This window comes from Papio anubis, chromosome 1 (genome assembly GCF_008728515.1).
Source record: "Papio anubis isolate 15944 chromosome 1, Panubis1.0, whole genome shotgun sequence".
NCBI lineage: Eukaryota > Metazoa > Chordata > Mammalia > Primates > Cercopithecidae > Papio > Papio anubis.
This window is the reverse complement of record NC_044976.1, coordinates 20,763,242-20,885,386: the sequence shown is the minus strand read 5'-3', so window position 1 is coordinate 20,885,386 and position 122,145 is coordinate 20,763,242. Positions and strand designations below refer to the sequence as shown.

The following is a 122,145-nucleotide window of genomic DNA, read 5'->3' as shown; positions in this document are numbered from 1 at the left end:
TAATGGGGTTGCATATGATAAATTATGATTATTGTGGAAAATGTTACAAGCTGTAAGTTCTTTGTGTAAATCATATCATATATATCATGATTTTTTACTGTCTCTCAAGGCAATATCGAGATCTAACAGCCACGTAAGTAATTGACGTCACATTTTAAGCATGTTACAGCTGGACCTACGTATACACAAATTTAAGAGTAATATCAAAGATTTAATATTGCAAAGTGTTCTTCAGCTTCCCTGTGCAGGTCTTGCAGATGCCATGCTCTTTTTTGAGCACCTCCAGAACCAGGACTTGGAACATAACAAGAAGTAAGGAAAATAGATGTTTGGTTCTAGTGGGAATTTACTGCATTTGTGCTCTCTTAGAGGAAGGATTTAGCAAGTTAATTAATTTGTCTTTTTTCTTACCTAAGAGCGAAAGCTTTTCTTACACTGCTCAGAGCCTCCCTGTGCCCCAAAGCAGCGTCCATCTGCACTGTCAGCAGCCGCACAACGCACAGCCTTTGTGGCATTTGGATGCAGTCATCCTTTGTGTCAAGGACATAGAGCAAGAAAAGAGAAGTGAATCCCTTCTGCCTCCTGGGGCCTGAGCAGTGTCAGTCACGAAAGTGGATGTTGAGGGTTACATGGGTGTGCTGGGCCAAGTGACCAAGGCTCCATGTATCCTTTAATAAATTGTGTGTGTTTGTGATCTGGGGGTCCCTGTGCTACTCATGTGTGGTCTAGGCCTGAGGACTGTGGATGGTGCATGAACTACTCAGAAACCAAGAATAAGTATTTTAAAACACTCACAGCATTATTGCTACATCCAAGCTCATGTTCACTTTTCTAGTAGTTCATTTTTAAGTAATTATTTTATAAAATGTTCAAAGACAGTGAGAACATGTTTCTCTCATTTCCTGAAATTTTATTACCATTGCTTCAGGATGTATTGACTGTCGTTTCAAAATAACACACATTGTATATTGGCATCTCTATCGTTGCAAGTTATAAAGCTATTTTTTTTTCGTTGTGGTGAAAAAAACACATCACATAAAATTTACCATCTTAGCAATGTTTAAGTGTACAGTTCCGTGGTGCTAAGTCTATTCGCGATATTGTGAAATAGATCTCTAAGACTTTGTCATCTTTACAAAAAGATGAAAACTCAGTACCCTTTAAACAACTCCTCTCTCCCCCTCCTCCCAGCCCCTGGTAACCATCATTCTACTATCTGTTTCTATAAATTGGACTGACTTCAGATACCTCATTATGGATTCTTTTTTTTTTTTTTTTTTTGAGACAGAATTTCGCTCTTGTTGCCCAGGCTAGAGTGCAGTGGTGCAATCTCAGCTCACCGCAACCTCCGCCTCCCGGGTTCAAGCGATTCTCCTGCCTCAGCCTCCCGAGTAGCTGGCATTACAGGCATGCGCCACCACACCCAGCTAATTTTGTATTTTTAGTAGAGATGGGGTTTCTCTATGTTGATCAGGCTGGTCTCGAGCTCCCAACTTCAGGTGATCCGCCCTCGTCAGCCTCCCAAAGTGTTGGGATTACAGGCGTGAGCCACCGTGCCCAGCAGATTCATTTTTATTGTCTCTTATTAAAGTATCAGTCTGAGACAGATTAGAGGTTTAAAAACCAAAATGGTCCTTTGCCTTAGGTAGTTTGAGAAGCACTGCTCCCAAAATGCAGGGCCTAGGACAGGACCCCTCTTGCCCAGGTCTAAAGGCATTTCTGCTTTACTTCCCTGAGCCTGAGTTTTCCCCAGTGTAAAAAGGGGTGACCAAATGGTGGCGCTCTGAAGGCCTCACAGCCATGTCACCCGGGGATGCTCTGGTCACTGAATTCACCGAGTTAGGACTGTCTGGCTGGGCAGCCACCCTCTGTCCCCTCCCGGTGGGCCCTGCTCCAAGTCCCATTTCACGCGCCGAGGACTCCTTTGTCTCCACTGACACCTGGTTTCCTGCCTCTGCAGTCACAGCGGGGCCTTCTCATGGATGACACACGCAGGCTGCTTCCACTGCTTATGTCCTGGCCAAAGGTTTATGGCATTACCCACTAGGTTCACATTCCTCTCTGCTTGACCGTCACTCCTGTTTTCCATGAGTCACACGGGGCTGAAAGAGATAAGTTGATTTTGACGAGGATGCAACCAAGCGAGGGTCCCACATTCCAGAATTTCAGAGCTGAGGGCTTGATTCTATTTTTTCTCTTATTTCACAGTGATGCACATTTACTGCCAAACAACCCAAAAAGATCTCTCTCTCTCTCTCTCCTACAATCCAAGCACCTAATGATAGCTACCTTTATTTATTTATTTGCGGTTTGTTTTTTGAGACAGAGTCTCATTCTGTTGCCCAGGCTGGCGTGCAGTGGTTCTATCTCAGCTGACTGCCACCTCCGCCTCCTGGGTTCAAGTGATTCTCATGCCTCAGTCTCTTGAGTAGCTCAGACTACAGGTGCCTGCTGCCATGCCCAGCTAATTTTTGTGTTTTTAGTAGAGACTGGGTTTTACCACGTTGTCCAGCTGGTCTCCAACTCCTGACCTCAAGCAACCTGCTGGCCTTGGCCTCCCAAAGTGCTGGGATTACAGGCGTGAGCCACAACTACCTTTAATATTTTAGTAAATACTGGTTGAGCATCCCAGATCTCAAAGCTGAAAATCCAAAATCCAAAATACTTCTGGTCCTAAGTATTTCAGACAAGGGATGTTCAACCTGTATCTTGCTTGTTTTCTTCCATACACTTTTAAGACAACGTTAACAAGAATGTGTTGCTTCTACTGTTTCTAACCTGCTTTTTCCATCCAACCATGAATATTTTTCTACATCTATAAATGTGCTGCTACATCATCAGTATGAGTGGCTGCAGAGTATTCCCTTGTGTATATGTTTGGCAGGACCAGTGTCCTCTCTCTCTCTCTCTCTCTTTCTCTTTCTCACTATTTTGAATAATAAATAACATTCCTGTATTCAATTTCTTCATTATTTCCATAGGATAAAATCCTAGAGGTGAAGTCTCTAAGCCAAGGGATATGCATACCATATTTAAAAGACTTTGGCTACAGGATTTGACAGTATTGATTAACACTGCCATCAAAAACATCAGGAGTGTCCATTTCAGCTTATGCCTGCCAACATTGGGTATTATCACTTTTTATTTAATTGTTGTTTTAATTTGTATTTCCTTTGGGGATGTCACGGACGTGTTTTCCTTATGCTTATTGGTCAATTATACTGAAACAGATTTTGGAACTTATCATCCAGCTTTTTATTTTGACAAATGTGAAAACAGGCACAGAGGCGAGGAGCTGCTTCTTCAAGCAGGTTAGGGATAGATCAGAATGGAAACCAGGTTTTCTGATGTCCAGGTGAGGGGCATGTTTCTCCATGATTCTGGGGCCCCCCAAGTTGATAGAGGGAGATAAGATTATAAACTGAGAATGGAAAACACCCCTTCAGTGTTCCCTGTCGTTGTGTGACATTAGACAAGTGACTTCAGACTCCTTCTCTCTGAGCCTCAGACTTCTCACCTGTAAAATGAGAAGGCTGGATGAAATCGATTGCTCAGGTCTTTTTTTTTTTTTTTTTTTATTTAAGACAGAGTCTTGCTCTGTTACCCAGGCTGGAGTGCAGTGGCACCATCTCAGCTCACTGCAACCTGTGCCTCCCAGATTCGAGCAATTTTCCTGCCTCAGCCTCCCGAGTAGCTGGGACTACAGGCACATGCCACCACGCATGGCTAATTTTTTGTATTTTTAGTAGAGACAGGGTTTCACCATGTTGGCCAGGCTGGTCTTGAACTCCTGACCTCGTGATCCACCTGCCTTGGCCTCCCAAAATGGCAGGATTACAGGCGTGAGCCACCGCACCCTACTGATTGTTCAGGTCTTATTCAGCGCTGAGATTAAGGCTATGATGCCATCTCCAGGTCCCTTCCGAGCTCTAATAGTTACAATGAATATCTTGCATGTGTAGAGTACTTTACAGTTTGCAAAGCATTTCTGTGAAGCAGGGAGGAGAGGTATTGTTGTTAACCCCATCTCACAAGTAAGCAAACTGAGGCTCAGAGAGTTCAAATGGCTTAACCTATCTGAGTCACTACAACTTCAGTGAATTCCTCAGCCATCCCGCAACAGGCCTTCTAGCAAGATAGCTGCCTTGAAGCTCCTCTATATAGAAATTCTGGACCCACCACTATTTGTCCACCTGTCACAGGCTACTCATTCAGCTCCAGGATTCACTGAGCACCTACTCTATGCTAGGCTCTATGCCAGGGATGGGGATGCAGAGACCAGCATGGGGCTTCAGTCTTCTGGGGAAGACACACCAAAACAGAACATTTCAACACAGGGTGACGGGTGCTCTGAAATGCTTTGACAGAGGGCAGTGTGAGAATGATAGGAGCAGAGAGGGGCATCCAGCTCAGATGAGAGGCATCCGGGCAGGCTTCCTGGAAGAGGTGATGCCTGACTCTCATCTTGAAGAGGGAATTAGGCAATAGTCAGGTGAAGGACAAGGAAGGTATTTGGGGCAGAGGGTCAGAGTGGGCAGAGAATTGGAGACAAAGAGGGAACAGCACCTTCGGGCAACTTTAAAAAGGCCATGGGGCTTGGACTAAATCCAGTGGGCAGTGAGGAGTCAAGGAAGGGTCTGGGTGGGGAGCGGGACATCTTCATTTATTTGTTCAGTAAGCATATGTTGAGTGCCAGAGCCTACTACGCTGAATGCCAGGCACAGCGCCAGGCCCTGATTGAGAGTAAGACAGATAAGACCCTTGTCCTCACAACCTACGCCTCTGACAATCAGTTCTAGAACCGTGATTCTCAAACTTTTTGCTGTCAGGATCCTTCTATACTCTTCAAAACTTTTTGAGGAAGAGCCGTCACTTATATGGTTTATTGATACAATCCATGGACATGATATTTATGTGTATTGAAAATTAAGACGGGCCAGGTACTGTGGCTCACGCCTGTAATCCCAGCACTTTGGGAGGCCAAGGCAGGCGGATCATAAGGTCAGGAGTTCGAGACCATCTTGGCCAACATGGTGAAACCTTGTCTCTACTAAAAATACAAAAATTAGCCAGGCATTGTGGTGGGCGCCTGTAGTCCCAGCTACTCGGGAGACCGAGACAGTAAAATCGCTTGAACCCAGAAGATGGAGATTGTAGTGAGCCAAGATCGCACCACTGCACTCCAGCCTGGACAACAGAGCAAGACTCCGTCTCAAAAAAAAAAAAAGGAAAAGAAAAAAGAAAATTAAGACTGAGGAAATGTGAACATTTTTATCTATAAATTCATTTCCAAATAATAATAACAAACCCATTCCATGTTTAAGTGAATAATATATTTTATGAAAAATAACTATTTTCCCAAATAAAAGTATTTAGTGGACAGAATACCACTGTTTCACATTTTTCCACATCTCTTTTATGTCTGGCTTATGATTTTGAAAAAAAGTTTGACCTTGAAAATTCCCCGTAAAGGTCTTGGGGATCCCGGGTCACACTCTGAGGAAGATGAATTGGATGAGGGGAAATCTGGGAGACGGTGAGACTGGTGAAGGGGCAGCTTTTAGGGATGGGATGGGAGCTAGGGCACAGGAGAGCAGGGGCAGGTTTGAGAGAAGGCAGTGGGCTGGGAGGCAGGGCCTGGGTGCCTGTTGCTGGCTGCCAAGACAGGGCCGCAGTCGCAGTCGGGGAGCAGGTCTGGGGAGGAGATGATAAACGGGAATGCACTGGGTTTGAAGTGTCTGTGGACTCCCACGTACAGTGCCCAGAGACAGGCCTGGCCGAGGAGGGAATGAGTTTGTGTAGGAGGGAGAGTGTCGCTGAGGACAGAGCTGTCAGGACCAGGAATGAAAGGGCTTCAAGGGGGATGGGAAGGAGAGTGTGGCCTGGGGGCTGTGCGCCAGCCAGGCAGGGGCTGCTGTGGGAGGATGGGAGGGTCTGTCTCCTCCCAGCCTTGCTGAGCAAAAATGCTGCATAATCCAAGCCAGTTTCCAGGAGGAGCAGCCAAGGAGGGGCCCCGCCAGGGCTCAGCCTGAAGGGGAACTGGGGACAGGGAAGGAAGAATGGGCTGGAGGCCCCGGGGCTAGGAGACGATGCTGGAGGTGTGCGACGGACCCAGACGGGGTGGGAAATACTCATGGGAGAAGCATCCAGGGTCTCAGCGAGAAAGCAACCGGAGGGGTTCTCTCCATCTTTGAGTCGCTGGTGTGTTTTGAGAATTCAGACGCCTTGCCAGAGCCTCCCCAGAGGCAGGTGCTAGGTCAGACGATCGCAATGTGTGTCCTCCCAGCATCAAGACATGGGCCTGGCCCTCTGTGCCGATACTGTTCTATGCAGTCTCTTTTGTTGGATTTGAGTGGAAGAAAGCAATCCCAGAATGCCCTGATCCTTCCCCAGGCAATTGGGCAGGTTCTGCCCGTGTGCTAGCCCCACGCTGTTTGCTGGGGAAGAACTGGCCCACAAGGACCCCCAAGACACTTGGGTGAGATAAGCAGGGACCCATGACAGTAGCTAATAGTGAATACTTACTACGCACCTTACTGTTCCTTAAGAGGACTAATTCAATTAGTTCTCACAGCAAATCCTGAGTGGTAAGAAGTATTGTTATTCCCATTCTAAGGGTAAGGAACTGAGGGACAGAGAGGTCAACTGGCTTTCTCAGGGTTTGAACGCAGACAGCCTGTCCCCAGAGCATGACACTTACCCACTGTCCACTGCCAGTGTGACTCAGGAGTGCCATACCGCACTAGGAAGCCCTATGGTGGCAGCCACAGAAAGGGCTGGGGGAGATCTGAGGAGTGCATTCTCCCAACTGGGGGACGTCAGGAAGGCTTCCTGGAGGAGATGCCATATAACAAATAATTAGCCAGGCAAAGGGGGTCAAAGCAGGAAGCATAGAGGAAACAGCATATTCAAAGGCCATGAGAAGTTTGGGGAGAATGTGGCTTCTTCAAAGAGCTGCAGAGGGGTGCCCTGTGGCATGGAAAGGCAAGGGGCCAAGGGAGAGCAAGGACGCTGCTGAGTGGGTGGGACTGTACCAGCACGAAGGGTCAGGCATCCAGGCTTGGAAAGGTATGAACACAGAGATGGATCCACATCTGCATCTGGAGGTGCTGCAGGCTCCTCGAACCCCACATCCCCAAACCGAAGCCATCCCCTTCCCTGGCCCCCACCCTGCTTATACCCCGTGTCCTCCCTCTCAGGGATGTCCCACCAACCTCCTGCTTGCAAAAGATGGAAACCCAGATATTGCCCTGGCGCCTTCCCCTTCCCTACGCTATTCTTTTCAACCAGTTGCCAGCTCCTGCCACTCCACTCTTTCCACCCTCTGCCACCCCGAAGTCCAAGCTGCCTAGGCCCTGCTGCGGCTCCAGCTGAATTTTGCTCAGGTTTGGGCTGCCCATCTCCATACGGGCACTAACGTGGTCTCCGCCACATCTCTCTGCTATTCACAACCTTCAGCGGCTGTCCAAGGCTTGCAGGATGAATCTGAGCTCCTTAGCCCAGTCTGGCCCTTCCTGCCTCACCCACCCTCTCTAATCCAGGCCATCTGAAATTTTTTTTGGTTTCATGGACGTGCTGTGCACTTATTGGCTCTCAGCCTTTGCACACTCTGCCTGGAAGTCCCCTGGCCCCTCTCCCCAGCAGCCCGTGTACAGCCCCACCCTTTGGCTCCTGTGTTTCAATAGTCCCTCTACTGACTTCCCCATCATCATGTCACACATGATGTTAACTATTTTCTCATCAGTTTCTCTAGATCAATGGAAAGCTGCATGAAAGGAAAGTCTGTCTCTCCCCCAGCACGCAGCACTGAGCCGTGTGCTTAGCAGAGACTCAGAGCTCTGAGTAATATTTGTTGAATGAATGAATGAATGAGTGAATGAGTGAATGAATGAATGAGGCATGATGCCTGATCCAAAGGAGCTCAGAAGCTCCAAGACAGACCTTACAATACAGACTGCTATGAGATTCCCCCACTCCCTGCCACCAGGGAGAACAGCATGGCAGGGGGAGCTAGAAGAAGGCAAAGGAGGGAGCAGCAAACTTTCAGGGAATTTCTTTACAATACAGGTGACATTCTCTGCTGTATCTTGAAGGATGAATAGGAGTTTACTAGGCAGAGAATCAGGGAAAGAAGAGCGTTTTTTCTTTTCTTTTTTTTTTTTTTTTGAGATGGAGTCTCACTTTGTCGCCCAGGCTGGAGTGCAGTGGCGTGATCTCGGCTCACTGCAACCTCCGTCTCCTACCTCGGCCTCCCGAGTAGCTGAGATTACAGGCGCATGACACTATGCCCAACTAATTTTTGCACTTTTAGTAAAGACGGGGTTTCACCACGCTGGCCAGGCTGGTCTCAAACTCCTGACCTCAGGTGATCTGCCCACCTTGGTCTCCCAGATTGCTGGGATTACAGGCGTGAGCCACCGCGCCCGGCCTGAAGAGCACAGTCTTCCTTACCATTATTATTGGCTAATGATGCCTGGGATGGGCATGAAGGTTATTGGTCCAGCAGGGAAGGTGGGGAGGGCAAGAAGTTGTGTACTTGTCATCTGAGGGTGGCTCACACTGCCTTCCTTGGAGTTTTCCAGATAAGAAAATAGTGTAAGTCAGGACACCAAGTTGGCTAGAGTGAATAAATGGAGTTTATGGATGCACATCATTGAAATGACCAGAAGTGAACTTCAGGTGTGGCTGGATCCAAGTTCTCAAGTGATGTCATCAGACACAGGGAAGAGGCCATGTGAAGACAGGCAGAGATATGAACGATTCCACTACCAGCCAAGGAACGCCAGGGCCACCGGAAGCTGGAAAAGACAAGGAAGGATTCTTCCCCAAGTCTTCAGAGGAAGCAGGTCCCCCCCATGCCTCGATTCCAGACGTTCAGCCTCCACAACTGCGAGACAATCCATGCGTGTTGTTTTGAGCACCTGGTCTGTGTTATCTTATTGCGGCAGCTCTGGAAGACTGATAACCATCTGAAATGAGACATGATCGTATTTATTTATGGATTTATTCTTCATCCTTCTCAAGGGATCTGCTCCATGCGGCCAGATGCCGTCTGGTTTTGTCGCTGCTGTGTCCCTCGTGTCTGGAACAGTACCTGTTGCATAGGAGATGCTCATGAAGGATTCCGTCGAATCAAAGAACCCTGGGCTCTGCATGCTGGAAGGATCTGTCTAGTCCAGCCCCAACCTGCTTTTCAGCCAGGCCCTCCTCGGGCCCCTCCATCCCACTTCCCACACATTTTGCTTTTGACAAATGACTCTGGTGACAGACCATGTTCCCACCGCCCAGATACACAGGGTGGCTCATGTTATCCTTGAAGAGGCAAGCAGCCCAGTAGCGACAAGCTTGGAGGTACGGGGACCCCAGAGCCAGGTTCAGTGGTGTCTGGCTTGCCCTGTGGCGATCCCCCAGCAGGTCCCTGTGCCTCTCTTTCCTCCCCTGGAAAGCAGGGACAGGATCCCAGCCTCTCAGAGTTACTGTCAGTGCCTGCCAGTAGATGCTCAATCATGGTAGCTGTGGGCCCAGTGTAGTGGCTCACTCCTGGAATCCCAGCACTTTGGGAGCCCGAGGCAGGTAGATCACTTGAGGCCAGGAGTTCAAGACCTGCCTGGCCGACATGGAGAAAACCCGTCTCTACTAAAACTACAAAAATTAGCCGGGCATAGCGGTACATGCTGTACTCCAAGTTACTCAAGAGGCTGAGGCTGGAAAATCGCTTGAACCTGGGAGGCAGAGGTTGTAGTGAGCCGGGATAGCACCACTGCACTGCAGCTTGGGCAACACAGCAAGACTCCAACTTAAAAAAACAACAACAAAAAAGGTAGCTGTGGTCAACTCTCCTTGGATGTCCCGTCTTCCCTGTGAGGCTGACCTGAACCCAGTCCTCCTGCAGGAAGCCCTCCCTGACTAACCCCACCCTCGGGCCGGTTCTCCCTAGCACAGACTCACTGAACAGCTCCCCTGCTGCTCAGCACAGTCTGGGACGGTGAATTCTCTGTTGGCGCACACGTGGCCCATCTCCATAGCCGCCTCAGCCGTTGGCCATGTTTTAATGAGGACTTCTCTTTGTAAATAAGGAAGCAGGCCTTTGATCTCCCTTCTGGAATCGGCTGTCTTTGATAGCCTGCACTGAGGAACTTAAATGTCGGGCTGGAATTCAAGTCTGGGCATTGCTGCCACTCGCCGCCAACCCTGGGCAGGTTGCCTCCCTTCTCCCAGCCTCAGTTTCCCCCTAAGTAGAAAGAGCCTGGGTAGAGCAGACAGTCTGTGGTCCATAAATTAGCCGATCCATGAATTCAGTAAAATGCCACCTTAGTGCTAGTTTCTGTGGTAACCTCCCTTTCTTTAATTTCAAGCACAAATCAGCAATTAGCTCCAGTTCCCTGATGAGGGATAATGAGGCCAGGAGAGGTAAAGGGACTTCTCCAACACCCTCAGTCAGGCATGAAGCAGAGGGGGGATTAGGACCTAGGTTGTCTGACTCCTGGTCTCGCTTATTTCTGTGACCTCTCACCCTCCAAGGCCAAGGTTAACTGGGAATGCTTTGGTCCACTGGTGACATCTTGGAGTCAGTCCAAGTCAGGACATCCCTAGGCCTGCTCTGCTCTGCTCTATTCTGGGAGGGGGGCAGTCTGAGAGCTTTGGGCAGGAGGTCAGGCAGTAGGATTTGGAGGGGGGACCATTTTCAAAGGTGAATACAGTTCTTATGCATCCCTCAAAGGGTTCCGTGCCTCTGGTTCTGGGGGGCAGGGCATTTGTGGAGGCCATGTTCTTCATGGGTGCCCACTCCACACACAGAGGAAGAGACGAGACTTGGAGGAGAAAAGGAGTTGCATAAGGTTGGTGACAGGGCTGGAACTGACCCCAAACCATGGCCTGTCTTGCACTAACTGCACCCCCATACCCCAGAGGGGGCCTGTCAGTGGGGGACGCTCCCAGCAACCCCCTGGTACATGGAAGGGAGCAGAAACAGGCTCAAAGCCACACAGTCAGGTTCCCTGGGAACAGTGTCATGGGCAGAGTTGGGGAAGGGAGGAGCAGCTGGAAGCGGAAAGACGGTGATGTGAGAGAGATTAAAAGAGACATGAAGAGAAAAAAAGAGACAAAGAGAGGGCAAGCAGGGGGAAAAGATGGAAGGAAGGAGGGAGGAGGGGTGGAGAGGGAGGAAGGGAAGAGAAAAGAGAGAGAGAATGAATAATGGATTCATTTCCATTTTCTGAGCAGAACCCATTTCCAGATCTAGGGGAATGCCAAGGGCAGAGTGGCTAACTCAGCCGGCTCGACGGGAGCATAGGGACCCTCGCCTCCTTGTCCCCTTGTCCCCTGCATGGCTCCTTGGTGGACAAGGCATGGAGCAAGGCTGGTGGGATTCAGGGCCAGATCCCATTGAGGGATGGGAGAGGGTGACTGGGGGGCCTGGGCCATGCTCAAGAGCTGAGTGATCTTCAGTGAGCCACAGCCCCTCTCCCGAGCCTCAGGTTCCAAATCTGCAAAACAGCCAGAGCTGGAGTTGCGTGTGTGTGTGTGTGTGTGTATGGGTGTGTGTGTGTATGTGTGTCTCTAATGCATAGGGGCATGTGTGTGTGTGTGTGGATATAATGTATATAAAGATACATGTGTGCATGTGTGTATTTATGTGTGGTGTGTGTGGTTATGGTGAGAGAGAGTGTATGTGTGCGTGTGTGTATATGTGCATGTGTGTGTGCATGTGTGTATATTTATTTGTGTGTGTGTGAGTGTGTTGTGGTTATGTGTGTGTTTGAGGGTGTGTATATCTGTGTGTATATATGTGTGTGTGCATGTGTGTATGTGTGTGTCTCTGGGGGGATATGTGTGTATGTGGTTATAATATCTAATATTGTGAGTGTATGTCACAATATTGTGTGTGTGTGAGTGTGTATATGTATGTGTGTATGTATTGTGTGTGGTGTGTGGTTTATTAATGTATGTGTCATGTGGAGGATAGTTATGTATAAATAGTAAAGCGATGTATGTGTGTGTGAAGTGTGTGTGTATATTACATGTGTGTGTACATGTGTGTTTATTGTCAAATGTGTGAAAGAGAGTGTATGTGTGTGTTATGTGTGTATGTGTCTAATAGGGGATATGTGTGTGTGCACATGTGGTTATTGGTAATGTGAGAGTGTGAAGTGAAATACATGTGAGTGTATGTGGCCATATGTGTGTGTGTGTGTTATGTGAAGTAGAATGAGATGTGTGTGTGTATGTGTGTGTATGTGTGTGTGCATGTGTGTCTGGGTGGGGTGTGTGTGTGCATGTGTGGTTATGTGCACGTGTGTGTATGTGGGGAGTATATGTGTGCATGCATGTGTGTGGTTGTGTGTGTATGTGTGCATATGTATGTGTATATTTGTGTGTGCATGTGTGTGAGTGTATGTATTTACGCATGTGCAAATATATGTGTGTGTGCACGTGTGTGTGTGTGTGTGTGTAGGAGGCAGCATTTGGGCTCTGATGTTCTGGATGCCACCACGCCTGGGCAGTGGGCCGCTCGTGGGTGGGAGGTGGGGCAGCTGGTCGATAGCCCCCTCCCTGGGTGGATTCAGCCTGGGCCCCAGCTGCGGCCTCCCACGCATCCATTGCCTCCCTCCCCCTCTCTCCAGCTCCTTCCTTACTCTGCCAAACCAATCCCAACCATGGGAAAAAGAAGTGTTTGGGGCCAGCCATTAGTGGGCGGAAATTCTTTGTTTCCTTCTCTTCCTGGTCTGGGATCCATCCTGCTCTGGGCCAAGTAATACCAATAGTAGCAGCCATTATTGGGTGCCTACTGTGTGCCGGGCCTGAGCTCAAGTCTTTAGCAGATCATCTCATCAAACCCTCAGAACTACGCCCTTCACAGATCCCCACTTTCCATAGGAGGAAATCGAGGCTCCGGGGGGTGAAGTGACTGGCCTGAGGGCCCATGCTAGGGGCTAGCAGAGCCCAAGGTTGCACATGAGTGATGGGGGTTGGGACCAGAATGCAGGGGAGTGGTAGAGCCAGGACTTGATCTGGTCTGTGCTCTTGGGCAGTCACCACCAGCCTATAGACTTCAGTTTCCCCATCTGTTAAAAGAGTTGCAGTAAGAAATGGAGATGGTTGTAGAGCCCCTGGCACGGAGTGGCTCAGCAAACTTCAGCTACGTGGATGAAAGAATTCACATTCAGCCTCCAGCTGAGATCCCAGCTCTGCCACATCGCAGCTGGGTGACCCTGGGCAACTGACTTAGCCTTACTGAGTCCCTTTATAAAATAGGGTGCTTCAAGGAAAGGACAGGGGTGTGTAGAAAGGACCCCACTGAGCGCCTGGCACAGGAGGAAGGACCTTTGATCCCAGCCCCTCCCTGCCTCTCCCCTTCTCCTTGTAGGGGTGTGGGAAGGGAAGGCGTGGGGCAGGAGGGGATTAGCCCTGGGTCCCCCTCCTGGGGCGGCGCTTTTAACCATGGTCTCCCCCGGGGATCAGCCCTGCCCCCTCCCAGGCCCCCGGCCAGGCCTGTGTTTGCCGTGGGGATCTGGGCTGGCCCGGGCCCCTGCCTTTCATTCCCGAGCAGCTTTTGCTTGCTTTGCGCGCCGTGGGGCCGGGCGGCGGTTATGCCCGCTCCCCAGGAGCAGATGGGCCACAGTGGGAAAGCCGGCGGCTGGCCCTAAGAGGATTGGCGGCCTTTCTTCCCTCCCTTTGTGACGCTCCCCGAGGGCCGCCGACGCACAGACCACAAAGGCCGCTTGTTTGGTCGCCTCTGGGGGCGCAGGGGTCACAGCTGACAGTGGCGCCCTTGGAGACAGTGGCACCCCAGTGAGTGGCAGAGCCCGGAGCACCTGGAGCACCCAGGCAGGGGAAAGACGGAGGAATCCTTGTCTCCTCGGCACCTCCCAGGATTTCCCAGGGAGCATTCTTGCATGCAGGGGAGAGGTGCTGGGAGTGGTGGGGGACCGACCCGTCCTTTAGAGGGGGCAGGCCCGAGAGGGTCTGTCTACACGCCCCCATCACCTCACTGAGAGCTCCAGGCCCAGACAGGTCTGTGACTCAGCCAAGTCACACAGCAAGTTAGTCACCAACCAGGACTCACTCCTAGGGTCCCCAGCACCCAGCAAAGCTCCCCGCCATCTTGGAAATGTGGTCTCCCTTTCCTGCCTGTTTACTCCACGTGGCTGTGGGTACCGGGAGAATCTGAGAAAGGGAAGGCTGGGGGCAGCAGAAACTGGAGGAACTTAGCAAGCTGAAGCCTCAGGACCCAAGAATAGCCCCAGAAGGGGCATCTGACAGTAGTTTGAGGCCAAGCTGCTAGCGAGAGGTGGAAGCGGGGGAGAGGAAAAGGGCAAGAAATATGTCACCCATGAGCTTGTTTTAAAAAACTGTTGGCTGGGCGCGGTGGTTCATGCCTGTAATTCTAGCACTTTGGGAGGCTGAGGCAGTTGGATCGCCTGAGGTCAGGAGTTTGTGACCAGTCTGGCCAACATGGTGAAACCCCGTCTCTACTAAAAATGCAGACAAATTAGCCGGATGTGGCGGCCTGCACCTGTAATCCCAGCTACTCAGGAGGCTGAGGCAGGGGAATTGCTTGAACCCAGGAGACAGAGGTTGCAGTGAGTAGAGATCACGCCACTGCACTCCAACCTGGGTGACAGAGCGAGACTCCGTGTAAAAAAATTGTTGCGTGTCTGCTCTGTGGTGGGAACTGAGAAAATCAGAGAAATCAGATCCGGCTCAGTGCTTGGGGCCCTCTGTGCACTAGGAAGACAGATTTGTAGGCAACAGGCTCTAGCCCAGTTTCTCAGCCTTGAGAAAGTGACATTTGGGGCAGATAATTCCTGGTTGGGCACTGTCCTGTGCATTGCAGGAGGTGTTACAGCATCCTTGGCCCCCACCACCAGATCTCAGCAGCACCCCTGTGACCCCCAAAAGGTCTCCAGACATTGTCAAATGTCCCCTGGGGAAGGCCAACCCCGGTTGAGAAACATTGGTCTAGACCATAATCCTGGTCATTTGTTCATTCATTCAGCACATGTCAAGTTCATACCTGTTGCATTTGCCTCTTTGAGGAGAAAGTGAAATAATTAATGCAGGGATGACATAGGGGTGAGGGTTACCAGGAGGCTCCTGAAGAGGTGACATTTGAGCCAGGCCTAGAAGGAGATGCTGGGACAGAGAAGATGGGAAAGAGGACATTGTAGGCCGAATGAGCAAAACGGACATTCTGAATTCATTCCCTGGAGATACTCTGAGGGCCTGCTGTGTGCAGGGCATCTCTGGTGATACCAACGAACCGAGATAGCCCTTTTCCAGCATGCAGAGGCTCAGGGCATGCCGAGAAGGTCTGCACCCAGTCCAGAGGCCGTGGAGGGATCATGAAGTGCTTCCCAGGGAAGGGGAAATGGGGGCTACATCTTGAGCCTGAGCAGGCAGGAGATGGGCAGGCAGGAGAAGGAAGGAAGAGATGCAGGCAGAGGAGGCAGCCCCTGCCTAGGCAGCAGAGCCTGGGAGCCCAAGGCTTTGGGGGAACTGCAAGGAGGAAGCTGGAACCGGGGCATAGCATTCTGACAGTGGAGATGGGGACATGAGGCTGGAGTGGGAGATGGGAAGAGGGACCTAGCTGAAGAGCCTGGACTGGATACTGAGTCACTGGGGAGCTATGGAGAGCATTTGAGTGGAAGCGTATTTTTGTTCTAGAAAAATCACTGTGGCTGCCGTGAGAAGATGGTTGGAGGGGAGCAGGCAAGAGGCAGGGGGACATTTGCAGTGGTTCAAGAATGAGATCAGGGTGGCCGTGCACAGGGCATGCAGGGGACGATCCCACAGACACCTGGGAGATGAAGGCATTAGGATATGGGCTTGAATGTGGGGTTGAGGGAGCTGGAGGAGGCATCTGGGCAGATGATGGGTGTCTAGCAGGGGATCCCTGAAGTGAATCACCAGATTAGAAACACCAGATAAAAGACCGAGCAGAGAAAGACGTCTGTGGGTCTCAATATGAGTTGTTTTTGAATCTTTGCCCTTATGCTCATCTTTAAATATTGATAACCAACATTTCTAAAGAGCTTAATGCTCTGTGCCAGGCACTGTTCCTAATGCTTCGTGTACGTTCACTCATTGAGTCTTTAAAACGATGCCTTGAGGGAGGTGCTTTCCATCATCTCCATTTTGCAGATAAAGAAGCTGAAGCACAGAGAAGCAACTTGTCCAAGGTTAAACAGCTAGCAAGTGGCTGAGCCAGGATTTGAACTCAGGCAGTTTGGCTTCGAGTTTGTGCTGACTGCTGTGCTGTACTACCAAAACGCAGAGTTTGTTTAAAGTCTGCTTAATTTTGGCTATTTACAAAGTCCTGTAATCTTAATATAAAAGTAAAAAAGCAATGGCATTTTGTAGGTTGTAGTGGTGGAATGTAAAAGTGGAATATCATCTTCTGGAATCTCAGGAAATAGTTGGAAAGTGACTACTGCCACCTGGTGGCAGTGTACCCCAAGTAGCGCCACGACAAAGGCTAAACCCAGTTTCTTTCAGTATTACATTTATGAAACTCCAGGCCAGGGTGACAAGAACTTACTAGTAATATATACACTACTATTATGAAAAAGGTGTCCTCTACAAGGGGGCAGGAAGAAAGAGAGGAGGCTGCGGGGTATATACTCTGAGGGACTGTGATTGTGGGGACTCAGGATGAGGTTGCCAGACCCTCTCACTAGTTCCCTAGACGACCAGCACTAGGCATTTCTGAAACAGCTGGTGGGAGCTAGGGGTGGGGTGGGGTGTTACTCTGCAAACATGGGCTGTACCCATGACCCCGACCTTCTAATCCCAGGGCTTAACTGACTTCATTAACTCCAGGGGGCTTGAGAGAGACCCCTCCCCAAAATCATTCTCTGATAAACCATACTCAGAAAAGTCCCATTCCTGGGAGCCATGCCGGAAAACCTCCTGCCTGAAGACAGGGGACCATAGGTGACGCTCGTTGGCTGCAAACCCTCTGCTGAGTGGTGAAAGGGCTGGGTCTGCCCCACCCCCTGCCTGCCAAGGGGCAGTGAGGGAGAAAACTGGGTGAAAGCAGAGCATGCTGGGTAGCCCGGCCAGGAGCTGAGCGGTCCAGCCTCCCACCCCCTACTGTGGTTGCCATGGCAACTGAGGAAGGGAGGGAGGAGGAGAGGAGAGACCACTCATCCCTCAGACAATGGGAACCTATTCCAGGTCACCCTTGGCCTTATCCTGAGGGACTCAGGGCAGTCAGCAGTTCTGGGCCCTTTGTACCCTGCCGCATGGAGATTTGGGGGCATAGTCCTCTGCTCAGGCCAGGCCGGGGGGCCCCAGAATGGGGGACAGAATCCTCGCCCTTGGAACATCCCAGCCTCACCAGAGCCTACCCCTTCCTGGGCTTCTAGATCCCCCAAGATGAAGTTGGGTTCATTTTCCAAGGGCCCCTCCCCCATGGAAGAGTGTGACCTTCTGTTGTGAAGTGAGCAGTGGGCACAGGGAGGAGGTAGCAGCCACTTTGGGGACAGGCCAAATATTTTATGAGTAATTTAATATCTGGAGCGCGAACCACTGAGCAGAGAACTGGTCAGCTGCCCGGAGCGAGAGCTGATCTGGTCCTCATAACGCAGGGGCAGGGGTGGTGGGCTGACAGGGAAGGACCTGGGGCCACAGGGGAGTTAACCCTTTCAGGGTCCTGGGATGGAGCTAGGAAGGGGCGAGGCCGTGGACCTGCCGTGTGCCAGATCCTGAGCCATGCGGTTTGGATGGCTTGAGCACTTTGAACCCGGGAAGGAAGGAGTGGCCCCGTTGGAAAGGCACTGGCTTTGAAATGGGGGGACCTGAGTTCGGCTCTTGCTAGCTATGTGACCCTGGACTAGGGACTCCACCTGTGTGAGCTTCAGTTCCTTATGCATGAGGTGGGGATGATAATAATGGTATCTATGCCGTTCCTACCACGGTAAGAATTGAGCAATAATGAATACAAAGCACTTAATACAGTGTCCAGGACACAGCAGGCCCTCAATCAGAGGACCTGCCTCTTGACTCTGATGCTGTGTGAAGCTTACCAGAACCCCTTGAAGCCCCCCAGAGCCCCTCAAAGCCCCCAGACATCCTTCATAGGGATCTCCCCACCACCTAGCTGTGTCCTGGAGGCCTTTTCTTGTCCCTGGACCACCTGATGGACTTTCATGCCGTTCTACACAAGCCATAGCTATGTCGTGTCTCCTTACATTTGCTTTAGCCTCTACTCAGAGTTTCTGCAGAGGGGGTCCTGTCCAGCCTGGTGGCATGGAAGGAGCCTGGGCCCCGGGTCAGAATCCCAGCTTAGCCACATTCCGGCTCTGTGACCAATGCCGGGTGCTTCACTTCTCTGGGCCTTCATTTCTTCCTCTGTGAAATGTGAGTAACAAAGTGCCGTCCTGGTAAGAATGCAGTCCCAGTTAATGAAGATAATGCTGTAAGGAAGCCAGCACAGTGCCTGTTACATAGTAGGTGCTCATGAAATGGTGCTCTTCATCATTGATACTTTAAGAGAGTGGCTTCAGTGCCAGACTGTCTTAGTCCATGCCCCAGCTCTGCTGTGGACTAGCTGTGAGGACTTGGACAAATTACCTCCTTGTACCTCAGTTTCCATATCTGTGAAATGGGCATAACAATCATGCCTGCCTCATGGGGATTAAATGAGTGAAGATGTATAAAGTGTTTGGAACAAAACCTGGAACAAAGGAGGAGCACAGTTGGTGCCAGGCTATTCTCTTCTTCTGAGGTTCAGAAGCAATTTGTGAAAAGACATCTCCAGTCCCCTCCCATGCCCTCATCTTTGTCTGGGGCTAGGGTTGCAGCATGGTGAGCTCTCTCCCTGCCCTGGGTTTGTCTTTCTGCCTCCCTGAGGGACTCCAACAGCATCAAGGGCTTCTCCTGCCATAGGAATGGCAAGAGCAGTGGTCTCAGAGTCATCTACGCACTGTGTGACCTCAGGTACAAAACCCCAGTCTCCAGAATGGCTTCTCCTACTATGGGATTCTGCCCCTTCATTAATCATGAAACCTCCCTTTTGCACACAGCCTAGTCCTGACCATTGTTTCACTTCCTGGGAGAAATTCCATGTGCCTGAGCTGAGATGAGCCAGAGATCATCTGGTCCAGTCCCCTCATTTTACAGACTGCGAAACTGAGGACAGGGGTTGGCCTCATCACAGTGCTCCAAAAGGAAGAGCCCGGCCAGGTCAGGGATTTTACGGATGAGGAAAGCCAGTCCCAGAGACTGGATTCAGTTATCCGAGGTCACACAGTGAGTCAGTGGCTCTGGGAGCAGTGCTCCTGCACCTCACTTTGCCCCCAGATACCTACTTTCAATGTTGTTTCACTGAGAATGTCAAAATCTCTCCCCACTTGGGTCCAAGGAAAGGGCCATTCATTGAGCACCTGTGTCTGCAAAGTGGGCAGCTCCATTCCCTAGTGTGCTCTTTTTGTGTTTTCCTGGTTGCAGTGAGGGCCTTCTCTGGGAGAGGGACTACCCTGGGCAGCTTACAAAGGTGATCTTTATTTCTTAAGAACCCATGGGCACATCTATTATTCTCCCCATTTTATAGATGAGGGAACCGAGGCTCTGAAGGGGAGAAGTGACTGCAGGTCACACGATAATCAGGCCTGGCCTGGCTGGGGGCTCACTGGGAGACTGTTCTCCCACTCCCCACGCCTGGCAGGACCTGTGCGGGCTTCCACCACGGTGAACTCACTCTGTACAAAGCCATCATGGCCTAAGCTGTAAAACAGAAGGAATGAAGACATATTTTTCAGGTCTCCTTCCCCGGAAACAAGCTGGGGCTGGAGCCCGGCAAGGCTGACATTTATGTACTGTCTTTAATCACAGTAGCTGACGTATTCCAAACAAGGTCTGGAGACACCTTGTTAACGAGGGCCCAGCTGTCTCTCCTGCGGATACCTGTGCTGGCATGGGGAGCCCGCCCCGAGATGTGCTAACTCAGGCCTGGAGCCTGCAGACAGGCCCACCCTGTGGCATGGCTCACGTGCTGCTTCCGCAAGCCCTGCAGAGGTGGGGGCTTGTTGGAGTGGCTGAAATCCGGGCTGGAGGGAGAAGGAAAAATTTGTCCTGAGGTGGGCACAGGATTTTTGCCTCTTGTGGCTCACCTGAACCTCACAACAACCGTTAGTCACATTTCACAGGTGAGGATGCTAACAGTTGTTGAGGGCCTAGTATGTATCTGGGGGGAGTGTGTGGTTCTTTTGTTTTGTTTTAAGACAGGGTCTTGGTCTGTTGCCCAGGCTGGAGTGCAGTGGTGTGATCATGGCTCACTGTAGCCTCTACTTCCTGGGCTCAGCAGAGTTTCTCACCTCAGCCTCCCGAGTAGCTGGGACTACAGGTGTGTGCCATCACACCCAGCTAATTTTCTTACGTTTTGTAAATACAGAGTCCCATTATGTTGCCCAGGCCGGTCTCAAATTGCTGGGCTCAAGCGATGCACTTGCCTCAGCCTCCCGAAGTGCTGGAATTACAGGAGTGAGCCACCGTGCCCAGCCTTGTGTTTCTTTATAACAGCCAGATTTTATTTTGTGCCAGGCAGGTGCTTTACATGCACTAGCTCATGGAATGCTCGTAACAATAGTAGCCAATAGGGTTCCATTTTGCAGCCAACAGTGTAAAAGCTCAGAGTTGAGGCGACTTGCTTGTCAAGGTCATCCAGCTACAAAGTGGCAAAGCAGGAATGAACCTGGTGGGGCACAAGCAAGAAGCCAATGAGGGAACCTGCACAATGCATCTGGCATGGCGCCTGTCACGTCGGAGTGGCTTGGTGCATCATGCTTTGCTTCCTTTGCCTTCTTTTTGCTGGTTGGCTTGTTTACATCCTCTCTTGCTCCACAGATGCTGTAAGGCAGATTATAGGGAGAAATATGTGATGAGGCAGGGTGCCATGCCTCACACCTGTAGTCTCAGCACTTTGGGAAGCCAAGGAGCGCAGATTGCTTGAGCCCAGGAGTTTGAGACCAGCCTGGGCAACATGGCAAAATCTTGTCTCTACGAAAAATACAAAAATTAGCCGAGCATGGTAGTGTGCACCTGTGGTCTTAGCTACTTGGGAGGCTGAGGTGGGAAGATCACTTGAGCCTGGGAGGTTGAGGCTGCAGTGAGTCATGATCACACCACTGCACCCCATCCTGGGCAAAAGAGCAAGACCCTGTCTCAAAAAAGAAAAAAAAAAAAAGAGAAGACATAAATGAGAAGAATCTGCAAAAGCAATAGGAAAATGTAGTGGGCTAGGCAGGAAGACATAGACAGAAATGAGGATGGAGGCTACAAAGAAATTATGGGCCAGGCATGGTGCCTCATGCCTGTAATCCCAGCACTTTGGGAGAACGACGTCGGCAGATCACTTGAGCTCAGGAGTTCGAGACCAGCCTGGTCAACATGGTGAAACCCCGTCTCTACTAAAAATACAAAAGTTAGCCAGGTGTGATGGTGTGCACCTGTAATCCCAGCGACTTGGAAGGCTGAGGCAGGTGAATTGCTTGAGCCTGGGAGGTGGAGGTTGCAGTGAGCCAAGATCGCACCACTGTAGTCCAGTCTGGGAGTCACAGTGAGACTCTGTCTCAAAAAAAAAAAAGAAAGAGAGAGAGAGAGAGAGAGAGAGGGAGAGAGAGAGAGAGAGAAAGAAAGAACATGTGGTCCCTAAAGCCCTGCACACTCTCTGAGCCCTGGTGGGTCTCTCTGGAGGTTCTCGGGCCTCAGTTGTCCATTGGGTCCTTGCCTCTGAACAGTGGTAGTGACGCCCACATCAGGGGCTGCTGTGAGAATGATATAGGCTAATGTTTGTACAACGGGCACACATGAGGCTCAGTTTGGCTTCTCCCTGCCTGCTTTCCTTTCCTTCCAGATGCCAAACCTTCCCCTGGAAATTATCCCAAGGGCTTAGGAAACATTATTATTATAGGCCCTATCTTTCCAGGCAGGACATAATTTTGACAGCCCTTCCATCTTGCCTTTCTTCATTCTGTTTGGCAGCTATTCACTGAGCATATATTATGTATATCTGTCTCCAGGCCCTATACTCTCTGGAGTCGATCTGTCAATTAATTAATTAACTAATATAGCCATGCTTTCATGCATTCATTTGATAAACATGAATCTTCCAGGCTCTGTGGGCTGTGAGATGTCAGTTTCGGCCTCCTTTGTTCTGTGTAGCTGAGGATTCTGGGTAAGTAGGGTGTAATCGAGAGACTGGGTTACTGCTTTCTCACTGGTCGGTGACCTTGTCATCATTCCTTGCCCTTTTCTTGAGGGCATCACCAAGCTTCCCCAGTTCCTAATCAATAGGCTTGGGGTGGGCTCGAGATTATCACAAGCTCCCCTGGTGAGTCTGATGCAAACCCTTCTTTCTGTGGGATAGTCCGAGGCTTAGAGAGGGGTGGCAACTTGTCTGAAGTTGCACAGTAAGTCAGGTCCCGAGACCAGCCTAAAACTGGGAGCTCTTTACTTCCCATCCAGGGTGCCTCCTGCTCTGCCAGGTCCCCTTGCTGCGGGTGTCCCTCCCTGGGTGGGCTGCCGGTTTTCTCGAACAAACACCCCTTTTCTCCTGCATCTGGTCAACAGGGTTGTCTATGAGAATGCCTCCTGGCTATGCACAAAAATCAATGCAGCTTGCAGCTTGCTCTGAAAGGATGGCATGTTTTTGTGTGTGTGTGTTGGGTAGGGGGGTGGTTTAAGGCAGGGCACCTGGTGCCCCATTGTCAGCAGGAGACTAGAAAGTCGAGGGCATGGAGGAGAAACAGGAGGGAGACCACAATGCTCAGCGTTGGGGAAATGGATGATCCACCCTTTGTCCTTTCCTCTGCCTGACCTTGAACTCCCGCATCCTCACCGTCAGAACATCATCACAATGAGCACAATAGCAACAATACCGGTAACATGTTAATTACAGAGCACTTGCTGTCTACCAGCCCCTAGGCTAACCAGTGCCTGTGGGTGACAGAATTCACCTTCATAGCAAATCAAAATGCTGAACCACCGGTCCTAACCCTGGCTACCTAAACTGCGGTCCCAGCTCAGCAGCATCAATGTCTCCCAGCAACTTATTAGAAAAGCAAATTCTCAGGCCTCTATCCCAGACCTACTGAATTCGCATCTGCATTTTGACAAGACCCCAGGTGATTTCTGTGTACATGAAAATTTGGGGAACCCTTGCACCACCATAGCACCCATCACCATAACGACAGCTACTACTTGTGGGGAACTTGCTGCGTGCCAGGGGCTTTGCACACAGGATCCCATTTAATCCTCATCAGCTTTCTGGAGTAGGTCTGATTATTGCCCCCATGTGAAGAAACTGTGACCCAGAGAGGTTAAGTAATTAGCTTGAGAACACACAGCTTGTAAGTGGTAGAGGTGAGATTTGAATCTAGCCTCTCAGAGCCCCCTGGGCTTTTCTTCTTCACTGCATTTCTCATCTTGTGTAGGTGCTGACAGACAAAAAGTCTTCTTCCCATTTTCTCTCCCCATATAGCCACCGGATTCCTGGGGGAGGAAGCTGCATCTACTGCTATTCAAGCTTTCATGTTCATTAGCCCAGCCCCTGGCTGGAGGTGGAGGGCCACCTTGAAATCAATGCAGCGTATTTGAGAGAAGTGCAGATTCCCAGGCCCCTCCAGATCTTGTCTAATCTGATGGAATCAGAACCATCAGCACCTCTGGGATGGCGACTGCGTGCTAGCAAGCTTTCAGGGGATCTCATTGCCCAGTAAAATTGGAGACCCAGTGCCTCCGATTACACAGAGATTGCAATGCTCATTTTACTGTAAAAGGCAGTGAGACCTAGAGAGTTTTTCTGCCAACGTCCCAAGGTTGGGATCTGGCAGACGAACTTATAGGAAGGAGCACTGGCTTGGGAGTCAGGCAGTGCTGGGCTCAACTTCCTGCTCCTCTTTTCCAAGGTTAGAGCCATATTTGGGTCTAGAGCAGGTTGGCAAACTATAACCCACAGGCTAAATCCAGCCCACAGCCTGTTGTGTGCAGCCTGCTAGCTAAGAACGGTTTTTACATTTTTAAATGGTTGAAAAAAAACAAAAGGAAAATATTTTGTGACACGTGAATATTATGTAAAATTCAAATTTTACTGTTCATAAAGATTTATTGGAACGTAGCCATGCTCACTTATTTATATATTGCTCATGGCTGTTTTCATGTTACAAATAGAGGGCTGAGTACTTGCAATAGACGCCATATGGCCTGCAAGGCCTAAAATATTTCCTGGTTGCTTACAGAAAAAGGAGGCAACCCCTGGTCTAGAGCAGTGATTCTCAAGCTTGGCTGCATCAAAATCACCCGGGCAGGTGACTGCTGGGCTCCTCCCTCCAATTTTCTGATTCAGTCAGACTGAGATGGGGCCAGAGAATTTGCATTTCTGACAAGTTTCCAGGCAATGCTGATGCTGGGCCACTTTGAGGACACCAGTTTAGAAGGAACCTGGGTCTTCAAACCTGACCTCAGCACCACCCTGGAAGTTCATAGCCCACCCGGAGAGTGGGAAGGCCTGGGGGAGAAGAGAGCAGGGAGGAGTTTCCACGGTCCCGCGTAACCACCCATTCCTTTTCCAGGCAGTTCTTGTCTTGGTGTCTGCTCCCCTCTGGTGGCAGCAAGCCTGGAACAGGCCTGACATGTTCAGCCTTGACAGCCCATCCCTCCATTTGGAAACACATTTCAAAGCCTTCAATGGTGCATATCCTTTCACCGGGGAGTCTACTTCTAGGGGTTTAATCCAAGAAAAGAATCAAGGATCCGTGCCAGGACATCACAGATGCATTGTTTATTTGTATGGGGGTTAAACAGGAGACCAGGGCAGTCACTTGACGGAAGCCACACAGCTAGTAAGAAACCTAGGCAGGGTTTGAACTCAGGTCTAAGTCAAGAGGCAGTGCCCTCAACTGCCACCTGCACCACCCTTTGGGGATCCTCCTGTCTGCAGTGATAGAGCAGCAGCTCCAGAACTGACTTGCTGGGCGTTGAACCTGGTTCTGTTACTTAACTGATTGCAGAATTCTGGGAAAGTCATTGAACCGCTCTGCCTCCATGTTCTCATCTGTAAAAGGGAAACATGATTGTAAAGGTTACACAGGTTAACCTGAAGTACATAGAGCCGTACATGGTGTGAGCTGTGGTTACCACTGCTTATTAAGCCCCCACCTTCCTGCTTCTTTGCCCTTTCCTCTCCTTTCCTCTCTTAATTGACTCAAAGCATTGTGTGTCACTGGGAGGGGCATGTTTGTCAGGATCAACAGCGGGTGAAGAAGCCAAGACTCAGCACTGTAGTCAGAAGGTGACATATTTAACAGGGCCTGCCAACGCTGTTCTGAGAACTGCCTCCACCCATTGGGCTCCCTGTACCTCAGTTTCCATATCTGTGAAATGGGCATAGCAATAGTACCTGCCCACCGTGGATTAAACGAGGTAAGACTTATAAAGAACAAAGCCTGAAACAAAGGAGGGGTTGCCTGTAGTCTGGCCACAGTGCACAGGCCTTCAACACATGGATTAAATAGACCTGGATCGAAATCCCAGATCCTCTGCGTGACATGGGCAAATAACATCTCTCCCTGAGTCTCAATATTCTTATCTACAGAATGGGAGCAATATAATGAGGGCAGTGCTTCTCAACAGATGGTCTCCAAAACAGAAGCAACAGGCCGGGCGAGGTGGCTCATGCCTGTAATCTCAGCACTTTGGGAGACTGAGGCAGGAGGAATACTTGAGCCCAGGAGTTTGAGACCAGCTTGGGCAATATGGCAAGACCCCATCTCTATTTAAAAAAACAAACAAACAAATCCAGAAGCAACAGCACCCTATGGGAACTGTTAGAAAATGCAAATTCTAGTAAGCCCTTCTTGTGACTGTGATGCTTGCTGAAGTTTGAGAAGTACCGGATTCGAATTATCTACTCCTCAGCTGATTGGGCTAGGAGTATCCTGATTCTAAACAGGGGCAATTGCATCTCCTCTCCTGGGAACTGGGGAGTGGAGATGTTAGACTGTGTGTCACTTCCATGAAAGACGGGCTAACTTGGGGGTCCAGAAGTCATTTGGGGGCATCCACTTGCCTTCACAGTTGAGAGGGCAGTTCTGTAGTAAGAGATGCAGAGAATAGAGATCTCAGAGCAAGATTACAGTCCAGGTCTGGGGGCACCCAGGTCTCAACCCTGTGTCCACTGAGACTGAGCAACCGCCTGCTCCTGGGTTCTTCTTATTACTCCCTTTTTTCTCCTAAGTTGGTGTAAAGGGATTTCTGTCACTCGCAAGTAAAAGGGCTCTGGCGTGTTGAGGGATAGGGGTCAGGATCAAGGGGGTGCATGAGGGTCAAGGGTCATAAGCTTGGGGAGAACCACTTCCCTTCCTTTCCACGCCCAACTGCTAGTCCAGGCAGAAGATCTGAGTCCCACTCCCTCTGAGAAGGGGACCAAGGGGAAAAGGAAGGTGTCTGGGCAGTGATAAAATGGATGAACTACCAGGACTCATCTCAGATCACCTCTGGGTTCCCACGCTGTTCTTGGTCCAGGTTCTTGTAATGAAACCTCACCCATCTCTCCAGAGAGCTGTAGGGGCAACCCTATCCCGACCGGTTGGAAAAGAGCCACGATAAAGGTGAAGGCTGAACGCAGTGGCTCACATCCATAATCCCAGCACCTTGGGAGGCTGAGGCGGGTAGATTGCTCGAGCCCAGGAGTTCGAGGCCAACCTGGGCAAGATGGCGAAACCCCATCTCTACAAAAAAAAATGCAAAAATTAACTGGGTGTGGTGGTGCACACCTGTAGTCCTAGCTACTTGAGAGGCTGAAGTGGGAGGATTGCTTGGGCTGTGGAGATCGAGGCTGCAGTGAGCCATGATCACGCCACTGCACTGCATCCTGGGCAATAGAGCAAGACCCTGTCTCAAAAATAAATATAAATAAATAAATGTGAAGAGTCGAGATGCATGCACGTCTGTGTAGAGCAAGGGCTCTTGGATTGTGATGGCCATGGCTAGACACACAGTCAGAGCCTGGATTTCTGGCAGGTTTGGAAGCTCCTGGGAGGGCCCAACAAGGGCACTGTTGTGAGTGTCCTGACTTGGGGGTCTGGTGGAGGACAGGGGGCAGGGTCAGCGTTTACAGGTCAGGGGTCAGAGGGGGGTTGGTCCTGCAAAAGAGCCAGGCGGCCTGACGGCAGCTCCTGAGACAAGCAGGCAGGAGCATGGAGCTCTGACTTCTCAGACAAGCCTGGCTCTGCCTGGGTCTGTGCAGCAGGATGGGGTGCTCTGCGCATGCTCGACACCAGCAGCCAGCTCTGCCTCTGGGTGCGGTGTAGTCTAGCATGGATGGACCCAACTGCAGAGGTTAGAGAATGTGAACTCCTGAGGTCAGATGGGTTCAGGTGAGAGGTCATGGGGCTGCAGAGGGGAGTTGCTGCAGAAGGGGTTTCAACAGATGTGGGTGGCAAGGAGGTGATGAGCTTTGAGGCAAACAGAAGCAGGCTCCAAAACTGGCTGTGTAGCTGTCAGCTGTGTGACGCTGGGCAAATTGCTTGTCCTCTCTGAGTTTTATATTTTTTGTCATGTAGCCACATGAGGATGATACTGTGTTCCCCCTAGGGGTTGTGGTTGGAGATTAAATGAGCTGATGTGCACAAAGCACTAGATACAGTGTAATTCAATTGTGGTGTGACCATTACTATCATAACTATTAGTATTAGAGTCAAAGGCCAGGCAGTTTGCACTGAAAGGGTTGAGCAGTAGAAAGAAGGGCCGGCTCCCGGAGAAAAGATTCTAGGTCTCGGTTGGACAGCCTGGGGTTAGGGCAGGTCATCAAGGCCAGGCTCCAGGTCCAGGAGATAGAGCAGAAGCTGCACCCAATGAATGGAGTCCTGAGAGACGGGCCAGCCAAATAGGAGGCTGGATTGGTGACACAGGTGGGAATATCTTAAATCCCTCCCATCTCAGGTCAGGATTGGTTGAGGGTCTTGATGGTGGGGCTAGTAGGAGAGGCTGAGGAGAGCAGGTGCAGAGCTGGGCGGGACTCTGGAGTCCTAGTCCTGTGGTCTCAGTCAATCAGGCAGTGAATCTTTACTGAGTGGCTGCTGTCCATCATGGGCTCTGTGCTGGCTCAGAGATGAGCAGGGTGCGGAGCTACAGCCTAGCTGGGGAGACAGGGTGAGGAGCCAGATGCTGGCTGTGCATGCTCCTGGGTTAGAGCAGGCCAGAAGAGTGAGCGTGCGAGAGCTAGGGTGTTCCTGCTTCAGGGAGGAGGTGTGGCTTGAATGAGGATGGGTAGATGGGCAGAGTGGAAGGCTTCTAGGCAGGGGAACAGGGCGAGGAAGGGTGCTGAGGTGGGCTTGTTTAGAAGACAGAAAGGCCCAGTAGTGTGAGGCTGGAAGGCCAGGTTCATGGGCTGGGACTGTATCTGGTGGGCAGTGGGGAGCCACTGAAGGTTTTTGAGCAGGGGAGTGACATTTGCTCTAACTGGATGGCTGAGCTTGTGCTAGGCTGGGAAGACACTGGGAGGAAGGGCATGGAGGGGAGAATAAAAAGGGAAAGTTTCCTGCTCCAAGGTTAGTTAAAGCCTTGGAGGAGGACCCCTTGATCGTTGGTGGGGGTAAGGGGAAGGGACAAGCACAGAGCCCCTCTAGGGGCTGGCCTAGACATGTTGCCTTTACAAAAGGTCTCAGGCCATCAGTGGGCAGGCCTGCCCTTGAATCCCAGCCCTGCTGTGAGATTGTGGACAATCCCTTCATCCCTTCTGATCCTCAGTTTGCTCTTCTGTAAACTGGGCACGATGCGCCGTCTCCCCCAGGAGGAGTGTGAGGATTAATGAGAGAATCAGGAAAAGGTATAGGCTACTGCTGGGAGCACAGTTGGTGTTGGACCCCCGCCTCCCACTCTGTGGCTGGCACAGAGCAGCTCATGGACAGAGACTTCATTCATTCATGGTTCATTCATTCATGTAACCAACACTTCTGAGCATGGCATTTCTGGTGTGCCAGGTGCTTGGACACAGAGTTGAATTACACCACTGTCCCTTGGCCTTGAAGAGTTTATTTACTCATTCACTCAGCAACATTCACCAAGCCCCACTGTGTGCATTGGCTGGGCAAGGGGTGGTGTTGGGGGTAGAGTGAGCGTTGCTGGAAGGGGGAGCCAGGGTGGGTGTGAAGCAGCCCACAGGTCAGGCCTCCACATCTGGAAAGAGCAGGAACCCGGAGAAGATGCTGTTGGCACCCTCCATGCCCAGTAGTGAGTTCTTGTCAGTGGCCTGCAGGAAGACGTTCTCCCCCTGCTCCAGCTTGAGGACCATGCCACCGGTGGTGACCTGGAAGGTGTTGTAGGCGTAGTCGCAGAAGGTGACCACCTTCTGTGGGCGCTCCCGGCCACGCATGAGCTTCACACACAGGTTCCCTCGAGAGCTGGCGTGGTAGGTGAAGTAGTAGAGGCCGGGCACCCTGCAGGTGAACTTGCCACTGCGGGGCTCGTAGTTGTTGTTCATGTTGGTGATCACGTGGTCGAAGCGGATGGTCTGGTCCCGGCGCAGGGGGGTGTTGATGGTTCTTGTGGCAGAGAAGGCGATTTTCTGGGTGGCCTTGTAGTCTCCCGATTCACCTTTGGGGCCTGGGGCTCCAGGGGCTCCTGGGCCGCCTTTAGGGCCCATAGGGCCCTTGGGGCCGACTTTTCCTGGATTCCCAGGAATCCCCGGGTCTCCCTTCTCTCCGAACTCACCATGGTCTCCAGCCAGCCCTGGAAGCCCTGGAAAAGCAGAGACCAAAGAAATGAGATCATTGAGACCAAAAGGAGGCCTGTGCTGGGACGTTGGGCAGGACCCCGCCTCTCTCTCAGCCTCAGCCTCCCATCTGTAAAACAAAGGAGGCAGTGTCAGACAGGGGCTCTGGGTCTCCCTCCAGCCCAGCTTCCTGAGCCTGTGATATGCTTGACTTTCATGGGAGCTGCTGCCCGTGGGGAAGAGAACGGCTCCTTGCTAAGGAAGGTGCTAGGCCGGCCCTCCTCCTCAGCTTGTGTGGGGGTCCTTGTTCAGGCTAGAGCAGGGATAATGAGTGCTGTCCCCCTCTATCCCTCACCCCTGGCAGACATCCCTAACCAACCATGACTTTCACTCTTGCTGCTCCTGGAAATGGACTTTAGACTCCTTCTCACTCCACCCCCAAGCAGCCACTACCCCTTGGTTTGGCACAACACAAGATAAAACCGATTTTCCAGTAGAGTGGCAGAGAATAGGGCCTGAGAAGATGGGATCTGGGGACAGAGAGATATGCTTCATGTGTCACTTCTGCCATTAGTAGTGGTGTCACCTTGACTGAGTCACATTTCCTGAGGCTCAGCCTCCTCATCTGTCAAATGGGGATGAAGGTATTTTGTGGGATTGTGAGGATTACATGAGATTAAGTGAGGAGAGTGACTGGCACAGAGGGTTGCTCTATAACCATAAGTTAAATGAATGAATAAGCCAAATTTTACAGAGGGGTTTTCACAGTGGGGAGTCTCATCTGAACCCCATGACAACCCCACAAAAGTATCATTGCCCCCATCTTACAGGTGAGGAAGTAGCAATTCAGAGAGGAGAAGTCACTTGCCCAGGAGGTAAGTTTAAACACAGAACTCTGTGGCCGCAGCGGCACTCTCTCTCCACCTGAATTTAATGCAAGAGACCTGTGGTCTGGTCTTAGCCTCAACATTTACTGGCCTACCTTGAGTAAGTCAGTAGCCTTTCTAAATGCTTGCTTTCCTGTCTGTAAAATGGGAATCAGAATTCCCTCCTTGCAAAGTTACTGCAAGGGTTAAGCAAGCTGTTGGATTTGCCAGTGCTTCTGCAGTCTCAAAGGCAGGCAACTGTGACTTGGGAGGCAGAAGACGGGAAACTTGGTCAGTATTACCAATGTGCCTCTAAATCCCATGGTACCTTTCTCTCCTTTTATCCCTGGGGTCCCAGGTTGGCCATCGGAGCCAGGTGTCCCAGGGATACCCGGAGTGCCAGGGATGGCTGGGGGCCCGGTGCAGCTGCCCTGGGCCCAGGAGACATCGAGCAGACCCAGGAGCAGGAGCAACATCAGTACCGGGATGCTGCCCCACAGGATCTTCATCATCATACTGTGTCAGATGTCTCCTGTGGAGGAGAACACAATGTAAGAGGCTACCACCATGGTGATCCTATCATCCATCCATCCATCCATCCATCTCTCTATCCCTCCATCTCTGCATCCATTCATCCATCCATCCATCCCTCTGCCCATCCCTGCATCCACCCATCCATCATCCATCCATCCATCCATCCATCCATCCATCCATCTCTATCCCTCCATCCCTGCATCCATCTGTCCATTCATTCATCCATCCAACCATCCATCCATCCCTCCCTCCATCCCGCTGTCCATCCATCCATCCCTCCATCCTTCCATCCCCCTGCATCCATCTGTCCATTCACCCATCCAACCATCCATCCATCCCTCCCTCCATCCCGCTGTCCATCCATCCATCCCTCCATTCCTTCCATCCCTGCATCCCTCTGTCCATTCATCCATCCATTCATCCATCCTGCCCCTGCATCCCTCCATCCCTCTGTCCATCTATCCATCCATTCATTCATCCATCCATCCCTCTATTCCTCCATCTGTCCCTCCATCCATCCATTCCTCCATCCACATGTTCACTGATTGTCCCCTATCTACCAGACCCTGTGAAGGTGCTGGGGATTCAGTGAAGAACCAGACAGATATGGTCCCTGCCCTCATGGTCTTGTGCCCCTAGTGGGGACAGATATAAACAGGTAGATATAAACAGGTCAGCATACAAGTAAATAGAAATAGCGATAGACTGTGATTGGTGCTCTGAAAGAAAGGGAAGGATGCTGGGAGGCAGAGTAACTGGGCTGGGGGTGAGAGGTGATGGATTTTGTGAGGAAAGTCCTCCCACCAGGAAAGTCTTCTCCAAGGGGAAGCCACTCTTGGAACTGATGATTAGGCTGAGACCTGAAGGTCCAGAAAAGTGGGGGCAAGAGTGTTCCAGGAAGACAGAAAAGTATGGAGATGGCCCAGAAGTAGGACAGAGGTTGGGATGTTGAGGATCATCAGGAGGCCAGTATGGCAGAGGGGAGCGAGGGTTCAAGTGACAGGAAGCAAGACTGGAGAGGCAACTAGGCTACTGTGAGTTTGAGGGTTTTATTCCCCCAAAGCTCTTATTCAGTAGAGCTTCTGAATTCAGGGTATGATGCTGCTTATGGAGAGGCCACCTTGCATGCTTAGAGCATCCCTGCATCTACTGTGATTCCTACACCAAAGAGGACACTGAGGCTCAGGGAGGCCAAGTCACTTGCTCAAAGTCATACAGGAAGGAATGAAGCCAATGTCCCTGCCAGCATACCAGGCTGTTTCTGCTGGTGGAATATTCTCGGAGCTGTGACTCTGGCAAGAGGGCAGTGATGGCTCCTTTTTAATCCCAAAGAACTAGGAAGAAGCTGGTGGGCTGTCTCAAACAGGTCAGCATGGCCTGTGTTCCATGCCATTAAATCTCAGGACAGAGTGGCCTTAAAGTTCATCTAGTTTAACCCTTAGCCTATATATTTTTAATTGAGGCAACATTCCTACAACATAAAATTAACCAGTTTAAAGCAAGCATTTTAGTAGTGTTGAATATATTCACAGTCTTGTGTAATCCTCACCTCCACCTAGTTCCAAGACTTTTCATCACCCCAAAATAAAACTCTATGCCCGTTAAGCAGTTTCTTCTCAATCCTCTTTCCCCCAGCCCCTGACAACCACGAATCTGCTTTCTGTCCCTATGGATTTACCTATTCCTATTATTTCATATAAATGGAATTATACAACATGTGACCTTTTGTGTCTGACTTATTTCATTTAGTGTAATGTTTTCAAGGTTCATCCATGTTGTGGCATGTATCAGTACTTCATTCCTTTTTATAGCTGAATAATACTCCATTGTGTGGATACATGTGATATTGCAAAGTATATATTTGGTCTTCTACCTCTTTCCTGGCAGAGAACTCCTAAAATCCGTAAAATTTCCAAAATGATGTCTTTCTGTATGCTAATGATTGATTGATGGCTGGCAGGCCCTAGGTAGCTTCAGGATGGGGCTGGTCACCAGGAAGACCAAGGCAAGCTTAGAGGGTCTACCCTCAGCCCCACCCCCCAACCTCTGGGGAGGGGAGTGGGGCTGAAGGTTAAGTTGATTACCAATGGTCAATGGTTTAATCAATCATGCCTACATAATAAAGCCTCCATAAAAATCCCAAAGAACTAGGTTTAGAGAACTTCCAAATAGCTGAACATGAGGAGGTTCCTTGGGGGCGGCGTGCCCAGGGACCTGGGCATGACAGTGGCACGCCCCTTCCCTCACACCTCACCCTGGGCATCTCCTCATCTGCATCCTTTATAGCATTCTTTATAATAAACTGCTAACCGTGTTTCCCTGAGTTCTGTGGGGCACACTAGCAAAGAAACCAAATCCAAGGAGGGGTGTGAGAACCCCAACTTGAAGCTGATTGGTCAGAAGTTCTGGGAGCCTGGACTTGCAACTGGTGTCTGAGGGGGAGCAGTCTTGTGGGACCGAGCTCTCAGCCTGTGGGGACTGATGCTATTTCTAGACAGTATCAGAACCGAGTGGAAAGACAGCCAGCAGATTTGATTGCTTGCTGGTGTGTGGGGAGAAACCCCCACACTTGGTCTCAGAAGTCTTCTGGGTTGACTGTTGTGGTGTGAGAGCAGAGGAAAATACAGTCTGTGTCTTTCCACTTACCGACTAGACTACAATTTGGTTTTTGGATTTTTGTTTTTTTTTTTGAGTTGGGGTCTCACTGTGTTGCCCAGGCTGGTCTCGAACTCTGGAACTCAAGCGATCCTCCTGCCTCAGCCTCCTGAGTAGCTAGGATTACAGGCGTGCACCATCTCGCTTGGCTATTTGTTTATCCACTCATCATTGGTGGACATTTGGGAAGTTTCCACCTTTTGGCTACTGTGAAGAGTGCTGCTATGAACATTTGTGAACCAGGACTTGAGTATCTGTTTGTAATTCTTTGGGGTTTATACCTAGAAGAGGAATTACCGCTTATGGCAATTCCATGTTTAAGTTCCTGAGGACCCGTCAGCCTATTCTTAAGTTTCCTCAATGACACCTCTGCCAAGGTCCCCGTGTGGTGCCTCATCGCACTCCCCTGCTGCACACACGTTGTGTTCACTCAGTCCTAAGAATCACAACTCTAGCTGCACATCACATTATTTCCTTGGAAGAGTCAAGCTGAACTTTCTCAGCAGAGTGTGAGGAAATGACCTCTCTGCCAAGGGCTCTTCCATCCACGGTTTGCATCATTTCAGTGATGGGCAACTCATTACCTCTTGAGGCAGCCCATTCCACCTTTGCCCAGATCCAAATATTTTTCATCATTCAAGGCTTGGGTCAAAGCCTTCTTCCTCCGGGAAACCTTTCCTCAGAGGCTGAACTGTATCCTTTCTTAAAATGGGGGAGCAAAGTGGTCTCTGCCCACCTCCCAGAGTGGCCAAAGGGACCCAGGCGAGACCCCGGATGGGAAAGAGTCACAAAGCCCTGAGCCCCAAGCTCTCATTGGGACTTGTGGCTGCTGCTGCTGCTGCTGCTGTTCTCTGATCCTCACAACACCCTGGGGAAGTGGGTTGTGGTGAATTTCCCATCTTGCAGATGAGGAAACTGAGGATCAGAACTCAGAAAACAACCTACCCCAAATCACCCAGCAAATTATTTAACAGTAGGGTTGTGGCCAAACCCCTGCCCTCTCTGCCTCATGCTGGCTGTACCAACCTCAGAGTCTGGCATGTGGAGGGCCCCCTGGGACCAGAAAAAGCCAGCTGATATTTGGCTCCTATGCTCGGCAAATCAGCCTCAGCCCCTCAGCCAGGTCCTGATCAATTTCTTGCTCAAAGCCCTGAGTTATGGCGGACTCTGTGCACCAAGGAAAGGAAGCTGTAAAGATGAGCATGGCCAGGGTCTGCTGGTGACAGCTTTAGGTTCTGTCAGGCTCTATGCTCTGAAGAGAGGGTGGCTCAGGGGTATGGTCCTGCTTGTCCCCGAACAAGCATCAGCTCTCACTCTTGCTCTTCTAAAGGTTTTACAATTTGATAACTTTAATAAGTTGGGGGCCGGGCGCGGTGGCTCAAGCCTGTAATCCCAGCACTTTGGGAGGCCGAGACGGGCGGATCACAAGGTCAGGAGATCGAGACCATCCTGGCTAACACGGGGAAACCCCGTCTCTACTAAAAAATACAAAAACCTAGCCGGGCGAGGTGGCGGGCGTCTGTAGTCCCAGCTACTCGGGAGGCTGAGGCAGGAGAATGGCGTGAACCCGGGAGGCGGAGCTTGCAGTGAGCTGAGATCCGACCACTGCACTCCAGTCTGGGCGACAAAGCGAGACTCTGTCTCAACAACAACAACAACAACAACAACAAAAAAATAAATAAGTTGGGTACTTATGGGCCAGGCTGTGAGCCAGCTGGTTTACATGCCATTATCTCATGTAATTTGATGCTCAGCCCCTGAGAATGCACTCTTGCTTTCTCATTTTACAGATAAGGAAACGGGATCAGAGAGGGCAAGCACCTTGATAAAAGTCACACAGCTCCTGTGTGGCTGGGAGTCAAACCCACATCCACTGGATCTTAAAACTCAATGTTATGTTAAGAGGTCACTGCACCTGGTGGTTAAAACATAAACTTTGAGGCCAGACAGCCTGATAAAAGGACTAACGCATGGGGCACGCTAAGAGTAGTGGTAGGCACATGGTCAGTATTCGGTGAAAGTGGCTTTTTACCACCACGATGCTTGCGGCTCTTGTTAGGCAGCACACATTCACCTGGTGGTGGGAGCCTAGGGTGCCATAAGGAAAGCAACACTCAGCATTCATGTAAGGTCTCTACTGCTTCTTACCTAAGGGACTTGGGAAATCAGTCCTCTCTGGTCACAGTTTACCCTCCTATAAAGTGGGGATAATGCTACTCTATCCCTCATAGGGTATGTGAGAGGACATGAGTTACAGCTTCCGACAGATCCTGGCATGTTGGAAATGCTTAATGAATATTAGCTATTTTATTATTATCACTGTCATCCAAGAATTCCTGAGTGGTTGAACAAAGGGAAGATGTTTGGAGAAGTAAAAAAAGACAATCCCTTTGAGAGACTGGGCTTAGAGGGAGGGGCTCTGTCAGTTGGAGGCAGCCAGGGGTGGAGAGCTGTGACCAGCTGGTGGGGGGAAGGGTGGAGAGCAGGGTACTGACGGGACTTGGGCTTCTTGGGGAAGCCAGGGGCAGAGGAAGTGGGAAAGTGCTGGTTCTAGTCCATTTCAAATGCCACCGAGTTTCAGGCTTGGGTTAGGGCTTACAACTCACCTGGTTTAACTGCCTCCTGCCTGTGCCAGCCCATGATCATTACCAGCCTGGTTTCTCCTGTCTTCCCCCCAGGCTCTGACCTTTCCATCTCCTTCGGTCCCCGCAGTCCCTTTCCCCAACGTGGAGTCAGGCCCACTTGACTTTAAAGCCCCATCTGCTACCGGCTGCATAACCTCAGGCAAGTGCCTTAACCTCTCTGAGTCTCTTGGCAACGCTGATTTCAACCTGACAGGGCTGCCGGAAGGATGACAGGAGAAGATGCTTAGAAGAAATAAGGTCCCCCCGCCCCATGCAGTGCCACATCCCACTCCCCCACTGCACAAACATTGCGCTCACTCAGTACTAGCTGAGAACTCATTGTAACTCTACCTGCACGTCCCCTTATTTATTTGGAAGAGTCAAGCTGAGTTTTCTCGGCAGAGTATAAGGAGATAAGCAAGGTGTTGGGGAAATGTTGGGCTGGGCAGGAGCGACTGGGTTCTAATCCCACTCCTGCCTCCGGTTTACTGATAAATTTTGAGCCAGGGCATGCACGAAGCTTTTGCAAGCTTGATCTCCGATAGGGCACAGCAGCCCTGAGAGGTTCTGTTCTCCACAGAGGGGCGGGCTGACAGAAGTTAGGTGACTTGCCCAACGCATAAGATGCAGAGCCAGTCTCTGTGATGCCAAAGCCCTTATGTGCCAGGCTCCCACTTTAGATGGCCTGCCCATCCGCTGGGCCCTGGGTAGCAGCAGACTCCCCAGCTCACCCCAGAGAGCTGGATCCCATAGGTCTGGGATTGGGCCCAGTGACCTGCACTGTTAAACAGCCCAGCTGGCTCCAAGGCAGGCAACGCAAAGCTCACACTTACGGAATCACCACTTTCCGCCATATTGGCCCTGCCAGCCTCCCCCAGGTGCCAAGCCCCGTCCTCACCTGGGAAGCCGGCGTCCTGTGATGCCGCTGGGCTGAGCAGCAGTGGGACCAGGAGCCGGGAGCCTGCTGCCCTCGGTCCGAAGCGGAAGTTCCCTTCCCCAGACGAGGGAAGGGCTTTCCCCTGACGGTCCCCTCCCACGGCCCAGCAGGCTGGCCCCTTTCCCATCCCCCCACTGTCCCCCCACCCTGCTGCCCTCAGGCAGTTTCAGGTCCCATTTCTGCAACCCACCGGATTTACTGTAAATGAGATGGGTGGGTGGCAAGTTTGGCTTTGCCGACTCAGCATCTGTGGGGAGAACACGCCGTCCTGGGGGAACGTCCGCAGCTCACCCTCCCAGGCTCTCTGACCTCGTGATCTTCTTCTTCACTGGGCAGGGGTGTTCCTCAGTGAGCATCATGTGGCTGGCCCGGTGCCTGAGCGCTGGCTTAGAATCAGAGACTTTGATTCCCATCTCGGCTCTGCCACTTGCCAGCTTACGTGTTCTCAGTCAAGGGAGCCCCAAGGGAGCCCCAATTTTCTCTGCTATAGGATGGGACCATAATCATACCTGCTCTACAGATACAGATCTCACAGGCTGCTGGGAGGATAATGGAGGAAATGATGGGGGAGGAACTGTCCGGGGGTAAACTGTAAAGGGCTGTGCACATGTTCATTGTTAATATCACTTCATGTCCCAGGCTTCCCCTTTCTGGGCTCATCTCTTCTGCTTCCTTCCCATTCTGTGCCCCTGCTCTTTCCCTGTACTCAGAAAATAATCTCATAATGAATTTTAAATGTGTTCATTATTTATTGATACCCCTCCCTCTGCTTCCAGCAGGGCTTGAAGCTGATGACAATAATAGGCCCAGGCAGGAGCCTGTCGCTTCTTCTCAATCCTGGAGTCACACCAAGTTAGGGCCGTACAGGGGCTGAGGTCACTCGGCTCGTCCTCCTCATTTTATATACGGGGAAACTGAGGCTCAGAAGGGAGAGCCATCATTTAATGAATATTTAGTGTTTGCCTCCATGTGCTAGGCACTGAAGAGAGAGCTCTTAGCAAATCAGCCATGGTCCCTGTCCCCATGGGGCTTCCCTTCTACGGGGGGGAAAAACCGGTATTAAACATGGAATGACATGAGGCTTCATTGCTTCTGTGATAAATGTCACAGAAAGAGTGACTGCTGGGGCCGACGCCTCATGGAAGTGGCAGATACAGGCCTGGAAGCCGCATCCCTGGCACTAGGTTATCAGTCTCTCCCTGTGGCTGCCTCTCAGACGCCATGATGACCAGCAAGCACCAGGAGCTGGAGGGCCCTCTTGACAACTGTGCTTGGAGACAGAAATTCACTGGGCTTGTGGGTGTGGCTTGGTGGAAATTAAGTGTTAACTGCGGTGGGTGAACAGGAGGGAAAGGTAAGTTTGACAAAACCAAAAGGTCTCTGAGCTCAGTCAACTATAGTCCCAAAAGGACCCAGGCTAGGGTGAAGAGAAGAAGCAGCTTCTCCACAAAGGGAGAAACGATTTAGTCGGTTGCAAGTTGAGGAGTTCTGAGCATTCCCAAAGCCGAGTGGCCCTGGGCCTCTAATTCTCTCTCTCTCTCTTTTTTTTTTTTCCTTGAGATGGAGTCTCAGTCTATTGCTCAGACTGGAGTGCAGTGGTGTGATCTCGGCTCACTGGAGCCCCTGCCTCCCGAATTCAAGCAATTCTCCTGCCTCAGCCTCCCAAGTAGCTGGGACTACAGGTGCATGCCACCACGAGCAGCTAATTTTTGTATTTTTTAAAGTAGAGACAGGGTTTCACCATGTTGGTCAGGCTGGTCTCAAACTCCTGACCTCAAGTGATCTGCCTGCCTCGGCCTCCCAAAGTGTTGAGATTATAGGCCTGAGCCACTGTGCCCGGCCTCTGGACGTCTAATTCTTAGGTGGCTAATGGCAATGGGAAAAGATGGATGTGAATTTTGGGTAGAAGCAGTGAGGCTAAGAACAGGAAGCGGCAGAGGTGGGTTAGGAGCATGGACTTGGGCAGTTTGAATCCCAGCTCTGTGTCTTGCTAACTATGTGGCCTCAGGAATGTTTGCTGGCCTCGGTTTCCTCGTGTAGAAATGGGAGGCATGAACGCCTATCTCCTGGGGCTGTTTTGGGGGCCAGCGAGGTCACCCTGCCATGTCCAGGGCCAGCTGAGTGCCCAGCCCTTGGTGGGCACCCACTGCAAACGTGGGAACGGTATTACTTATATGAAGAGAAGATGGAATTCTTGGAACCCAGGAGCAAAGAAGCCAGGCCTGGATTAAGAGGAGGCCTGGACTTGGGGATCAGGAGCTGAGGGGCCCACTGATGGGAGCCAGCTGGTCTCTGTACCCACAAAATTTTGGACTTGCCTCTCTGATTGAGAGTGGAAAATCCCTGATCTCTGCAAAGACTAGAAAAAGAAACCTATACTCCTCACCTGCCTGTGGTTGGAAAGGGGTTCCTTGCAGCTTGGGGTGTCTTGTCCTGGCTCCTATTCCATGTCCACCCCTCCTTGCCTGCCCCACTGAAAACTCTCCCCCGCCTCCTCTTGGCAAAGCAGACAAGCTGGCATTTTCAAAGGCTTGCCTCCCCTGACGAAGAGAGAACAACAAGGAAACAATTATGGAAAATAAAAATGGCACAAAAATTGTCATTTCCAAAGTACAGGTTTCTGATCTGACACTGTGACCTACATAAACAGTGTATTGATTTTTTAAACAAAAGAGAAATGAGAAGAAAGATGTATCACTTACGGCTTCGCCCGGCGGATGGCTCAGAGGTTGGTGGACGAGAACAGTGGATGCCGTGGCCGTGGCCTTTACGCCATCCCCACCAGGGGCACTGGACTCAGTGAACCGCCCGGGTTCCTCCGTCCCTGCCTGCTGCTCTCCCTCTGTGTATTTCTGTATGTGTATGTGTGTGTATATGTGTGCATGTATATGTGTGTATGTGTATGTATGTGTGTATGCATCTGTGTGTATATCTGTGTGTACATGTGCATGAGTGTCTATGTGTGTATGTGTGTCTCTGTGTGTGTCTGTGAATGTGTGTGGATGTGTGGATGTCTATGTGTGTGTGTCAGTGTGTGTGCATGTATATGCATGTGTGTATGTATGTGCATGTATATGCGTATATGTGTATGTGTGTTTCTGTGTATATGCATATATCTATGTGTTGCATGGATACTGTATGCATGTATATGTGTGTGTATGTGTATATATGTGTATGTGTGTGTATGTGTATACATGTATGTATGTGTATATCTGTGTATATAGGTGTATTTTTATATGTGTATATGTGTGGATGTCTGTGCATGTGTCTGTGTATATATGTGTATAAATATGTGTATGTGTATGCATATATGTGTGTATGTCTGTGCATGTGCCTATATATGTGTGTATGTACATATGTGTGTGTGTCTGCATATGTGTGTAATTTGTATGTGTATATATGTGTTTGTGTGTATGTGTTTGTATGCATATATGTGTATGTATGTATGTGTTTGTGTGGTTTGTGTGTATGCATATGTGTGTATGTCTGTACATGTGTCTTTATATGCATGTGTATATATGCATATATGTGTGTGTGCATGTGTGTGTGTGTCTTTCTCTCCCTCCTTCCCATCTTACACACTTTTCATGCTCCTGTCATGTGCCAGGTGTGTATGGAAGGGGCCATCCTCCATGATTCTTACAGTCTAGAGGGGAGGCAGACCTGTAAGTGACTAAGTGCACAAAAGTCAGTTGGTTGGCTGTGTGCATCAGATTTCCCTGCAAACCGCCAACTCATTTACAGCCTGGTCTTCCCCAGACCTTTATAACACAGCCCGGAGTTGAGAAATCTGGTTTTGCTTGTTTTATTTTGTTTTAAGTAAGTCTTTAGGTTAATTTTATTCACCACCTGATTTGGGAACCTGGGCTCTAAGGAGTCATGAATTTGTGCCCAAATTTGTGGAGGGCACTGTGGGGACCCAAGGGGTAAATCGGAGAAGGCTTCGTGGAGGAGGTGATGTTTGTGTTGACTCCTGACAGTTGAGTGAATATTATCCAGGTGGATGGATGATTTGCAGGAGTGGGAGGGACTTCATGGGCAAAGGCAGGGAGTTGTGACACAGCCCCTTTCCCAAACAGAGGAGCCAAAGTGAATGGAGGTGGTTGTAGAACTCAGCTTGAGCCACTGCTCTTCACAGCCCATGCCTCAGTTGGCTGGTGCTTCCATGACTCCGTGGGGCTTTGTGGAACCAAGCTGTGATCACAGCCAGGACAGGCCAGTTTCTCCCAGGCTAGAGTGAGCCTCGAGTCTGACTGGGTGCTGAGAATTGGACCAGGAGTCTGCATAGGAAAGTTAGACTTTTGATCTTTGTGTACCTGAAACATCAAATTGTGGGCTTCCATCATCCTCCAAGAAGGACCATGGTGGCTGGGTCCAACCACCAACAACCTCACAGTCCAAACTTGATGGCTGGTGGGCAGCAGTGGCTTGAGATCTCCCGGGAGTCCCAGAGTCTGTGAGTTATTTGGGGCAATTCAGACATCTGGGGGGCCAATTCTCTCTCTCTCTCTCTCTCCCCCTCATGCCCATCTCAGAGCATGATTATGAATATTAAATGAGTTAATATGTGTAAAGTGCTTAGAGAAATGACTGGCATATACTAGGTGCTCAGTAAATGTTAGTTATTATGATTTTATTCATTCATTCATTTACTCTGCTTTTAGTTGTTCACTTACCCACTTATGCATTCATTCATTCACACCAATTTCTTATTCATTCAGCACAAATTCATTGCACACATCTTGTCTTTGTCTGTACTGGGCTTACCCAAGCCCAGTTCCCTCCCATGGTAAATGCTCCTGAAGTTCAGCACAGGCCCGGGAAGTCAAACTGATTCCCATTTACCTGTGACCTTGGATACTTTTAATAATGGCAGTGCCTCTCCCACCAAAAAAAAAAGTGAGAGTGGATGACCCCTTGGGGACCTCTGGCAGCGTGTAACCACACTTAGAACATCTCTCTTCCACCAGGCCAAATGGCGCTGAGTCCCAACACTGGCAGCCAAGCTTTCCTGAGCACCAACCAGATACCTTGAGCCCAGAGCCCATGGACCGCTATGGCTGATGCAAAGTCGAAGATCTGAAGTTCAAAGAATCAGCAATGAGGAATCTGAGCCAGGCATATGTATTGATTTCATGATTTATTTATATATCTCCCCACCCCTTCCAATACTTGAAAACAAAACAAAACAAAAAGAATGGCAGTACCAGAAGGCATTGGTTACATGTCACAGGAACCACACAAGCAGTGACTCCTAAAGAAGTTCAGAGGAAGGAGAGAACCCATGTGGTGGGGTGGAGTGGGTGAGCCAGGGTGGGCTCCCTGGAGGAGGAGTCCATCCGGCGGGGAGAATGGTCTAGGCAAGGATGCAGACTGGCCGGTAAGGTGGGTCCATGCAGGAAGCTGAGGGAGGTGGATGGCTCGAGCCCCTCTGCCCGCCCTAGTCGGGGAAGAGCAGGAAGCCGGAGAAGACGCTGTCGGAGCCCTGGATGCCCACCATGTCGTAGTAGTCATTGACACCCAGCCACACCTCCTCGCCCACCTGCAACCTCAGCAGCACACCGCCCGAGTTGACCTGATTGGCTTGGGACGTGTGGCCACAGAAAGTGACCACCTTGACGCCGCCGCGATACAGCAGCACGCACAGGTTGGCTGTATGCGACGCGTGGTAGACAAAGTAGTAGAGGCCGGGGACTTTGCAGGTGAACTTGCCAGTGCTCGTGTCATAATCTCCCTGCGGGTTGGTGAGGACCGCATTGAATCTGATCAGGCTGTTGGGTGCAGGGGGCTGGTGGGTCTGCCGAGCGACCGTGAACACTGACTGGTACTTCTGCTTGTATCTGCCCTCCTCGCCTGGCTCTCCAGGGATGCCCATGGGGCCGGGCACCCCTGGCATCCCAGGGGGTCCCATGGGGCCATTTTTCCCAGGATGGCCAGGTGTGCCGGGTTCTCCCTTCTGCCCTTTGGGTCCTCGGGTCCCGGGAATGGCTGGGATTCCTGGAGATGGAGAAGGCAGAGAGAAAGGGTAGGGTGGGGGACAGGGAGGAGGGACCCTGAGGGTGTCTTCCAGGGAACACAGTGCTGGCGTTTGGTCTCTAGAATCTCATTCCCATAGATGGGCTGTCTCCCTAGGAGCCGGGTGCAGGGAGTCAGGCTTTGGCTGGAGGGAGAGAAAGAGTCTGGTTCAAGTCCTGCTTCTCCACCAACCCGCCCTCTGACCTTGTCTAAGGCACTTCCCTGTCTCTTGGCCTCAGTTTCCACATTTGTGATGGAGCAAGTAGGGAGCTCAGAGCTGGGCGGGATCTCAGATGCCATGAACGTCAGCCCACGGACAGATGGCATGTGGCCACACGTATCTTGCTGGGCCTGCACAATGTTTTTTAAAATTTTTAATTGGAGCCCAACATGTACAAATTCAGAACTCATTTGAAATTGAAATTCTCAGAGCTCCTTGACAAAAAATCAGAAGGTTGGTCAGAGGCAGCTTAAGTTTCAGGTTCTGTCCACTCGCATCAGCCCCTTCAAGACCTTTTGCCTGATTTTGTATTTCTAATTTTTTTCAACTTTTTTATTTTGAAATAATTATAGAGACAAAGAAAGTTGAAAAAAAAAAAAACAAAACAAAAGAACAGGGACTCTTCACCCAGTTTTCCCCAATGCCACAACTTGCATAACTAAAGTATAATGTCAAAACCAGGAAGTTGACAGAGCTTATCTAGACCTCACCAGTTTTATATACACTACGTGTGTGTGTGTGTGGTTCCAATATAATTTTGTCACGTGTAAAGTTTTGTGACCACTCTCACCTCTGCAATCAAGCGTATCTGTCAGTTTGTATTATTTTTCACAAAGAGGACTCTCAACATTTTATAAGCTTCAGAGTCCCACAAAACCTATATCCACTCCTGAGATGGACTCCCCAGGTTAGCACATGGGAACCCCTGGATGGAGCCAAATTGAAGCCGCCCCACTACAGGGCCTGCTCTCTCCAGCTCACCCCAGCCCCACTCAGCCCACGTCAGCCCCCATGACAGCTGGCCTGGTTCAACTTCCCTCCTGTTACCGATGAGGAAGCCGAGTCAGAGACTTGCCCAAGGCCATGCAGCCAGTTTGAGGTGCAGTCAGGTCTCTAACTCAAGTGTAGAGAATCCCAGGGTCTCACTCTGTTCCAGCCCCGATGATCTGAGCCTCTGTGAGATTCTTCTCCCCTTTTCTAAATCATACCCATCTTTAAAGGTCTGACTCCAGTTTCCTCTTCCAGGAAGCCCTCCTTGACCACCCCCATCAGCCCTCATGTTTCCTTCCCTCCTCGGACTTCCATCGGGCTGGGTGTCTGTGCAGACCCATTTATGACAGATCCTCCATGACTTATGAACTTGTTAGGCCTCAGCATTAGGAGTGTGGGGTCCGGACCCAGCCGACCTGGCCTTCCCACCTGTGACCCTGGGAGGGTGACCTCCCTCCCTGAGCCTGTGTTTGCTCAGTTGAGATACGGGCCTAATAGAAGAGGGAGTCCCTGAAAGGGTGGAGTGGGAGAAGGCACAGTGCCAGGCACACCGCAGGAGGCGTGCTCTGGAGTGTCTGGTCCTCATGATGGCTCCAGGGATGCTGAGCAGAGCAGCGTCTCATCCTTCGTGATGTCTTCAAACCACCAATTGAGAGGAGGCCAGGAAACAGCAATAGAGAGGGGGCTTGAGAGGCAGCCGAGGGCAGTGGTGGAGAATGTGGACTTGGGAGCTGGACAGGATCCCACTGTGTGACTTTGGACAAGTTGCTCAATCTCTCTGAACCCCTGCTTTGACATTTGCAAAATGAGGGTCAATCACTTCTTCAAGGGATTGTGGCCTTGGTTTTATCATTCCTAAAACTGAGACCACACCTGGGACTTGGGGGCTCAATCACTGGTGGCCATCAGCTACCCTGGGCAGGGAGATGGCCAGAGGCAGCTGTGAAGTACAAGCTCCTGGAAAATGGCAGACCTGGAGACCTCATTGAGCTCACCCTAAGCTCACCCTAAATTGGAGAATTCCTTCTGGAAAGTTGGTGTCATTCCATCTATCCAGGAGGGAAGATGATGGTGGGACCACTCCTAAGGACATTCCTCTCAGCTGGCCTCCCTCCCTTCCACCGTGTCTGTCACCCCATCACCTCTGCTCGGTGTCACTCCAGGCCAGCTCCAGGCATGCCCAGCATCCCAGACGTGCCCAGCTCACTCACAGACAAGGCACTCACACTCCCCAGGGCTCCAGCCCCAGCCCCAGTCACCCATTCATAGCCTCAGCCCCCTTCTCTTATGCCAAGGATTGACTGTGGACCTCCAACAGAGGTTTCTCTGGCTGCAGTTCCGACCTCTCGCTCCCCACCCCTCCAACTCTCCAGAATCCTAAGGAGGGAGGTGAGCACAGATCTCTGATAAAACCAATGATACAATAGCCTACACCTGTATAGACCTCCCCGGTGCTCAGGGCTGTTTTATATTTAAGTTAACTTAATCCTCACAGCAACCCTGTGAAGCAGGTGCTACCATCTCCTCGTTTTACAGATGAGGAAACTGAGGCACTGCGAGGTTAAGTAACTTGTGCGGGTTCACATAGACGGAATCAGTGGGGCTGGGATTTGAACCCTGGCATTGGATATGTTCACTGTGTGGGCCCCAGCTTCCCCAGGTGCCCAGGTTGCAGGGCAAGAAAACTTTCCCTGCACCGTGTCCTGTGAGCCTCCTGGCCACCTTTGGGGCAGGCACTTAATCCCTCCCTATAATTGGGTGAGGAGGAGGAGGAGCACGGAGGTGCGCCGGGCCCAAGGTCACCTCTGGGGAGGCCTGAAGCCTGGGCTCTGAGGATAGAGGAGCCAGACCCACCCGACTCTGCCCTGGGGCAGACGTAGCAGCAAGGGAATGCACTTCCTGCTGTCCCCTGCCCCCTGGTCAGCCCCAGACAGACACTCTGATCCCTGCCCCAGACCCAAACCCCTAAACCAGGCCAGCAGACTCACCTGGCTCCCCCTTAGGCCCTGGAAGTCCATCGTGCCCATCCTTCCCTGGTGCCCCGGGCAGGCCGGGCATCCCTGGGATCCCGTAGCAGCCTGTGTTGGCTTGGCCCCTGAGGGGCAGCAGCAGCAGGAGCAGCAGCAGCTTCAGCCCAAGGTGGGGCAGGGAGCTGGGCCCCACGTCCATCCCGGAGAAGGAACTGGGAGGGGGAGAGAGCTGAGCTGTCCCCGCCAGCCCCTCACCTGCCCCCAACCCTCTCATTCCCCAGGACCCGTCCTCCTCAACCCTCAGGAGCTCGCTTTCCTGCCTCCCCCAGGAGCCTCACCATGGATGGATGGTGGGGCCTCTTCTTCAGCCCAGGCCCCAGGGCCCAGGCTTCCTTCCCCTCACACACCAAGTTGCCCCTGGCACCACGTTTCAGGAAGGTGGCAGAAGGTGGGGGAAATGGCCATCTGCCCATACCTGGGCAGGGGTCCGGGCCTCACCTGTGGGTGGGCGGTTTCTGGCCTGGTCACAGAGATGTCCTCAGATCTGCTTCCCCTCTCCCAGACAAGAGGACACGGTGTCAGAGTGGTCAGAGCAAGGATTGCCCAAAGCAGGGCTGGGCCCCCTCCCCTTCTCGTGCCCTCCCCCAATCCCACATCCCCTTTCCCAGAATTTTCCCTGACTTGACACTTTCTTTTGGGTGCTGAGCCAGACTGACCACAGCAATACCCCTGCCCACATCCCCTACCGGCAGTCAGTGTCCGAAATGAGGAACTGTCCCCTGCCCCAGCATCTGGCTGAGGGCATGTGTGTGTGTGTGTGTGTGTGTGTGTGTGTAAACACAAGCCCCCAGGGCACAGACGTCCCCTAGCGTCAGGTTCATCCCATCTAATGACCAATGTTAGCATTTGCTGTGCCTGAGACTCAGTTTTCCCAGAATCCCTAGGAGGAAGTTATTATCCCCCTTTACAGATGAGGAAACTGAGGCTCAGGAGGACATACACCATTGCCCAAAGTCACACACTCAGTGGTCTCTTGGGGCCCAAAGCCTTGCTCTGACCCCTCTGCTCAGCTGCCCCCAGAAACAAGCCTCACATGCACTTGTCAAGTTGCAAGGCTTGTTCTAGAAACTTCCATGTGCCCCATCCCAGTGGCCACACTTGGAGGTGGACCCCCAGGATGGATGCTTTGGCGGCAGGCAGCTGTTATGGTGCATGGGCTGCCCCAGCGACAGAGTCAGGGCCCTGGCTTCTCCTTCCAGCCCTGTCACTCCATGGACCAGATGCCTTCAGCAGATCACAGGTCCCTCTGGCCTCCCTTCTGTCTACTGGGGGGGCCTTGGCTTTCAGTATTGGTGCCTCTTCCATTGCTGGGGGCTCCTGGTCTTCCCTGATGGTTCCATCTTCCCTGCTAGCACCACCCTCCTCGCCTGCTTCCTGGGCATGCCCTGCCTCTGGGCTTGGAGCCCACCATGGCTGGTGAGGGGCTCCCCATCAGGACCAGGCCAGCAGAGCTGAGAGGCCCTCTCCCCTCTCCCTCTTCTCCTCACGTGAGATTCTAGGGATGAAGGGGCTGTCAGGCAGTAGCAGGGCTTCAGCCTCTACCCCATACCTGCCACCTGTGTCCATTGGTTCCCCCTCTGTAACATGGGGGCTTCTGACAGCTCCAGGCCAGTGGCTGGGATTCGGTGCACAACACACGTGCGATGCCTTGTCCCGTGCCAGGCATGGGCAGGTGTTCAGAGCTCTGCCCCTGCCTCGCTGAGGAACCCTCAGGGTCTCAGTCTCCCTTTCTGTGTCTCCACCCTGTGCTGTGGGGCTGCAGAGAGTGTGGGGGTGAGTTAAGGGACACGAACGCACTTGGCCTTAGGAGTCCCTGGCGGGTGGAAGCCTGGGATGAGAATAAATGATGGACACATGCATTAAGGGGCTGGGGGCCACCCAGCCTGACGGCACTGGGCGCCTGTCTTCCCTCTTCACCTCCTCTGCCTGGGTCTGGCTTGTCCAGCAGGTGGCAGCCTCGGCCCACACTCAGCCCTCCCGTGCCCCGCCCACTTGGCCCTGCTCTGGGCTGCTCCAGTTCATTCCCCTCCTGGAGGGGCCAGAGATTTTGCATTGGTGTAGTGGGTGGATGGTGGGGTATGGGTAGGATATAGGGTAAGGGGGTGGTCGGGCACTCCCTGCACTTCCCGTTTATCTAGTCTGGCCTTTACTGCCGCTGATGGGGCCTCCACCCCTGGCATTTTCTTTGCATGCCCTAACCCTGTGGGGTCAGGCAGCCGTGGTTCAGCCCCAGGGCCCTTCCCCTTTCTGGCTGTGTGTCCTTGGGTAGATGTCCGCTGTCTCTGAGCCTCAGTGTCCACATCGATTTTGCTGGGATTAAATACATCAATGGCCGTGGAGTGGAATGCCCAGCACATAGGTGCCTGAAGACCCGTCTCTTTTCCTGGCGCTGGTTAAACAGTGTGTGTTCTGAGTGGGCGAGGCGGGGGGAGAGCAGGGCCGAGCTGACTTGGGACGGGAGCTGAGGGGCTACCCTGAGGCTGTGGATGGAGGGTTCGCCCTCTCCCTGGGCCCTCCTCACTTCTTCCCGACCCCCAAAGGAAGGCTGTTGGCAGAGCAGGGACAGTCCGAGGAGAAGGTCTTGTATTTTAGAGGTGGATACTCAGGTTGTGCACTCGAGGACCGCGAGGCCATTTGTGTGTCAAGTGGTGGATGGGAGGGACAGCCCTGTATTTCTGAGGCTGGCCCTGTGAGAGTTTGAGCGTGTGTGTAGGGAGGTCCGTGTGGGAAAGAACACAGGCGTTCTGAGGCTCATGCACGCTGGAGTGAGGAGGATGTGTGTGCCTGGGTGTCAGGAGTGTGTCTGGGACACCTGCGGAAGACAGAGAGAACATGCGATAGTTCATGGATGTTACTTGTATGTCTGAGGCAGGGGCTGTGTGCTATGATGGCTCGTGCCTCCCTGAGTGTGTCTGTGGGTGTGAAGGCGTAACTGGTGTGTGTGTGTGTGTGTATGTGTGTGTGCAGCACAAAGATAAACCCAGCTTCCTTTGAGAAACTGCATAGGGCATTGGACATTTTCAGATCTGAACTCCTGGCCTCCTTATTTCTCCCGCGTTCGAGGGACAGGATGGGATTTGCTGCTTTGTAGTGGCTTCCAGAGAGACAAGTAGGGGCCTGGAATGCACTGTGAGCATTCAAGACTCTCCCAGTCCCCAGCCCGGGCGGAATGTCCAGCAGGCAGCAGAGGCAGCAGCCCCAGTCTCCACACCTGCCGGGTGGAAGCCCAGGGCTGGACTTAGGAAACCTAGCTTCAGGAAGCACTGCTGAGCGCTCTTGGGTCAATTGCTTCCCCTCTCTGATTCCTGCCCCTGCCTTCCCAATACAGGGTTGGAAAAGCACCTGTGTGATGCGTCAAGTGCTTCATAGAAGCCGGGGAGGCTGGTGAGGGTAGTGGTTAAACACAGGCTTGGGCATCAGTAAGACTTGGGTTCAAATCTCAGCTCCTTCCCACCCCCCAACTTTTTTTTTTTTTTTTTTGAGAGATGGAGTCTTGCTCTGTCACCCAGGCTGGAGTGCAGCGGCACGATCTCAGATCACTGTAACTTCTGCCTCCCTGATTCAAGCGATTCTCCTGCCTCAGCTTCCCAAGTAGCTGCGCCACTACAGGTGTGTGCCACCACGCCCAGCTAATCTTTGTATTTTTAGTAGAGACGGGGTTTCACTATATGTTGGCCAGCCTGGTCTTGAACTCCTGACCTCAAGTGATCTGCCTGCCTTGGCCTCCCAAAGTGTTGGGATTACAGGCGTGAGCCACCGTGACTGGCCCCCAGATCCTCCCCTTAGATGCTGATTTACTGATTGATGCCTACTCCTTGCAACCTCAGTTTCATCATCTGTAATGTAGGGCCATCATACCATACCCAGAGCTTGATCATAAAGATTAAATAAAATATAATAATAGCAAAACTTCCATAGTCCTTATTAGAAACCGAGCACTGCTCTACAATTTTCATGTATTAAGTTATTTAATCCTCCCAATGACCCTTTGAGGTAGGCGCTATCATCAGTCCCACTTTCCTCAGATAAGGAAACTGAGATTTCAGAGCTTGTTAACATGCACATGATTAGACATCTACTAAGTGGTGGCATCAGGATTCAAACCTGGGTAGATGAGGCTGCTAGGACCTGCTCAACACCTTGTGTGAAATACTAAGAATGGGCTGGGCGTGGTGGCACATACCTCTAATCCTAGCACTTTGGGAGGCTGAGGCTGGCAGATCACTTGAGGTCAGGAGTTTGAGACCAGCCTGGCCAACATGGTGAAACCCCTTCTCTACTAAAAATACAGAAAATTCACCGGGCATGGTGGCAGGTGCCTGTAATCCCAGTTACTTGGGAGGCTGGGGCAGGAGAGTCACTTGAACCAGGGAGGCGGAGGTTGCAGTGACCAAAGATCACGCCATTGCACTCCAGCCTGGGTGACAAGAGCGAAACTCCATCTCAAATAATAATAATGATAATAATAATAATAATAAGGACAGGCCTGTTTCTTAAGCACTGGATCGTTATCATTCTTAGGCCTCCCTCTCAATGCCCCAAGTAGCAACTGAAGCTCAAGTTCGGCAGACACAGACACAGATGTTTTTATTCCAGGAAGAGTTCTAAGAAACGAGCTGTCTTAGAGCATGTGTCACAGGGGCAGCCAGTCCTGGGGCTCTCGGAGCCAGCCCCCTCCCTTCAGCAGCTGAAACAACAGCGCCCCCATTTTACAAAGCAGAGCATGGAAGCCAGAGGGGTGGGTGGGGGAGGGGTCCTTCCCGGGCTCAGGTGGACGGGAAGATGAGGAAGCCGCTGAAGACGCTGTCAGCCTCAAGACCATGGTAAATGTTACCCTTTCTGGGGTCTTTTTCGACCCAGACCTGGTCACCCCGCTGCAGCTGAAGCACCATGCCCCCTGACACCACCTGGAAGAGCCCCTTGTTGGTGGTGTCACAGAAGCCCAGGGAGCGTCTGACCTGGCCCCTTGAGGAGGAGACAATGGACAGGCAGATCTCCCGCTCGGACACCACCTGGAAGGTGAAGTAGTAGTAGCCGGGTACAGTACAGACGAATCGGCCCGAGTGGTTCTGGTACGGCTCTTCCTGGTTGGTGATGACCGTGTCGAAGATGACCACGTTGCCCCCCATCGGTGGGTTCCGCCGAATGGCCGAGAAGGCCGGCCGCGGCTGGTCCTTGATGTTTCCTGGGTTGCCCTTGATACCTTTAATTCCTGGGATGCCACGGTCCCCGAGGGGGCCACTGGGCCCTGGGTAGCCCACCTTGCCGGGGTTTCCAGAGGGCCCGGGTTCCCCCTGGTCTCCTTTAAGGCCTTGGATGCCTGTCCTGATGCCAGGGGCCCCTGTGGGGAGAAATACCAGATTGGGAGTCAGAATCCAATGCCTACCAGTCCTCAGGGAGAGAGCTGGACCCCCTGAGTCTATGGGATAAAGGGCAAGGAAGCACCTGGGCCTTCAGGACATCGATTCTGACTAGCTGTGTGACTTTGGGCAAGCGTCTCAACCTCTCTGAGCCTCCGCTTCATCTGTAAAGTGGAGAGAAGTGTGAACAGGCACTTGGGAAAATGTCAGGTTCTGGGAAATGCATGGCACTCTGGCTGCTCTGCTGTGCTCCTGCCCAAGGCTGAGGACTCCATACCCCTCTGGGGGGCACTGGCCTTGACTTCTTCAGGTTCGGGGACCACATGTAGGATGCCCGGATGCAAATTATTGCAAATGTCTATGTGATCCTTCTGGTCTGCTCTGGACTAGGAGGCCTCGGGGGATTCCATGAGACTCCCTTTCCACTTTGGTCAGGACCTCCTCCCTTTTCCATCACCCCCGGCCTTTCTTCTAGAATTCGAGAGTTTCTGAAGCCTAGAGGTGCTGGGGAGGGGGAAGCAGGGACCGTGTTGGGGGTGCTGGAAGGAAGCGAAGGGTCAGTTGCAGTTATTTGATCCCTCTCTCTGTGCCAGGCAGCGTTATTTCTCCATTTTACAGATGAGGCCACATAGGCTCAAAGAGGGCCGATAATTTGCTTGAGGTCACACAGCAAGGCAGTGGCTCCTGAGTCTAAACTCTGGGTCCTCGTTTTTCTGTTAAGAGAACCGTGAGCAAGCACTCAGCATTGCTGCCAGAACTTTCACATTCACTGCTCAAAGGGAGCAGAGGGAGTCATTCTCCAGAGAGGGAAGGTGAAGCCGAAGAAAGAGGACCCAGGCAGTAAAGGGGGAGTGGAGAGGCCTGAGGACATGGCCTAGGGAGAAGGCTAGGCCTCCCTTAGCCCCTGGGGCCAAGTGCAAACTGGAGAGGATTCATGGGGCATTGGGGGCAGACGGGCTCCTGATTCTCAGTGCCACCCCAAGCCTTCGCTCTGGAGGCCAGGCCAGGCCAATGTCCAAGGGGCTAGGTCCTGAGGGAGAGTGCTTACCAGGCTCCCCTCGCTCCCCCTTGAGGCCTGGCCGCCCCGGTCTGCCGGGTCTTCCTGCCACCCCGTTCTTCCCGTCTGGTGCTCGGCACACATTCTGGGTCACAATAGAGGCCAGCGATATGGCCAGCACACAGACCACCAGCCATCCCTGGGGGCCTTCCATGTTGTCCCTGTGGAGACACGGGAGGGCCTGGACAGGCTGGACATCACACTCACACCCAGCTCACACCCTTGAGTCCCATGCACACAATGATATATGCACAGCCCTCCCCCAGTGCACATGCACCCTCCGGGGCTCTCAATGTCCACTCTCAATCCAGTGCCAGGGACCCCACACATATACACAGAACCACAAACTCACACACATCCACACATGTAACCAAGCACACCCACATCATCACACATTCACACAAACACAGTCTCTCACACATGCACCTACAAAACACAGTAGGCAAACTCGGAAATCCACTAAACCCCCCCTAGACACACAACTGATACCCAAATAGACTCTGTCCCTCACTCACACGGACACACACATTCATACACTCCCACAGGTGATCAATTTCATTGAACAAATGTGTACTGAGCGCCTGCTCCTTGTTTAATTAACACTGGCTCACCCAGATGGTGGAGCTGTGCATACGCACAGGAATTCACAAACGCTCAACACCACACCTGCTCACTCTTCTGCATGCTCCGCGCCTTTCAGTATCCACCTGAGCACGGGAGGCTGGCTGCCCCCACAGTCCCCTCTGCTGGGTCCCACTGCCAGCTCTGGCACCCCAGGCTTTTCCTTCTTTGTGTTGGGGGGCCAGGACCCAGGAACCCTGGTCTTACATTCAGTTGCTGGGTCTAACTCATCGCCTTTCACCCTCCCTCAAGCCCCGGCTCAAGGAGTTAAGTTCCCTCCACTCACCCATTCTGGGTTCCTGATCAGCGCTGCACTCCCATCCCTATCCTAGAATCAGCCACAGTTATTTCCCTCCCTCCCTGCCTCAGTTGCCCAGCCTACTGGACCAGCTCCCCTGGGTCCCGGAACTCCGCAGCCCCCTCCCTCTGGGACTCTGGCCTCACCTGCCTCCCGTTGTGAACTCCAACTGGATGCTCCTGCCCTCTGCCCAGGGACCCTGTGGGCTGCCCAGCAGGAGTGGCGCCAGGCTGTGGCCAAGTTTCACATCCCTTCCCACTTCCCCTTCTCCAGACCTGCCCCCCTGAACTTCCCCAGGGGCCAGAAGCTCACCAGGGACATTTTGAGCAGACTTCAGCAAGACATTGGATGTCCTGCCCCAGCAACAGCTGGTGTGGGGGTGGGGGCAGTGAGGCCAGTGCCTGTGAGGACATGGGGTGGAGGCCGTGCAGGATGAAGCTCTGAGAACCAGAGAAGCACAGAACACCAGAGCAGAAGGAATCTTTAAAAAAATCTGTCCCTTGTAGAACTTTTCATGATTATGAAAGTGACACGTAATTCATTGCCAAAAGCTTGGAAAATACAAAGAAGAAAGAACAGTGCATTGGTGAGAAGGAAGCACAGCAATCTGTTTCTAGACTTGCTGCTTCCTAGTTGCATGTCTTTGGGAAATTACTTGACGTCCTGGGCTCTCAGTGTTATCTGTACATTGGGAACGAGGTTCTATGTCATCTGATTATTGTAACATTTTAATGACCTACACATACAAAACACTTGGCACATGGTGAACACTTAACCACTAACTTTTGCCAACATTTAAAAAAACAAGTCTGGATGCTTTGGCTTGCGCCTGTAATCCCAGCATTTTGGGAGGCCAAGGCAAGCAGATCACTTGAGGTCAGTAGATCGAGACCAGCTGGCCAACATGGTGAAACTCCATCTCTACTAAAAATTTAAAAAATAGCCAGATGTGGTAGCATGCACCTGTGCAATCCCAGCTATTAGGGAGGCTGAGCTGGGAGGATTGCTTGAGCCCAGGAGATTGAGGCTGCAGTGAGCTTTGATCTTACCACTGCATTCCTGCCTGAGAGACAGAGCAAGACCCCATCTCAAAAAAAAAAAAAAAAAAAAAAGAGATGGCAATGGCAGGCCATCTGGAATGGCTGCTGTCATCACACTGGCTGCGGTAGGGAGGCACGGCCAGGGCTGCATGCTCCATGTAGCCAGTGGGAGCTGGGGACAGTGGGAACCCCACCCTCCTGGGCACCTCTGCAGCTGCCAAACCACTGCTGAAGACCCAGGCCTCCTGCTCCATGGAGCAGGCAGGGGCCCCCGCCACCCCCCATGCAGCTACAGCTGCCTAAACTGTAGCTGTGGACCCAGGCATCCCTGCACTCCTGGGGGCCCAGGAAGGCACCCCACCAACCATTGCAGGCTCAGAAGTGCCTGCTCCCACTGCCTGGCTTCTCCCTGCTCTTGGCACCCACTCTGATCTTGGAGCAAAGCTGGTGCTGAGCCTGGGTGCTGTCGCAGCCTGCCTTGGTGTGTGCATGCTCCGGGAGGTGCTAACACACTAGCCCCCTGCTGCCTTGGCCCCCTCCGGACTTTGGGCACTGACTAGCATGGAAGGAAAGCCAAGGGGAAACTGAGGGCAGCTCAGTGCTGACCTGCAGGTGCCCTTTGGCATGAACAGCCTGGGCACCATGAACAGTAGCAGGAGACAGACAGGCTCCTGGGGGAAGGGGATGGGTCCCTGGTGAGGCCAGGGAAGGCCTGAAGGCTGGGGGCCAGGCTGCCAGTCCCACAGTCCAGAGTGGGAACTTGTGGTATCTTTTCTGGGCTTGCCTATGGCCACCCATGGACCAATCAGTATGCACTTCCTCCCCTCTGAAGCCCGTGAAAGCTTCAGGCTCAGCCAGAGCTGAGCAGACATTGGGATGACCAGCTGCCGAGAGGAGCTACCCGCTCCAGGGCCTCCTCTCTGCTGACAGCTGCAGAGACGGCAGAACAACGTGTCTGCAGAAAGGAGCTTCCCACTCCAGGGTCTTCCCTCTTCTGAGAGCTGGGAAGTCGACAGGTTGACCTGCCTGCAGAGAGGAGCTTCCCATTCCAGGTCTCCACTCTGCTAGGAGCTGAACACTCGTCAGGACACCCTGGCTGTGGAAAGGAGCCGTTGCCTGAGGGAGGCCTGCAGGAGGCTGCGCTGTTCTATCGCTCAATAAAGCTCCTCTTCGTCTTGCTCACTCTCCACTTGTCTGCATACCTCATTCTTCCCGTTTGCAGGATAAGAACTTGGGACCCATCAAATGGTGGGGCTGAAAGAGCTGTAACACAAACAGGGCTGCAACATGCCCCTTGCTTGCCATGGTGTGACCGAAGAGAAGGAGAGAAGAGCTGCGGCCCTTCGGGGAACCCAGACCTGGGAGCTCCCCAAGCCAGGGCTGTGACTCCCTTTTTGGGGCCCCGTGGTTCCTGGCATCTCCAAGCTTCTGGGTGCCACCGTGTTCCCTGGTGCCAGCCATGGAAGCTGCTTGTGGTGTACCTGGTTTAGCCACAACCTCTCAGAGAGCTGGCGCCCATACTGGCACCTGGAGCTGTTCACCCTGCTGCAGCAGCCGGCATGTCTGACTGTGTGCAGTGGCCAGACCCCACGTTCACTCACACACCCCTCACTGTTCCATCCCTGACTTGCCCTGGGCAGATGTGCAACCCAGGCTGGTAACGTGAGCTGGGTGCAGCCTGCCAGGTGGAGTGAGTGAAATGAGCCCAGTGGGCCTGAGCAAAACGTGGGCAAAGGTGCCACCAGTCACAGAGGTTTCCGGCCAGAAAAATGACACCCCAAAGATCCCGTAACACCATCTCAAAAAAAACAAAAAACAAAATCCAGCAGTGAAAACCTGTGAATTCTACTATATAGAGATAATTGCTGCTAATGTTTGAATGGATCATCTAGCCTCACTCATATTAAGTGACGGGGTGCTCATTACCTGTCCGCACAGCACACTGCTTCATTGTTGGCTTGGACCTTGAGAATGCTTTTTTGTAGATAGAGAGGCTCTGTCTCTCCCAGACTGGAGACAAATGTGTTCAGGCCTGGGCTGACCACATCTGTCTGCTTCTTCTCATGAGTATGTTTTTGTTTGTTGGTTTGTTTGTTTTTTTATTTGTTTTCTGAGAATTTTGCCAGAGGCAGGAGGAGGAAAAGAGGAGGAGAGAGGAGATAAGGGAAAGCTGTTGTAAGCGGGCAGATGAAGGGTTTTCCAGCTTTGGGGACTTCTTTTTCATTTGCAATCTTATGTGGCATCTGACGTATGTCAAACAGATAAAAATGGGGATACTGGGCCAGGTGCCGTGGCTGAAGCCTGTAATCCCAGCACTTTGTGAGGCCGAGGCGGGCAGATCACAAAGTCAGGAGATTGAGACCATCCTGGTGAACACGGTGAAACCCCGTCTCTACTAAAACTACAAAAAAATTACCTGGGCACGGTGGTGGGCGCCTGTAGTCCCAGCTACTCGGGAGGCTGAGGAAGGAGAATGGCGTGAACCTGGGAGGCGGAGCTCGCAGTGAGCCAAGATTGTGCCACTGCACGCTAGCCTGGGTGATAGAGCAAGACTCTGTCTCAAAACAAAACAAAACAAACCAAAACAAAAACTGGGGATACTGGGTTGAAGGGTTGGGGCCCAGAGCTCCTCCTGACAGCCCCTCCCATGCTCCCTGCATTCAGAAAGTTCATAGAGCTGGAATCTCACCTGCTCGGTCCATACCTAACTCACAGTGTGACCCTGCGCAAGTTATCTCATCTTTCTGAACCCCACTTTCTCCATCTACCAAGATGAGGGAGTGGGTGGGAAGCGGGAAGACTGCCCCAAATGATCTCTAACATCCCTTGCAGTATCCATCTTCCTCTTCTTCTTTTTTTTTTTTTTTTTTTTTTTTTGAGACAGAGTCTCACAGGCTGGAGTGCAGTGGCTCGATCTCGGTTCACTGCAACCTCTGCCTCCTGGGTTCAAGAGATTCTCCTGCCTCAGCCTTCTGAGTAGCTGGGATCACAGGTGTGCATGCACCACCATGCCCGGCTAATTTTTGTATTTTTAGTAGAGATGGGGTTTTGCCATGTTGCCCAGGCTGGTCTCGAACTCCTGACCTCAGGTGATCTTCCCATCTCGGCCTCCCAAAGTGCTGGGATTACAGACGTGAGCCACCACGCCCGGCCCAGTATCCATCTTCTTTGACTCCATTGCATCAGCCTCGCTTGCCTGCCAGAGGAGTTAGAAACGTGACACGCCCGAGCCGGAAACACAAGCCTCACGTGCCCTATTTTACTCTGAAGACACAAAGGACCAGAGACAAAAAAAGACTTGCCCAGGGTCACACAGACAGGGGCGAGCTGGCAAGAGGATACCGTGAAAAGCTTCTTGAAGTGTCGTTTTCAAAATATTGAATACCCAGTTCCTATAGAAATACAGTGTGGGAATGTGTCAGTGTCTTCTTGTAGGTTGTTAATGGAGGAACCAGCTGGGTGACAAAGCTAGTTCAATGGATATGGAAAAAAGAAAATATGTATACCTGTATATGGAAAGAGAGAGAGAGTCAGTTAAAACAACAAGAATTCTGGAATATTCATAAGATTGCTAAATTAGATACAAAAACTGGTTAATGTTCTATAGGGCAGTACAGTCAACATGTCGGGGCTATCTTCTCTATGGAAAAGAAATCATTTGCATCTCTACCAGACAAAAATAATTTGCAACTTATCAGTTTTCTACCAGTTAACAGCTATCTTTACTGAATCTGGGCTCTAATCAATAGTAAATAATAAGTCAAGTCAAGTGACATTCCCCTACAGTGTCAGATGACCCTTAGGAGGGCTTGTTAGATACAGCTCTCATTTGACTTTGAAAGGACACCGGTTATCTATTTGCCTTATTTCCAAGTGTTGGATGATTTTACTTATCAGGCTGTTGCAAGAGTATAAACACTTCCCAAGAAATAAAAGACATCGATACTGATGTACATATCATTAGTGTGAGAAGTGAAAGGGTCAGCAATGGCCCTGTGCATGTCACAACAGGGACACCTTCAGGGGGAGAGGAAGGGCATATTCTTCCATTTCTCCAGAGCCCAGACTCCTAGACGGGAGGCAGATGTGGGGAAGAGAGGAGATTCCTAGCCATGCTTGCACCGTCATGATCCATGAGGTTCAGTCTCAGAGTGGGGTCAAAGGTCAAATAAATAACCAAAAAACAATTTTTAAATGACTCGAATTCTTTATGGCGGAGTCACATCCCATTCAAGGGTTGGGTTGCAAAATCAGCACACGAGGCAAACATTGTAAATGGTGGAAAAATATCTTCGAACAGCGTCACGTGAAAGACTGTATTACCGTTTCACAATGGACTTTTGCTGTCAGTTTTGGCTCCAGCAGTAGAACAGATTTCTTGTTCTTCAGTTGAGTACCAGTTGGTTAAGGTTAACCAACTTCCCCATCACTCACACACAAAGGAATTGAATCTTCGGAGACTGGAGCCACCCTCGGAGGTGAGGTGTTTAGATCGTGAGGGGTTCACAGGAGCTGAGGCAGACTTGGGGACAGCAGACCTCTCCCAGCCATGGTTCTTCCAGAAATAGGCTCTTAGAAGACAATATCGCCTGGCCGGGCATGGTGGATCATGCCTGTAATCCCAGCACTATGGGAGGTCGAGGAGGGTGGATCACCTGAGCTTGGGAGTTCGAGACCAGCATGACCAACATGGAGAAACTCTGTCTCTACTGAAAATACAAAATTAGCCGGGTGTGGTGGCACATACCTGTAATCCCAGCTACTTGGGAGGCTGAGGCAGAAGAATTGCTTGAATCCGGGAGGTGGAGGTTGCAGTGAGCCAAGATAGTGCCATGCACTCTTGTCTAGGCAACAAGAGTGAAACTCCGTCTCAAAAACAAAAACAAAAACAAAACAAAAAACCTGCCTCACTTAAATTGTAATTTCTAGTTGTTTCTCTCTTGGAGTCCTATTAGGCAAAGTGGAGATACTCAAGTGTGTATATAATGTGACTCTGAGGTTCTTGTATATTTCTTTTAAAAAATGAGGCGTAATTTGCACAGAGTAAAATGTGCACATCTCAAGCACACAGCTCAGTGGCTTACACCTGCACGCACAAGCCCTCTACCACCGCTCGGATCAGAGTGCGGAGTATCTATCTCCCCAGCAAGGCGGCCGTGCCCCTCCGAGTCAACAGTGCTCCCCTCCACCCACACAATAACTGGTGTTCTGCTCTCCCTCACCATTGATGCCTTCTGCCTGTTCTCGAACTTCGTGTCAATGGAATCAAGCAGCCTGTGCTCTTTTGTGTCTGGCTTCTTTTGATGAACATGCCAGTGAGATGCATCTGCGTTACCGTGTGTCAGTTTGCGTGGTATTGCTGAGTGCTATTCCATTGCATACGTGGTATCACACTTTGTCTATCCCTTCTGTTGGTGTGGAGTTTGGGCTATGATGAATAAAGCTGCTAAGAACATTCTTGTGCAAATCCTATGCCACACTCAGCCCTGTGAACAGATACACTCACTTCTCTGCTGTACGTTTGAACACCAAGAAGGAGGCGTAGAGTTGACACCAGTGCTCTTTGCTCTCTTCCATCCACTCCTCCAGACATCTGTCTCCAACTTCCTGTCTCCACCAAAAAATAAAAATCCCCCTGCCCCTCTACCCAGAGCCACTGTTCCTCCTTCTCCCCCACTCTCCTGCTCTCTGTTCTTTATTATGGAGATTGTCTTAGTCTCGCCTTTCTTGCAAAATCCTCCTTCTGGGCCTTTTGGGGTCTATCCTTCCATTATCTGTCCCCACCACCCAATAAGATCAGGGTTCCATTATTAAGTGGTTGGGGGAGGCGTTTGGAATTGGGGAGGGAGCTGTTGTGCGAGAGAACGGCCATGCGTTGTCTGTGCACACTCTTTATTCTTCACTTTTCTTGGCAGATAAAAGCACTTCTTGGATTATTTTATGAAACGCAGAGGGGATTGTAAACAGCAAATCAGTTGTTGTGGAGATGGAGGCAGCGTGTGTTCAAATTCAGTGTCTGTCTCTCTTTGGCTGTGTGATCTTGCACGAGTAACCTGCTGTGTCTGGGGCTCTAACACGTCACCTGTAAACTGGGAATGATGACCTCAAACTACGCGAGGCTTCCAGGTAGCAGTGCGGCTGGTCTCTGGCACACAGTAGGTGCTTAACACAATGTCTTACCTCCTCCTACTCTCACCTGGCACTCAGAGGGCCGGTGCATGAAAGAAAATGTGGAAAAAAAAAAAGACAAAAAAGATTTATTGCGGGGGAGAGTGAAGAAAAATAGGAAGAAATAAAGCCCCCCCAGATGGAAGCCAGCACCCTGAATGCCCACGAGGGAGGCAGCCCAGCCTGGAGGGGAACAGGGCGGAGCTGCTCTGGAGACGTTCTTCACAGGCAAATACAGCCAGAAGCCACCAGGCAGGTAAGATGTAAAAAGATTAAGAGGATTAAGAGAGAATTTGGAAAACAAACAGATCGGGCTGTGGGAGCCAACAAGGAGGTATTACCTCCACCTTGTGAGGGCTGGGCCTGACGTCAAGGTTGCTGGGAGATGCTAGCTTCCAAGGAGCTCACATAGGCACGAGGGTCACAAGAGAGCAGCTAGGGAGAGCCCGGAGTACAATGATCTCCACCATCTGCCCATCACAGGACCTGAAATTCCGCCTGTGAGGAATTATTTCCACAGGGTAAGCATTGTCCTCTCTGGGGTGTTTTGAGGTTGATGCTGCACCGTGGTGTGTTTGCAAGATGTTAACAGGCTCTTCCTTGTGAGCCCTACTGAAGTGAACTGGCACGATCTCAGCTCACTGCAACCTCTGCCTCCTGCATTTAAGCAATTCTTCTACTTCAGCCTCCCGAGTAGCTAGGACTACAGGTGCGCACCACCACACCTGGCTAATTTTTTTTTTTTTTAATACAGACAGGGTTTCACCATGTTGGCCAGGATGATCTCTCCATCTCTTGATCTCATGATCCGCCTGCCTCGACCTCCCAAAGTACTGAGATTACAGGGGTGAGCCACCGTGCCCGGCCTAATATTTTCTATTTTTAGTAGAGACGAGGTCTCACCATGTTGGCCAGGCTGGTCCCAAACTCCTGACCTCAAGTGATCCGCCTGCCTTGGCCTCCCAAAGAGCTGGGATTTCAGGCGTGAGCCACCGCGACTGGCCTGGAATAGTTATTTCTACCACATTGGGTTACCTTCCTGAGAGTGTGCCATTGGCATCCGCCCTGCAGATTGGGGTCTGAAACAGCAGTCCTGAAAGTGGTGGGGAGGAGCACAGAGGAGATGAACATGTTGAGTATGGGGACTCCGAGGGCGAGATCTGCCAGCTTCACACATTTACCTCCCTCGTGCCAGGCATTTAACATCATCTCACTTAATTGACACGGGATCCTTACAGGGTGGTATTTTGGTTCATTTCCAAATATGAAAAACTGAGGCTCAGAGAGGTGCGATGACTTGCGCATGGGCCTAGGTTTGCCAGATTTAACAAATGAGAGTTCAGGATGCACATTTCAATTTGCATTTCAGATCAACAACAGGACGCATGGGATATACTTATGCTAAAACAATGATTCAGGCTGCATTTTATCTGGCAACCTCCGTAGGTCACACAGGCGAGGGGTGAGGGTGCGAGGGTGTTCCTGTCTGCCTCCCAGGGGGATGTGAGCCTCACCTATCTACCTAGGGGCCAAGATCACTGCCCCGGTGGACTGGCCAGAACCCCAGCCCCGTTCCCCCACCATGGTTCCCACATCATCACCATGGAAGGCTGCCTTCTGGGTGTCTCTGACTACCCCAGACTTTTTATCAGGAGAGACCACTGTGGGCTGGAGGCAAGGGACTTGGGTTCTATTCCTTGGACAAATCACCCACCCTGGGCTTTGGTCTCTCTGCTGGAAAGAGAAGGGAGCTGCGCTGAAGCGGTGGGTCCCTGGAGCAGTCACCTGGGGGAGCTGGGGAAGAACACCACTGCCAAGCTGCATGCTCTCTACAAACTCAGAGGCTCGGGGTGGGGCCTCTGCATTGAAACGGGTACCCTGAGTGAGCTGAGGCTGGCAGCCCCGGCCTTTTCTGGGGCTTTGACAGTGACTAAGGGTCTTCCCAACCTTGGCACATTAGCTGGGCCTGCCCTGGACCTTTGGCCATGACCTTTTGGTATCTGACAAGTGGGGAGAGGCACTGGAGGGCTTAGAAATGACTTAATGAGGGAGAGGCGGAGCCCAGGGGGTTGGGGAGGGGAGAGAAATGCCTTCATGGTGGGGGCAAAGCCAGAAGGCCACGTTTGTTAGGTGGGGGTAGAAGGGAGGGAAGGTCCCTAAATCTCCCCAGAGTCTATGACCATCTCCAATCTTGGAATTCAGGCCTATTTCTTATACCTGGCTCCTGAGATTCCCTGTGCGGGGGCTGGTGAGGTTACTGCCATCATCCTTAGTTAACTGATGGGGGATGCAGAGGGCTGAGTCACCTGTGTCACACAGAGGAGAGGTCCAGTCTCCAGCCCACAAGTCCTGCCCTAGGATGGTCCCGGAAGGGGCCCTGTCCCAGCCTCCTCCCAGAGTCCTGGGTCAGTGGGGCACTGCCGTTTTCATTGCGAGGTTCTGAGCCTCTGTCTCTGCCCTCCGGCGGCTCACTGTGGGCCTTTGTCCAAAGGTCCCCTAACCCCAGCTATAATCAACCCTTCTTTCCCTGGAACCCAGGGCATGGCCAGGGTCACATGGTGTGCAGGGCCAGTGCTGGGATTTGAGCGCAGGTCGTGTGATGCAGGAGCTCGCCCTCATTTTTTTTTACCTGTGGAACCGCTCAGGAATTTGGGCTAATGACAGCTGCCGCTGCCCTGTCCTCACCCCCCTCTCCCAGCCCTCTGCTGATTACAAATAAACACCCGGTCTACGCAGGAGAGTAATTAACTCTCCAACATGGGGAGGACTAATCAGCCTGGAGTTTGCTGCAGGTGGGAAAAAGCGAAGGCTTTTCCTAAGTAGTATGCAAATGAGCCTGTAGTATGCAAATGAACCCCTCCTGCTCCTGGGAAAGGCTGTCAGAGCTGGAAGTGCTGCTGCTTCCAGGGACAGGCTCTGGGAACATGGGCCGGCTGCAGGGGCTTGGGCCTTTAGGTTTAGGGGGGTTGGGAGGTCAGAATAGGGGTAGGGGTGGGGCTCACCTTGAGGGTCTCCAGCACACCTGCAGCCCTTGCATGAAACACTGTGGGGATGGCAGAAGGAAAAATAGGTACGGGGCTCAGAGAAGTGGCTGTGAATCTGAATACCACTGTCCTCACCTGGGTGACCTTGGTCTTTGTCACCGTGCTCTTGCTCTGCTGCGGAGGTCATGGAGGCCTTGCATTGCCATGGGTGGAGCCACGGCATCCAAGTGGCCTGGCTTGCTGAGGAACTGCATGAGAGATAACTGCCCTGGAGAGTCACCCAGACCCACGACAGGCTTTGCAGGAGTAGAGAGTAAGCCTTTGTGGTGTTCAGCCCCTGCAATACAGTTGTTACTGCAGCATAACCGAGCTTCTCCTGATGGATACAGCAGAGGATAAGCCCACTGGAGAATGATTATTACATGAACATTGTTGTCCTCATAGTCTTCATCACCCTCCACGCCTCCCTTCACCTTGTCAGGGCTGTCGTTGTGTCTGACAACATGCTCATAGAACCCTTCTGGCAACACCATCCCTAGCAGGTCCCAGTGGAGCTGTCCGGGGTCCTGTCCTCAGCCTGAGCGCTCCACCATTGCCCAGACTTTCATCGGTTCTGTGCCATTGGGCTGGGCACCCAGGAATCTGAAATGAAAAACATCCAGATGTACCTTTGGAGAGCTTGCATGCTGCTGCAGAGGCGGACATAGAAATAACTCCAGGACCGAGCAGGCCATGGGGCCCCAGAGACACCCAGAAACAAGCCGTGGGTAAGATGAGAGCCACCCCAGTGCAGGAATCTTGCGAGACTTCTCAGAGGAGGAGGCAGGAGGTGGCAGCAGTGACACCTGCTCGTTGCTCATAGGCTCCTCTCACAGTTCAGGTCTGAGTCCCAGCTCCTCGCCTTCCCACTGTGTAGTCTTGGGGTGCACAGTGGACTCTTCCTTCCTAAAGCCTTGGTTTTCTCAACTGTGAAATAGGACAATAAAAGTACATCTTCTTGGGAGTATTGCAATGGCTGAGTGAATTAGTATGTGTGAGGTGTTTTACTCAGTGCCTGGCATGCAGTAACGTTCAGTAAATGGTTGTTCTTTTTTTTGTTTTGTTTTGTTTTGTTTTGTTTTTGAGACAGAGTCTCACTCTGTCGCCCAGGCTGGAGTGCAGTGGCGCGATCTCGGTTCAGTGCAACTTCCGCCTCCTGGGTTCACGCCATTCTCCTGCCTCAGCCTCCCGAATAGCTGAGACTACAGGCGCCCGCCACCATGCCCGGCTCATTTTTTTGCATTTTTAGTAGAGATGGGGTTTCACCGTGTTAGCCAGGATGGTCTCGATCCCCTGACCTTGTGATCCACCTGCCTCAGCCTCCCAAAGTGCTGGGATTACAGGCATGAGCCACTGTGCCTGGCCAATGGTTGTTCTTATTACCTCATTTGGCTTTTGCAACAACCCTGTGAGAGAATAGAAATAACTAGCGTTATCACTGTTCCACAGATGAGAAAAATGAGGCTCAGAAAGAGCAAGTGACTGGCCTAAAACCACACAGTTAAGAGCTGGCTGAGTGTGGACCAGAAGCCGGGCCTGTCTGACTCTGAGCCCTCGTTCACTGTGCTACTTGGGGTTAGCATTTGTGCCCTCAGACCTTGAATCTCACCTGCTCATTCTGGCCTGGCCGTATCTCCCACTGTTTCCATGTCTCAAAGCCCTAGCCTGACCCTTTGAGACTCCACTATTTTTTTATTGTGATAAAATATACATACCATAAAATTTACCATTTTAACCATTTTAAGGGTGCATTTCAGTAGCATGAAGAGCATTCACACTGTTACGCAACCATCATGACCATCCATCTCCGGAATTGTTATCATTTCATACTGAAACTCTATACCCGTGAAACCGTAAGCCTCAACTGCCCCTAAAGCCACCGTCTCATTCTCTGCCTCTGTGAATTTGACTTTTCTAAGTACTTTTGTTTTTCTTCGATTGTGTGCAGTGGCGTGATCTTGGCTCACTGCAACCTCCGCCTCCCGAGTTCAAGCGATTCTCCTGCTTCAGTCTCTGGAGTAGCTGGGATTACAGGTATGCACTACCACACCCGGCTAATGTTTTATATTTTTGGTAGAGACGGGGTTTCACCATGTTGGCCAGGCTGGTCTCGAACTCCTGACCTCAAGTGATCTGCCCACCTTGGCCTCCCAAACTGTTGGGATTACAGGCATGAGCCACTGCGCCCGGCGGTACTTTGTATAAGTGAAATTATGCATCCTTTTGTGACTGGCTTATTTCACTTAGGATAACGCCCTCAGGGCTCATCCATATTGTAGCATAGATCAGAATATCATTCCTTTATAAAGCTGACTAATATTTCATTGTATGGACAGACCATGTTTTATTTATCCATCCATCCAGTGATGGACAGTTGGGTTATTTCCACATTTGGCCATTGTGAATAATGCTGCAATGAACACAAGTGTACAAAGTCACCACCTTCCTGAGACCTCCATGGGGGCCACTCCCCAAGAGCTTTGCCAGGATCCACAGGTCCCAAACTGCCCATGATCCAGGAACCAGGGCCCGCCCAGCCCCTCACCCACTGGCCGCCTTGCTTCCCGCTGAGCTCCGTGCCTTTGCTTTCCCCGCCTGGTGTGTCTTTCCCCAGCATCTCCACCATCCAATGCCACTCACTCATCAAGGCTCACCTTGAATGCCCCCCGCCCCCACCCATAGCCTTCTCTACTTTCCTTGTACTGTCTGCTACCTCTAGTCCTCACCCTCTGTTTGTCCCTCACTTAGGTCTCTGATTATTACTATTATTATTATTATTATTATTATTATTTTTAGTAGAGACAAGGTTTCACCATGTTGGCCAGGCTGGTCTCGATCTCCTGACCTCAGGTCACCGCCAGCCCTAGCCTCCCAAAGTGCTGGGATTACAGGTGTGAACCACCGCACCCGGCCTCTGTCTCTGATTATTTTTAACTTTAGACTAGTGTTACCTGTGACTGCCCCCTCTTCCAGAATAGGGAATTTCCTTCAGAATATTGTTGAGAGGGCTAGGCACAACAGCTCATATCTGTAATCTCAGCATTTTGGGAGGTTGTGGCAGGGGGATCCCTTGAGGCCAGGAGTTTGAGACCAGCCTGGGCAACATAGCAAGACCCCCATCTCTTAAATAAGAATTAGCTGGTCCGGGCATGGTGGCTCACGCCTGTAATCCCAGCACTTTGGGAAGCCGAGGCGGGCAGATCATGAGGTCAGGAGTTTGAGACCAGCTAGCCAACATGGTGAAACCCCGTTTCCACTGAAAATACAAAATTAGCTGGGTGTGGTGGTACACGCCTGTAATCCCAGCTACTCGGGAGGCTGAGGCAGGAGAATCACTTGAACCTGGGAGGCAGAGGTGCAGTGAACTGGGATCGCACCATTGCACTCCAGCCTGGGCAAAAAGAGCAAAACTCCATCTCAAAAATAATAATAATAAGAAGAAGAATTAGCTGGGCATGGTGACGCATGACTGTAGTCCTAGCTACTCAGGAGGCTGAAGGGGGAGAATTGCTTGAGGTCAGGAGTTTGAGGTTACAGTGAGCTATGATCACTACTGTACTCCAGCCTGAGCAACAGAGTGAGACCCTGTCACTGGAAAAAAAAATATTGCTGAGATGGACTTCTCCTGAATATAAGGCAAAAATGAAAAGAAATGAGAGTCCTCTTTCTTTGAAATGTGTCTATCTTAAGTGAATAAAGCTGGTGCCTTGTGCCAGCGCAATGAATTAGAGGTAATCTGGCTCCCTGAGTCTTGCTACACGTTCTTTGCCAAGTTAGATAAGACAGTCACTTGCCAGAGAAGCATCCTAGACAGACCGGGTTCAAATCCTGGCCCTGGGCCTTCCTGGCTGTGTGGTACCAAGCAAGTTACTTTATTTCTCGGCACCTCAGTGTGTCCATCTATGAAATGGGTGTAGTGATATAATCTACCTCACGTGATTGTGACAGCTATTAATGGAGTCAATAGGGTAATAATGTCTTCGGAACAGTGCAAGGGTATAGTAAGCGTTCACCAAATACCAAACATGATTTATTAAAGGAATACATAGTGGGGGCTCAGGGAATCTTTGCCAAATTAAAGGGAAGAGTGAGACCCAAGAGGGAGTTCGGATCCAAAGTAAGCAGGTGCCAGGGGTCTGGAGACAGCTGCTCAGCCTCCCCTCGGCTGAGTGGGTAACACGATGCTGGCTGCCCACACTGCAAGGCTGTTCTGGGCATTAGTGTGGGGCTTAGGGTGGAGGCATAGGGCAAACAGGGCAAAGGGCCTTTGACCCAGCTCTTTCCTCCTCAGGGAGAGGGACTTCTGAGCAGCCTTCTTGGGAGCCCCCACTCCCTGGCTTTCTCCAGGCAGACAGGCAGTTGCTGGGAGAGCCAGGTGGGAGCTGGCACATCTGGGCAGCAGCTGTGGGATAAGCCATCCTCCCCTCATCCCCCACTCTCCACAGTAACTGAGGCTGCGGGGGGGCCTTCTGAAGGCTGGGTCGACCCCGGCAGGAAGGAAAGGAGGCAAAGGCCCATGGGATGGACTCTAGGGCCAGCCTGGGGTGATGGGCGAAAGTACCAAGTCACTCTTGGAGCCAGGCCATGGTCAGCAGTTTTGCCCAGGCACCTGGAGAGGGCACTGGGACCCTGGAGAGCCAGGTTCTAGGCCCAGTGGAGCCTGTGCTGCCTCAGCCTCCTCCTCCTTTCTCAGGGTTCACTATCTTTGTCTCTAATAGGTACTATCCTGCCTCCCCCCAGGGGCTGTGGGGCGATGCTTCTAAGAAGATGCTCGAGGCCAGGCGCCATGGCTCACACCTGCAATCCCAGCACTTCGAGAGTCCAAGGTGGGCAGATCACTTGAGGTCAGGAGTTCAAGACCAGCCTGGCCAACATGGTGAAACCCCATCTGTACTAAAAATGCAAAAATTAGCTGGGTGTGGTGGCAAGTGCCTATAATCCCAGTTACTGGGGAGGCTGAGGTAGGAGAATCCCTTGAACTTGGGAGGTAGAGGTTGCAGTGAGCTGAGATCACACCACTGTATTCCAGCCTGGGTGACAGAGAGAGACTGTCTCAAAAAAAAAAAAAAAAAATTCCTTGTGAAGAAGCTTCCCCAAACTCAGGCAAATCTAAGGGCATCAAAGTCCTGCCGGTGGGTGACTCGCTCAGTGGTCCCTCCCACCATCCAGCAGACAGTGGAGCGGGTCTGAACATAGAGAGAGATGTTTATGGAGCAGGAAGAGGACTGGCTGGCTGGGAGTCCTCTGCTCACTCTTCCCCTCTGTAGCCCATGTGCTTGCCTTGAGTAATTGACCTCATCTTGGAGCCTCAGTTTCCCTATCATGGATGGCACCTTGCAGGGCCAGGCAGTTTGAAAAAAAAAAAGAAAAGAAAAAGAAAGAAATTGTACGTAAATGTTCACAACTTCCCTGCATGGTAAAGGTTTCACTCCTGATTAGGTGATATTGCTTGCCCTAGGCGTTAGCACATGTGCTGTGTGGCCTTGAGCTGGCACCGTTGCCTCTCTGAGCATCGGTTTTCACATCTGTAAAATGGGAGTGACACTCTCCCTCGAAGGTGCTAAGTATTGGTGGACAATGAAAATCCAAGGTCTGGGTGCAGTGGTTCACACCTGTAATCCCAGCCCTTTGGGAGACTGAGGCAGGTGGATCACCTGAGGTCAGGAGTTCGAGACCAGCCTGACCAACATGGCGAAACCCCGTCTCTACTAAAAATACAAAAATTAGCCAGGCATGGTGGTGCACGCCTGTAATTCCAGTTACTTGGGAGGCTGAGGCAGGAGAATTGCTTGAACCTGGGAGGCGGAGGTTGCAGTGAACTGAGATTGCACCACTACACTCCAGCCTGGGCAACAGAGCAAGACTCTATCTCAAAAAATATAAAATAAAATAAAATAAAATAAAAATCCAAGGAAGCCTCACTGAGGTGTGAACCAAGGGCAGTCGCGCCTTCCCCTGCTGTACACCAGGCTGCCCCTGTGTGTGTCGGTTGGACAATAGGATCTTCAGGAGTCTTTGCAGCTTGACTTGGACACTCCCAGGCCTTCATCTAAGCCTCTGGATTCCTTGGAGCCCTCTGTCTCGCTTCATTTGGTCTATTGCCTGCTTTTACCTGAGGGCTGTTTTTGATGACTTAGCGGCCCTTGGTCCCCCAGCCCCAGTTCCCAGAACCCAGCTGTGTGGGGGGGGTCTTCCTTGGCAACGAGGTATCGGCCGTGACTTCCTGAGGCTCTCAGCATCCGTGAGGGGCTAACTGGGGGCGCCACTCCAGAGCACCCTCCTTTGCTTCTCAGCAGGAGGGAGTGACCAGGTTATTTTTGTGATAAAAGTTGAATAAATGGAAAGGCACGGTTTTTATTCAGTGGGTAATTAGCTGCCGCTGCTGCACTCCCTCCTAATTGTCTCTCTCACTCCAGACGGGCGGAGATCAATAGGAAATGGCCGCTGCGCGGTGAAAGTCACAATTAATTAATTGCCGGGCGTGCGTGTGTCTCCATCTCTGTCACATCAAAGGGCCAGGGGCAGCAGCTGCCCGAGTCTCGGCTCTGCTGGGCCGGTCCAGCCCAGAGGCCTCAGACGCGTGTGACCACGAGCCACAAGGCAGCCTTCCTGCCTCTCTCTCTGGCAGCAGGGGGCTCCTAGAGAAGGGGTCCCCTGAGACCTTAAGCTTATCATCATCCCACCACCGCCAAATGTCCACCATAGCATCCCTGCCTTGGATACCCCAGGCTTGGTCCTCTGCTGCCCTTTGCCCATTCAGTCTATTCTCTTCCCTGCAACTTTGGCTGTATTGGTGATCAGAACAGTGGTTACCTCTGCTGGTGGAAGGGAGGTGGTGACTGGGATAGGGAACATTCTGGGGTGCTAGAAATGCTCTACATGTTTTATTCAGGTGGTGATTTCATGGGCATACACCTGCATCATAAGCCATTTGATGCAAAAGCCAAAGGTACACTTAAGATGGATGCAAACAGTTACACACACACGCAGCACCCCTCCCCGTTCAGTAGTAACCACTTCCGTTTATGTGCCAGGCATGGAGACATCAGGATGATGAGGATGGCACCGCCAGTGAGTGATGAAACCACAGGCCCTACTTAAACATCTCTTCCCTAATCTTCACCACCAGCCTTGAAGGTAAGTAGCATTATTTCCACTTTACAGACGGAAAAACAGGGGCACAGAGAGGGGCTGGGAAGGAACAAAGATGAGGAGAGGCGAGAAGAGGATGGAGGGTGGTGGGGAAAGCGGGAGGGAAGGGCTTGTGTATGTGGAGGGCTCTTGTGCCCCAGGCATGAGCTTGAAGCTCTGCATACCTCCATCTCTCCATGAAGGTGGAGCCATGCATCCCATTTTACAGATGGGGAAGCTGAGGCTCAAAGAGGTACAGTCCCTTGTCTAAGGCCACACTGCCCGGAAGTGATGGGACACATCTGGAGTTGCCTCACTCCAATGTCCCTGTGATTGGAGAAGGAGGAAGAGCGGGAGGACAGAGATTGTGGGCGGGGCGGGCTGGAGAACCCACGGAGCCAGGAGGCAGGTGGCCTTAGTGACTTACAGAAAGAGCTGGGGGTGAAAGGGGGCCCGAGGCCGAATGAGTGAACCTCGCAAGGTGTGAGCACAAAATAGGTCCTGCTAAAAGACACCACCATGTGGGTGCACACACACGTACACACAGTGCACACACACACACTTCAACATTTTTGCTCTGTTCCAACCTTTGCAGAGGGCTTCCTGCTGCCTCACGGGGGCCAGTGTGTTCAGCTTCTCCTCACCTGCCCCCAAGGTTTGCTGTGCCCTACATACTGCCTGGCACAGAGATGGGGCTTGGTATGTGGGCTGGGAGCTGGGCAGGGCCATGCTGAACTCTGGCCACACGGCCTCCTACCCAAGGCCTTTGACTGTGCAGGTGAAGCCTGGCTTTGGGAAGCATCAGGCCTGCCTGTCCCAGGCCCCAGCCAGTGCTCCTTTGTCCTGCTTCGGCTCTCCCAAGCGGGCTCCTCTGCCTCCCTGAAGCTCACAGGTTGACAAATATTGTAACAGCTTCCTGCTGGTGGGGGAGGCGATACCCATCCTTTGGTCTGCTGTTTCTCAGTGAGAACACCACAGCGAGTCCAGCCTCCTGCTCCCGGCTGGTCGTCAGGGGAGGCCACCTCCATGCTCCCACCAGCGTTGCCGCCTGTCACTGTGCCTTTGAAGTGGCGCCTGATTTTCCAGTCTGTCTGAAGTTGCTCGCTGTTTATGCAGCAGCTGGTCCGGCAAGTCCCCCAGCCGGGCCTTTCCATGACGGTGCCAGCCGCTGGGGACTCAGGGAGACAGCCACCAGGCCTCCGGGGGGATAATGGGAAGAAGCCGAGATGCCATTTCTGTCTTCAGGGTCTTCTAGACTGAGTTTGCTTATTTTTTGCTTAAAAGGACAAAAAAAAAAAAAGAGTTTCTACGAACTCCAACGTGCTATCTCTCTTCAAAGAATCAAAGAAAAGAGAATAAAGATTTAAAGCAAAACAACAACAAAAAAAACAAGAGCCAAAGATAAAATTCTTACATTTCTTTGAACATTTATATGGCTGCAACTGCTGCATGGTGGAAGGTGCTAGACTGGGAATGCTTTTGCAGATGCTAATGTGCCGTGTGACCCTGGACAAATCACTGCTCTCTCTGACTCTCTGCCTGTGGGATCCCCTGAGGAGGGTTCAGTGGGCTCTGCCCCACACCACACGGTGGGACTTTCTCACAGGCTGTGCTGTTTGCTGCCCCCAACACTCAAACCCAGAGAATCAGAGCAGGGAGGTGGAGGGGCCTCCAGGGCTCAGTGAGCAGGATGGTCCCTTTCAGACATGGATGTGTGAAATCTCCATCGTGAGGATGTCACAGCTGAGGGTCAGAGGCGGTAAGTGAGCAGCCTAGGGTCACACAGAAAGGGAGTCTGGAAGCAGGATTACTGAACCTGTGTCTTACGCCTCCCCAGCCAGGGGCTTCTTCTTCTGCCTCATTAAGCTGCAGGAGGAAGTTCCCAGAAAGCAGGGGCCACCTTTATGTAACTTACATTTTTCCATAGAGACCTGTGGGAGTGGAGTTTAAGGGTGAAGGCTCAGAGGTCAGATAGAACTCGGTCCTGCATCTGCCACTCCGTTCACATGACTGCATGCAATTGATTTCACGTCCCCGAGCCTCAGTTTCCCTAACTGCAAACTGGGGCTGTTCCTCGTGCCTCCCCATGCATACTGTGAGGGTGAGGGAGAGGACACAGGTGAGGCGCTCAGCTCACAGCCTGGCACGCGTGAGCCTTCCATCAATGCCAGTGGCTACTCCTGTGAGCCTTCAGCGTGGGGCGGGAGCCTCGTCTGTTTCCTTCGTCAAATTCTTGGGGTAGGAGAGCACCCTGGAGTGTTCTCCCAGGCCTGCCTGTCACATCGCGGTTGTCACCCCACAGCCCCTCCCACCACAGCCCCTTCCTGGGAAAGACAGGCCGCCTCCAGCAGGATGTACAGGAAATGTCAACCTCATCTTGCCCAGAGGCCACTGCTGACACTGATGAGACCCCCGGCGGGCGGGGCAGACAGTGAGCAGCTCAGGGCTTGGCCTTGCCCCCACTGGGCTCGGCCTTTCTTGGTCTCCCTGTCACAGCTCTGGCTCCAGCCTGGGGAGGTGACCCCGCAGGTTGCTTGGGTCGCCTGCCTGACTGGGAAGCTGTCAGTCTATGGGCTGGCCTTAGAGGGAGCTGGTGGGCAGGCAGGTGGGGGGCCAGCCTCCAGCTAGCAGTGCAGAGGGCAGGTGCCTGGTGGGCATGGGCTCAAGGCTCGGACGCAGAATAAACTGGTTTGGAAGCCTGACTCTGGCTCACTGTGCGACCTGGGGCAAGTTAAGTCGCCTCTCTAGAGGAAGGTTCTTCAGCTGAAAACGTGCCCAGGGTAAATGTTCTCCCAACAGGGCCGCTGGGAAAACTGGAACAATGGCAGTTGGGAACACACAGAGTGGCAGCCTAATGAATGGGAGATGCTATTCATTGTGTTGTGTCCCCGCCCTCTCAGGTGGGCAAGAGATTCATTCATTCAGTCAGTCATTCACTTATGCAATAAGGCGGCTTTGCACTTACTATAGTTTGCCAGACCAGTTCTAGGCACTGGGGAGACAGCTGTGAACAAAGAGACTAGGCTCCTTGCCTTCATGGAGCTGACATTCTAGTGCAGACAGAATGGGGGACTGGAAGGGGAGGCTGCTGGAAATCAGAGGCCCAGGGAGGACGAAGAATGTGATGGGGCCACAGTAGAAAGAACACAGAAGACCTGTGTTCAAAGCCTGTCTCAACTGCTAACGTGCTGTGTGACCTTGGGCAAAGCACTTCCTCTCTCTGGCCTTCAGTTTCCACATTTGCAAAAGGGGACTCATCACCCTGCCTCACATCACCGAGAAGCAAGTCTCCAATGAGGCTAGTCTTGGAAAGCCACCAGGAGAATGGATTCCTCTGCCTGCCTAGCTCCCCTCCCCTGAGAATCACAGCTGGGCACCTAGTAGAGGAGTAGGGTGTGACCTGCAGCTTCTCCCCAGGCTTGGGACACAGCCCAGCATACCCAAAGCTACAAACCTGAAAATGGCCACTCCACTTTTTGAAGTCTGGTGCTCACCTGAGGTGGAGGCAGGAGCTCTGCACATCTTCTCCAGCCCTATGCTGTCTGGACTAAGATCTCCTCCTTGAGATCCTGTTTCTTCCAGTCACCCTCCAGGTGGGATCCTGGGGATCAGAGTAGCCTTGCAGCTAGAGAAGACCAGCAATCATTCATTCATTCATTCATGCATCCATCATCAATCAGTTGATCAGTCAACAAACACTCACCTAGCGTTTACCAGGTGGCAATGCCATGCTAAGCACAGGTTATTGGGGTGTGTCAATTTCTTCAGCAAACACTGAGCACCTCCTCTGTTCTGGAGTTCCATACCTGGCACTGGGAATAAAGTGATTAATTGATTTATTAAATGTTTAGAGGCACCTACCATGTGCCCTGTGGTTAGTGTCAAAGAAACATGGAGGCAGCCAGGCGTGGTGGCTCACGCCTGTAATCCCAGCACTTTGGGAGGCCAAGGCGGATGGATCACGAGTTCAGGAGATCGAGACTATCCTGGCCAACATGGTGAAACCCCGTCTCTACTAAAAATATAAAAATTAGCTGAGTGTGGTGGTGGTGTGTGCCTGTAGTCCCAGCTACTTGGGAGGCTGAGGCAGGAGAGTCGCTTGAACCTAGGAGGTGGAGGTTGCAGTGAGCTGAGGTCATGCCACTGCATTCCAGCCTAGTAACAGAGTGAGACTCCATCTCAAAAAAAAAAAAAAAAAAAAGAAATATGGAGTCCTTACTCTGTGCCAAGCACTATGATGGGCACAGGGAACAGAGTCACGGGCTCCCTGAGCACCAGCACTGAGCCAGGCACCGTGCCTGGAGAGCAGCGGCTGGCGTTTTGTATGCAGACATGAAACCCAGAGTCTCCCTATGGCTAATGAATCATCGAGCTTCACAAGAGAAGCGCGAATGGACCCCCTTGTCCATGAATTTGCTAATTGAGCTCCTCGAACTCAGACATTAACCTGCATTACCATAAATACTGCAGAGAACAGCCGTTCTCAACTGCTGCTCAATGGTAATGTAGAAAATCAGTCGAGGGATAAAACTGAAATGGAATCAGAAAACCTGATTTTCACCATTAATTCAAACCTAGTCTCCCCCAAATACCTTCAGCTAAATCTTTCTCTAACACTCAAGGGCTGGAGAGAGGAGCATGGGGACGGGGGCTGGAAGAAGGGAGAGGCTTAACAATGGAGACTGGGGAGTGTAAACTGGGGCAGGGGCTTGAGGGTAGGAGCGGGCCCGTTCTACCTCACCGAAGGCAGCCAGCCCTGGCCCATGGCCTAGAGGAGTGACCTTGGTGATGAGTGAACTCAGTGCCATACATGAGAGAAATGGGCAGAGAGCTGGGGATAGCAAGGGCCAGGAGTGTGGGCAGAGAGACAGAGGGGGCAAGAAGTGGATGGACAGGCAGACAGGTAGCTAGAGGGACTGACCGACTGCCAGGTAGACAGAGGAAAACAGACAGACAAACAGAATGACAGATGGACAGCCAGCCTGACCCACAAGAAGCCTGACGACCCACGGGTAGACAGACAGAGTCACAGGCAGACAGACGGGCCCAGTGACAGTCCAAGCAGCAGGTCCAGGGAGAGGCAGACAGCCAGGCTGTCCATTGAGAGGACAATTGCATGGACTGACACCAGGTGACAGGGACTGGAGGCTGCAGTTGGGGACAGAGGCTGGAATCGCTGAGCCCTCCCTAGACATGTTAGCAGGAGGAGACCCGGCAGATGGCTTCACATTTCGTGTTAAGCCCCTTGCGTGACGAGACTGGCGTGCGGGGTGCTCCCCTGGGTCCCAGGCTTCCCGGCTTCTTCCCCCTCCTCCTCCTCCCCCTCACAGCCACATGCATGATCTGGCACGCAAGGCAAGGAGGCTCGGAGCAGCCGTGACGTCTGCTCCATGGTTGGGCAGTGGGGGCACTGCCTGGACCCCTATGTGGGCCCAGTTGTCTGTGGGGGGGCTCAGACCCAGTTCAGGGTCCTAGCCCTGGGGACTTGGACTTGGGGGGTTGGGAAGTCCTAAAGAGAGCCTGCTGGGCTGCTGCCCCATCCCTCTGCCTCATTCGTCTGTTCCATCTGACCCTGGCCGCCACACTGTGTGGTAGATTCTGTTATTGTCCCCATTTAACAGAGCAGCAAACTGAGGCTCAGGGAGAGGAGGGAGTTGGGCCAAGGACTTTCAGCATCAGGGGGGTGAATCTTTCTGTCTGGGGGCTGGGCTGCTCACAGGAAGCTCACTCGTGCTCTGCTCTTCCGTAACGGATGCTGCTGCTAAGTCCAATGTACTTTGGCAGGGGAGTGACTGTGCCAGACCCTAGAATTCCCTTTAGGAAACCTACTGGCTCTCAGATGGAAGCCACATTGACAGCATCAGCTTCTTCAGTGGTCCAAGCGCCTCTGGTATCCATCGGGAACTGCCATCTGTCTCTTATTTGGTCACAAAGTCAGGTGAGGCAAACCCCCAACAGCCGGAGCTCCAGTCACTCAACTCGCTGTTGCTGACTGCCGCCCAGCCCCGACACCAACGAGACAGGTGGGGAGGAAACTGGGGCTTCCTCGAGGAGTAAATGGGGCCTCAGCACCAATCGCCTTGATTTTCATCCAGTTCTCTCTCATCAAAACTCAGGACAAAAAATACTTCCATTCATCAAGATAACCATAGCAGCTGCGGGAGCGGCAGGAGCAGTAATGGTCATTTACCGAGTGTTAACCAGGAAGAGGTAAACTGTGTTCCAACCCCAAGACACATTAGCTCACACCTCACAGTGACTCCGTGAGGGTGGCATCGGCCCCATTTTACTAGAGTGGAAGCTAAAGCCTCCTGGCTTCTCTAAAGTCTCTTGGTGAGAGGCGGAGCCGGGATCTAGACTCCAGTCTGATTCGAAAGCCTGGGCTCGTTCTGCTGCCCCAGGTTGTCTCAGAGATGGTGCAGGAGCTTAGCGGGGCTTCTGAGAGCTGTGGCTGGGCCGTGGGGAGGGAGGGAGGAGGGGAAGGTGGTGGCAGATGGTGGGCGGGGCGGGCCGGAGAACCCACGGAGCCAGGAGGCAGGTGGCCTTAATGACTTACAGGCAGCTTATTCCAAGCCCTGGGCTGCTGCAGGTGAGAGACACCGTCTCATCCCTCATGAAAGAAACATCAGTATTAATCGGATCAGGCCCCACACCCTGGGCTGGGTGCCTCATCCATTTTTCATTTATTTCTTCCTTAAAACTCAACCCAAGGGGAGAAAGAGGGGAGGGAGCTGAGAGAAGGCTGCGGGGTGTGGGGGAGCGGTAGAAATACTCTGCCTTCCAGATTGGTTCAGGGAGTCTTCATAGCCCAGAGGTTAACAGCACAGGCTTGGAGTCAGACGCACCTGAGTGTGACCCCAGCCCAATTACTTCCTAGTTGTGTGACCTTGAACAAGTCGCCTTTCTTCTCTGAGCCTCACTTTCCTCATTTGTATCATAGGGCTAATAACACATACACCTCTGGGTTGTGGCCAGCACATAATACGTGTTTAATAAAAGGCAGCCATTGTGCCTAAGAGCTGGTCTGCTGCCCTGAGAACCCTAGAAAAATAATGTTTTGTCTTTCTCATTTTTGGGAAGCTCACTTCTTTTGGAGGCAAAAATGATTCCTTGTTGAGGAACTCTGACAGTAAGAAAGGGTTTCTTAAGTGGAGCTGAAATCTGTCTTCCTGAAGCATCCACCATCTGGTTCTGCAAAGACCTAGCCTGGTTCCTAGCTTCCAGGTTCCTTTCCCAGGAGAGATTGCAAGGGACCTGAGGACAGAGAGCGCTTGGTGATGCTCCCGAATCCTCACCAGGGTCTTGCTACTGTCTCCCCATGCCGTGGCATCCAGACCCCCCTCCACTATGGTTCCATTCCCTGGACACACCCAAGGGCCTGTTCTTTCCCTTCAGCTCAGGTCAGCAAGTATCACAGCCAATTTCTGGGTTGCATCAACCTCACCCTGCCCCTGAGAAGCTGTGTAAGAGGTGTTCAGGCTACAAGAGAGGCAAGGCTTTAAATGTGCTGGGCCAGCATAGAACATGGCGGGAAAATCGTGAGTTTCCGCTCCCAACAATTGAGCCCCAGGTCCTGGGGACTTCTTAGGAATAACGTTTGCAGCCTCTTGAAGTCAAGAAGCAGCCGGTCCCAGCCAAGGACCCAGAGGCAAGAGCCAGCGGATGCCGCTTCAGTACCAAGGACAGCTCAGCCTTGCTATGGATCTGCATGTGTCCTGCTGGGTTGGAGGCTGTGGGAGGCCGAGGAAGGTGGTGGCTGCATCCTCAGAGAGCTGGTGACAAGCTGGCAGCCTAGGTTGTGTGGTCACAGGATGGGAGTGCTGACTAACTGATAAATGAGCGACTAATTGAATGTCTTGGTTTCAGCCATTGCTGAATTGCTTTCTCAGAAAATTAGGGAACCTTCAGAGAAAGCAATTTTGACTTGAAGTTGAAGGCAAAGTCTTAACTTGTCTGAGCCTCAGTTTTCCCAGCTATGAAATGGGGAGAAAGATATACAATATATAGTATATCTAACGTGCCTGCTGCATAGTCCTTCTGAGATTTGGCCTTTCATGAGGATACAGCCAAGATTGTCCGCCTGGCTAGGAAGGACACTGGGAGGATCTTGAGGGAAACATGTTAAGCTGGACTCTGGGGCTCTGCTGAGTATCTGCCATTGAACACTCCATGTCCAGGCTGTCCCTGCAAGGATCCTTGCATGGAAGCAAAATGATTCCTATTCTGAGCGTCTCAACAGACAAAAAATTATCCTGGGGGCAAGATGGGGGTGGAGAGAGAGGAATCAGAGGTGACCATCCTGACTTGACATGTGCACACACACGCACAGTTCTCTGTACACACAGGCACACGACTCACACCCAGTCACAGGCTGTCCCATGTCACAGTCATGGAAACACATGTACACCAAGCATGCACACATACAATCGTGTATATAATACTATACCTACACCAATCACGCACACACACACGCACGTGTTTTTTGTTTTTTTGTTTTGTTTTTTTGAGGCAGGGTATCACCCAAACTGGTCATTTTTAAAATTATTTTTTGTAGAGACTGGGTCTCACCATGTTGTCCAGGCTGGTTTTGAACTCCTGGGCTCAAGTGACCTTCCTGCCTCAGCCTCCTAAGTGACTGGGATCACAAGCACATGCCACTGCACCGAACCCATTTGTGTATTTTATGTTTTAGTCACTGGATTTTACACACAAAGACACAGCCATGATCAGCCACTCTCATGCTCATAGCATATACTTACCCATCACAGCCACACTCATATGAACACATACATGCATGGTGGTACACCGACAGTCATATACACATGTGGAGATAATGCCACATGTACCCTTTGTGCAATCACACACCACGACATGCACAAATATGTCACAACCCCTCCTAGTCGTCTACTCACATCTAAGCACAAATTCATAGCAGTGAGGTGGGGTTCAGTGACTCACGCCTGTAATTCCAGCACTTTGGGAGACTGACACGGAAGGATCACTTGAGGCCAGGAGTTTGAGACCAGCCTGGACAATGTAGTGAGACCCAGTCTCTACAAAAAATAATTTTAAAAAATTATCCAGGCATGGTAGTGCACGCCTGTAGTCCTGACTGCTTGGGAAACTGAGGTGAGAGGATCGCTTGAGCCCAGGAGTTCGAGGCTGCAGTGAGCTGTGAGGACACCACTGCACTTCAACCTGAGTGACAGAGCAAGACGCTGTCTGAAAAAAAAGAAAGAAAGAAAGAAAGAAAGAAAGAAAGAAAGAAAGAAAGAAAGAAAGAAAGAAAGAAAGAAAGAAAGGAGGCCAGGTGCGGTGGCTCAAGCCTGTAATCTCAGCACTTTGGGAGGCCTAGACGGGCAGATCACGAGGTCAGGAGATCGAGACTCATCCTGGCTAACACGGTGAAGACCCCGATCTCTAGCTAAAAAATACAAAAAGCTAGCCGGGCGAGGTGGCGAGGTGTCCGTACAGGTCCCAGCATACTCAAGGAGGCTCCGAGCCGCAGGAGACACTGGCGCTGCAACTCCGGGAGGCAGAGCTTGCAGCCTGAGCCTGAGATCTGGATCCTGATCTGCACTCCAGCCTGTTGTGTGACAGTGTGAGACTCCGTCTACATAACCTCTGTGTGCCTCGGTTTTCTTACTGGTGAGAAAGGGATGGTAATAACAATACCCTCCTAAAGTTGCTGTGAGGACTGAAAAGCACAGTGCACGGAAAGCACTTGGCGCTCTGTGTGGCACAGGATAAAATCTCGGTGAATAGCGACTCCCCATCATTAGTGACAATCATGACAATCAGCCACCCACCGAGGCTCCTGTCAGAGGCCATGCAGACAGCCTTGCCTCCACAGCCCCTCTCATGTGAGTGTGTGTGGGGATTATTTTAGCATCTGAAGAGGGCGTCCACCCTGGGAAGGAAGGGGCTGCACCTGGATGCCCCTCTGCTCTCCACCCTGGCCCCACCCATGGGTCACCTTGGCCGTGCATCCATGAACTTCTCTCCTGATGCTTTAGGCTTCCTTCATCTGAGTCTGTGACCTCCCGGCCCCTTCTGCTCCCCACCAAAGGCCCCGGGGTGCCTTCTCCTTCCTTGGGTCCTGCCACTTCGAAGCAGAAAGGTGGCTTTCTGGTTGATTTTGGTTGATTTTGCACTGGATGCTGAAACCTGCGTTCTTGGTATTCAGGGAGAAGTTTCTCGCTAATCTCCCCACTCTGAATGCTCATCACATTTCTCTTAAAGCCACAGGAGCTCCCCCCATCCCCATCTTTTATTCATCACCTTCCACCATCCCCAACACGGGAGACATGGAAATGCAAACCCTCTGAGGACTGCAAATTCCATCCAGCAGTTGACCCTTCCCCAGCCGCCCATAGTGGGGGAGCTGGAGGGTCCTGCAGAGATTCTTGGGCCTTGGGGATGGAGTGAAAGGGGCGGCCAGCCCTGGGTCCAGGCCACCAGCCCCAGGTGGAGTGAGTGACAGAGGAGCAACAGTGGGGCTGGGACTTGACTACTTGGGCTGCCCCCCCTCCTATTCCCAAAGACTCATCCATGCTTGCCAACAGCTTTGCTCTCGGTCCCTTCATAGAGACACCCAATCATCCCCCTCCAGCAATAGTGACAAACACTGTCCCCTGCATGCCGTCCTCACATTACCCTTCAATCCTCATGGCAATCCTGTGGAGTAGATGGAAGTGGTGGCCCCGTGTTACAGAGGATGAAACAGGGCTCGAAGAGAAGTGACTTTCTCAAGGTCACATGAAAGGGAAGGATGAGGAAACTGGCCTTGCTTTAGGGCAGATCCTCAGGGCCCCAGTAAGAGCAATTTGCCTGTACATTTATCATTCACTGAATTATTACCGTGTCCCCCCTCCCCCTGGACTAGGCACTGGGGTTCTCTAAGTGGAGACAGTTCTGGCCTTAATCCATTCACGATGAAAGTGAGAGATCGATGACAGTGGAACATAAGTGCTTCAATGGGGGCAGCCCTGGAATCTGTGGGATCTCAGAGAAGGGAGGCATCTAACCTCGAATTAGGAGAAGGGAGCCAGAGGTTGAGATCTTCAGTGTGAGTTGAAATTGGCCAGGGGCAGAAGGGAGAGGAAGGACATTCCTCTGGTAGAAAACATACATGCCACAGCCGTGGGAGAGGGGTGAGACTATTCATGGGCTTGCAGGTGTTTCCCCCTGGCTGGAGGTTTCCTGTGGGCTTGCTGGAGAGTAAGGACAGGAAGCAAAGCCAGAGATATGGGTGGGTACAGATTTTAAAAAAGCTATGCTGGGGCCAGGCACCGTGGCTCATGCTTGTAATCCCAGCACTTTGGGAGGCTGAGTGGGCAGATCGCTTGAGCTCAGGAGTAAGAGGACAGCCTGGGCAACATAGCAAACCCCGTCTCTACAAAATAAATAAATAAATAAATGAATGAATGAATAAATAAATAAATGAATAAATAAATGAATAAATAAATAAATTAACCAGGTGTGGTGGCATGCGCCTGTGGTCCTAGCTACTTGAGAGGCTGAGGAGGAAAGACTGATTGAGCGCGGGAGGTCCATCCAGACTGCAGGGAGTCGAGATCATGCCACCCTGGGTGACAGAGCAAGACCTTGTCTTTAACTAAATAAATGAAAGAAAAGAAGGGCACTAGAGAGGGGAAGATAGTTGGAGAGAGATTGGAGAGGCCGGCAGCAGCAGATGACGGGGCGGGGGGTGGGGGGTGTTGGAGGTCAGGGGAGGATTTTCGACGTTATAGAAAACTTGATAGGAAGCTTTTGCAGGATTGTAATCCAGAATGTAGCAAGATCTGGTTTATGTTTTTAAAAGATCCCTTTGGCTGCTTGCGGAGAATGGATTATGGGGGCCAGAGAGGAAGTGGGGAGGCTACTGAGGAGGCTTCCGCAGTCGCTGAGGGAAGAGGAGGCGGCAGCAGAACCAGGGGCAGGTGGACATGATTAGGCTCCGTGTACATTTTGGGGAGAGAACTGACCAGATCTGCTGGTCTGTCCCAGCGCAACCAGCCCCTGCCACCGGGGTCCAGGACCCTGGACAGCGTCAACCCTCCCCTCAGCCCAGAAGAGCCAGTTCTTCCAACCTCCCCACCCCACCATCCCCCCACTTCCCCAACCCCATTTCTGAGACCCCAAGTTTCCTGAAGGCAGCCTGCAGAACCCCTCCCTCCCTTGTGGGTGTCTAAAAATAAGAAACTTTATTTTTTAGAGCAGTTTTAGGTTCACAGCAAAATTGACCAGGAAGTACAGACACTTCTCATATAGCCCCGTCCCCTTTGTGTTTTTTAAACACTCTTATTTAAAATTATAGGCCATTTCAACATATGAGAAAATCGAGAAATAATGTAACAGACACACATCGAGATTAAGTGGATATTCACATTTTGCCATATTTGCTTCAGAGTCCCCTATTTTTACAAAAGAGATGTCAAAGAAAGACAGATTCAGTTGTGCTGACCTGGTGTTTATCTGCCTCGTGCATATTTTATGCTGTCATTACCTAGTTACGCATTCAAAACCTGTGTATTCAATTCTTACATATATTTTTTTAAAGTTTACATAAATGGTGTAAACCTGTGGAGGTTCCTTTGGTATTTTTTTCGTTCCATGTTACATTTGGAGACTTATCCCTATTGATGGATGTTGATCTAGTTTGTTCATTTGAACGGTGGTTGATTATCTTATTGCACTTATAAAGCAGTTTATTTTTTGTTTTCCTGCTGGGAGGCAGTTAGGCTCCTCTTTGTATTTCTATTACATACTAAGGTGCAATAAATATCCGTGGACATGTATGCTTCTGCATATGAGTATGCGTCTCTGGGACACGGTGGAAAACATTGCTGGTGTCCCACTCGGATGCCTTTTACCTGTAGGTGTTCCCACCCTCTAGCTGTGAGTGTTGACACTAAGGGCTCAGAGCTACTCCCTTCTTGGGAACTCCCTTGCCCACAGTTACACCACTTCTCCATCCTTCCTATGGGGTGGCCATAGCTGATGACTGAGTGACATGGGGGTAGAAAATTTTGGCTCCCTTGCCTCGAGGTAGACCGACTCTGCGTTGTCACTCCCGCCCCAGAGCTCCCATGGGATCAGATTGAAGCTAATCTCCAACCGAGAACATATCACTGCCTAGCGCTTCCACCCTATCTGCCATCCCATCTCCCTTTCACCTAAGAGCTCTGCTTCAATAAATCACTGCACAAGAATCCCTGACTCAGGCCCTGATTAGGAAACTGAACCTAAGAGGCACACATTAGTGGCAGAGTTGGCTAGATCATAGATTTGCTCGTCTTAAAGTTTATTAAGCATTTTCAAATTGCTCTCAAAAGTAGCTGTGCAAATTTAAATTCCCACCAGCAGTTTATAAACATTGCTATTTCCCCCATATCTTCATCAATACTCACGTTAGACACTAATTTTGCCAATCGGATTGGTGTAATGAGCCATCTCATTATTGTTTCAACTTGCATTTCCGTGTTTACTAGTGATGTTGAGACTCTTTTATATCTTGTTTGGCCTTTCACATTTCTTCCTCTGGTATTTAATCACTTTTTTTTTTTTTTTGCCCATTTTCCTATTGCTCTGGAATGTTTTGGTAGATTGAGTCTCTGGAGTTATAAAAAACATTGTTTTGGAAACTAATTGTCTCTTGCTCGTATGGATTGCTAATACTTTCTCCCAGCCAGTGGCTTTAAGAAATCTATTCATCTTTTGTCACACAGAAATAATTGTAGTAAGATTTATCATTTTAAAAATCATTTATGCTTTTTGTGTTTTGTTTAGTTTCTACTCTAAGATCATAAAGTTATTTTCCTCTATTTTCTTGTAAAGTTTTATAGTGTGCTCTTCACATTTAGGACTTTAACCAACCTGGAACTTATTTTGTGAGTGGTGTGAGCAGGGATCCAATTTTATGTTTTCCAATAGGGGTATTCAATTGTTCAACATCATCTGTTAACAAGACCATTTTACCCTTTGTCGTGTTTCACACTCTCCTATATATTTTGATCTGCCCCTAGGCATTATTCTCTGTTCTACTATCTGTTGATCTGTTCCTGGGACCAAATCTATTTTAATTGTTAGAGTTCCACAGTGCCTATTGATACCTGATAGGGGGAGGTTCCCTTCCTCTTCCTCTTTCTTTTTCAAAATTGTCTTGGCTGTTCTGCGTTCTTTATTATTCCATGTACATTTGGGGATGACTCTGTCAAGTTGCCGAGAAAACCCCATTGCAATTTTTATTGGAAATAAAAATGCATAGATTACATTGGAAGGGCATAGCCAGCATTGTGGTGGTGAGGCAGCTCCCCATCCATGAACATGGTTTGTTTCTTCCTCTCCTCTGCGTTCCATGCCTTGCACAAAGGACTGCCTTGGAAATCAACCTCCAAACCCTTCTCATTCTTCAGTGCTCAACTGAAATGCTTCCTCCTCCAGTAAGTCCTCCAATGACAGACCTGCCTGTCAAGGCTCTCTCTAACACTCTGGCACCCTTCTGTGTGCTCCATTTTTTGGACACTTAGCACATTGGATCTGATTGAGGGAACCTCTTTTGTGCAGTCTGCACCTCTACCTAGTCTCTGAGCTTCTGAGAAGAAGGGCCGCGTCTCACAGTCTTGTACCCCCAGTAGCACCCAGCACAGAGCAGGTGTTGATTAGGACCTGATGATTGGATCCTATCGCCCAACAGGATGTTAGGATCTCTTCCCCTTAAGGGAAGGTAAGTCTGTAGTAACAGATTCTTCCTCACAGGAAACAACTGGTTTTGTGAGGAAAGGACCTGGTGCTTAGTTTGGAGTCTCAAGGAAGTATAGCTGGCTTGAAATCAGACAGATTTAGCTCTATGTGGTGGCTCTGCCATGTGGGACATTGGCCTCTCCAAGTAAGCTTTTGGCCATGTGTGAGTGGGGGACGATATTCTCAATCTCATAGTGCTATTGTGATTCCGAGCGAGACAATGTAGGAAATGCAGTGTAGGTGTTTTCTGCCTGTTCCCACTTCCCCAGTTTGAGGGAGGTTCAGGAGAGAAGCCCTTCGCTCAGCTGGAGATCATCCACTCCCTCACCTCTAAGACCCTGGAGCACCTTCCCCAAATGTCTGAGCCACTGGCACAAATGGATGCTCTTGGCCTCTGCTCTGCCTCTATCTCTGTCTTCTGACCAGAACCCCTGCTGCTGCTCCCTTTCCCCATGAGCAGAGGGAGTCCTCAGCTCCCTGATGTAACTATGGAAGATGCTTGTACCCTGCCTCTCCTATTCCGCCTCCCAGCACCCAGGTCTCCCAGTGGTCCCCCTTGGTCCTGAGGAAGTTGTTTCCAGGAAATGTCCTTTCCTGGAAAGAAGAGGCTTCCATGGGGGCATCTTTCTCCCCCAAGAGAACTCAAGGGCAATGCCCATCTGGAAGGGACTGGACTCTAAGGTTAAGCACCATGTGCACCTCTTGGAAGAGAGAATTTGGGGCTGTGGGGTGCTTCCTAGCTGAGCCTGGGATTTGGGGTGTGACAAATCTAGGTTCTGATTCATCCCCCGGTCTGTCCTTTGGCTTTAGGCAGGTTGGCTGAACCAGGACTTAGCTTCTCCGTATATACAATGCATGCACTAATCCTACCTCCCCCGACGGATGAGAAAACCAGAGGGGAGAAAAATGAATGGGATGCAAACAGTAGGTGCTCAGTATGAGGTTGGCCCTTCCCCAACAGGAGATGTCAAGCTTGTAGAGATGGGGGAAAAATGGGGGACACAGGCAAAGATGAGGCAGAATTTATTCTCATTGTGGGTAATTTCAAGAGTCAGGATGGAGACCACATAGAGGCAGGTCCCTAGGACCCTGAGAGGGACCCCACGCTAGAGTCAGGGGCCACACTTTTGCAAGTGCCAGGCCCATGGTGCCTCCATGACTGTGAGGATCCAGAGCCCAGAAACCGGGTAAGAGTGGGGTGGGGGTGGGGAAGAAGACAGGATTCCCCCGCCCCAGATCGTGTTCTGACCATGTTTCCGACTTCCATAGGAAGGAAGAACAGCTCGGCTATATAGTAATATAATATATAGAGGTGTAGAGAGCTGGCCGCGGCACCTGGATGGGGCTGAGACTCCCCGAATTATTGCAGGAGGGAGAGGGGGCTCAGTGCTGGTGTCCCCGCGGGATAGCTGTGTTGGCTATGGGGAGGGGGGGCAGGGCTGGGGAACTGGGCTCGCCCCTCCCTCTGGGGCTGGCAGGGGGCACACAGTGGGGTTCCTGCTACCCTGTCTGCCAACGGCCTCCGGGTTGGGGCTTTATCACCCTGGGTGCTTTTTATGTGCTTTGAAGACCATTTTTGCATTGTCAGGAGTGAGGAAAAAATATTCTGACATGGTAGAAAAGAGATATTTACATACCCTGGTGGGCCGTAAGGGGGAGGTCAGTGTGAGGGGGCGGGGCTTCCAGGGCACCTCCACCCCCAGCGCCCATGTGGGATGGTGTATGGGGAAAAGAGCCTTGGCCGGAGGCAGGAGCCCTGACTCTGCCACTTGGTTGCGGTGCAACCTGGGACGGGGCATCACCCCTCTCTCCAGGCCTCAGTCTCCCCATATGCTACAGAAAGGGCTGGGCTGGGGGCTGAGAAGCTAGGATCCTCTGGTCCCTGATCCTAGGCCTGGGGGACAAGGGGGAGGTGTCAGGGGGCAGTGAAAGGTTAGCGAAGGGACTTTCAGTGAGGAGACCTGGGCCGTGGAGGGAAGGCATCAGAGGCTAGAGGGGGCTGCTGAGCCCCTGGCCCTGGCCAGGCAGCCAAGCCCAGCTGAGGGCGTCTCATGTGCTCTGCCATGATGCCTCCATGAAGGCGGCCAGTGGGACTGGCCAGGAACCCTGTTTTCCTGTTGAAGCAGCGGTGGGAGCTGGGTGGAGGCTGCAGGTGGCCTCCTCGGCTAGAGGGAGGACCCAGACCTGAGATACAGCCAGGGTGGGCTCACCCAGGCAGAGATGAGGGTGGGCCTGGTGCTGGTGCAGTTCAGAAGTGGCCCCTGGCTCCAGCCTCCAGGTGTGCGGGGATGTAGGGGTGTGCCTCTCCCCTGTCCCCGTGGGTGCTGGACCTGGTGGTGTCACACACTGAGTTCCCTGCTCACACATCTCCTCATTCATGACACATCATCCACCATCACCCACATGTGCCTCCAGGCTTAACAGATATGCACACGCTCATAACATGCATACGTCCATGCTGAGACCCGAAGGGGTGGACACACATGATCACACATTATTCACTCGGGATCCCCTGACCTTGTGAGATCACCCCCCACCACACACACACACACGCACACAGAGGCAGGCGAGTGACGTCCCTGTTGGACTCTGTGGCGTGGAGGCCCCAGGCTCCGGAAAAGAGAAGGCATCTGCCCTGGGGGACGGGTGTCCTGGCCAGGGTGGTCACCAAAGGCCCCTTCCCAGGCACCTGACCCCTGATAACTCCAGGTCCTGTGGCGGAGCCTTCAGCCCCCCTAGCGCCCGAGAGGAGGGCAGAGGCCTGGGGCCGCCCTGCCTGCTGCCAGCCCCGCACGTCCTCTGCCGCTGGCATGACCTGCGGAGTGTTTGGTGGCCACCTGGGCCTTGCTGGCTGTGCATCAGAGGTGCCGGTGGGGCCCCTGGGTGCTGGTCAGCTGGGCCCGCATGGTCTGAATGCTGCCCAGGATCTTCTTCTGGTGACCCATGAGGGTGATGCCCAGGGCACGCACGTCTCTGTGAAGGAAGGGTGCTGCTGGCCAGCTGGGCCTGGGAGGCTGGGAGCCGTGCATGCAGCCAGGGCCATGGATCTGGACCTGTAGCCTCCCCGGTGGCCCTGCCTCTGGGTCCCCACCCCTGCCCCCACACGCATGGGCCCCCAGCCCCACCCATCACTCACTGGGCGTTCATGCGTAGCACCATGCCCAGAGAGGAGTAGCCGCCCGCAGCGAAGTGGTCTCGGTACCGGCCCATGCGGATGGAGTCCAGCCAGTCCCCCACGGTGAGGCCCCCGCCGCCACCGCTGCCCCCTCGGAGGTCAAAGCAGCTCCGGGCGAAGGCAGGGGGTGGGCACCTAAGGCACAGGGGCCCTTGGTAAGTGGCCAGGGGGTTCGGGAGGTTGGACCCCCGAGAAGAGGCAGGCTGAGGAAGGGGTCAGGAAGGGCAGGGGCCGGGGGCCCAGGCTGGGCCTGGTCCAGATGTCAGGGCCAAACTGTCCCAGGGACAGATCTGGGGCAATAATGGGAGGCAGCTGGGCCTCGAGGAGCTGGGGTGGGCACGAGGCACCTGCTGACAGTGGCGGTGGCCCTGAGACTCTCCGGGCTGCGGATCAGCGCGTCGAGGACACTGACAATCTGGGAGAAGCGAGGCCGCTGTGCCCGGTCCTTGTGCCAGCAGTCAAGCATGAGCTGGTGCAGGGCGCGGGGGCAGCCCATGGGTGCGGGCAGGCGGTACCCCTCCTCCACGGAGCTGATGACCTGCGGGGGATCAGCGCTGGGCTCAGCCGTCCCTCCTGGCACCCCAAGTCTTCACCGCCTGCGGCCCCGCCAGGGCCCTGTACTCACATCCCGGTTGGTCATGTTCCAGTAGGGCCGCTCCCCGTAGGCCAGCACCTCCCACATGACCACACCGAAGCTCCACACGTCGCTGGCTGAGGAGAAGGTGCGGAAGGCAATGGCCTCTGGGGCTGTCCAGCGGATGGGGATCTTCCCGCCCTGCGATGGACACACAAGAGTCGAGGGGCTGCCCAGGCCTGGCAAGGTGTCCCCCGAGCCCTCTGAGTCAGAGAGCTAAACACTGGGGTTCCGTTTCCCAGTCCAGAGGGACAACACCTTCCCAGAGCACCTGTCCTGAGGGAGGCCCCTCAAGAGCTGCTGTGAGCCGTCCCTGGCATTTCCATTCCATGTCCAGTCCTAAACCAGGGGCTCAGGGCCCAGCCATTCCAACTCCTTCCTCTTCCTTCCTCTTCCTTTCCTTCCTTCCTTCCTTTCTTCCTTCCTCCCTTCTTTTCCTCCTCCCTTCCTTCTTTTCCTCCTCCCTTCCTTCCTCCTTCCTCCCTTCCTCCTTCCTTCTTCCTCCCTCCCTTCCTTCCTTTCCTCCTCCCTTCCTTCCTTCCCTCCTTCCTTCCTCCCTCCTTCTGTCCTTCCTTCCCTCCTTTCTTCTTTCCCTCCCGCCTTCCTCCCTCCCTTCCTTCCCTCCTTCTTTCCTTCCTTCCTGCCTCCCTCCTTCTCTCCTTCCTCCCTCCTTGCTTCCTTCTCTCCTTCCCTCATTCCTTCCTCCTTCTCTCCCTCCTTCCTTCCTGTCTCCCCACTTCCTTCCCCCCACTCCCTCCCTCCTTCTTTCCCTTCCCTCCTTCCTTTCCTCCATCCCTCCTTCCTTCATTCCTTCCTTCCCTCCCTCCTTCCTTCATTTCCTCCTTCCTTTCAGTCCCCCCCCTCCACCCCTCCCCTTCCCTTCCTTTCCTCCTTTCTTCCTTTCCACCTTCCTTCCTTCCTCCCTCTCCCTTTCCCTCCCTCCCTCCCTCCTTCCTCCTCCTTCCCTTCTTCCTTCCTCCTCCTCCCTCCTTTCTTTCCTCCCCTACTCCCTCCCTTCTTCTCTCCCTTTGCTCCCTCCTTCCTCCTCCTTCCTTCCTTCCTTCTTTCTTTGTTGTCTGGGATCCTTCTCCATGAGAGCCTTCCTCAGGGCTGTGGAATGAGGTGAGGAGGAGCTCCTGTTGGGGCAGGGTGGAAACTGACCCCTGTGCACTCAGCTCCTGCCTTTAAGGCCGCCCCTAAAGCACCTCTAGAGAGGTCCAAATCCCCATGGAACACGTTTGAAAACAGCTGGGTTTCAGGCAAACTTTAGAGACAGATGTGGAGTCTGGGTACAATTCGGGGAGATTCCAATCCTCCTCAAGTCTCCTGGTGAGTGAGCGACCATGGGGACCAGCCCTGGGGTCTCCCCTGACCACCTGGTGACAGAGGAAAGGCAGGCAAGGCTGTTCCCATTTCCCAGATGAAGGCACTGGCGTGAAGAGGAGAAACAGGATGTGCCCCAGGTTGAGGGCCACCCCGAAACTGCCAACTTCATTCAACTACTTGCAGAAGAATTGTCGGGCCCTGGGTGCCACCGGCGCCACCTCCCCACTCCCCAGTCTAGCCAGAAGGAGTGTGGGCGACGCACCGTGGTGGTGTAGGCAGCATCCGGGTCGTCCTCTAGCACCCGTGAGAGTCCGAAGTCAGACACCTTGCAGACCAGGTTGCTGTCAACCAGGACGTTGCGGGCGGCCAGGTCTCGGTGGACGTAGCCCAGGTCTGAGAGGTAGCGCATGCCGGCACCCACTCCTCTGAGCATGCCCACCAGCTGCATGATGGTGAATTGCCCATCGTGGGTCTGCAGGGGGACATGGCTTGGGCTTCAGGAAGGCCCAGTGAGGCGCCTGGTCCGTGAACAGGAACCCCGCCCATCTGTAGGATGCTCTAGATGGCGCTTTGCAATTTACCAAGTGCTCCATGCTTCTGAAGCACCTTGCAGTTAAGGGTTATTCTCCTGGTCTCATTTGCCCTCACAGCAACCCTGCGAGGTAGGTGGGGCAGCAATGACGGCTTACCCATTTTGTGGAACGAGAGATGGAGGCCCAGAGAGGTTAAGCTCTGTGCCTAAGAGCACCCAGCAAATAAACTGCAGGGCAGCAGCTGGGAATCCCGCCGTCTCCACCACAGCCAGCATGTCCCCCAGCTGGGTGGGGCCTGGATTCCTACAGAGGCACCTCCCTCAGCCTGTGTGCGGGGCAGCAGGACCCCGTGGAGCAGAGGGACTTTCATGCAATGGGGGCCGAAAGGCAGTTTGACTGGCTGACCGCGAAGACCTCCTCCCTATACCTGCCTCCCACTCCCTAGCCTGTGGTGTCCAAGCCAGGGAGGAGGCTTAGAGGGCTTTGCACTAGCTCCCAAAACCCAGACTGGACCTCCCTCCTCAAGCCCATGCAAGAGGCAGGGGTGGGACACGCACCTTCAGGAAGGCGTCCAGAGAGCCGTTCTCCATGTACTCCGTCACGATCATTGCCAGGCGGCCTGGGGCGGGCAGTGGGGAGAGGGTGGCTCTTGGTTGGGGCTCAGAGCTGCTGATCAGAGACCCCAGGAGCATACTGCCATCCCAGGACCTGTGCCAGCACTGGAAGCCCCAGGGTGCCTTGGATTTCCACTGGGGTCCCAGGCTCTGGGCACCCCGAGTCATTTGGGGACCTGAACCGAGAGGACAGGGTCAGGTGGGGCAGAGCAGGATGGATGAGGGGATGGACCCAGAGGCCTGTCCAGGCAGGAGGGGCACTGCAGGGGGAGGCTGTCCTTGCCTGGCACCTACCGCGGGTGACGACACCCTCGAGGCGGATAATGTTGGGGTGGTCGAATTGCCCCATGATGGACGCCTCACTCAGGAAGTCCCGCCGCTGTCTCTCCGTGTAGCCGGCTTTGAGGGCCTTGATGGCGACGGGCACATCCCGCTGCCCTGGCACCCGCAGCCTCCCGTAGCAGACTTCCCCGGACTCTCCTGCAGGCCCCGAGAGGGGCAGGTGGGGAGGGGCGGCAGTGGGACCCTCAGACTCCCCCAGGCTCCCAGGCCCTTGTGCCCCCTGGGCCTGCCAGACCCTTGGGTCACACGCTTCCTCTGCCCTGGGTGCCCCCACCTTGCCCCATGCTGTCCCCGCCCTCACAACCCCTGAGACTCACCAGAGCCGATGATTTTCTCGATGTGGATCCTAGAGGCCTCGATCTCCCGGGTGAAACTGCGGCCCGCCCGGCCTGGCTCCTCGTAGGTGTGGGGTTCCGTGTAGAACTGGGGCTCTGGGAGCTTTCCCGGGGGGTGGTGCAGGGGTAGGAAGACAGGTGGGGGTGCTGAGGGGCGGGAGGAGGCCCTTCAGTGGGGCCCAGGAGGGATTTTTCCCTCCCAGCAGTCCCTGGGCCTGGGATGGGTCTGGGTGGAGTAAGGGGTGTCTCTGGGAATCTCTGGATGTGCTAGCAAACAACACGCACCCCATAAGTACTTCCCACGTGAAGGCGGGGTGTCTGGAGTCGCTCTGGGGTTTCTACGGGGCTGTGGAGTCTCCAGAGGGTTCTGGGCATGTCTGTCATTTTCTGGGGTCACTTTTACAGTCCTTGAGATCTTTCTCAATTGTTCTGGAGTAGGGATGTAGCAAAAATAAGTTTTTGCCACAAGGGTCAACTTTGATGCATTGAAAATAGTTTCTGGCCAGGCGTGTTGGTTCATCACGCCTGTAATCCCAGCACTTTGGGAGGCTGAGGCAGGTGGATCACTTGAGGTCAGGAGTTTAAGACCAGCCTGGCCAACATGGTGAAAGTTCGTCTCTACTAAAAATACAAAAATTAGCAGTGAGTGTTGGTGCATGCTTGTAATCCCAGCTACTTGGGAAGCTGAGGCAGGAGAATCGCTTGAACTCTGGAGGCAGAGGTTGCAGTGAGCTGAGCTTGAGCCACTGCACTTCAGCCTGGGTGACAGAGTGAGACTCCATCTCAGAATAAATAAATAAATAAATAAATAAATAAATAAATAAATAAATAAAGTAGTTAAGGAGGAGTCTGAGGCTGCACCCAGGCCCGGTGGGAACTGGCACCATGCTTGATGCTAATGTCTGCCATGGGCACAGGAGTGGGGCACGGAGGGAGGCGTCCCCAGATTCGCCTTGTTGTCTGCGATCTCTACAGGATCCTGAAAATCTCTCCGTAGTAGGGGTTCTTGTCGAAGAGTATATGAACTCCCACTCCGAAATCATATACAAATGTGTGCCCTTCCCTGGGGAGAGGATCTCTAGCATCCTGAATGTAGTCTGAGAGTCCAAGAGGCATGAACGGCGCTGTCCTCTGGGACACCAGGTCTCTGTGACATCCTGGAGTCTATCTCTCAGGCTCTGGTCTTTTCACTGGGCACCTTCCTCCTTCCCATCTGTGCCACCCCCAGTCCAACACTGGGTCTCCCTGTAGCTCTCCCTCTGCCCCAGACCTCTGGGCCCCTGCACTCACCCTGTCCATTCTGATAGTGCATCTTCTCCTCGTCCGAGTCCTGGAAGGCCTTGCTGTAGCCACAGTGCCTGCAGAGGAGGGCACCGCCCTGCCTGAGGCCAGGCCATCCCTAGCCCAGGACCTGACCCCAACCAGGGGAGAGAAGGCATGGCTTCTCTCTTCATGCCCTTCCCCTGACAGGTCAGCTCCTGCTCCTTACAAAGTCTGCAGGGGAAACTAAACTATGACAGCTGTGATGGTCACAAGCACTGTGCGATCCTCAAAATGCCCTCGAGTCCACCTGACCCTCTTGGCAAAGTCTACGACACTGTCAGCCCAATGTTATATGAAACCACCGTTGGTGGGGCATTGGAAGATGAGGCTTCTGTGGCCAATGACACTGGGTGACCTTGGCCAGCCCCTTCCCTTCCCTGGGTCACCATTTCTCCATCAATTAGATGATCCTCATTGTCTGGGACCCCAAGCCCACAGACTATCCTGTCTCTACCTCCCTCCAAAATGGAGTGGAGAGGACAAAGTAACTGAGAGTACGGGCTTGAGTTTGACAGACCTAGGCTCGTGTCCTAGCTCTGGCATTTATCAACTGTGTGATTCTGGCAAGAAGCCTAGCCTCTCTGATCCCCAATTTACTCACCTGCAAAGTGAGGTCAGAATCTCTACATCACTGGCATGTCATTAGGTTAAATGAGGTGATGTATTTGTAAGTGAGCCAGCCCCAGGCACACGGGGACCACCAGCTCGGTGGGGCTGGGGGCAGGCAGGAGGTACAGCACTTGAGAGGAGGGGCTGGGTGTGGCTGGGCCAGACCACCCACCTCTTCTTGCAGATAAGCAGGAGCAGAAGCACCACCAGGCCCGTGATGAGAGTCAGGCAGATCCAGACAATGGTCCTGGTGTCATAGCGGGGCCCTGCAGGGGAAAGCCAGGGTTGGGGGACCAGGCTCTCAGCCTTGGCCTTGGGCCCAGAGGTCTGGCAGTCCTCTGAGCCTGGGACCCTGGGGCCAGTGGGGAGCCTCCTTAGCCAGGAGCCAGCCCAGAGTCAGGGCGCAGGCCAGCTCCTCCTCTGCTCCCACCCCACCCTCTCCTAAGCTTCCTCTTCAAGCTCCCGAGACCTGGATGCCCCGGCTTCCTAATGCTGGTGCCGCTGCTTCTTGGGGCTGTGGGACCAGGGAAGACTCGTGTGTCCTCTGAGCCAATAAACGCCTGTCCTTCCTGTTATCCTGACAGTGACAACACGGAGTGTGCTGAGAGCTGTACCTTCAAGCCTCAGTAAACCCTCCCCACATCCCTTCCAGGGAGACCCCAGCATTATCTTCAGTTTTCAGATGGAAAGCTGAGGCTCAGAGAACTCAAGGAATTGACTCGAGGCCACACAGTACATAGGATGGAGGGCTCAGGATTCCCATCTGGGTGGTCTCGAGGGGGTGCCAGGCCTACGAGCACCGGAGGCACTCAGACGCCCAGCGAGTGCCAGGTGGGCGGTTGCTATCTCTGTCCTAGCTCCAGCATGCAGTGGGTGCACATACAGGAGACCCTGACTCAGGCTGGAGATTGGGGCAGGAGAGTGAAAGGGACAGCGTCGAAGCCAGAGGGTCCCAAATGTGACAGTGCCTGGGGATCACCAAGGGCTTGTTAAAACCCAGATGGCTAGGCGCCACCCACAGGGTTTCTGAAGGGCTGGGGTGAGGACTGGGAATTCGCATTTTTAGTAAGTCCCCAGGTGAGACCAATGCTGCTGGTCCCAGACCCTGATACTGAGACCCAGATCTCAGTACCAGCCATTGTGTGTGGGGGGCTGTCACTATCTCTGCCGCCTTAGGCGAGCAACTGTCCTTCTCTGAGCCTTGGTTTTTCATCTGTGAAAATGCCAACAGAGGCCAGGTGCAGTGGCTCATGCCTGTAATCCCAGCACTTTGGGAGGCCAAGGCGGGTGGATCACCTGAGGTCAGGAGTTCAACACCAGCCTGGTCAACATGGTGAAATCCCATTTCTATTAAATACACAAAAAATTAGGCTGGCAGCGGTGGCCCACGCCTGTAATCCCAGCACTTTGGGAGGCTGAGGTGGGTGGATCACAAGGTCAGGCGTTCGAGACCAGCCTGGCCAAGATGGTGAAATCCCGTCTCTATTAAAAATACAAAAATTAGCTGGGCGTGGTGGGGGAGCGCCTGTAGTCCCAGCTACTCGGGAGGCAGAGGCAGGAGAATTGCTTGAACCTGGGAGGTGGCGGTTGCAGTGAGTCGAGATCACACCACTGCACTCTAGCCTGGGCGACAGAGCAAGACTCCGTCTAAAAAAAAAAAAAGTAGTTGGGTGTGTTGGCTCAAACCTGTAATTCCAGCTACTGTGGAGGCTGAGGCAGAAGAATCCCTTGAACCCTACTCAGGAGGCGGAGGCTGCAATAAGCTGAGATTGCGCCACTGCACTCCAGCCTGGGTGGCAGAGTGAAACTGTCTCAATTAAACAAAAAAACTCCGACAACACCACTTGGTAGGGCAAGGAGAGCAGAAATCCTGCATTGGCACCAGCTCAGCCCGCACTAGCTCTCTTCTCGGCCACCCCTCTACCCCAGGGTCCTGGCGCCTGAGCTGCTCCACGCCCACAACCGCCCCCTCCCTGCACTCACGGGGTTTCCCAGTCTCCACCTCCATGGCCTGGCTGAAGCGGCCACAGCCTGCTGAGGTGCGGGCTCGGACCTGGAACACATAGCGCGTGCCTGGCTTGAGGCCGGAGACGGTGGCTCTGGTGGTGACGGCCTTGAGGGTGGAGTAGCTCTGCATCTCCTTGTCCTGCCACGGGACGGTGGTCAGTGGGCCCTGCCCGGATGGCCCAGCCCCGCCCACTCAGTCCTGCCCGTGGTACCTTCTCGTAGTACTTGATCTCATACTCCAGGATGATGCCGTTGGGCTGCTCAGGCTCCTGCCACAGTAGCGAGACGCTGGTCTGCCCTGCCCGCTCTTGCCGGATCACCACCACCTGGGACGGGGCTGGGGTGGCCAATCCCATCAGATGGGCGGATGGGAGACAAGGGGTGGCCTCTCTCCCACCCCTTCCCAGGCTCCACCCGGGGATCCTGGTTCCAGCCCTGCTCAGCTTCCTGACGGTCCTGCCCCAGCCCCAGGACAGCCAGCACCCTCCAGTTCTCCCAACAAATCACTGGTGGCCACTTGGGGTCAGTCCCCTGGGGTTGGTGTGGCCTGGCATGGTCTGGGATGCTAGGGTTGGCTTGGCCAAGGAGCGGGTTGAGTCTCGCTCTCCAGCCCAGGGCCTGGCATGGGCCAGCTGCTTGGGAGTGCTTGAGGAAGGACGAAAGGTCAGGCGAAAGAAGTGTAGAATGGAGGAACGGGCCCCTTACTGCCTGGGTTTGGAGGGCGTAGCTGGGACAACTCTGGACGCGGAGGGAAGGGGGCGAGCTGAGCCCCAGCTATTCACACTTGGTTGCCCATCCATCCCTCCCTCCTTGATGGAGTCACCCATGCCTTTCTTCATGCATCCCTCCCTCCTGGCTCAGGTGCGGTCAGCCCTGTGGGGAGCCTGCTAGGAGGCGTCAGACACAGCCACAGCCACAGCCAGAGGGAACTGTGCTGTCCTTCCTGCCCCTCCAGCCCTCAGGCCTCCTCCTCCCCTCTGCTCACTCTGAGTTCTGACTCTCTACCCTACGTGACTAAGTCTTCCCTCATGTCTGGGCATCCCCAGCATAACTCGGAGCTCCCTGAGGGCAGGCACTGCACAGAGTAGGTGCCCAATAAATGCTGCTGATGATTCTGGCATGAGAAATTAAGAAACAGCTTCAGAGTTGCACTGGAAGGGTGTGGTCCAAGGGAAAGCCCACCAGCCCAGGAGCCAGACGTGGGTTCGGGACTCGGCTCCCTCTTGCTAGCTGGGACCTGGGTGAGTCACTTGCTGTCTGTGGACGCCAGGTCCCCTTCTATAAAGTGAAACTAGTGAGCACCACCTGCCAGGGGGAGGGGAGGATTTGATGAGGCCACTGTTTGCAAGGGACACACAGGGTGTGTCTCTTAAAGCAGGAGGTGCTGTGGGATGGGGGCGGACAGAGTGAGACCAGGGCCCAGAGCGGGAGTGCTCCAGGGAGAAGCTGGTTGTAGAGAAGTGGCGATGGTGAGGCAGGAGGGGCAGGTGGTCTTTGAGCACAGTCCTCCCCAATTGCTTAGAGCTGTCGCTTGATCCTTTAGAACTCCTGAGTGCCTACCACATGCTGGGCATGGGGCTAGGAGCCGGGAGCACTGCGGTGCCTAAGACAGCCCTCAAGGAGCTTCTGTCCCAGGAAAGGAGACAGGGCGTCCAATAAACAGGAGAATGGGGGTTCTTTTGGTGCTGGAAAGGTAGGAAGGGGTGCTGTGATGGAGAAGACGTCTGCAGGGCCCGAAAGGGCACTGGGCCATTTTAGCTGCGATGGTCGGGGGAGCTTCCAGGGCAGAGGAGCCAGGCATGGGAATGTCAGGGGAAGAGCGAGTCATTCCGAAGGAGAAGCCAGGCCACGGCCCAGCAGCAGGGAAAGACCCAGCGTGTTCAACGAGGGGCACCGGAGGCCATCGTGGCCAGAAGAGAGTGAGCCAGGGAAAGAGGTGCTCTGGAGAGGCAGGTGGGGGCGAAGCCATGTGGGTCCACAGGCCATGAGAATGTCTGAATTGCATGTGCACTCAGCCTGGGCTGTGAAGGGCTTTGAGGACAGCTTGATCTCACGTATTTTCGTTTAAAAAATTTTGGGGGGCTGGGCACGGTGGCTCATGCCTGTAATCCCAGCACTGTGGGAGGCTGAGGCAGGAGGATCACTGGAGCCCAGGAGTTTCACATCAGCCTGGGAAATATAGGGAGATCCTATCTCTACAAAAAAAAAAAAAAAAAAAATCACTGGGCATGGTGCTGTGTGCCTTTGGTCAGCTACTTGGGAGGCTGAGATGGGAGGATCACTTGGGCTCTGAAGACCAAGACTGCAGTGAGCTGTGATTGTGCCACTGCACTCCACCATGGGCGACAGATTGAGACATTGTCTCAAAAAAAGAAAGTTTTTTGCAGAGATGGGGTCTTGCCATGTTGCCCAGGCTGGTCTCAAACTCCTGGCCTCAAGTGATCCTCCTGCCTTGGCCTCCCAAAATGCTGGGATTACAGGCGTGAGCCACCATGCCCAGCCCTCACTTCTATTTTTAAAGCTCACTCAGAAGTGGTGTGGAGAATGTCTTGTGGGGGTGAGGCAAGAGGGGTCTCCTGTGGTGGTCCAGGCATGGACTCGTGGGGGGTGGAAGTCAGTTGGTCACTTTGAAGGGAGGCCCCTGGGGCTTTCAGGTGGATGGTTGTGACATGCATGAGAGTCAAGGATGACAGCTTGGGTTTGGGGGTGCTACGTCCTAGGGCGGGGCAGGTGCAGGTGTGGCAGGGTTGTTTTTTACACAACCGAATGGAGACGGGAGAGGGCAGCTGGGTCCCAGGGGAGAGGTCTGCGCTGGTGACTGCGAGTTGGGGTTGTTAGTACGAAGATGGAATTCAAAGTCATGGGCCCTGAAACAGCCGCCCAGAACAGATGGATCTGGGCACACAGGAAAGAGAGGAGGGCTCAGGACATTCCCAGGGACCTGTGGCCTTTAGAGGCCATTTAGAGGAGGTGGGGTTACAAAAATGAGAGGGACAGGCCACATAGGTCGATGGAAAATGGGGGTGGGCTGGGACACAGGAGCAAGAGAAAAGTGTTCCCAGGAAGAGGAAATGAAAGGGGGAGGGGAGCCCATGGATGTGGCCATGCCGCGCTGCTGACTTCTGTGGAGAGGTGAGGAAAGATGCAGAGAAGGCCCACAGGGGAGAGGAAGTAGATACGCCAGGCGCGGACAGAGAGGGTCTTAGGGGAAGCGAAACGGTCTGGTGGCTGGAAGGGAAGGCAGGTTCAAGGCAAGGTCCAGTTTCCTCTTTAATGTTGGGGCTTCCTGGAGGCTGCCTGAATGCTGTGGGCTTCTCTTGCTCTCCCCTCCATTGGGACCAGCCTGCCAGGGGCCTTAGGGGCCTAGAGACAGGTGGGCGAGGGCTGGGCTCTACCACGGGGCACATAGGTCGCTTTCTGTGTTGCCAGCACCTGGCACCGCGCTTGGCATTTAGTGGGTGCTCCACAAGGGCTATAGAATGAGGGAATCTTCTGAAGGGGTGAGGCCCTGGCGTCAGGGAACAGCATGCCCTGGATTCAGAGTTGGGGGGACCTGCTTCACTTGGGAGTGACACAGACCTGGGTTTGAGCCCTGCCTCTGCCACTTCCTATGTCAGGTGGCCCTGGGTGGCTCTCCAGACCTCAGTTTCTTCCTCTGTGACATGGTAGGCATAGTGTCTGTGGGGCCAGGGCTGCGTGGTTTTGGGAGGAGATGGTGGGTGGGGGCCTCAGGGTCCTGGGCACAGGTGAGGGTGGCTGGTAATAGGAAGCTGTCCTGGGCGGGCTGTTGGGCCAGCCTGTCACTTAACAGGCAGGATCCTCCAGAGTTTGGGAAGAAAGAGGTTCTGGGGTGAATTCAGCCCACCAGCTGGCCAGAAACTGATGGATAAATGACTGTGGTCCAAGCCAGTGAAGCCAAGTCTATCCCAGGGGCAGCTGTAGCAGCTGTTCTGGAAAATGATCATCAGAGTGATTTTATTTTTTAATGACATTTATTGAGCATTTACCACGGGCCAGGTGCTGGGCTAAGCAATTTCATTCCTGTCATTTAAGCCTCCTGAGAGGACCTCGGGCAGGTACTATTATTCCCATTGCACCAGGGAGGAAACAGAGGCTCAGAGAGGGAAAATTCTGGAACCTAGGCTTTCGACAGCCACACTAGCCTGCCTCTGAGCTTTTGGGATTTCTGTTACTGATAGAACATGTTCCACTTTTCTAAAGGCAATGAAGAGCCTCCAGCTCTGGGTCCTGGTGAGAAGGGCAGGGCCAGAGAGGCACTTGCCTGAAGGCCCACAGCACGTCCCGGCAGAGCTTTGATCCCTGGATGGGCTTGGGGCAGGGGAAGCTGGGGGACCGGGAAGCTACGGGCCGGAGCTTCTCCGCCTACCTGCCTGGTTCGTGGTGATGTTGACCACAGCAGCCCGGCGGGGCTCGGGGCTCAGGTCGGACACGCCATTGACGGCCTCGATCCAGAAGGAGTAGTTCATGTGGGCCAGCAGGTTGGCCACCAGCAGGCTGGCCTGCACCAGGCTTGTCTGCTGGGGCACAAAGCGGGTGCCGCTCCCACATGCCTCGCAGCGGCTCAGGGCCCAGGGGCAGCGGCGGCACACGGCGTTGTAGGTGACGTCACTGCGGCCACCTGGGTCCAGGGGAGGGGCCCACTCCAGAGTCACCGATGTCCCATTCACACTGGAGATCAGGTTCACTGGTGCCGAGGGCGGCCCTGAGGGCAGAGGATGACAGGTGGGGCAGTGGTTATTTATTTGGGCCGTCCTGTCTTCCTATCGTCAGACCTGGGGCTCCCCAAGGGAAGGGCTCCCCACCATATTTAGGGCTCCTTAAGGATAGGGTCACATCTACTCCATCCCCTGGAGCCTCCCCAGCGGCAGAGTTTGTGTCTCTGCCATCAGACTGGGACCACAATGTCAGAGTCTGGGCACAGAACCCTGGGACCCCATCGCCCCCGCCCATCAGGACCACCGTGATCCCAGGGTCTGGGCGTCCCAGTGCTCGCCCAGAGCGGGAGAGAGACCGCACAGTCCCGGGGGCGCCCATAGCAGCCACTCCGTGTGTAAGTGACCCAGGCATTTGCAGCCACATTCATTCCTTGACCCTTCTGAGCTGGATCTGATATAAAACGCCACTGAGCACGCACTGTAGGATTAAGTGGAGGTCCCCAGAAGCCCACTGCATATCCCCATGGCTGTGTGTACCAAGCAACCCCTCCCCAAGCCCGGGCATGGGAGCCTCTGTCTGGGCAGCACAAAGACTCTGGAGAGAGAGGGGTGGCCCCTTGGTCGAGCAGACCAGGACGTGGGGCTGGGGCATGAGGGGCTGGGGTGGGGGTTTGAATGAGGAGAGCATGGGGGTCTGTGGGGGCCCCTGGCCTCATAATTCTAGTTTTCAGAATCCCAGGCAGAGAATCTTAGATCTTCAGAAAACAGAATTGTAAGATCTTGGAATTAGAATCTTACAATCTGAAGAGAAGAGAATTTTAACATCTGAAGGGTATAGAATACTAAAAGATCAGTCTTTATAGTCTTAAGCTTTCCAGAACCTAAAGGCACTGAACCGTGGGTGTGGAAAGAAACCAGAGTCCAGCCAGCTCCACGCAAGTGTCCATGACCTGGGGCCAGACTCGCCTTGCCTGAGGAGCCCACGCTGTCACCCTGTCACCCGGCCACCTTTTCTGCCCCAACAGGTCCCACATGGGGAAAATGCACAGATCTGGGCAGGGCAGTGGAGGGAGGGTGGGTGTGTGTGTCTGTGTGTATGTGCACAAGCATGTAGGCATGAATGCACCTGGGCCCTCGCCTGCCATGTGCAGGGAGTCTGGGGCTAGGTGGTGATGGATGTATGGGAGGGGGAGATGGGCGTCAGTGCTTGGGTAGATTCAGAGCAAAATCAGAACAGTCTGAAGCACCTCTTGCTCTACCACAAGGGCCCAGGGTTGGCAACTGGGCTGGGCTGAGCAGGCTGTGGTCCCTCCCCAGGCCTGGAATGGGAGTATGAGTGGCCCGTCAGGACAGATGAGAGGAGAGAACCCAGGCACTGCATCAGCAGAAGGTAGGACAGTCACGCGGCCCTGCAGGCATGGGCGCAGAATCCCTCCCATACCTTCGGGTCCGCAGGGCTGGTGCACATGCAGCCACACCCTCTCCAGGCACAGGCACCCTTACAGAGCCAGGTGTGCACATGTGCACATACACGTGCTGAGCTCACAAGACACCCTTGTTCAAGCTTTACAAGGACTTCTGAGTCCCTTTCAGGTACCCAGATGTACATACACCTACACACACACACACACACACACACCCCTCCTCCTAAGAATCCTTTATATATGTGAGCTCAACTACACAGCACACATTTACACGCAGGCATCCAAACACGATACAGGCGTCATCTGTAAGAGCAGCTGCCCAGACACATGCAGCCACACAATCCTTGCAGGGGGCCCAGGGCACACACAGAATCAGACATGCAAATTCCATGTGTGCACACACACGCACACACACCATACACACTTAAGGCAACTCTCAGCATTCAGTAGTTCCAACAAGTTCATCAAAGATGGTGGTGATGGAGGGGTTGCTGCTCTAACCCTCACCCTCTTTGCACAGGCCAGCACCCTGGCTTGCCCACCTGGCCCCCAGGACATCGGCATCGCCGCTAGATCAAAAGATGACAAAAACTGCTCAGTGTGGTGAAGGAAGTGAGGACAGCTCCATTCTGCCCTCCAGTGTAGGTGACACGTGGCAGAGGTAGGGAGCCCAGAGAGGTGTAGGCCACCGTGGAGGGGTCAGAGTCACCCCCCGACCCCAGTCTGACCTCTAGCCCAAGAGAACCACCTGCCCCTGCCCACCAGCAGAGAACTAGTGGCCCGGCCCAGTCTTGGGCTCAAGGGTGCTGGCATCTGGGAGTGGTACTCACGGGTGCAGGCTGAGGACGGCGGGTCCAGGGCTGCGCGGTAGTAGCTGAGGTCACAGTGGCAGGCTTGGGCGGCTGGAGCTGCGGAGTGGCTGTGGGGAGGGCAGCGGGCACACAGCTGGTCCCCAGGGGCTGACTTGTAGAAGCCCAGCTCACAGGCTGTGGAGGAGAAGGTGGCTGCACGTGAGCCAGCAGGGCCACCCTGGCAGGCCTTGGGGACAGCTCGCACTGGGGCCCGCAGCTTCCTGGCGATCCCCCAGAGGGACGGAGGTGCAGACCTTCAGCACTGCCCAGTGCCGCCCTCATTTGCAGGTGGCAGAACTGAAGTGCAGAGGGGGCCTGTGTCTTCCACAGCCAGTCAGGGCAGAGCTGAAGTGAAGACCCTGACATGGGAGTCCCAGCCTCAAAGTCAGCCCCACCCCGAGTGTCTCCAAATTCTCCCACCCCCCTCTGCTCCCTCCCCCAGGCCTTGTCTCCAGCTTTAGGGGTGGTGATGCTGTCCTTCTGTCCTTTATGGGACACTGGTCCTTAGGTGGGACACCAGCCTAGGGGCCAGGGCCATGGGGCTGAGGATCAAATGCCCTGGGAGTGACTTGGGTGGGATGAGGAAGCCGGCCAGGGACGGGGTTGCTGGCAATGCGACTAGAAAGACGAGGACACGTGGTAAGACCCATCGCTCCCAAACACGGGCAGACACGGAGCCACCTCTGTAAAAGTACAGATTCCTGGCCCTACCACAGACAGCTGAGTTAGAAGAGCCAGGGCCAGTACCTGGGGATCTGTTTTACAAGCTCCCCGTGGGAGGGTGACTATCCAAGAAGTGCAGGCTCCTCCCCTCCCGGGCCCACGCTGTCACTGTCACTATGGCTGGGACTGACCCTCTCTCCAGCCTCTGCCACACCCTACCTCATCTCTCACCCACAGCAGCCTTCAGACTCAGCCTCCAGCCCTGCCTCCACCCCACAGCTGCCTGCATGATCATGCTTTCAGTCAACCACTGTTCATGAGCGCGACTCTGGACCAGGCCTGTTTGGGCTCCGGGGGCTGTGAACCAGAGCCACTGGCTCTCAGCTGTGATCACTGCTAGGAGGGAGGGAGAGAAGAGGGGGCTAAGGAGAAGGAAGGGTAAATGGTGGGAGGAGCTACTTCCCAGAGGAGGAGATGATATTTGAGTTGTGGCCTAAAGAATAAGAACAAGTCCACTGTGTAGGGAGGGGGATACCCTCGGTTGAGGGAGTCTCCAAAATGCACATCTCAGACAGTCACTGCCTATTTTGCGCCTCACAGGCTCCCCAGGGCTTACACAATGAAACCTGGTGTTCAAATCCCTCCCTGCCCGGCCAAAACCCACTTGCAGCCTCCTTTAGTGCTGCCCCTCACCCCCATCCTTAGGCCAAACTAAAGCACTGGCTGATCCCCACACCCAGCCGAATGATTCCTGCCTCAGGCCCTTTGCACATGCTGTGCCCTCTTCCTGTGATGCCTTTTCTCCTTTGTCCACCTACTGAGCTCCTCTTTTAAGATTAATTTTGACTGTCCCTTCTGGAACTCTAGACACACACACACACACACACACACGCACACACACAGAGAGAGAGAGAAAGGACCATTCCCCGCCCTGCTCCTGCAGCCCCTGCTTGGCCTCAGCACCTGCAACACTATGGCTGTACTCGCTTGTCTGGGTCTGACTCTCTTTCTAGACTGAGAGGCCCTCGTGGGCAGATCCTTGCAAACAGAGTAGGACTCCCTTATTCATCTCAATGTCCCAGAACCTGGTCCAGTGCTAGCCCTGGGCAGATGCTGTTAAACTCCAGGCAGGAGTTTTCAAATTGAGTGGATCCCACCACTACCTGCTCTGGGCAGAAACCCTAGAGGTTCAGGGAGACCAAATGCCACCCAGCCAGGCAGCTCCCGGTTGAGTCCATGGAGCTGAAGTCCTTTGCAACAGGGACCACCAGGAAGTTCACTGCGGTTCTCTCTCCACTAGATCCTGTTCTGGAAAACTTAGTGCCTGAGAGAAGCTTCATTTACAAAGACATCACGCCACTGCAGAGCATTTCTTCTCTGGATGTTGATCGTATCTCTTTATTATAAAAGCTAAAACCAGGTTCATTTGTACAATTCTACAAACTTGAGAGAAAACCTGGAGTCAGGAGAAATGGTAACGCCCTGAAGTTGCTTCACACTCTAGAAGGCTGCAGAGCCAGAAAGGGCTTGTAAGTGGCAGGGTGCGGGAAAATACCTCCCAGTGTTGTGACATCTTTCCCTCCCCTCCAAAGGACCCCCAGAGGGCTCCGGCCTGCCTGGGGGCTGAGCTCAAGGCTGGGACCTGGGAGTCCTGGGGAGTCTTGATTGACACACTGTGATCTCGCCTCCTCTTCCTAGAAGCCCTCCGAGAGGCTCAGTCCTGGGGCACAGCCTGGGGCACAGGCTCCTTCTGAGCCCCTGGAGCCACTGGCATCATCAGAAGAGGGCTTTGCATTTTGTCAGCAAATATTTGTTGAACCTGTTGTTGAGCTGAATAACAGTAATCCTCACTGCAATGATCCAGTCCACAATGATTAACACCTCGGAGACCGTTTGCTTCTTCCCTCCCTCATTTATTCCTTTCTCCAAATTTACTGAGCTTCTACTATGGACCCAAGAGAAGTAAGAGCTGGGCCTGCTCTTAGGGAGCTTCCAGGGCATTGGGAGACGGACAAACAAAGCCTCATGGGGTGATGCGGGGCCTGAGGGAAGCCAGAACCACAGCTGGTCCTGCAAGTCTCTGACCCTTTCCAGGGCCCACCTGGTCCTTGTCAGGCCTGAGCAGAAACTCGGGAGCAGTGCCTGGGTTCCCGTCCTTGCCTAACCCCCTTTATCTGAGCTCGGTGCCATTGGGCAAGGTGCTGGAAGTCAGTTTCCTCATCTGTAAGGTGGAGATCATAATTCCACCCGCCTTAGAGGGAGATGGCAAGGATGACATGAGTGAAGACACACAAATTGATGCCAGGGCAGTGCCTGGCACTTGTTGTTATAACAATTTGATGTAGTTGGAATTCTTACAATTGTTCGACAGAAGAGGAAACAGAGGCTCAGGGAGCCTGAGTGCCTTGCCCCAGGTTCCCAGCAGAGCCAGGCTGTGCAGCCAGGCTGGGGAGCCTCTGGAGCTATGGCCTTTCCCCCTGTCTTCGCAGCACCATCCCAGAGCTGAGAGATAGCTGCGCCGCTGTGGATCACCAGTCGGCAGTTCTCACACGCTCGGCTAATACCCATATGGCTATAACGTGTCAAGGCCAGATTAATCCACGCAATGAAAATAAAATAATCTTTAATAAGAATACTAATCACCAGGCCTCAGGGAGCCCAGAGACCTGGAGGCTGGGCCGGGAATTAATGGCTGAGACAGATGGAGCAGCTCTGGGCTGGGGCCCGGCCCTGCCTGTCGACCCGGGGTGCTTCCGGAGCCCGCGTGTGCCCGGGTGTCAGGCCGCAAGCCAGGAGGGGCTCCTGCCCCTGCCGAGGGCACCTTGCCCAGGCCGCCTGTCAGGCCAGCAGCTGCCTGCGGCCCCGGCCACCTCTCTGCTCTCCCCCGCAAAGAGCCGGAGATTTGACAAATAAGGTGTCCGCCGGTGGACAACCAAAGGAAATTAATTCTAAATCAGATTTTAAACACAGTCAGGAAGGCAAAAGAGCTCGCCGTTCCCGCTCCCCCTCCGAAATGAGACTCTGATATTTATAGAAAGATGATTAGGGCCGCGAAGGGTGATTTATATTCTGCGTCCAGGTGACAGGAAGGACGGCAACCAGGACTTCAGACTCTGGGCTGCTGCCCTGTTGGGTGATGTGCTGAGAGGCCCTTCCCCTTTCTGGGGTGAACCGGGGTGCAGGGGGGTGCTGGGAAGTACAGCCTGGTGTGAGGAGGTCACTGGATCCAGAGTTGTGGAGTTTGGGGAGCTTCCTCTGGTCAAGGAGTCGGGAGATGTGAGATTCTATCAACCACCCCTCACTGTGTGCCCTTGGGCTAGTCACTTCACTTCTCTGGGCCTCCAATTCCCCAGTGGTAAACTGGACGAGCCCCACATCTCTCTGACATTTTTCCATGGGTCTCTGAGGCCTGAGTGCAATCTAAGCAAGACCTCTAAAGAGCCATGTGACCTGGTGGATCCCTTATCCCAGGCTATACTGTCTTCTTCTGTAAAATCAAGTACTGTCTGGCCACCTTCTGAGGGTACCTCTGAGGGCAAAACCCGAGGCAGGGATGGCAGCTGTAGAAGGGGACCTGGCCGCTACTGTGGGTCTCAGGCTCTCGACCCCTGCTCCTGTCACTAGAAGGACAAGGAGTCAGGGCTGGGTGAGCTGAGACCCCTGACTCCACGCCCTTCCTCTCCTTAACTGCTTGCTGAGAGAATTGCCCAAAAGGGATCAGGATGTCCTCAAACCAGGCAGGGGCCCCATGGACCTCAGCAGATCTCCTGAAGACTCCCTCAGGCTGGGCAGGGGCAGCCCCAGCTTGCAGAAAACATCTCAAGTATCCCAGGAAAAGTACCCTACTCTGTTCCCAGCCCCTCCTTTGCCCCAGGCCATCCACTAAGGAGCCGGGCAGCTCCAAAGAGGTCAAGGGCTTCTCCAGGGCTGGAAAGGGGGACGAGGCGGGGCTCTTGGACCTGGCTACCACTTGTGAAGGGCCTTGGTTTGGGACCCGTGCTGCCCTTCCCAAATGAAGTTATGCAGCTACAGAAGCCACCAATGGGGCTGAGAAATGTCTTTCCTTGTGTGACTTAAAACAGGCTTTCCGTTCCCAAATCTCACTGCCTGCAGCGCACTATGAATTAATATTTTTTATAAAACCTGTAATTATCTTGAAACTGGCATAATTATGTTGTATTATGATTTAAATGTAAAATTCAAAATATGCTGCAATTCCCTAACTCCGCTTTGGCGTTTCTTTTTATTTGTTATTAATGTGGCAGCAGCGCCAGGAAATAGGAGTGGCCTTGGCCTCTCCCAGCCCCCATGAGGTCCTGCCACTCAGGCCCTGGGGTTTCCACTCAGAGCCCCACCCCTGATGTGCTGTGAAAATTGGGCAAGATACATTCCCTCTCTGGGCTCCGCTTCCTTCCTCTGCCACAAGAAGACTGCGGCGTTACCTGAGGCCTCCAACTGAGGTCGTGACCCCAAAGACAGGAGGGCAGGTCTCCTTCCTACAGACAAATGTGGCTCAGTGCACCCGGGACAAATGATTGGCGTATTTGTACTCGCTGGCTAAATCCAGAGGTGGGGATGGTGGCCGACCCTGAGTGCATATGCACCAGCCAACCAGCCAGATTGTTATGACTTATGCTGTACCAGTTACTAACCATCCATCCGAACGCTACCCCACAGAGGAGGGAAGTGGGGCTTCGCAGAGGGCGCTGTGCACAGAGGAAGCCATTGAAGGTGCTGGAATCAGGCAACCTGGGATCAGATCACTACTCTGCTACTTAAGTTGAGGGGCCTCAGTTTTTCTTATCTGTAAAATGGGACTATAATACTTAGCTTAGAGGACTGTTGTAAGGATAGGAAACTGCTAAGTCCCCAGAGGCAGGGACTCCCCGTACCTGTATCCCCAGTGCCGGGACACAGTAGATGCTCAGCAAAATGGATAACTGTATAACATCAAAGACGAAAAATCATCACTAAGGTCCTTCATTATCCCCATCAGAATGAGGGGATGTTTGGAGCAGCTCTGGCGGGCAAAGCAGCCAGGGAGATGCTAAAAGCCTGTATCTGGCTCAGAGCAATACAGACCTGTCTTCAGGCTCCAGCTCCAGCTCTCACCAGCTGTGAGGCCTAAGCAGGTGACACTACCTCTTACACCTCAGCTTCCCCATCTGTAAAATGGAATTGTGATACCTGCCTTGCTGCAATGAGCAAATGAGCTGGTATGTGATGCACCCCACTATAAGCTGTGAAGGCAATAGGGGTGTTGGTTGTTTTTCTTCCCCAGTGCAAAGCTGAGCCATACGGGGCTGTCTGTGACAGTAACCATGAGAGGCTTGTGGCCTGGGGAGCCTGGCAAACCAGGCTACAGAGGGCAGAACAAATTCAGAAATGGGCAAACGCCACAGAAGGTGCTTTGGGGTTTAGAGCTCAGGACAGGAGAAGACTCAGAAATTGGGGATGTGAAACAAAATTTCTTAAGAAAACCAGATAATGGGTTGGAGGCAGTGGCTCACACCTGTAATCCCAGCGCTTTGGGAGGCCGAGGCAGGCGGATCACTTGAGGTCAGGAGTTTGAGATCAGCCTGGCCAACATGGTGAAACCCCGTCTTTACTAAAAATACAAAAATAAGTTGGGCGTGGTGGTGGGTGCCTGTAATACTAGCTACTCGGGAGGCTGTGGCAGGAGAATTGTTTGAACCCGGGAGGCGGAGGTTGCAGAGAGTTGAGGTCACACCATTGCACTTCCGGCCTGGGCAACAAAAGTGAAAACTCCATCTCCAAAAAAAAAAGGAAGGGAGGGAGGGAGGGAGGGAGGAAGGAAGGAAGGAGAAAGAAAGAAAAGAAAGAAAAAAGAAATAAAAGAAGAAAAGAAAGAAAGAGAGAACCATCGAGCCTCTGGGAAGGGCTGGAAAGGGCCTGGTGGCTGCAGGGAAGATCCTGGCCCCAGAGATCTCTGGGCAAGACAGCTCCTAAATGGAGCCAGCTGGATTCCATCCCCACCTGTTATTACCTGAGGCTGTCAGCCTATGTCATGCCCAGTCCTGTTAGTGCTTAGGGGCCTTTCCTGCCTGCCTGCTGGGGGCAGAGGGATGGGTGATGAGGACTAAAGATCCCTCTCACTGTGGTCCCAGGGCCTGTGTAGTAGCAGCAAAAGGCTAGGAGCATATTCCCAGCGGCTGACAAGGGCCCCGTTCCAGTTGTCACTAGGGTATCTGGGGACAGGCTCTTGTCTCTCTGATCCCTGCATAGGAACATCCCCCTCCCTTTTACCTCCTCTGTCTCCTCTTTTGAGATCCAACGATCTCAAAAGCCAGGCTTCACTGTGCCCCGGGAGCTGAGCCACTATGTGCCCAGCCACTGGTGAGACCAAAGAAAACAACAGAGAGAAGCTGAGCCAAGACCAGGAGCAGCTGGGCACCTGCTGTTTGTCCACACAAGCTTGCTTAGTGTTCCCTGCTCTTGGGGTGCCCAGCTGAACAGACTCCCCCACATGCACACACACATGCACACACACGCACACATGCACACATACACTCATGCACACATGCACACATACACCCACACGCACGTGTGCACACATGCACACACTCATGCACACATGCATGCATACACTCAAGTGCACATGCACACACATGCATACATACACTCACGCACATATGCACACACATACACACTGATGCACACATGCACTGATGCATACACTCACATGCACACACACACTCATGCACACGTGTGCACACATGCACAAAGTCACACATTACTCATGCACACATGCACACACACATACAATCACGCACACATGCACATATACACTCGCACACTCGCACATATACACACACACATGCACACAGACTCATGCACACATGCACACAAACATGCACACACACATGCACACACATGCACACAGTCACGCACATGCACACACACTGCACAAATACGTGCACACACTGCACACATATGCACACACACACTCACGTGCACACGCACACATACACTCACATGCACATGCACACAGGCATACATACACTCACGCATGTGCACACACACGTGCACATACACTCACGCGCACATGCGCACATACACTCACGTGCACATGCACACAAGGGCCATCGTGCACATATGCACACACGCACATAGACACACACACGCACAGATACACTTGCACACATGCACAATACACTCGCACACACATGCACACACATGCACACGTACACTCATGCTCACAGGAACACATACACTCATGCACACATGCATACACACTCACACGTGCACACACATGCATGCATACACTCATGCACAAATGTACACACATGCATACATACACTCACGCACACAAGCACACACACATGCATACACATTTGTGCACCCGTACATACGTGTACATACACTCACGTACACATGCACACACGTACCCACACATGCATATACACACTTGCACACACGCATACATACACTCACACCACCTGGGCCTAGGCTCCCCCGTCTGCATGCCCTGCTCCTGGTCCGACACAGGAACCCAGTAGCACACCTATGGGTACAGGTGCCACCCTAAGTCATGGCCCAGGGGCTCTCTGCTCACTGTCTTCCTCCACAAGGCCCTTGCCTGTCTTCTAGCACAGGTCGCTGATAAGCTCCCCCTGAACAGAAGCAGCCTTTTCAGGGCCCCAGGGACAGGCCCAACCCAGACTGTACTCCCTGGGTGCCCCTGGCTTTATACCCCTCACTGTGCTCATTCACCCAGGGCCTGGGTCCCACTTCCCTCTACTCTACAGGTTAGAAGTTCAGTGGTTTCGAGCACCAGCTCTGGAACCAGACTTCTGAGTTGAAATCCCAGCTCTGCCATCCCCAGCTGCATGACCTTGGGCAAGTTGCTTTGCCTCTCTGTGTCTCAGTCTCCTCATCTATAAAACCAGGACAATAGCAGTTCCTATGTCATAACGCAGTGGCCAGGATTCAATGAGTTAACACTCGCAAAGTGCTTAGAACTATGTCTGACCTGAGTTAGCCCACGGTATCGTTCCCTAATCCGAGTAGGAATCCCATAGCATACCCAATTGCACAGGTGCCTTTAGCTGGTACCCCCGACAGAAGGCACCGCCTGGCTGAAGTCTGTTTCCCTCCCTCTCCCCTCCCCCTTCGTGCTTCCACGTCCTTCCCCAACACACGGACACAGGTGGCCTGGCATATTTGCTGATGTAGGAACACTGGAGGTTTATCCATCTTCCCAGGGGCTGTGTGGGCCACCCAGGTGCCTGTGGGCTCTGACGTCCCCCCTCACACCCTGGCAGCCCTGCCCAGACCAAGCGCCGCTGCCGGCTGACCCATGCCCAGGCCATGGCGCGCTCACCCACACAGGCATCCCGCCGCTCCTCGTAGCCGGCACTGCACACACATTTGCCGATGGGCACCAGCCACTCGCCCTCCGCACTGCAGTACATCTTGGGCGTGTCCCGCTCCTCCGAGTGCCGCACGCACTGGCCCCGCACCTCCACCAGTGAGGAAGAGTCAGCCCCCGTCACTGCCTCCGAGAAGGCAGCCAGATTGCGCACCATGGCGGGGCACTTCTTATAGTAGATGCGGAGAGAGAGGATGGCCAGGCAGGCACCGATGTCCTGGAAGGCCAGGTAGAAGCCGCGCTTGCTGAGGGGACCCACACCGCGCACCTCCGTGTTGAGCTTGAGACGCCGCACACCAAGGTCGGCACCTGTGAAGCTCTCGTCGGCCGCAATGGTGTCGATTTTGAGGAACTGGCTTTCTTGTGTGCTGGCCCCCAGGTCGCGGTCCGACTCCAGGTAGTAGAGGTTGAAGGTCTCCTTGCAGGTGCCCAGCACGCCAGGCATGCTGTTGCAGTCGCGCAGGGTAAACTTGATCTCGGCATAGACGCGCCGGGCGCCGTCGCGGGGGACCCAGCTCGTGCGCAGCCAGTTGTTCTGGTTGGGGCTCATGACATTGCACACCTGGTACGTGTGGATGGGCTGGAAGGACTCGTCCACCTCGTTGATGGAGTCCCACTGTGGGCAGAGAGAACACAGCCACTGAAGCACAGCCAGCACCTCACCTTCTTTTGCCAGTGACCCTGTGTTTTGTGCTGGGGACGCTGGGAAAAAAAAGACAAAGGAGCTGGCCTGCTGGTGGACTGTCATAGCTACCAGATGCCAGGCCCCCTGAAGACGTGATCTCGCAGAGGGCCACAATCTTCAGGGGAAGTGTTATTTACTAACTCTTGAGATGAGGAAGTAGAGGCTCTGACCTGTGAGCCACATGTGTGAGGTCATGTCATTATTGAGCAACGGCTGGACGGGAATCGGGCCTGCCTGATGCCAAAGCTCTGCCCTCATTTCTCTATGGCTCCTCCTATCTTTCTTAGAGTGGGAGGACTTGCCTGGTGAAGTTAGTAAGTCCAATTTCCATATCAGTTGCCAGAGGGATCTTTCTAATATACGAACCAGATTATGCCTTGCCCCCACCTCAAATCCTTCAGCAGCCTCTCCTGCACTGCTGCTTGTTGAGTGACTGCCTGATCCACAGACTCCCTCCATCCTGCTCTTCTTGCTGTTTCCCTGGGCTGGCCTGGGTCCCACTCAAGGGAATCCCAGGATGTGAGAAAGTTGAGTGTAATTGCTTCTGTGCTGCCTGCTGGCTGGGCATCAGTGATTTCAAAATAAACCAGACACTCTCAACAAACTGAAAAGGTAACCCATGAAATGGGGGAAGCTATATGCAAATCATGTAGCTGATAAGGGATTAATATCCAGAATACATAAAGAATTCCCACAACTCAACAACAACAGAAAAGAAATAGTCTGATTAGAAAATGGGCAAAGGACGTGAACAGACATTTCTCTAAAGAAAATATTCAGATGGCCAAATGAAAAGATGCTCAACATCGCTAATCATTAGGGAAATACAAACCAAAACCACAATGAGATACCACTTCATACACATTAGGATGACTGTTATAAAAAATAATAATAATAAGGCTGGATACGGTGGCTCACACCTATAATCCCAGCACCTTGGGAGGCCGAAGCAGGTGGATCACCTGAAGTCAGGAATTCAAGACCAGCCTGGCCAACATGGAGAAACCCCATCTCTACTAAAAATACAAAAATTAGCCAGATGCAGTGGCGCGTGCCTATAATCCCAGCTACTCGGGAGGCTGCGGCAGGAGAATCACTTTAAACTGGAAGACGGGTTGCAGTGAGCCAAGATCGCACCACTGTACTCCAGCCTGGGCAACAGAGCGAGACTCCCTCTCAAAAAAAAAAAAAAAAAAAGATAATAATAAGTGTTGGCAAGGATGTGGAGAAATTAGAACCATGTGCATTACGGGTGGGACTGTAAAATAGTGCAGCTGCTGTGGAAAACAGTATGGCAGCTTCTCAAAGTGTTTAAAATAGAATTACCATATGATCTGGCAATCCCATTTCTGGGTATATATCCCAAAGAATTGAAAGCAGGGTCTCAAAAAGATATTTGTACACCCCTATTCATAGCGGCATTATTCACAATAGCCAAAATGTGGAAGGAACCCAAGCGTACGTCAATGAACCAGTAGATAAGCAAAATGTGGTATATACCTATCACAGAGTATTAGCCTTGAAAGGGAAGGAAATTCTGATACACCTTAAAGACATGCCAAATGAAATAAGCTAGAAACAAAGAACAAATATCATTAGGATTTCACGTATATGCAGTACCTAGTCAGATTTAGAGAGACAGAAAGTAGAACGCTGGCTGCCAGGGGCTGGCAGGGAGGGGGCAGTGACTGTTTAAGTGTGCGGAGTTTCCATTTTGCAGGATGAAAGGAGTCCTGGCAGTGGCGGCGGTGATGGCCACACAGCAATGTGAATGCACTACATATCACCGAGCTGTGCACTTAAAAAGGGTTAACACGGTAAACTTTACATTATGTGTATTTCATCAGAATAAGCAAGCAAGAAAGAAAGATACCACAAACACTCCTTGTCCCAAGTGCCCCGGGTCCACCAGACCAGGCAGTGCCGGGTGATGAGCCAAGGGAATTCAGGTGGGTAAGACTCCCAGGCCCCTCCCCAGCCCTCCTGGGTGTGGGCATCTGTAGTTTACCTGTCAACCTGGCACTGCAATGAAGCAGCACCCTCTTGCAAGGGTGGAGGTCTGCAGAAGACAGGGAAGGGGACAGCCCTAACTTCCTCAGTTGCTGAGCACCAGCTGGCCAGGAGCAGTCCTTGTTGAGCTGACTTCAGGGACTCATGAGGGCTCCAAGGAGGAGCTGGAGGACGAGGACAGAGGAAGGGTTGGTCTCTGGGCCCCTGTCCTGGTTCCTTCACATATGCAACACCTTGACCTTCTTCAATTGTCCTTGAACGAGAGAGCCTACTGCTTAAAGGGGGAGGGGGGCTTCATGACCAGATGCTCTGAGAACCTGTGGAGTTCTGGGCTTATTCCACAAGTGCTAGAGAGAAGGTCATGGGCATCTCAAGTCTTTTCCTGCCCATCCCAAGCCCCTCCATCTAGTCTCCTCTTGATCCTCAGTGCCCACAGCTGTAAAATGGGACTCAAGTAGGCCCCGCTTCAGCTAGGTTTGAGAGGATGCAGTGGGAAACTTTCTGCAAAGTGCTTAGCTCAGGCCTGGCACAGGAAGGCACTTGACGAATGGCCCGAATATGATACTGAACTGGCAGCATCTTCACAGCCCACCGCACCTGCCTCCAGGGACCATGTGGGAAGATTTCCTGTTTCCAAAGGGGTCCCAGGAAGTGCAAGCCTCACCTGAAAGAGTTTATGCTTCCAAGTCTCCCCAACCCAAAAAGGACCCCTGCTCCACACCCCGCTCTGCTGTCAGAGGCTCCAGGCAGCACAGCATCACATCTGGGGTTAAAGTCATTGTCACAATTAATGGAGCACCAAAGAGCCAGCCAGCTGCTCCCTGTCTGTTTCCTGCCAGGGACCCGGATAAATTAATCGGCTCAATCTGAGTCTACTACAGCTGCCCCACCGGGGCCAATGGTCTGGCCTAGCCCTGCCAACCCCAGGAGCTGCTGCAGATGCCCAGAGTGGCACAGACTCCGGGAGGTCTGGTGCAAGGGCAGAATCAGCACTGTTCTCTGCCTGGGGCACCCCCACCACATGCTGGGTGCCACTCCCATCTCCGCTGCTTCTCAAGCCCAAAAACTGACTCTGGCACACTGCTCCCCCAACTCTGTCCTCCTCCCAGATCAGAATGCAGTGAACCAGCTGTGCAGCGCTTGCTGAGGCACATCCCTTCTCTGAGGCTTGGGCTTCTCTTCTGTAAAATAGAGTAGCGAATGCCTGCTCCTTCCGTCTACTCCAGGGGGTGCAATGGAAATTAACCTGCCCGCTTACCTAAAGCAGCATTCGTTAGTCCATGTTAATTAGCCAGAGCAGGCGGAGCACGTCCCAGCCCCAGCGTGCGGAAGTTCCCGGGAGCAGAGGGAAGGGCGCAGCCTGATGAAGAGCAGAGGGTCTGGGCCAGACCTCCCCGTCTTCGCAGAATTACTTCGCCTCTGAGAGCTTTCAGTTTCTCGTTGGTAAAACGGCCTTTTCATGTATCATCCCATTGGTGGCACTGCACGGAGCAGTTCTAAGATTGTCCCCATGTTATAAATGAGGAGGTGGAGACGAAGTAAGTGATCTGCCTGAATCACACTGACTACAGGAGGCGGAGCCCCCGTTCTTCAGGACCCAGCGCCCTGGCCCTTCAGGTTCTGCACCTGTCTGACAATCGTGTAACATTTCTGAGGCTGGAAACTGCCCTGGGTGACCCTTGTCCTCAAGCTACTGAATGGACTCCAGAGTCAGAGGGACGGATAGAACCTCAAGGACTATCTCCAGAGGTTCCCCCTCCCAGCTGGGCAGGAGAATCACCTGGAAAGCTGATTCTTTTTATTTTTATTTTTTGAGACAAGATCTCTCTCTGTCACCCAGGCTGGAGTACAGTGACTCACTGGAGCCTCGACCTCCCAGGCTCAAGCAATCCTCCTACCTCAGCCTCCTGAGTAGCTGGGACCACAAGCGCACACCACCACACCCAACTAATTTTAATATCTTTGTACAGAAAGCATCTCACTATGTTGTCCAGGTTGGTCTCGAACTCCTGGTCGCAAGCAAGCCTCCTAAAATGCTACACTTACAGGTGTGGGCCACCATGCCTGGCTCCCTGGAAAGCTTATTAAACAGAAGATTCCCAGGCCCTTCCACAGACCTCCTGGATGTGGAACTCTGCAGGCTTCACCTGCTAGCCTGGCACAGGTTCAAAGTCTAGAGTTTGGGAATCAGGCATGTCATTCCAGCCTTCCCTCTTCTCCGAGAAGCCCCAGTCTCCAGGCCCCCTGACGATGGCAGGTGGTCCCTGGCTCAGCAGAGAGTGCAGGCTTGCCTCCCCATCTCATGAAACGGTCACAGAGTGGGCCTTACTGCCTGCAGTTCAAAGGTGGCATAAGGGACTCACCACAGGCTCTGGGCTCAGAGAGACCCAAGTTTAAGTCCCGGCTTGCGATCAGCTAGAACCTGCCTGATGATGGGCAAATTACTCCTCACTGCGCTGAGCCTCAGCTTCCTCACCTGTGAAGTGCGGCGGCTGCACCCACCTCAAGGATTGGTTGTGGGGAGTGATGAGATCACGCCTGTGACCTGCTCAGAGCTCAGTGAAGTTGCCTGATTTGTTCTAACTCGCGAATGCAATGCCAGAATGCTGAGCTATGCTTTATAGCGCCCTGCACGAAAACCCACCTGACACTGCCAGTGTGAGCGTCCAAAACACGAGGCCAGCCATGCTCCCCACCTGCTGAAAACCCTGACAATTCCTCGCTACCCTAAACACCAAGTCCGATGCTCTGGGCGGGATAAAGACACCCCGGAGCCAGCCAGGGCCCAGGCGTGCCCTCCTAGCTGCTGGGACTCAGGGGAATGCCAACTCAGCCAACCGCCATGCAGTGAGGGAGGAACCAGGACCCGTCTCCTCATGGGTGGAACCCTGACACGGGGGCCAGCTCACTGCACCAAAGCCTTCCACACCACACTCACGCGGGGAAGACAGCCACACCAAGGAGCGTTTTACAGAGCGGGGGACTGACACGCTGCGAGGTAAAGGGACACCCCAACACCCAGCCTCCGTCCTCGGGCAGTGGTGCTGGCTCAGGTGATGAGGGCTTTCTCCAGGCTCAGGGACCTGGAGAGCCAGGGCCATGTGGCCCGCCCCCAGCTCCCGGGAGCCCGGTGCATGAGGGTTGATAACAGGCTCAGCTCACTGCTGCCTGGTGACCAGACCCCTAGAGAGAGAGGAGCGGGGCCATGTCTAGACTTCCAACCACAGGCCCCCTACAAAAGGCCCAGATGAAAACTCTACCCAAAGTCAAGAAAGGCCCTTCATAAGTGTTAACTGTTGGTGGCATTATCATCATCATTATTGATATTATTATCCCTCTGTCCTCACAGCCATAGAAGCTGAACGTGGACATGACAGAACTCAGGTATGCACCATGTGCCCGTGTCCGTGGCAGGGATGTGTGCGTGTGTGTGTACGCGCACGCGTGTGTGTGCATGTGTGTGTTTCTGAGCACCCTGGTGAGAGGAAGTTCATGTGACGGTAACTGTGTGAGATAATACACGTGAGTAACAATGCTAAAGATCATTATAAAAGCCTACGTCCATTGAGGGCTCACCCTGTGCCAGACTCAGTGCCAAGACTGTGTCATCTGCTCTCGCCCTGCCGCAGACCTAGGAGGTCATCACAGGCTTGTCCCTTTCTATAGATGGGGAAACTGAGACTCAGAGAGGTGAAGTGGTGACCCAAGGCCACCTGCTCGTCAAGGGCAGAGCCGGGATCTCACCAGGCTCGTGGGCTCACTCCTATTCTACTGCCCTGCCCCCGCAGGATTCAGAGAAGAGACGCAGAGGGACGGGGCAGTGCAGCCCGCTCACTGCAGCTCCTCCCCAGGAGGATGGGGGCACGGCCTGTGAGCACATTACCCACAGCAACCTGAAGGCCGAGTCCAGAGTCACCATGGAGGCCTGGGAACCTGGCCACTTGGGGAGACAGACAAGCAGAGACTCCAGAGGTCGGAGGACTGGTGAGGCCAGGGCAGCTGGAAGGGAGGGAGCAACCCAGAAGGCAGGAAGGCCTGGCTGGCCTTCTTTAGTCCTGGCCTGGCACCTCATGAATCTGTAGGATGCAACCATGGGGATCCCTGGATCTAGGGCCTCAGACTTGAAGAATCAGGGATCTGTTGCCAGGGTTGGTTCTGTAATCTCAAGGGTCTGTATGCACTAAACTGTTAAGAGATCAGCAGCACTAACTGCTGTGTGCCCTTGGGTAAGTCTCTTGACCTCTCTGGGCCTCTGCTTCCTTTTGATCGATCTCATGCAGACTCTGAGTGGCAGCCTCTCTCCGCTCACAGGGGGATGACATTGTCCCCACTGCCCGTCACTTACACCATGAGCCGGATACGTGAGCCAGCCCCAGTCCCCGTGGATGGTCGATGTGTCCAGCAAATTCACTGTAAAACAGGAGACAAGAGGGCATCAGGCCCCTGTAACCTCTCCCCAGCTCCTCAAGCGCAGCCTGACCCAGCTACACTGGTCCACACTCAGCCCCCAGCACACAGCTCACATGGGTCCCTCTGCCTGAATGCCCTTTCTCTCTTCCCCTCTCCTTGAAGGCCCAGTTTAAGTTCTCTTCCCTGAAGCCTTCCTCTCACCCTCTTGGCCAAAAAGTAATATTCTGAACTCCCAGAGCACAAGCTGTTCCAAGTGCCAGACATCCTTGGTTGCTGGCACAGTGGGATAGTTAAGAGGTGGGCTCAAGGCTGGCAGGCCTCAAAATCCCATCTGTGCCACTTAGGAGCTGTGTGTCCCTGGGCAAGTCCCCTCACCTCCCTGAGCCTCCGCTTCCTCCTCTGTAAAATGGGGTAATAACGATTTCGGTCCCACAGGGCTTTTGTGATGATGACCTGACCCTTGTCTCCTGTAGGAGCCATGATGGCATTCAAGGTCCATGCTGCAAAGTCATACCTCCCATCGGAGGACTGGCCCCAGCTTAATAATTACCCTGTTCCCCCAGCATGGTGCCTGGCATCTAGCATGTCCTCTGTGCACATCTGGTGTGGGGGGGCTTGGGGGGTAAGAGCTGCCTCTTAGTAAGCACCTATGTGCCAATATCTGCAAGGGGAGCTTGAGATGCCTCATCTGCGCCCCCGCACAACAACCTGAGAGGCGGCCATTATTATCTCCATTTTACAGATAAAAGAACCGAACCTCAGGGAGGTCCGGGAATGTGCCCAGAGCCCCACAGGTGTAGCTGGCAGGGCTGGCATTCGGAGCACCTGCTTTAGCAACTGCAGGCCATCACCATCCCTGGATGCTCAGGCCCGAGAAGCAGAACCTCTGAGTAGTCTCCACGACGGGAAAGGAGCACTGGCCCAAAGGGCAAGTCACTCTAAGTCAGGCCCTCTGCAAAGGAGAGGCTGCAAGCTCAACACGGTAGGGAAAAGAGCCCATCTTGGGGGTCAGACATTCCTGGGTCCACGTCTCAAGGCAGCTACTTATTAGCAGGTGACCCTCAATTTTCGCATCTGTAAAATGGGTTCATAGTACCTAAGGGTGGGATGAAGGTCAGGAAAGTATGTAAAGCCTGGAGCCAGGGCTGGTCCTTAACAACACTAGTTTCCCTTCTCTAAGTCCCTCGCCCCCCGCCTCTCTCCATGTCCCTTGTGTCACTCCCTCATTTAAGGTGATACAGATGCATTATGCTGTTTAGAAATCAGGGCTCAGGCTTCAGCTGTCTCTAACTGCTGTGTGTCCTTGGTCAAGTCCCTTCACCTCTCTGCTTCCTTTTGGCTAGCTGGTGATTGCTGTATGAGAGGCTCTTGGCTCCAGAGTCCCACAGCTTTCCCTTTCACTCTGCTTTCCATGAACCTCCTCTCCCAGCCAACAGCCATGGGCTTTTAACCACCCCAGTCAGCGGGCTTGGGCAGGTGACGGGGGTTAAAGATGGAGCCCTCCTAGAACTTTCCTGCAGGCGGCTGGGTGTCTTTCTGCCTGAGATTTGCATAGCTCTAAGCCTGCCCCTCAAAGACGGGGACAAGTGTCCTCAGGAAATGCTGGAGTGAAGATGCTCTTATTTGCTGATTTTCTCCTGCCTCTCACCTCCCCACCCCACCGTCAGGGACCCTGGAGGAGGCCGGCTGGAGTGGGGCTGGCAGAACTAGGGAGGGGTTCTCCGTGCTCCTCCCTGCATTCCCCCCTGGGTCCCCAGGGGCCACCTGGGATCAGGGGACAGAGCGAATGTCCGCAGAGGGACGTCCCCCTCCCCAAGCCGGCCCCACACCAGGGGCAGAGGCAGAGAGAAGGCGTCCCGCCTCCCTCCCTCCCTCCCTCTCAGGCAATGTGGAGAAAACTGGGTCAGGCAAGCTCTCTCCTCCTGCTGGCTGGTGGGAGGGGGAGGGGGCCGCACTGCAGCTTCCCCCAGACCAGCAAAGCCGAGTTTGGGGACACGGTGAGGGAAGGACACATATGGGCCCCCCTCGCCCCAGCCCGCATCCCGGACACAGGTCTCGGGGTGACTGGGCCCCTTCCGTGACCTGGCCTGGATGCAGCCCAGGCTTGCCCCTACCCTGGAGCCACCCGAGTGGATATCCACCTCGTAGGATTCTCCCCCTGGAGCGAGCGGACTTCAGGGCCTGCAGACACCGCTGTCCAGGCCCTGCTCTCCCCGGGGAAGCCCCACCTTATCTGCAGCTGATTCTTGATCAACCAGCCAGGGGGCTCAGATAATCCAAAGATAAGTCAAAAGTCGATTCTATCGGACTCAGGAAGGGCTATAGGAT

At 52.8% G+C, this 122,145-nt stretch overlaps 4 protein-coding genes and 2 long non-coding RNA genes across 12 annotated transcripts; 1 reads left to right on the top strand and 5 right to left on the bottom strand.

The window, feature by feature from the left end:
* Positions 1-8,349: 8,349 nt before the first annotated feature.
* LOC108585493 lies at positions 8,350-10,793 on the bottom strand. Its single transcript, XR_001901912.3, has 3 exons — positions 9,949-10,793; positions 8,922-9,094; positions 8,350-8,798 (listed from the first exon to the last, which is right to left on the bottom strand). It is a non-coding gene; the product is annotated as an uncharacterized LOC108585493 (long non-coding RNA).
* Positions 10,794-28,918: 18,125 nt separating this feature from the next.
* C1QB (complement C1q B chain) lies at positions 28,919-37,606 on the bottom strand. The gene is made up of 3 exons (XM_031665286.1): positions 37,291-37,606; positions 30,908-31,111; positions 28,919-29,739 (listed from the first exon to the last, which is right to left on the bottom strand). Exons 2-3 carry the CDS (start codon positions 31,092-31,094, stop codon positions 29,165-29,167), a joined length of 762 nt encoding a protein of 253 aa, XP_031521146.1. The 5' UTR covers positions 31,095-31,111; positions 37,291-37,606; the 3' UTR covers positions 28,919-29,164.
* A 4,831-nt stretch (positions 37,607-42,437) lies between these two features.
* C1QC (complement C1q C chain) lies at positions 42,438-46,939 on the bottom strand. Of its 4 annotated transcripts, none has more exons than XM_003891290.4 (3): positions 46,804-46,939; positions 46,324-46,517; positions 42,438-43,326 (listed from the first exon to the last, which is right to left on the bottom strand). In XM_003891290.4, the coding sequence occupies exons 2-3, from the start codon at positions 46,502-46,504 to the stop codon at positions 42,770-42,772; spliced, it is 738 nt and encodes a 245-aa protein (XP_003891339.1). In that variant the 5' UTR covers positions 46,505-46,517; positions 46,804-46,939; the 3' UTR covers positions 42,438-42,769. The 4 variants fall into 4 exon arrangements, with proteins under 4 accessions (XP_003891339.1, XP_003891340.1, XP_021792838.1 ...); XM_003891291.4 differs by having other exon boundaries at positions 46,781-46,902; XM_021937146.2 differs by having other exon boundaries at positions 46,644-46,880.
* A 3,987-nt stretch (positions 46,940-50,926) lies between these two features.
* C1QA (complement C1q A chain) lies at positions 50,927-54,039 on the bottom strand. Its single transcript, XM_031665272.1, has 3 exons — positions 53,848-54,039; positions 52,774-52,943; positions 50,927-51,706 (listed from the first exon to the last, which is right to left on the bottom strand). Exons 2-3 carry the CDS (start codon positions 52,934-52,936, stop codon positions 51,132-51,134), a joined length of 738 nt encoding a protein of 245 aa, XP_031521132.1. The 5' UTR covers positions 52,937-52,943; positions 53,848-54,039; the 3' UTR covers positions 50,927-51,131.
* A 5,539-nt stretch (positions 54,040-59,578) lies between these two features.
* Positions 59,579-72,363, top strand: LOC103882207. Of its 3 annotated transcripts, none has more exons than XR_002521518.2 (3): positions 59,579-61,430; positions 68,651-68,758; positions 70,967-72,363. It is a non-coding gene; the product is annotated as an uncharacterized LOC103882207 (long non-coding RNA). The 3 variants fall into 3 exon arrangements; XR_002521515.2 differs by lacking the exon at positions 59,579-61,430 and having other exon boundaries at positions 67,454-68,758; positions 70,967-71,069; positions 72,028-72,363; XR_002521513.2 differs by lacking the exon at positions 59,579-61,430 and having other exon boundaries at positions 67,454-68,758.
* An 11,073-nt stretch (positions 72,364-83,436) lies between these two features.
* On the bottom strand, positions 83,437-121,589 carry EPHA8 (EPH receptor A8). 2 transcript variants are annotated; one of them, XM_021937130.2, is made up of 16 exons: positions 119,753-121,589; positions 112,665-113,328; positions 103,637-103,792; positions 101,094-101,429; positions 96,919-97,043; positions 96,683-96,845; positions 94,872-94,965; positions 94,058-94,125; positions 92,750-92,914; positions 92,385-92,570; positions 92,034-92,095; positions 91,206-91,415; positions 89,609-89,758; positions 89,331-89,521; positions 88,945-89,118; positions 83,437-88,781 (listed from the first exon to the last, which is right to left on the bottom strand). In XM_021937130.2, the coding sequence occupies exons 2-16, from the start codon at positions 113,260-113,262 to the stop codon at positions 88,667-88,669; spliced, it is 2,793 nt and encodes a 930-aa protein (XP_021792822.1). In that variant the 5' UTR covers positions 113,263-113,328; positions 119,753-121,589; the 3' UTR covers positions 83,437-88,666. The 2 variants fall into 2 exon arrangements, with proteins under 2 accessions (XP_021792822.1, XP_021792817.1); XM_021937125.2 differs by lacking the exon at positions 119,753-121,589 and having other exon boundaries at positions 112,665-114,140.
* Positions 121,590-122,145: the final 556 nt, after the last annotated feature.

Bases quoted from the DNA above. Each gene is read 5' to 3' on its own strand.
- C1QC (XM_003891290.4), bottom strand. From the start codon at position 46,504: ATGGACGTGGGGCCCAGCTCCCTGCCCCACCTTGGGCTGAAGCTGCTG. The intron at 43,327-46,323 runs GTGAGTCTGCTG...CTCCATCTCCAG, and splicing joins AGGGCCTAAGGGGGAGCCAG to GAATCCCAGCCATTCCCGGG.
- C1QB (XM_031665286.1), bottom strand. From the start codon at position 31,094: ATGATGATGAAGATCCTGTGGGGCAGCATCCCGGTACTGATGTTGCTC. The intron at 29,740-30,907 runs GTACCATGGGAT...CTGCTTTTCCAG, and splicing joins AGGGATAAAAGGAGAGAAAG to GGCTTCCAGGGCTGGCTGGA.
- EPHA8 (XM_021937125.2), bottom strand. From the start codon at position 113,460: ATGACAGTCCACCAGCAGGCCAGCTCCTTTGTCTTTTTTTTCCCAGCG. The intron at 103,793-112,664 runs GTGAGCGCGCCA...TCTCCTCCACAG, and splicing joins GCGGCGGGATGCCTGTGTGG to CCTGTGAGCTGGGCTTCTAC. The intron at 92,571-92,749 runs GTGAGTCTCAGG...CGGGGCCTGCAG, and splicing joins CGAGAAAATCATCGGCTCTG to GAGAGTCCGGGGAAGTCTGC.
- C1QA (XM_031665272.1), bottom strand. From the start codon at position 52,936: ATGGAAGGCCCCCAGGGATGGCTGGTGGTCTGTGTGCTGGCCATATCG. The intron at 51,707-52,773 runs GTAAGCACTCTC...TTCTCCCCACAG, and splicing joins GGGGGAGCGAGGGGAGCCTG to GGGCCCCTGGCATCAGGACA.